This window comes from Melospiza melodia, chromosome 5, assembly GCF_035770615.1.
Source record: "Melospiza melodia melodia isolate bMelMel2 chromosome 5, bMelMel2.pri, whole genome shotgun sequence".
In the NCBI taxonomy this organism is placed as follows: Eukaryota; Metazoa; Chordata; class Aves; order Passeriformes; family Passerellidae; genus Melospiza; species Melospiza melodia.
In genome coordinates this window covers 19,093,591-19,237,769 of record NC_086198.1, presented here as the reverse complement: position 1 = coordinate 19,237,769, position 144,179 = coordinate 19,093,591, and the positions used below count along the sequence as shown (strand labels likewise).

General features: G+C 42.3%; 1 protein-coding gene across 1 annotated transcript; it reads left to right on the top strand.

Annotated features, from left to right (window-relative positions):
* The first annotated feature begins 63,725 nt into the window (after nt 1–63,725).
* On the top strand, nt 63,726–142,491 carry ELOVL6 (ELOVL fatty acid elongase 6). Its single transcript, XM_063156489.1, has 4 exons — nt 63,726–63,890; nt 113,079–113,210; nt 134,187–134,338; nt 136,221–142,491. Exons 1-4 carry the CDS (start codon nt 63,802–63,804, stop codon nt 136,643–136,645), a joined length of 798 nt encoding a protein of 265 aa, XP_063012559.1. The 5' UTR covers nt 63,726–63,801; the 3' UTR covers nt 136,646–142,491.
* The last annotated feature ends 1,688 nt before the right edge of the window (nt 142,492–144,179 follow it).

Sequence of the window (144,179 nt, the reverse complement as noted above, 5' to 3'; positions counted from 1 at the left end):
AGCAAGGGAAAGAAAGTGCTTTTATTCTGCAAATCACTAAAGCCCCCTTCTGCCTGGGAACAGCATGAACTAGTCTCTTAAATACAGTTCTAAATCCCTTGATCTGCTAGGATTTAGAGAAAGAAAGAGGTGAAGTCAGGCAATGACCAGGGAGCAGAGGAAATGGCCTCAACTGCTCTGAATAAAAGTGCTGGGAAGAGAGTGGTCAAAGGAGGTGATGGCTAAAAGAACTTGCTTTCTAAGGTGATCTCTGATCACTAAGATTTCTATATGTATGCAGTGGAGGGTGGATATATGCAAAAATATTTCCCTGGTTGGGGAAATATTTAATGAAGAGATCTGGTTGGTTTTGGTTAGTTTATTTTTGGCACCTGCATGACTCAATTACAAGATGTGTAACACTTATGATTCAAATTCCTCTTCCACATGCAGCCTCTTGTGTCCATCTCCCATCAATGTAAGAGCAGCCAGGACCAGACCTGTGTTTACGCCTGTCCCCAGAGCTGTGTGATTATTTCTACGCCTTATATAATGGAATTCCAAAAGTTGTGAGTCAAGTAACTCCAGCAGCGTTGGAAATATGGCTCTGAGGGATTTTTATATCAGATTATGATTTACCTTCCTGTTCCAGAATGTGGAATTCCATGCTGCTTTTGTGAGCTGCCTATCTTGTAAAGGTACTTTTGCTATTCTCATGAGGACAAGCTTCCATTGTCTTACTCTGTGGCAGCTTCATTACTCATTTATAAATAGGAACAGATGTTTCACTTTCATGCCAATGAAGAACAGGTGTGGAGAACAAAATTATTTCCTCTTGATTTAGTATAATTTCTCTTTCTTCACACTAGCTTCACTGTGAAGATAATCTGTTCCACTGTTGGTCAGTCACTCAGACTGGAGTGGAAAAGCCAGGCTGTGCTCCTCCCATCCATACTGTCCTGAGGACCACTGGATTTAACTCTCCTTTTCTCTTCTTCTGCTCAGAAGTATGGAACAAATGAGTTTGCAGCTGTATGAAGGTGGCAGTGAGGGGACCTTAATCAAAGTGTCTGGTTATGCAAATTATGTCAAGGTACTGTCCTGTTTTAGACTTGGACTGATAGATTTGCAGTATTTTGCTGGCTCTAAGTACAGGACATTGCTTAAATGGAAACTGTGTATTCATTTTCAGGGGGGCTTCTATACGATGATATTGCAATTAGTCTTCCAGATAAACAGGTTAATAGTTTACTCAGGATTCAGCAGTACATTTTGAAATGTTAGAAATGGTTTTATCGTATTACATCTAGCTGGACTTTATTCTTTCATCAGGAGTGTCTTTAATGGTTGTTAAATTGCACAGAAAGAACATTAGTGTTCTCACGTACGGAAAAGGGAGCTATTATAAAAAATAGACTGATATAAATGCTTATTACCACAAAAAGATTTTGAAAAGTGGCTTTCAGCTAAATAACCTGGAAGCTGTAGGAATGAAGCCCCAAGTTTCAAATGCTATTTTGTTTGGGACATTTCCCAGCACGTGCCTTATAACTCCTGTGGTTTTAGGTACATCCTTCAGTGGTGTTTTTTTTCTTTAAAAAAAAACCCAACAGGACAGGCTCTTAATGCATCTATGTGACCTTTCCTGTAAATTGTGTTCTCATATGAACAGCACAATCATAATGTTTCCCTGGCATCCCATTCTGAATTTAGGTGTTTAAGGGTGCTAATACTTGAGGTGCACTCAGTCTTTCTGGTTCCCAAATGTACTTTTGTATTAATTGATCTATGGTACTTCTTTTTACCTAGCTGTTTTTAGAGCCAGACTCCAACATTTCATTACTACATAACTTGGTCTGTGCCACTTTTTGTGCCTGATACCTGTGCCTGATTCTCTGTAATGAAAAAGGACCTTAGTCTATTATTGTCAAAAACCTCATTTACAAGACTATAAATAGGCACTCAAATTTAGTTGTTCAGGGCCTCAGAACTTATTCTGGTGCTATCTAAGAGAAGTGCTGCACTATCCAGCACAGGATTGTGAGGTTCCATTTCACACTTTGCTGACTCTGCTCGTTGTTCTCACTGCAGTGAGAAATGCACTTATGCAGTTTCTTTCTTACATCATCTGTTTTCCTCAATTCTGTTATGCCATGACTGCCTTTGTTCAATCTCTGAGTCCTGGTCAACAATACACCTTTACAGTACTTATTATCAAAACCTTAATTTTGTCTTATTTTGTGTGTTTTCCAGCAGGCTGTGTTAATGCTTCTTGCATGAGCTTTCAGAAGCGAGTTGTTAGTGGAGATGCTTAGAAGCATTTGTCCATGTCCAGAGCTAAAGTATTGTCTTTAGTGGTGGTTTCTGACTGGTGGGCAGTACAATGATTAAACTCTCATTCATTAGGGAGCCATTAATAGAAAGAGCCTGCAGACTTTTTTTATCAGACAACACATAAGGTAGTACAGCCCTGTCATGAAATGCTGGGTTCCAAACTGGCACAGCATGCTGTTCCTCTGGGTTAGCAAATCAGAAATATTGTAAGTAGATTAATTTTCTACTGGGAGAAGAAGGATTTCAAATCAAGATTCATGTTCAAACTGACCAGCTAATAGGATTCTGAATGCGAGTGTAGCCTGAGCAATGAGCAGAAGGAAAGAGTGCCATTATTTATGGCACTCTTTCCTTCTTTATGGCACAAATTAAATCCAGTGCTCCCATAAAATATTCTCCTGTTATTGCTATGCATGGGTGGAAGACAGATGTTACAAGTCTTCATTTTCCGTGACCAGAAAGTTACTGGATTAGTATTTAACCTCATCCCAATATCCCTCACTGGATAATTCTCTGTCAAAAAGAAGGGTATGAGAGCTCCCATTAATATTATAAACAGAGGACTCAACATCCTTTGAGCCATTTGCAAAATTGGTGCAGCGATGTGACTTTTGAATTACTGTGTCTTTCCATGGTATGTATGTGGCAGCATCACGAGATACCACATTATTACTGGCATCTTACAGCTCAGAATATGAAAGCTTGTGCTTCTATCCAAGGCACATAAAAACAAGCAAGCCAATGAAAACTCCAAATTATTTAGTGTCAGCTGAAGACAAAGCATTAAAATGTTATATTGTACAATAAAACAGAGCATAGCCTTGGAGTTTGACTACACGATAAGTATTCCTGAAAATATTTCTTCATCCAGGAAGCATCTTAGATTTAAGATTGAAATCTCAGTCCCTACTCCATCTCTAATGGAAAGTTTGCAAAACTTTGCGTAGCCACAGAACAGATATTTAGCACACTTCAGGACTAGCAGTTTTTCCTCAAACCCTAATTATTTTCTTTGCTACAGTTTTGGACTTCTTAGGAGGCTGGTTTTGGTCAAGGAAGAAGCCGTCATTCCTCAAAGGGAAAAGCATAGACTTCCTGGTTACAGGACCAAAAGACTTATCATCCCTTGAGGAAAGTCCCCACCCTTAAGAGGGAGATTTCTGAGGGAGCACCAGAATACCACCTGGGTGCTAACAGTGCTGAGGCAGGGATAAGGTCTAGCTGGGAAGTCCGTCCAGAGTTTGAGAGTCCTTGACAGGCACAGGCTATGACAGAGCTTGAAGGGAATAAGGGAAAAGCCCAACATGACCCCAACATGACCCTAAATAGGGCCCCAATAGGTAGGGATGGGGATGGGGATCTGAGGTGAGGCTGGTCAGGGCCTCAAAGGCCAGGCAGTACACTGAGGCCTGACACAGAGGTGACAAAAGGGCTTTTGTTTCTTGCAGAGTATTGAAATGGCTAGTGTGTGTTATAGCATGGCATGGCAATGCAGGTGAGATTCAACTTTTCTAATATTGCTAAATGGTCTTGAATGAGCACTGTATATCTGAGGAGCAATAAAAAGAGAAGCTTTGCTAAAATGCTGATTACTATGATCAGCAGGAATGATTTCAAAACAAGGACAGTAAAAGTGAAGTTGCAAATAGAAATGTGCTTAGCAAGAGATTCCCTTAAGAAACTCAAAGTACCTTTAGCCTGGAAGCACTTGTGAAGATCTAAATTACAGATGAGACACGGACCAAAGATAAGAAAAAGCAAGGATAGTAAAAGACATGATATGAAACTTACTTAGATAACTGTTTGAAAGATATATGATAGTCATAGCATGGTTATTGCATATATGGAACGGCATAGCAAAAGAATTCAACTCCTTACCGATACTGTGACTTGGGAATCAGCACTCCCACTTCAGTGATAACTTGTGGTGAATTGGACACAGCTGCATAGGGATACTCAAACCAGTTCTGAATAATATGATGGTCAGAGTCTGTAGGAATCTATAAAAATCAGAAAGTTTTAAGAAAGTGGTAAAAAAGACAGGCTTCAGACAGCAGACTAGTGAACAGTGCTAAGGCAGCAGAAAAGTTTTCTAAGCTGTAGCGAAGACATAGGAAATAGAACAAAAGAGCTATGTAGATGAGCCTTCTAAGTTGCAACAAGTTTATTTAGTGTATAATTTAGAAGGTTAAATAAGAATACGTCTCTGTTCTTTGTCTTTTATAAACGAGGCATTGTATTAGAGAAAAAACTGCCATTGTTTTAACCACAGCTACGTGTATTTCAGGTGATTAGATAGAACTACTGTCAATATGCTTTTGCTCTGTATGATTATATGAAACTTAGACTGAGACTGTCTTATGTTATGCTGTAATGTTAAGTTTCCTTAGCATTCTGTTTAATCAGTGAGCTGTTCGCATCTTTCCTCTCCATTGTCATAACAATGTCATAAGACAGATGCCAGAAAAATAAAAGCTCTAGACACTGATTTCAGGTGTCCTGTCCTGTTCGAGTTTGTATATAATTTGCTAGTGCCAAAAAGAGTCACCTACCTAATATGCTGTACTAGTTAACCACTGCTGTATATTATTTATTTATATTATTATTAATATTATTATTACAGAATTCATTAAAACATTAATATCGTTCAAATTAACTACTTGATCATGGCATAAAAATGCAGCCAGGATTGAGAGTGTCAGAGTGAGAATAAGAATTCAGAATTCCTTCTTTGTAGCCTTGTGATCTTTGTAAATCTAGAAATCACCATGAAGTGTGCTTTGGCTTTGATTCTGTAGGAAAGTACAAAGAGTTGCAAAAAGTACAGCAGCTGAGAAACTGACTCCCCAGCTTTGGTACCCAGCTCTGCTTTTCCTATCAGTGAAGCTGAAAGAGTGTGTGAGTTCACAGCACAGTTTCTGCTGGGCTGCCGCAGTGGCTGGATTGGCTTACAGGAATAGCTGCTCATCAGGGAGCCTTGGAAGTTGCAAGGATGTTGAAAGCATGTGGAAGACACAGCTACTGCAGAGCTTCTGTGAGTACACCACATAACTAGAGACATCTGTTCTGGGGAGGAAAACCCATTTTAATCTCTAGGGTGTGCTAAGACCTCAGGGCCACAGGAAGAAAAGCTGCACAGGTGCAGTAGGACCTGTTGAATTCCATGTGTGGGGGACACCTTTGGGGGAACTGCACTGCACACACTGTATTAGCAACATGACTTGGAGAAGATGGAATTTTTCAGCTCTTGGTATGTGCAGAATGAAAGGACTACACAGATCATTTCTTTCAAAGGAGCTCTCTGGGGGCTGTGATTCTGACACCCAAATGCAGTAGCTGGGGGAAGAAGAGGAAAACCAATCCTACATGATCCTATTTGACCTCTGCTGCCCGCCTAAGAGTTGAATTCACTGAAAATCTGAGCAGTAGAAGATGAGTGCTGAGTTTGTTTGTGTGGCTGAGAAGGGGCTGAGGAGACTCTTTGCTGGTGCAGGTCACTATCCAAAGGGCAGGATGATCTCTGAAGAGAGCTGAGTGCCACAGAGGTACAGGGCCTTTTTGCTTCCTGCCAACAAAACTCAGCCGCTGATTACTTAGTGCGGCTGTGGAGTAGCACTGAATGTGCTCCTTTGGAAAAGGTAAAACAGGGCCTCCCTCAAGAGATCAGAATAACCCATTGCCCTTGTCTCTATGTTGTGTTCCTCTTGAACACTACCCTTTCTCTTACATTAGACCAGCTGAGGGAAATGTTAACCCTGAATCCAAATGGGTAGCAAGAAAATCTTCAGGAACCAGAACTTTGAATTTGTACAGTTGTTGCCATACTAAAGCTTATTGTTAGATTCTTTAGACACTTATAGCACAATGAATTCAGAGATATTTGCAGATGCAGAAGGGTATTTTCTGGACGGTAGGAGGTTAGATATGTACTCACGGCATCATGTGAATTTTTCTGTACTGTCTAAACCAAGATGTATTGTAGGTTGAAAGGATGCAGTGATGTTTGATTCAGTCAGCATCTGTCCTGTTTCTTCGATATTCTTGTGTTAAAGATCATTATTATTGGTAATACAGATTAGTCTTACAAAATTTAAATGCAGTTATAACAACTTTAACAGAAGTGCAGGAAGTTCATCTTAGGAATAGTCTGTACTATTGTAACACTATGAAATAAAGAGGGAATGGTGAGACCAGATCAGAAATTAGAGATTTCATCTGTAGTGTAATTTGCTGCTGGCATCAGTTGCCAGGGAGATAATCATTAACAGGATGAATGCAGTAAAGATTATATGATTTATATGATATTTTATTGCTCTTTCCCTAGTATGAGAACCTTTGACCAATTTCCCCTGGTGAAAAACAATTAAGATAAAAGAGGATTGCAGAAAACTTTCTGAGGCAAGGGTCTATTTCTTTGTCAATCCACTTTCTTCTTTTCAATCTCTGATTTTGCAGACTAAGGGCTTGCATAAGTTTCATTCACATCACTCATTTTATAGCCACTTTCTTTGTGGTCATGGCCTGGTGTAGAGGCCAGCCTTTTTACCATCAATTGTGGGTTAATCTAAAAACCTGATATCCTGATCACAGTGGTATGAAAGTGTCTGAAAAGGAATTCCAGGTATATTTTGCTTTTGTTTCCACAGACCTCAATGAAAATTATTCTTTTTATGTTCAGAGGGCTTATTAGCACCTCCTAGGCTTCCACATCTTTAGTAGGTATTCCAGATGGACTCATAGTGGTATCTCCCTGAAATAGGCAGCACTGTGACCTTGTTAGGAGAGATCCAGGTTCTTTAAATGGTGCCTATAAAATTGCATATCATTCATAAAAATTAGAATCATGGGGTCTGGGTTGTAAGGGATGTTAAAGATCATATAGTTCCAAGCCCCCTGCCATGGGCAAATAGCATTTCAACAGAACCAGGTTACTCAGTCTCAAGTTCCAGCCTTTTCCTGATATGGAGGATTCCTGAGTCCAAGTTTTCATTCTGAAGAGGAGCCAACAGCTGATGGTGCAATTTTAAAAATTGTCAAAATGCCAGAAATCTTTCATTCTGCCAAGGATTCCTTGTCACAAAGGACTGAGCAGAGTTCTTGTGTATCCCCAGATACTGTCAGTTGAAGACACTGGGTTTCCCAATAGTGCAGAGGCCATGCCCATGCCAGTCTATACCTGGTGGTCACGTAAGATGTGACCTTCTAAAAGAGTTAGGCTAAAGGCTACTGTTACAATAGCAAAAATGTTACAATTCTAACACCGGACTGAGCAGTTTTCATCAGCTTCCATAGTGAAACTTTTATATGGAATTCCCTTGCTGCTAATCTGCAGACATATAAATGAGGTGAGAATTGCCCTGTGAACTCTGAAATGCCCAGTAAAAGAAAAATGCTTTTGTCACAGATAATGCCTCTTCCTTCAGGTCATGTCCCTATAGCAACCTCTGTGGCATACAGCAGTCTGGACATAGTGGCACATTCTGGCAGTCTACATAGCAGTGCCTACTTAGATGTTGGATCTCTTGTGGGTGGACTACACAGCCATACCCCTGGAGGCAGACTAACAAGAATGATTTGTAAGAATTATTGTGACCACAAGTATGTGGGATGGCACTGACCATTCCTTACTGTTAATGCAGAATAGAGCTGCCATAGCCATTTTTTGGTCAGTACACTTTGAATATTATGTATCTCTTATAATAACAAATATTCCCACATGAATATTTCAATAAACTGTTTTCCTTTTGGTATTGTATGACATTTGCATAATTATTACTGAAATTTGTGGCAGATTCAAACTGTCAAGCCTATTTACATTGCAGTGGAAAAGTATTTACTGATCCATACAAATGTTACATTTGCATCTGTAACAGAAAATGCCTACCTCTTCAGTTTGCTAATGAGAAGAATTATACTTCTGGTTAAAACTTTGTCAAAGGCAGTACCAGAATTTTCCATGTCCCATTAATGTATGGGAACACTTTTTTCCCCCTTGGAATTTCAGTTAACTCTGAGAAAATGTTGTTGAGAAAATTGAGTGGTGCCAGAATTTATATGAAGTATTAAACCTCAGGCTTCCGAGCCATAGACTTATAATAGTCATGGTCTTATTTGGCTGGCCAAGTAACAAGTACAGCATTAATACAGGATTTAAAACTAGAGGAACAAAATAAATGGGACACTGTCCTGTTCTTTAAAGAGCTAAACATCTGGGGCCTCAAAAGAAGTGTTTGAGAGAGCAGGTGCTGAGTACCTGACTGAATTTAGTACCGGGACACTCAGCTCTGCATTGCAGTTGTTAAACCCGTGACTGAAAAATGAGATGCAAACCTGCTCAGAGCAGCTCAGGTCCTGTCAGGCATATTAGCTGAGCCTCAACAGAGATCAAATGAAGCAGCATTGGTGCAAAGCTGGCTTTCAGGGACCATAATCTCAAACCTGGAGGAGCATGGTAGAACTGTACCCAAAGGGCTCTTCAGAAGTCTGAAAAAGTCCAGATAGATTTGGTATGATTAGGTTGGAGCTGGCATACCAGCTGTCAGCAGAGAGATTCAGCCTTTGGCTTGTGCTCTTGTGCTAACTGCACATGAGAAGAAATCAGAGGACTTGGTTCCCTATCAGTCCAAAGAGAGAAGCAGTGGGACACTGGCTGCAAATGAGTCCTCCGGTCCTGCTGGATGCAGAACGAAGACGATCCGTTCTGTAATTACAAAACAAAACTGAATTACAAGAATTATCCTGAAGAGGCAAATGTCCAAATATCAGGGTTCAAGTTGCAGCCAACATGGGTCTGGCTTAGAAAAGACTGGTATTTTGGGATACGTTAGGTTCTCTTTGTCTTTGGAAACTTCCAGGTGTACTTGAATTCCAGACTCACCCCTTAAACTAGGAAGGCTAGAGGTTTCCTTGTCATACAACTGAACTTGACATTCCTGTTATCAGGAACTGGTGTGCTAAGTAATGCATCAGTATCTATGAGACTTGAAATAAAGCCAACACCACATCCTTCTGAACTGATAGCCCTGCATAGTCCCAGACTTCATGCTCTGCTGGTTGCTTTTAAATGTTTATATGATGCCTTTAACTGGATGGATCAAAGATAGTTATCAAAATTCCCTACTCAATTAATAAAAAAGGTGTGATATAATCAGAAATACTTGTTTGGTATTAAACTACTTCAGAAATCATTATTGTTTAGGAGTTATGCTCCATTGAGATGTTTGATTATTTCACCTTGGCTCTCCTAACATTTAAGCTTACAACTTACTTATTTTCCTTAGTGGTCTTCAAAGTAAAAAATTACTCAAAATGTCCAAGAAGTAGATAACTAAACTATTATGTCCTTGTAATAAATACATGGAAGGATGAAGCTACTTCTTGGCCCCAGACACTTAAGAAGTTCCTTCCTTTCATGACTCTTATTTTTTACTAAATGCAGCAACATCATGCTAGCCATTCCAGCCAAGTCCAAGTGAAGCATTAGTTCTATATGATAGAACTAATAATAGTTGTATATAATATACATGATATATACTCGAACAGTTCTTTCTGTTACCTGTGAAAAATCCTAAAATTTCATTCTTTTTCTCTTGGCTAATAGGGCTTTTAAGTGCTCTTGTCACTTGCACACTACATCACTATATTTTTATCTTTAAATGGTGCCTATAAAATTGCTTATCATTCATAAAAATTAGAATCATGGGGTCTGGGTTGTAAGGGATGTTAAAGATCATATAGTTCCAAGCCCCCTGCCAGGGCAGATAACGTTTCAGTAGAACCAGTTTACTCAGTCTCAAGTTCCAGCCTTTCCCTGATACAGAGGATTCCTGGGTCCAAGTTTTCATCTCTTTCATGTCCCAGACAAGCATCTTGAGCAGCTGGGACAGATCAGTATTTCTATAGATGTCCAAAGAAGGCTATGTGATAGCTGTGACTTGAACATGAATGAAGAAATACCAATATTTCTGGGGGTTCAACTTATTTTTACAGCAGTGTGCCTTAGGCCTTCAGGAAAGGCTTCTGCCAAAACCTGTCACATAAATAGATTACTTTGTGCCGAGGACATTTACTTCAGATTCTTTAGTCAGTAGCAGGCTCTCCCCTCATGGCACAAAAATTCTGTGAAACTTAAAACTCACAAAAAGAACCTCTGGCTTCTCTGGCCCTCTGGCGTTTGGGCCACCGAAGCAGAATTATAACATCCATAATGCAGCATGCTAAGCTAAGATGAAGAATGAAAGGCATGAAAGGAGAAGAAAGTGTGAGGATGAGCTGTGCACAGTGGGCCCTGATGTGCCCATGAAGGTCAAAAATGGACTCCTTGTGGAGGTGTGCAACTGAGAGTGTGACCTGAGCATGAAGTGGGATAGGGCACTGTCTCAGACGCCTACAGTACCCTTTTCAAAAAGGTGTGGTAACTGCTGTCCAAAACCACACCTTTCAAAAAGATGTGGTAACTGCTGTCCAAAACCAGAAGGAAGCCTCCTATGATTCAGTTGTGCTTTTATTTGTATTAGCAACCAAAGGGCCTGACAGAAGAATTCCAGGTGTTTAGAGCTTTTTCTAGTTATCCTAAAATTTCCTCAATAGCTTTTTATTGTAGGGGTCAAAATCCTTGATTTTCCTTTTTTTTTTTTTTTAACTTGGAAAGATTTTCTTTTGGTTCATTTCCAGGGTCAGTATTAAAGCCACCAAATGCGTAGACCCTAAGCCAGAAGATATGGGAAGCAGCTAACTTCTAAGACGAAGCAAGTGAAAAGCTATTTCATCAAATGTAGGTTCTAGAGAATTAAATGGTTCAGCCATTCTCTGAGAAAGCAAATTTACGGTCAGGTTACAGAACAGGTTTGGTTTAATTAACTGTTGTGATTTTCCCATACCTTTTTGTCACCAAAATCAGACAAAGTTCTCCAATGCCTGTGACATCAAACCAGACATGGTCTGAGCCATCTGAGAGCCGTTGAAGCTCATTAGTGGGACTTTGTGGGGTGCTTATGTTTCCTGGGTCCCGCTTAACCAGAGTGTTACATTCAGCTCTTCAAGAGAAATGCTGAGGGTGTGGTTTTTCTCTCCTTAACTGCCCAAGTGACAGGTGTCTGTAGCTTTGAGGAGCTGACTCACCTGGAAGTAGAAGTGAGTTCAGCTTGAAAATACAGATTTTTGAATTCAAATATCCTCTTCCTCTACTCTTGCAAGACTTTTAAAGAAATAGTTGAATTTTAAGAATAGTTGAATTTGTTCCAATTAGACATCAAGTTTGTATTTGTTCTGGGAAGTCTAAAGGTAGAAAATTATGAAGTGCCCAAATACAGAATATTAGTATGCTTTTAATTTTCCTAGAATGCTGTGTACTTGTTCTAATAAAGATTTGCCAAAACTTGACATTTAAATTCTGTACTCCAGTCATAACTAGCAAACAAAATAAATCTGGAGATACACAATGTTTTGAGTCCCCAAGTTAATGTCGTATGTGTATACTTGTTGCACATTTTCTTTTTTTAAAATAATTTCAGACCTTTCAGTAGTATTTTAACTCATGTTATAAATTTCTACCAAACTTTTCATGGAGAATCCTATAGAAATATATAGGATATGTATATTTGTAACTGCTATAGAATGCTTAAAACAAAATACTTAATTACAAATATTGCAAAAATGTAAACAACTGAAAATAATAAATAATTACTTTAAGTTCTATGATTATTATCTGTCTGTCAATGAAACATTTTATAATCTGCTAGTAAAACAGAGGAATTAAATTTCCCATCAAGGAGTATGTTCCATTAATTCCACACCATTTTTTTTACTTCCACTTAATTTAGCGAATACCATTATTTAATCTTCCCTTCTCAGAGAAGCTTCCCATCTATTCCTAATGCTTCATGGAAACAGTTCAATAAACTGACCTTGCACCTAAAAACTAAAACCAAGATGGTTCAGTCACCTTTTCAACAAGGTAAAAAAATTCTCTTGCCCACTTGTCTGAGCGGGTCAGAGTCCAGCAGCGTGTGAGCCAGAGCACAAATCCCAGGTGATCTTCTCTTGCTGAAGTGCTCCATCACCCTACTAACTGGAAAGTGATTGCTATTTTCATAATCTCACTTCTTACTACTTTTGCTTTTTATATCAGCCCAGGTTGTGGGTAGGAAGTTATTGTGATGATATCGTGCAGGCACAATAGGGATGTGCCAGAATATGATATTTAGGATATAATTCCAGTGCCCTTGACAAATCATTAATTTTAAATGTCAGCAGGAATGTATCTCTGCTGTGAGATGAGGGCCCCCTCTTACATATGTGTTGGACTCATCTTTCTCCACTCCCTGCCTTCTCCAAGCTCAACAGAAAGTCTGTGAATCCCCTTCCCTTCAAATACAAAATGAGATGTAGACCCAGAGGCCAACATTCCCGTATTTCATTTTCCAAAACTTGCAGAGCACAAGAGCCCTGGAGGTGTGTGCTGCTCAAATGCAGAGAGCAGCTTTAAAGTGCCCCCTGAGGTGGAATTCTGCTGGACCACAGCCTGGGGAGCATGCCAAGTGGAACACACTGAACTGGTGTCACCCTGACTGTGCCTATCTGCCTGCTTCCAAGGCTCCAGGAGCCATGGTGTGCAGGGAATGGCAGATCTGCTGCCCTCCTTCCCCTCCTGGCTGTTGGTTCTCCCTTGATTCCTCTGTACATGGTGTCTGGGGAATTCTGCACCTGAACTGCTTTTTTGTTTTTCTCCAGGTGAGGAGTCAAGCTCTTGGCATTAGTAACCTCACAGAGGTCTTTTTCTTACAGAAAAGTAACTCATGGCCACAGAAACCTAAATGATCAAATCTACACTTCTCCCTCAGCAAAGGGGAAGAACAGGGCACAACTCCTTGCCAGCAGAGCCACTCCACAGGGAATGCTGCTGTCAGTGCAGTGTAGACCTGTCCCAGGGCAGCATGGACTGGCGTCAGGAGCCAGAGAAACCCTGAGGAGTGATTAAGATGGTTTTAAAGTGCACATGTCTTTCCCCATGGCCAGGAATCACCCTGGTACAGTCCCAAGCTGACCACATGCTGTGTCCTTGGTTGTTTCTGTCATCCAAGAGCATTTACTCAACATTCTGATGTTTCTGTACCTTTATGTCTGTGGTGGGAAAACCAGGACATCCTACTGTGCTGCCAGTCAGCTGAACATGCAATCCTGGTTGCTCTCAGAGATATGCCTGCTGCTAAGAACTTTCTCCTTGTTTGCAAAGCTAACTTCGTTCAAACTTTCTCTCTCTCAAAGATGTCAAATAAATTCTTGCAGAGCGCCTCTACCAAATCTCTCACTGAAGCTCTGTATTACACGGCAAGTGATTTGTGAGCTCATATCCTTGCTTTATGCAGCTGTCATGGACTCTATTTGACCTGCAAGGGGCAGTATGTGGCTTAAAATGCTTCCTTTTTCTATGGCTCTTTATCATCCAGCTCAGTGACTTTCAGAGGGAAGGATAATTGGAGAGCTGACTGAATTCCCCCGACTAGGAGCTTACTTATACAGTCTGCTTGTCTGAATGGTGTCACACTGGCTCCTATTATTCCTAATACTGCTCAAGCATAGGAAAAGATTTTGAATTCCTTTCTTTTCTCAAGCTTTTAAAGCTGCTTTTTACAGTAGTCAAAAGATTTCTTTCCCTTTCTGTTTTGAAAGCTTATATTCCTATGTGAATTTTAGAATAGCACTGTGTGGCTCATTTCTACATAATGTTTGGGTGTCATCATAAATATACCTAGAGAAATAAGTACATTCAGTCAACAAACAAACTTAACTTGTGCACATGATTTCCTTTGCAAAGCTAGTGTTAGAATTCTCAGCAGGGATAAATTCTGCTAAAGGTTTCCTGAGTTTTATGCCAATAAAGTGGTTTAAGCTTAACCTTTTAAGACGAGAAAAATAGGCTCCTTTGCTTTCTTTTGAGAGACATCAGCCTGATTTGTTTATTTTTAGTTGTCACCTAAACTTGAAAATAACTTCAGTGGCACCTTGCAAACCTCTGTTGTGCAGATGGAGTAAGAAAGCAGAGTTTATACATACTGGGTTTGATTCTGCAGTCTCAGCCATGAGTCAGCCCTCCTGAGGACTGAATGATAATCATAAATGATGCTCTTCTCTCTGATTCCCATCCTCCCTCTGCTTTATGTGTAAAGGTGCTATGCTTCTGCCTTGTCAGCTGCAAGTCTGGTGCTTTTTCACAGCCTTTAAAAATAAATCTTAAAAGAAACTATTCTGTTCTGTTTGGCTATAAAGGACACTGAAAGTTTTGTATATAGCATATTATGCATAAAAATAATTGCTAGATCTGCAATGTACAAGTACTTATTGTTCCCAAGTAAAATCAAGAAATGTCACAACTGAAAAATATTCCTCTGGAAAAAAAAAGTCCTTGCTTTAAAAAGTAGAAGGAAACAGCTATATCAGGGGAAACGCAGAACACAGAGAGGGTTTTGTTTATAAGTCAGCCTTTTTATGGTACTCATCAGAATCCCTTTAGTACCTCATAAATATTAATTAATTTATGCTCATAACTCTTCTATGAAGCATGGAAATATTCTTTGCTTCAGTTTAGAGAAGGGAAAATGGGCCAAGCAACAATAAATGCATTGCCCAACATCATAAGGCTCACCTGTAGTAGAGCAGAATACAAATACAAATGCAAATGCAGGTTTCCAGAGTCTGAGCCACACTTTTAACCTTTGAACAAGCTTTCTCTCAAGGCTAATTTTTGGAGAGAGAAAATATCAGCCCCACTTTCAGGAAAATAAAAATATGGGCACATGGATGAATTGTTTTATCTTGAAGTCTCTTGAGATTTAGAAGCATTTAAATGTAAAGTTTCCAAAGACTGACTTTAGATTCAGCTACGTTCATAAGGTTTCAAGATTCAAAAAAATTAATTGAAATAGTCCATAAACAGTGGGAATTACGGATCAAGAGGGGAAATCATGAGCTCAGCTGTTTTTTGGCTTTTCAAATGTACATGAATATCCTATTTTTAACACCATGGATTTCCCTCTCCTGTCAGTTTCATAATCCTCAGTTTCAGGGATGATGTAAAACACACTCTCCAGTAAGTATGCTGATGGTTTCATTCCCCTGCTAGGGCTGCCTAAACCCCAGTGCTGTGAACTCAGCGAAACCAGCCCTGAAGTCTGGAGATTTTTAGAATTATAAATATTTTTGGTTCAATCTTCTCCAGTAATACCAGGAGTTCTCAAGTAAGAGAAGGCCTGCACCATGCTAGATAGAAAAGAGCTGATGTGAGACAAAGTCATGGATCCTTTTCCTCAGTGCTGTCTGACTGCAATTAGACAATTGTGACATTAGGAAAGGTACAGTGAAGCATCAGGAGTAGCACTGTGACAACTTCAAAGACAGCAGAACATCCCAGAACCTTACTCATCTCACTTAATAGATCATGACTGCATTGCACTGTAAATATTGCTTATGTGTTTTGTTTGTAACCACCTAGGAACAGGATGCAAAGAGTTTGGAAGGAGTTAGGTGTGCATCCATCTGCATGACACTATATCTAGTAACGTGTATCTCAGTATGCCTAAGATGGGAATGCTTTAAAATGAGAATATGTATTTTCTGCCCTGTGCCCTGAGCTCTTCTTCCACTTTTAACTTTTCCTGCCCTTTCCTGGCACAAGAATGTTTCCAACTCTTGGTCTTTTGAAGTTGCCTACTGACTTGAAAGTTTGGTTTGAGATGCTGCTTAGGACTTTTGCACTGGCTACTTTCATCTCAGTGGTTTAATATTGGACATAACAAAGTTTTAGCTTTAAGACTTCTTCTGGACTTGGAATTTAAGTGCATGTGAATCAGAAGTCTCCAGGTTGATATTAGTGGGGAAATTAAGTAGAATGCAAGCTGGAAGAGAACATGTATATCTATGTAAAAGCAGCCAGTGATGTATGGGATGGAAGCAGAGAGGGAGAAAGTTATACCAGAAGAGTTGCATTGTCGCTAACAAAATGCTTCCTGCTGTGAATTGCATGGGATGTGGTGGCTGTCCCTCACTGAGTGCTGCAGGAATTTGCCTGACTGGCCAGTCACAGGGGTCACAGTAATCTCTGCAGCTACATCCAACTGCTTTGTTCTGCTGACCTCTCTGCTCTGCCACTTCAACTGAAACAAGTTTCAATACCAAAATGTTCCTTGCTCTAAACTCTTCTCCCAGGCATGTGTGTGGTGTCACATTGCATAACACAATGTCCAACAGTCCAAACATAAATTGGCCTTGTGTTACCAGGAGTGATGGCAGCCTACAGGTATTTCTCATGTGTGTCTGTGTGTGGCGAGAGAGACTAATAGATTAGGAAGTCTGTTCAAAAAAACCTGTTTGTTCTTTCACAACAGCTCAGTGTAAAGCCACTCAATGTCTGCTTGTTTTGCTTGCTTCTGCACCTACCTCTGCAAAATGATGTTACCTGACAGTCTAGGAGGTAGAAAAGAGACTTTTAAAGTATTTTATTCCTCTATGACATCTGACAAGTCAGACTCCTGCTTTAAGATGAAGTTGAGAGCTCAGCACTCAAGCGGAAACCCTTTTGGAAGCAAAAGGCTCTTTCAGAGGCAAGAGGTCATGTGGCTGATTTCTTGCAGCACCAACTGCTCAAATCTTAAAATAATTAAGTAAGAAGCAGTAGATTTAATCCTACTGTGGTTTGGTTTTTTTCCCCTCTGACCATCTGTGAACAGAAGTGCTTCTTCCTTCAGTGCTGAAACAAGGGAAGATTTACCAGCAGTAGAGACTACAAAAGAAATGGCAAAGGCTTGGGTCCTGCTGGGATGCTCATCACTTCAGGAGAAGCAGAGGTGTCTGAAGAAACACAAGCAGTACCTGTTAGCTTGTGCTCTCTCTTTCATAAAAGAGGCAACCTGTTTTGCTTCTTCTCCGAAGGGGAATAAGAAAAGACCCACAATGTTCTGCAGCTGTGGGGAAGGTGGGAGGGTAAGGAAAGACATCTTGTCTTAGAGAAGGATGATCACAGGCACGTTGAACTGTCAGGTCTAACATTTCAGGGTGTAAGCAGCCTGGAAGAATAAATGTGTCATAAGGACATTTAAAAATGCAAGCACAAAGTGGAAATAAAAAAATAAAAACTAGGTGAATAATAAGGGGAAATTATGTCGAATAATAGGGGGAAATTATATCAAATAATATGGAACTTAGCAGTAAAATGAATGGTGGAAAGAGGTAATTACTGAAAGACATGCAAATAAGCAAGAAAGAAGAGATTCAAGATAAGCCTTGAAAGAAGATTAGGAACAGAAAGTCAGTGTCTCCCACAAATATTTTTGGAAGCTTTTTTTCCTTAATTCAGTTCCATATGCTAAGACCTGATCCCATCTTTAGAGTTGATGGCTTATGCCTTTTTATCAAGCATGTTTTCTCAGCTGTGCTAACAAGTTTTTGAGCAGGAATGCAGCACTGTGTTTAAGATGGAAAATAGAAAAGCCTACTTTAAGACTTTTAAGCTTCCTGAAACTCCTGCTTTTTGAAAAGCCATTTGTTCCCAGATACAATCTCTTGAAGAATAAACTAAGGCCAACTGCTTGCTGCTCCTCACTGTTTTTATAGTCAGGAGTTGTGTATGGGCCTATTTGCTGAGAAGTGTTAACTGTTGCTCAGACTCTTTTTTGGCAAAAATAGGATTTCTTGCAATTTGTGCATTAGCACTTCTATGCCAAAAGCATAAATAAAAAACAGGTAATACATAAACTCTCTATGTTTGAAAGCAATAATCTTAGACTCTGCTTTAAAGCTGCTCTGAGAACCTATTACAGCAAAGCAGATTTCTCCAAATTGGTACCTCTCTCACCACAGGTAATATTCTTTAAGAGGATCTTCAGCAAGTTATTCCCAGTGCATTTGCAAAAGAGAATTTGCAGTTCGTATCCACTGCTGTTCAGAGAACTTTTGGGGCATGAGGTGTACAGGATAAGCAGCATTAGCTGTCACCAGAAAACCGACTACAAGAAACCCAAGACTTCAGCTTCATCACAGATGTAGATGTGGGTATTTTTGCAAGTGATAGGATGGATATTGCATCACTGCAGCGAGCTCTGTTCCCAGTTAGCAGGTGTTGAAGCTGACAGTGGGTGCCTTGCTCGCTCCCATGCTCGGGGAGCAGGAGCTCGGCCAGCTGCACTCCCCTGCCAGCTCCCCAGATCGCAGCCTGCAGGGACTGGAGGGATGGCACAACACAGGAAACTCATTTACAAATGCCTGAATTGCAGCTGCCTGGCTGAGGAATCAAGAACTTCTCAAGATATTTCAGGGTCTTTTCAGAGCTGGGGACTCAGACAACCTTTACAAGTACAAGGGAAGCACTTTAAATGCAACCTACTAAAATGAGCTGCAACTAGGGCTGACACCAGATTTCCAGGAAGTCAATGGTACCTTCTAATTCAGGATATTTTATGGTTCTAAAATACATGTTTATACAGCAGCATATCTGCTGTTAATTTTGCACATGCTGATGTATTCTTCTCTGATTTTTCCTTTCTTATTATGAGCTCACAGCCATTTCTCCTTCATATTGAGACAGCTTCAATGAACACAGATAATTCTGTCTGTGCTCCTCAGCAAGCAAAGGCCTCTTTCATAGACTCATGAAATATTATAGAATATCCTGAGGTGGAAGAGTCATCAAGTCAGCTCCTAGCTCTGTGCAGACAACCCCAAAAATCCCATCACCGTTTCCAAAAGCTTCTTGAACTCTGTCAGGTTCAGTGCTGTGACCACTTCCCTGGGGAACCTGTTCCAGTGCCCAGTTCCCCTCTGGGTGAAGAGCTTTTGCCTAATCTCCAACTTAAGCCTCTGCTGACATGATTTCAGGCCATTCCCTTGGGTCCTGTCACTGGTCACCAGAGAGAAGAGATCAGTGTCTGTCTCTTCAGTAGCTCCCAGAATATTCTCTGGGATATAATTCTCTGGGGTATGATTTTACCAGTCATTGAAATGAGACTGACAGGCCTGTAGTTTCCAGGCCATCCCTTCTGGACTTCTTGAAAATTGGGAAAATGCTTGCTAGGTTCCAGTCCACTGGGACATGTCCAGATTCCCAAGACTTCAAAAATCGAGAGAGCTCTTGTGATGACATCAGCCTGCTCTTTGCAGACCCTTAGATGAATCTGATCAGGCCCCGCAGACTTACAGAGAGGCAACTGGAGTGGCAAACCCCACACAAGTTTGGGATTGACTAGGAGTTTATAATTTCACATTGTATTTCTTTCTCTATCATTTCTAAGTTCAGTGGGATGTATTTCAGAAGAGGATAGCTCTCACAGCTGCAGCCTGCAATCTGACTCCATGAAAAGCTTTGGTATCAAATCTGATCTCAGTGAACTATGAGCAACCTGAGTACCTGAGTTACTGGGTAACTTTGGCTCTGAAAGTGCAGAGTGGGATTATTGGCTGGTTGGATATAAGCTTATGAGTTTTCAAAGAAGCAGATGGAAATGTGATGTAAAGAAAAAGACAAAAAGTCTGGCAAGTCAGCTATTTTGCTGTGTTTAGGGTTAAATCCTCCCGTCCTTGCTTCTGCTGAATAGCATTTATTAGCTTCCTTAATATGCCACCAGGAGTATTTAGGTAATGGGAGAAAATAAAGATGTCAAAATCCCTTCTCTACATTGTCTTGCACCAGGGGTGCTTGTTCAGCACCAAAGGTGAGAGCAAGTTATAAAACCTTGTGTCCCTTCTGATGCTGGGAACCATGAGACAAATGTGGCTTCAGACTGACCTATGGTCAGGGCATGGCACACTGTGCAGGGCATGGACACCTGCAAGTTTTGATAGGACTTTCTTAGAAGTAAAATAAGCTGCTTCCTTTCAAGATAAAGACAAGGACATGTTGAGGCATCATGACTGGTTCAAGGTGATAGTGATCATAAAGATTTTCCATTATGATTAATCAGTTGAGCTTAGGTTCAGGGGACATGTAGAGCACAGCACAATCCAGAAGGCCAAGAAATAAGTGTGGCACAGCTCAGCATGTGCCTGTGCCTGCTCTGGGCAACCAGTGCATAGATCACAAGCTCCTCGGAATACAGTAGTCTAGTTGGAATAACTGCATGTGCTCTATAGTCTTAAAGTGGATGTGAGATGTCCTAGAAGGAGAACACATAGATTTCTGAGCAAAATTGTAAATGGCTTAGTTTTCATGGCCGATTTTTCCTGAGGGAAATTTATGAGTAGTACCAACTTTTCCAGTGCTTTCTGTGTGGAAGTGCTTCTATCACAGTAATTAAAAGGCCTGTAATTGCATGGGGAGGGGCATTTACACTAGCTGTGTGTTGCTGAGAAGTCACAAACAGGAACAGGACTCAGGCAGCTGTGCTGGTAATTCCCAAAAGAAACTACATGATTTCCATCTTCTCTGCATTGCTTAACCCTAGCAGAGCAGAAACTGCTTTCAGGGATGAGAGGACTGTTTTCCCTGTTCACTTCAGTGATCTAAATCAGTATGGACACTGCCAAGGAACAACGCTCAATTGGTGCCAAATCTCGGCTGTGATAAACAGACCTCAGCCCACTTGGAAAGCTCCACAGCCTGCCACTTCCAGGCTTGCAGATGCCCGGGATGAACTGTCTGGTCTGGCAATGCCTCCTTTCTCCCACTTTTGCTAGTGTGTAGTGCTCTCTTCACACCCTGAAGGGGCCCTTCCCTTCCCCTCCCTCCCTTCCCTGAAGGGAGCAGCTGCTCCCAGGAGGGCAATGCTTTCCCTTTGCTGCTTTCCTGAGCCACAGAGGATGTCCCTTTGTAGCCCAAGCCACACGAGACCAAACTAGACCAAACTTAAATACTGGCAGTGTCTAATAGAGGCTTCAAGTTCTGACCATTTCAGCCAAAAGTATCAAACAAAAAATGTTATAGATGTCTTTTTTGTCTCTTTTCCTCTGCTGTGCAAGCCCATGTCATAAGTTTGGGCTGTGCAGAAGCAGGTGGTAAAATTCCTATTGATTTCAAGAGAGCCTAGGTTTTACTTCAGAAATAAACTGCAGAGCTGTGCAATAAATTAATTCAGCATCCCAGATGCAAACTCATACATTTTACTGTTTAAATTGTGCACTCTGAGTGTATAGTGGGGCTATGGGAGCATAAATTATTCCAGTGTTTGCTAGGTGTTATTGAAAATCAGATGCCAGCCTTAATCTGCCTAAACTCCCAAAATAGTGACACATAATTCAACTACAAATTGTGTGCAAAAATGGAAGAAGCTTCAGTCAAATACGTGCCTGGGGGCTCAGTAATGGATACCACGTTACACTTGCCAGTTCATTGCTGTCTGTGCTTTCCTCATGCATCCATCCTTGACTTACATTTTTACCTAATGGTAGGCCCATTCCTTTCTTCCCAAAATACTGAGAAGGGAACTGAAATGAAAAATTAAAATAATTGTCTAATTTTTACCAGCAGAAGGTTCTTTGGCATAGATTTACAGTGAAGCAGGCATTATTGACAGCTTTATCAAGTTTCCCATATGGACAGTTTATGCTGATTGCCAGGCAGTTACAAATAATTGAAGTTAAAGATCTCTGTAGCTTGTCTGACAAGGCTGAAACAAGAAACATGTATATGTTTGATTTTGGGAAGTTTATCATTTATGGTGCTGCTGGTGTGCTTCTTCAAGGAACTAGCAAGTTGTCTTCTATTACCAAACAGCAGAGACTAATTTGGCACTGCCAGAAATGATCACAAAGTGACTTTCATAAAAGATCAGAGAGTGCAGCTTGAAGAAAGCTGGTAACATCAGGCAAAATGGAGCAAACCCTTCTGTTCAGTATGTGTTGAGCAAGAGTCCATTTCACCTGTCTTTGCTGGTATCATTTTCAATATGCAATAAAAACAGTTGTAATGAAAGAGAAGCTTGCCAGCCTGACAGCTACACATCTTTTTTTACGGTGAAGATGTCTGTGGCAGTAAAAATCTGTTTAATAAAGTCTCAGAATATGTGTAATTACAGGGTACTATGTGATAAAGATGAAGTTAGGCATGAAATAAGTGGTATTTTAGATGCTTGCAGTAGTTGTTAGATACCTTGAAAACAATCTTAGCTCACATTGGTAATGTATGAACAAAATGGACTTTCCTTGATGACAAAAATTGTCAAAATTACCAATGATCAAATCCAACACGCAGAATCACCACAGTCATTATTCCTGAATTTTTGTGTGTATGACAAGATTTGCATTGTATATTCTGTATGTTTGGACTACTAAGGCAGTCAATAGGGGCAGGACCAAGAATCTACTGATAACTGATGTGTGTTGTAATTATGCTGGGTCTGGTTTGTGTCTAGTGATAAGATTCCTGTGTTTATATAATTTAGACACCTGAAAAGAAAAATGGGCATTTGGAACCTCAAGAACCGAGGGAGTTTCTCTTTCTGCTGATTCACGGAAAATAATAGGGCTGCAGGGTGAGAGGTTATCTAGTCCATCCTCCTAAATCAATGTAAGCCCAGTGCCTTTTGTGCAGCCTCTGAGGAACCAGGAGTAGATGAAGAGTATTTACATATTCCGAGGCTACTCTCGTGCCCATTCTTCAGTGCTCTTTTTTTAGGTTGCTGCGGTCTTTTCTACACCAGTGCTCCTGACCTTTTCTTCTTCCTCCACAAGGTTTATTAGGGGAGAAAGAAAACTCCAGATGCACCTACTGTTCTTGAAAAAAAAGAACTGACAGATGATCTTTTCAGTGAAAATGAACACAGAATTTTGGGTTTATTCACCTTCAGTCAATAGGTTTGCCCACACATCAGAGTGGTGCATTTATGGAATGTCACAACTTGTTGCCTTTGTTAGAGGCCTTTAGGATTAGCTGGTTTTCTGCAAGGAATAAGAACTTTTTATCTTCATTGACCTATAAGCAGTCAGTGAAGCTCAGGCTTATGCTTCACTAGGACATTTTAATGAGAGTCCCTACTATAAAAGTCCACCTCCCAGTCATACGACTATGGTGCATTTGCTGACTTCGGGAATATTCTATCTGAAAGAAAATCTCTGAAGTATTTATGGTTGCTGTTTAACTTCAGGAAGATGTAGAACAATGTGCAGGTCAGGTATAGAAAAATATGATGGGATATTCTTCTGCATTTTTATCTGGCTAGGGACACGTTACCTTTTGTTTGTTCTGTTTGTCCTGATAGAAACACTGAAAATCATGAAACTGAGAAAAATATTATCTCATTTGCCAGGTTTCTGTTTCCCTTCTCAACCCCTTACAATTGAGCTGATGTAATTATGAAGTTAAAATTACCTCTGAGTTTTGATACTGCTCAGTTCTTTGCTTCATCTTACAAAAAATGTTTGAGTTTAATGCACGTGTTATGGATGTATGGTACCTCCAGTAGGAATTGCTTCAACTAGGGCTATGTAGGATTTACTTTGAACAGGAAATTCTAGGAGATTCTATGCAATCTAAGACTAGGTGTACTAAATAATAGTTATATTTCCTTTATGCCTATAGTCAGGATCTCCCCTTCTCCTTGCAAACCTTGTCCTGGAGCATTTATTCCACTAAATTTTGACCATGACTTACTGAAACCAGTGAAAAGTTTTTTCAGTGACACAGCAGGGATGTGGTACAATTGTCTTTAAATTACTCTTGTTTTGTGTCTCCTTGTTGTTGTGCTTAGCATTCTCAATGTCACCTCCTAAACTTACACAGAGTTCTCTTTTGGCAATAGAAGTACTGGCTGGCTTCCACTAGGATTCCCAGGGCTGAATTTGGCCCATAACCTCAGAGTGCTCTCTGAGTGAGTGTGATTTCCTTCTGAAAACTTTGATTGTCCTAAAAATATCATTCGAATATCTAAAAACCTACTTGTCAGATTCTTAGAAGATGAGTAGTGGTGTAGATCTCCAGAGTTCATCCACTGGCTGCTGCCAGAGCTCAACACCCAAACACCCTGAATAGCAGAACTAGATTGATGTTTGTATATGGAACTAGTGAACATTTATAGCACCACCACATAAAATATCACACTGCGTCTTTTCCTCTTCCTCACAAGTACAAATAGTTTAGAATATCTTAAAAGTCATTAAAGAGGCAGAGAACTAACAGACCTAGCTTTAATTTAAAAATAATGGTCATTTTAAAAAAGTTCCCCTTGCAAATCTATTAGATCAAATCCTCCAGTCTCACACTTCTGCATCCTAACATTTCATCTTAGTGTCATCACTTTCCACATAAATAGCAACAACCAAGTGTGTAATAGTTATGAGGAATTTCTCCCTTTCTAACTCTGAATTTTACTTGCGAGGAGCTGGAATTAAATTCTCATCCACCAAGTGTTCTGTCTTTCAAAATAACTAAGTTTTCATTTACCCACAGATTAAATCCATGAGTGTATCATCCTCAGGACAGATAAGGCTTTGATGTCAAAGAATTAAATCATTAATCTCTCTTGCAAAGTCAGTGTGAATTTTCAGAACTCTTTGAGGTTTTCCTATTTTTTATCAATTTATGTCCACATTTTACATTTCATGCATCCTCTTTTTTCTCTTCCCTGAAACTTTGTACATCTTTGTCTGCTGATTGTAATTTCTTCCTTGTCTTTTCTTCATTTTTTGCTTCTTTGAGGAAATCAATTCTTAAATTTTTAATTAATTATCCTAGCACTGTCTTTATATTGGGCATGACCTTTGAGATTTTAGAGTTTTGGCAGATTTAATTGGTCAAGTAACACCCTCCTCCTGTTTACTGAATTCCTCTCCTTGCTGTAGAATCCCATTTGTTACATCTGGGTGACACAGTTCTCTCAGCTGCAAACCATGTCAGAAGAGCTTTTTCTTTCTTATCACTCTCTCCTTTCTTTCAAAGAAAAAAAAAATATATTAATTAGTTTTTAAATCACAAGTTTGAGTATCTCTGTGTAGTCTCATTCTTATCTCTCAGTTCTTTACACTGAGGCTGTCCTCAATTAGTTTTTGATGGCTATTTATATCACTCTGGAATGTTCATCTCCAATTATAAATCTGTACAAAAGGCCAAGTCTGAATTTACACCGAGCATACTTCACCAGTTCTCATCATATAAGTGACTGAAATGTGATCATAGAAACTAAGAGACACTTGTGAAGACAATTTAAGGTTCTCTTGAAGTTACTGAGGCTCTATTAAAGTGATGAAATCAGGAGTTGATGCCAGAATGGGAATTTTACATTAGATTTGGTATCCTAGCTGTCAGACTGTGAATTTTTATATTATAGAGAATAGAAATAAAAACAGATCTCCCAACACCATTGCAACTAGTTTACACAAAGATTTTTGTTCCTCTATACAGATATAAATTTTAATATTTGTCTTGGGATTGTTTTTTTTTTTCTTGCTGCCTAAGCTTGAAAAAGCCCTCACCTGTCTCTTTTGTCCCAGCTGAGTATCCATTAACTTCAGGTGAATTTCATATAGTCAGTCTTTCTCACAAAACATTTATTTTTAATTATAAATCTTGTTTTTAAATACAGTACAAGGGAATTGCATACTACATTTAATGTAGTAAGCTTCTGGGTAAAAGGTATATGCAATCAATAGATTGAACACAAATGAAATCTAGGTAAAGATACATGGGGATATTTTTCTACTGTTATCCTTTCTTTCTCTTTCCTTCTTTCTCTCTGTCACCTTCTAACTTCTTCTCCAAATATATTGCAAGCCAGACTAAAAGATCCCAGTCAATGCCTCAGTAAGTGCCTTATGTCTGAATAAGTTAAAGTTGGATAAGTTTGCGTTTTAAAGTTTATGAAGTACCTTACTTTGTCTGTATGCTGTTTTAAAATTTGCCTAGTACACTGTTGTACCTTAATGTTCTAAAGTTTGCAAGTAAAAGTTTGTCACTGAAGCTTCTGAGAATATTGTTGTTTCTCCCACACACCACCCAGAGAGAATCAAACAACCTTGCCCTAAACCCACTGAGCAGACCTGAGCATAACAAGGTGTTCAAACTCTGTCATTCACCATATGATCCACCCACAGATGCTTTTTTCCTGCTCTTTTAATGGATTGGAATATATTTTTCAGTCAGATTCTATTATGGAGGCTGATTTCAGGATTTCTACAGCAATCTAGAAATATCTACTGCACTGATTTTTAGCTAGAAAGCTGCTTATTTCTGAATCATTATTTTGCTTGGACACTCTATAGAGCTGTATCTCTCATCTGTGTCAAGACCAGGGGTGAAATATCTATGCGAAAGCAGTGCCTCCAGCACTAAGTCCATTTTATCCATTCTTTTGCCTCTTTGAGACCTGTGTGCTTCCTTAATTAGTCTCAGGGTGAGGAAATTAGTCTAACTGAAGCTGTAGTAACTGGAAAGCCCCAACCAGTGGGTGATTTTAGTGCCTAATGTCATTGGGATTACACCAGTGATGAATTTAATGCAAGTTTAACAAACACAGTCCAACTATAAAAATGTCTTGTATAAAGCTGAAAATCTCTTCACCCAGTTCATTAAACAACCTCCATATTGGAGAGTGACACTTTCCCCCCATTTGTAAACATTTGCTTCTTGCTTTAAAATTCCCAGTTATAATGCATCCAATCATAGATCTTATCTACAGTCCAGGGTGAACTGTACAATAACACCCTTTAAACATTGCAGTGTCTTCCATCTAAGCACTGCTCTCTGGAGTGGTTCTATTGTGAAAGCTCCTGCAAGGGCTAGGACTGTTTTCTTCAATACTTTTCACTAGACCACAGAATCTCTCTCCTGTTTTCCTGCTAAACAGGACCCTGTCTGGGTCTGCTAATGAAACACCATAAATTTGTGTGGAATTCTTCCAACAGCAGAACTGCCTGGGAGTTCAGGCTTCTTCATAGTAGCACCAAAAATATTTGAATTTCTAGAGGCTTATTGTTCTTGAAATTATAGACTTCATGTGAAAAATATTGTTCTATGAATGGCAGAAAAAACCAACAGCTGCACTAATAACCCTCTTATTTCTTATTTTCCAAGTCAATATCTCTCAGGCAGTATGTTGCGGTCACTGGGGATCAAAGAGGAGGAGTCAGAAATCTTCACAATTCAGTCTAATATCCACCTTGGTGTGACTGATGTCCTGTCAGCAGTTAAAAGTAGCTCTTATCCTGGCTTGTGTAAACTGCAAAAAGAGATGCATCTGCAAAAGGTTTAAGGAATACTGCTTTAGAGTTTGTATAGAAAATGACAGTGTCCTGAAAACTGGTGAACTGTTATCAATCTAAATCTAAAGTCTCAGATAGGATTCATGGAGATGAAGAATCTGATGTTAATTGTGAATTTTTATCTGAAACATCCTGTTGAAAATGTCTATTTTGAAGGAAAAACACGTGTATTTTCCTTTTCTCTGTGAAGACCTATAATGTTTTTACTCAGTATAGTTGACTAGATCAACACACTTGCAAGTCTTGCAAGCTTTTCATGACTTTTCATGACTTTCCTACAAATCAAGTAGGAAACTTTCATCAATAGTTGCCAGCATTTTAATTCTGATTCCCACATCAAAACGAATCAATCCCCTTTGTAAGTCTACCCACACCCTTTGTTTTCCTGTCAGCAGATAGCACAACAGAGCTGAGGGAAATAAATTTAAACAGACCTGAGGGAAAGAAGTTCAGTGTGAGTGATTGTTATGTCTTTCTTTCCATTGTCCTGGTTTCTATCCTTCGCATAGAAGAGCAAATGGATTGTGAGACTGGGAAGAACTGAGAAGAAAACCTGTCCCTTTCTGCTTGGTGAAGGACAGAGTAGCAGGTGTGAAGCAACATGTATCCAGCCTACTATTAGTAATTCCCATTTACCAGCACACTTTAGCTTGGAATGCACTGTGTTCATTTTGTGCTTACATCTGCAATTGATGCACAGATCATGCAGACCACTGCCTTGAGAAAATAAATCCTCTTCTATTCCTCTAATGGTGCATTTGATTTCCTTTATTTGGGCTCAGTTTATTTAAAGCTTTCTGAGCATTGAATCTCTAGTGTGTAAATAACCTCAGGCAGTCCAATCTATTGGGAAGAACATCTCTGGTTATTTATTGTTTTTCTAAAATGGCACATACAGAAAAGCAGACTGTGAAAAATAGCACTGCGTAATAACTGGTTATTATACAATTGTGTATATCATAAAGAGGGTAATGTGCTATGTACTCTTAATTTCCACTTCCACTGTAGTATCTTGAGGCACAGGTCTCTTCTTTCAGTGGTATAGTTTTTTATGGAAGCAGTAACTCCCTGCCAGAAAAACAGTGCTGTCTTCATTACAGCAACTTCATAGTCATTTCCTATGTGCAGTATATAAGGGCAGGATTTCAAACTACTTTGTTTAGCCACATGTGTTTCCCTTGTTGTGGATATCTGTGTTTGTGGGAATAGCTAATACAAAGAGATTGGCAGCATTTTGATAACTTTTGCACTGACCTCTCTTCAGTTTTGTAGGGGTCTGCCTATGGGTGGCTCAGTGCAAAGCAAAAGCTGACTGTAGATGTTAAATATTACTTACTCTGTATTTTTAGTAGTGAGTGCACAGTGTGATCCTCTGTCTGAAACAGGCAAAAGAAAAATTAATTCCAAGGAAGCAAAGAGCAAACTATGCCATGTAGGAGGCCATTCCAAATAGATTTTCTCTAAAGAAAAATACAGCAAAATTCTTCTTCTTGTACTTGTGTGAAACAAAAGGTGAGCCTGCATACTGCTGAGTTTTTTGCTTCTCCACATCCAACTTCCTAGTGGCAAATGTAGTTTAAGTGTTTGGTTCAGTGGGCTAAGCTCTGCCAGTACCTCTCAACAGAATCACAGAATTATTGAGGTTGGAAGAGACCTCTATGCTCATCAAGTCCAACCATTAATCTAGCACCACTATGCTCACCACTAAAGCATATTGAACGCTGCATAGAGCCAAGCTGCCCTGTCCCAAAGGCAACAAACTTCAAACACATCTAGAGTTTCAAGGGGTCGTGTCCCAGGGAGTGCTGATATTGTGTTGCCTTACTTCTGTAGGTGTTACATTGGCAGGGAAGTTTGATTTTCTTTAGCTATTCTTTCTTTAGCTCCTTTGAGGCACCTAGTGAAGTGTATTGGGAGTCTGAAACAAGACCTCGGAAACAAATCATTCTATTAGCTGAGCACCCTAGCTCTGTTGAGGAGGAAAAGTTGCTTTGAATGAAGTTTTCCTACATGAGACAGGTCGGAAGCAGAGAAGATGGAAGATCAGGTAGAATCTGCAGGATGGGCAGCTATAGCCCTGAACACTGAGATCTTAGTTTTGGCTGACCTGTAGTCCATTAAGAGAAGTTTTGAGGCATTTCAGAATTCATAGCTGGTCTTAGCCATGGGGACAACTGAGAGTGAGGAGGTCATTGCTGTTGTGCAGGGATAGCTCCTGCTTGTTTACTGAGAACATCTGTGTCTGCTTCAACTCTCTCAGCTTGTCTTTATAGGAGGGGTGCTTCAACCCTCTCATCAGCTCTCTGGCCTCCTCAGGACTCACTCCGACAGGTCCTTGTCCCTCCTGTGCTGGACACCCCGAGCTGATGCAGCCCTGCAGGTGGGATCCCAGCAGAGCAGAGCAGAGGGGCAGAATCCCCTCCCTGCCCTGCTGCCCACGCTGCTCTGGATGCAGCCCAGGACAGGTTTGGCTCTCTGGGCTGTGAGTGCCCATGGCTGGCTCATGTCCATCCTGTCACCCACCAGCACCCCGAGCCCATCTCAGCAGGGCTGCTCTGATCTGCTCCTCCCCCAGCCTGTGCTGGTACCGGGGGTTGCTCCAACCCAGGTGCAGCACCTTGCTCTTGGCCTTGTTGAATCTCACAAAGTTCATATGGGTCCACGTCCCTCTGGATGACATCTCATCCCTCAGGCATGTCAACCATACCACTAACCTTGGTGTTGGGAATTTTAATTTAATTCAGTTTCTTGAATAGTAATTTATTCAGCTGGGACTAGATCTCATTAAAATACCTAAAAAGATATTGACTGTACTTTTGTTCATAAAGAACTGCTATATTTCTCTTAAAATATGACAGTACAGTGCATATTTGGAAATGGAATTTAAGCTCCTTTTTAAGCTGGATTCTTTTGGACAGACATAGAGAGATTTGGGATTTCTTCAAATGGAATAAAACTGTACCTGAAAATATCGTCTCATGCTTGAACACAAGCTGAGTTAGAAAAATAGCATATTTTACAAATAGTGGGAATTAAACTTTAATTAAATAAAACAAAGGAGGAATTGCCCAGTAATGTACAACATTAAATTAGCAATGCATCTGGCAACGATACAGCATATTCTGGAATATCTTTGCAATTACCAACTATTTACATTGTTTAGTTATCAGCAAGGTAAAGAGAAGTGACATAGGATCAGAAAGTTGGCAGAAAAGATTAAGGGTGAAAAGAAATAGGAGAGAAAAGTGAGTTATGCAGCAGTGAGAGAAAGGAAGTAGGTCTCCACCCATTCAGCTGACTACACAGCAGCTTGAAAAAATAAACTCAAGCTGTGAAAGGCCACCTGTCACTGGCATCATCAGTGGCCTTTGAAGATATGAGGGAGAAAGCAGAAAAGCTGTCGTGCATCATCCTGTGCTGTACCAGTTCGTATCTGCTGCTGGGGACAGCCCAGCTGGCAGTGGCAGCTGCCTTGGTGGTGAAGAGCTGCTGCTGTCCTGGTGCCTCTGCCCCTCGAGGCTGGCAGAAGGAGCTGTGCAGCAGCAACTGTGTGGCCCTGGCTGTGCTGGAGCAAGGAACTTCCTTTTCACTGAGTGCAAAGTTACCTTCTCCTGTGTTTAACCAGGCTCATGCAAGTGGGGGTGTTTTGAAGCTTGCCATGAAAATAGGTCATTGTAGGAAACAGCTACTATGTCAACTCTGAGACACTATTTTTGGATACCAAAACTCTCAGAGTTACTTTTCAAAAAGGAGATGAGAGTAACAGAAGAGCATCCTGCTCCTGCAGGATATATCAATTTTGTCATCACACAATTTTTTTCTTATTAATGTCTTTGATAAACTCATTTATGAAGTAGTAGTAAAAGTCAATGTTCAATGTATGGTTTGAATTGCAGTACAGTCAAACCACTACTTTTTTTAGCAGACTTGCAGCTATTTTTCAAGTGTTAGTGTCAAAGGTTCAAGTCAAGTGCCGGAAAACAGATATTCAAAGCACACATCGGGGTCTTTTGTAGGCTCTGCAAAGGCAGATGTTGCAGTATCAGACAGAGCTGACCAGAGAACTCCTGCTAGCATGTTCTGAAGCCTTCCTTGAGTTTGCCAGCTGCTCCTCTCATCCACTCTGTCCTGCCTCCTTTGGGGCAGTGGCTGTCCTTTGTCCTGTGCTTCTGGTGTCCTGTGGCATCCCAGAATCACAGAACCTCAGAACAGCCTGAATTGGAAGGGACCCACAGGGACCACGGCTTCCAGCTCCTGGCCCTGCACAGGACACACCAAGAGTCACACCCTGTGTCTGAGTGCACTGTTCAAGAGCTTCCTGAACTCTGTCAGCCTGCTGCTGTGACCACTTCCCTGGGGAGCTGTTCCAGTGCCTACCAAACCTCTGGGGGAAGCACCTTTTTCTGATATCCAATAACCTATTTTCTAATTTTCAATTTCAATTTTCTAGTATCTAATAACCTAAATCTCTCCTGACACAACTTCAGGCAATTCCCTCAGGTCCTGCCACTGGTCACCACAGAGATCAGTGTCTGCCCCTCCTCTTCCCCTCATGAGGGAGTTGTAGACTGCAATGAGGTCTCCCCTCAGTCTCCTCTTCTTCGGGCTGAACAAACCAAGTGACCTCAGCTGCTCCTCATATGGCTTCCCCTCAAGGCCCTTCACCATCTTCATTGCCGTCCTTTGGATGGTCTGTAACAGCTTAATGTCTTTTTTATACTGTGGTGCCCAAAACTGCCCCTAGCACTCGACGTGAGCCCTCCCTAGCTCAGAGCAGAGTGGGACAATCCCCTCCCTTGCCCCGCTGGTGATGCTGTGCCTGATGCCCCCCAGGACAGGACGTCTTGGCTGCCAGGGCACTGCTGACTCATATTCGGTTTGGCATCCACCAGGATCCCCAGGTCCCTTTCCACAGTGCTCCTTTCCATCATCTCATTCCCCACTCTGTCCATACACCCAGGGCTGCTCCATCCCAGGTTCACAATCCAGCACTTTCCTTTTCAGAACTTCATACCGTTGGACTGTTAGAGATATAACTGTGCTACAGCTGGAGTTTTGGAGGAAGTCAGGGTAGGTAAGCAAACTTCAACTCCAGCACTTTCATTTAGGGGTATTATCACCTCTTATCTCTAAGCTATATTAAACCTAAGGGCCTCTCTACCTTATCTGCTGCCAAATAAAACGGGAGTCCAGATATTCTGGCAAGGTTTATAGGCAGGCTGTCGGATAAAATCTGAAGAAATACAGGCATAAAAAGACTACAGACATCATATTACTAGCTCTTCTTTTTATGAAGTTGCTTTACTGGAGAAAATTGTTTATTTTAGGTAATAAACCATCTTTTCTCTGTCTCTGTGTGTTGTAGGCAGACAGTGGTAGCTGTAAATGCCATCCTCTTCCTTCCAGTGACTTAGCAGAAAGGCAGCATGTCTGCCAGGCAAGTACAATAGAAGAAATTGCTAAGACAGTTTTAAAACACTGAGTGAGGTCACAGAACCTGGAATGGCAATGCTTCTGCAGGTCCTTTAGCACTACCTTTCTGCTTCACTCAAATAAATTCATACATTCAAGTCTGCTCCGGTATATTGTGCCCAGTGATTGTACCAGAAGGTCTTTGCTACCTGCCTACATCCATTTTTAGCAGCAGTACCTTTCTATTTTGAGTTGGTTTTTCAAGTGGGAAACAGTCTCATGAGAAGCCGCAGCAATCTGAAAGAGCAGTAAGTTAGTTAGCAGTCATGAGATGTTGCTGGGAAGAAATGTAATCCCCACAATTTAAATATGCAAAACACAGCCCTGCTGTTTTGATCAGAAAATAATCTTTCAATTCTGATTATGCTCATTCAGACAGCAGGTCACCAGGCAGGGCTGCATTTTTGTGTTAGCAGAAGGCAGAAAGAAACAAAGCCAAACATTTTACCACGCTATTTCCCATTGCTTTTTTAACAGGTCTCCATAGGTTTGCTAAAGTATGGCTGCTGGAATCACCCATGTATTTAAGACAGTCCTATAAACCTGTTCAAGGAAACAGAGTAGACCAGATGTATTTTTTCATACCTTTCGCACTTAGTTGCCTAATAGTAAATAGGATTTGCCACCTATTTTTATCTGATTATATAAACTGAGCTTGGTAGTACTGCTAGGCACTGATTTAAAGCTGAGATAGTCAAGGTCACAAATCCACCATTTACTTGTGAGGTCTGTCAAGTGTTGAGGGATATTTATGGGAAAGTGCGGGAGGAAGTTTGTGCATTTCCAGTGACTCGCTTGGACTGTCTATCAAGGTGCTTTGAGCACAAAATTAATTTTATGTTACTTTTAATCCCATTCATTTCTGCCATGGCAGTAGGGTTTGTTTCTCAGATAAGGTTTTGAAACAAGTAGTTATACCAAGGGGAAAACATGTAAGGTGTTTACATTTTTCTGAGACCATTGACCTCCCAGGCTCCCTGTCAGTCACACCAATGGAAGTGTGCAATGAATTAACATTGGTTCAAATTTCATACTTTGTAGACTTTTTTTAAAATGAAACCTGGAAGCTGCTTAGCCTCAAATATCTTAATGACCTGGAAAAAGCAAATGCAGCTTCTAACTGATTATGGATAAAATGTTATGATAAGCATCTCTGGGGTTTTTTTTTTTAATGAGTAAGATTGATGGTCAACTTTTAAATGGAAAGAGCTGGCTGAGTCAGACCAGCTTTGATGCCAAGTTCTATAATGGAAGGAGAAGATACTATCAGTTCCCAAGTATTACTACTTTATTTCTAAATTGACAACACCATGCACATGGGTGAAATCTGTGTTTCCCATCACGAAAATATAACAGGAGTCAAGATGGGGTTTTGTTAGGACAGTGGAGTAGGAATTATAGGAGTAAAAGGGCTCTTTGCATACTTGAATAAATAATAAATATCCAAAGCAAAGGTACTCACTCATACCACAGAGCATGTTCATTCTGGGAGAAGAAGTGTAATTGATTTAATTTCAATGAAAATATTTAACTAACCAATAGTTCATTACAGCCCACTTAAAACACTGTAGGAGACATTGGCATGAAGCTGCATGTAGCTATACCTGATAGACAGTGATCTAATACAATATCCTTCAGCTGTATACAGCATCCAGCCACAAATTGGGATTTTTAATTTCAGAGTTTAGTTTGGTAGGAGAAAAGTGGTCAACAATTCTAGCAATTTTATTACATGAAAAGGAGTCAGGATAACCGATACTTGCACTCTCAGGGACAGCTATGGGCACTGTCCTACAGGAGAAGTTAATTCAGTTCCAGCCCCAGTTCTGACGGTTAAGTCCAGATGTCAGAATTAACTGGGAGAAAAACCCATAATTTTTGAGTGGAAGTTGGAGCACAATATATACCCTGTGATATTCACTTTAAATTTTTTTCTGGAAATTAGAATCGAGCTGGGCCAATAACAGCAAAAATCAGTTTTTTGTTTAAGAAATTGCTATAAATGGAGGTGTAAAGTACTGGGCATATACACTTTTAAATAGATAAGGAACTGTGCTTGAAAGAGCATGTAAGAAGGGGCTGGGATCTCCCTTGGCATACTGCTCTTGGCAAAGCACAGATGGAGCTCCATGAGTCAGCTTCCTTGTTCTGCTGAAAAGATAGGACAAGTCCTTGGTAGATCCAAAGTGTTATTCTCCCTGTGCATAGATAGCTCCAAAGACAAATTCAGTTTGGTGGTACATGCAACCTTCTGCCCAGACCACAGTTCTCTCTCTCTACCTGCTTACACAGCAGATGGAATGCTGTCGGCATTATGTTGCATAACTGTCAACGTATTTTTCCCATACAGCTACTGCCAAGGTAAAATTGCTACTTATCCATAGCCTAAAACTCTAACTCATAGATCTTCATGCCACTTAGACTCCTTAAACTTCTTGCTGAAAATGAAATATATGCAGTCTGTATGGACACAGGCATTTATGACTGACTGGTGATACCAAGTCTTCAGAGAGAAACATTATGCAAGCAGATGGTAGCTGCTTTCAGCTGCCTTTAACCAGGAGTCGAAGGCACCAGCTGGAGACTCACTAGTGCTTAAAAAGCAAAGGCAGCCACTCATTGACATTTCCCTGAGCCGTACAGTTTCCAGAAAAATGTTTTTTGATGTCTCTTCTGCAGTATAGAGTTCCAGCCAGGAGCTACAGCCCAGCAAGCAGAAAAGGAAGAGGTTTTATCGGCTGAGACTGATACTGATGTTGTCACTGGCTGTGAGAACAGAAGTTGATTGCTGTTTAGGCATATGAGAGGGAGCCATCTAAGTCAGGAATTAATTCTTAGCCAGGCAACCCACTGACAATGGTAAAGTGCTGATGGGGTTTCTACACTGAAATGTGCAGTAGTTTAAATGTGGACAGCATGTGCACCATGAAATCCAAATTTCCCTAGTGTGGGATGGCTTGCTGGTTTTTCAGACTGAAAACTGGAAATCAGCCTGTTTATTTCATGTTACTCAGGAGTTTCAAAATTTCTCTGATAGCTTAGTGCTGATTGCAAACTATGCTATGCTGCATATAAATGGCTGGTTACAATATGAAAAAAATACATGGAAACTTGGATTGCTTGGAATTAAGCCACACAGGTTATTTCAATTATATATATATATATATATATAGAGAGAGAGAGAGAGAGAGAGAGAGAGAGAGAGAGAAAGAGAGAAAGATTTTCTTCTTTCAATTTGGGCAGTCCTCTCTCTTATCCAAACATGATGCATGCCAGGGCCAGCCTAGAAGCAAATCCCAGGCCCTTTCCTTTCTGCTTGCAATCCTTCTAATGACTGCAGGCAGTATTTTGGCTTCTGTTGAAGTACAAATTTTCAAGTAATAGAATGGATAATTTTGGAAAACAGCTGACTGAAGTTCATATGTATGCATGCAAGGGCAGTGAGGAGATATTGCTGGTTTGGAAATATTGCCAGCACCCTCTTCACTGCTGCCTGGGGAGCAGACTTCTGCTCTACTCCCTCAGAAGCTGAGAAGCAGGGGCTGGAGGAGCTCTGCTGCAGTGCTATGCTTGTCTCTAAAGCCTCTCTGGAGTGTGTGCACTTCATCACTTGCATAACCAGTGCCCAATTGACCACCAGATGGCCTTTGCAGAAGCAAGAAGTTAAGGTCAAGATTTTTATTTCCGATTTGCGGGGTAGACACTGTTTCCAGTCCTGCATAATCAGGTTCTCTGTGCACCAGCCAATTTCCTAAGGCATAATGTATTTAGATGGGTAGAAAATGGCTTACATTTTTCCCAAAGCACTACAAAGGTAAGCGACAATCCTCAGTATCCTTGCAGAGAGGCAGCATAGAGACATGAATTGTTAATCACACAGGTTCTCCATTCACTCCCAACAGGCATTGCAGGGTTGCGGTGCCTCCAGCTGGCTCAGGAGGGCTTAGTTTGCAACAGAGTGGGTAACATCTGTTTGTTGTACCCACAACATCAGGGACTGCAGAAAATGCTGTAAAATGAGTCGGAGAAACTGAATGAGCAGTAGGGTGGGTATTTCAACACTGAGTTTTACAGCTGCAGCAATAGCTAAAGAGTTTTTAAGTTAGGTACATCTGCTTTATTCTGTCATTGTGGCAGCAGAGTCACTGTCAGGAAGCTAAACACTGAGCTGTGCAACTTTCACCATTGGTAACGATAATGAATCTGCATCTCAAACTTTACATCTGGTGTAAATAGAAAATAGGAATGTGTACAGGACTGCACTGAAAGAAATAATGTTTTCAGGGAATTGGATGTTGAAAAGCATTTCCAGGTGATTTCAGTCCCAGTTAGAAATTGCCCTTCCTGTGTCAAACTAACATAAAGCTCCCACTCTTCCTTCCACAGGTCCCCTCAGATCTACAGAATCCCAAACCATTCTCTTTTCCCATCTCACTTTTGCTTCTGCTGCAGCTCCAAGCCATCAGTCTGTCTGTATGGTGTGTGAGTGTGTAGCATTGTCTCTCACAGCAATCTCAGGTAGTCTAGGTGAATATTTCATTGTTCAGTTTTCTCAAGGACTGTATCCTTCTTTCTCATTCCAGGTGAGGCAAAGGATGCTTGTGACTCTGTGTTTGCATTGCACGGGGTGCTGCTGAGGGAGGGACACACCATTTCTTGTTATGAAAAAGTGAGGATGCCTAGAATTCCCAGAACTATCTTCCCTTTTTATTTTTACTCAATGCTGGTGGGTTAGCAGTCACCTTAAAGCCTTCAGAGATCCATAGACATGGATGGGCTTGAAAATACACAGAGGAATTAGATTGAATTGTTGTTTTTAAATTAGATGGCTGGAATAGTCTTCATGCCCTCTTCCAGGTTCAAGGAGAAGTCCAACCAAAATACTGATGAATTTTGTCTTTCACCATCAATATCAATTTATGAAATGCTCTTGTATGTCCTGTGATTGTGAGTTTATTGAAGTGAATCACCAGCTATTTCTTGTCATTGCCAGACATATGCCAGGATGTGTGAATGAGTAGGACTGGTTGTGAACTTCTACATATAGAATCATGGAAACATTAGGGTTGGAAAAGATATCCAAGACCAGGTCTTGGACCAAACACTACCATGTCAATCAGACCATAGAACTAATTGCCATGTCCAGATGTTTCTTGAACACTTCCAGTGGTGATCAGTCCTGCATTTCCCTGGGAAATTTCTGTTCCAACACTTAACCACCCTTTCAGGGAAAAAAATATTTCTGATGTCTAATATGAACCTCCCCTGGTGCAGCTTGAGGCCATTTCCTCTCATCCTGTCACTGGTTGCCTGGGAGAAGAGACCAACACCCACCTGGCCACAACATCCTCTCAGGTGGTTTTAGAGAACAATAAGGTCTCCCCTGAGCCTTCTTTTCTCAGGCTGAACAATCCCAGCTCCCTCAGCTGCTCCTCATGTGAGTTACTCTCTAGACTATTCACCAGCTCCATTGCCCTTCCCTGGACACGCTCCAGCACTCCAATGTTGTTCCTGTTGTGAGGGGCCAGAACTGAACACAGCATTCGAGGTGTGGCCTCACCAGTGCCGAGTACAGGGGGGCAGTCACTGCCCTGGTCCTGCTGGCCACACTCCTGGTGATAAAGGCCAGGATGCCATTGGCCTTCTTGGCCACCTGGGCACAGCTGGCTCATGTACAGCTGCTGTCAGCCAGCTGTGCCCAGGTCCTTTTCCTCTAGACAGATTTCCAGCCACTCTGTTCTCAGCCTGCAGTGCTGCCTGGGGTTGTTGTGACTCAGGTGTAGGACAGGGCACTTCACCTTATTGAACCACAAAATGCTCGCCTCAGCCCACGGATGCAGTCTGTCCAGATCCCTCTGCAGAGCCTTGTTAACCTCCAGCAGATCAACACTCCCACACAACTTGGTGTCATCTGCAAACTGATTGAGGGTGCCCTCAATCCCCTTCTCCAAATCATTGATAAAGATTAAACAGAACTGGCTCCAACACTTAGACCTGGGGAAGCCCCCTAGTCACCAGCCCCAACTGGATGAAATCCATTCTCCCCACTCTTTGGTTCCAGCCATTTGGCCAGTTTTTAACTCAGAAAAGAGTGCACCTGTGTAAGCCATGGCCCATCAGCTTCTACATGAAAATGCCATGGGACACAGTATCAAAGGCTTTTCTAAGTCCAGCTAGACATATCCACAGCTTTTCCCTCATCCACTAGGCAGGTCACCTGGTCACAAAAGAACAGGTTGGCCAAGCAGGACCTGCCTTTCCTAAACCCATGCTGGCTGAGCCCAATCCCCCATCTGTGCAAAACATGTTGCATGATCACACTCAAGATGATCTGTTCCATAACTTTTCCTGGCACTGTGGTCAGGCTGACAGGCCTGTAGTTCTCTCAATCCTCCTCTAACCATTCTTCTTGTAGCTGGGTGTCATCTGGTCAACCTCCAGTCATCTGGAACCCCCACAGGTGGCCAGGACTGATCATAAATGATGGAGAGTGGCCTGGCCAGCTCTTCCACCAGCTCCCTCAGCACCTTCATGTGAACCCCATCTCACCCCAGAGACTTGTGAGCTTCTGAGTGGCACAGCAAATTGAGTAAGGGTGTTATGGGTAGTGTTCTCATTGAATATACCCTCCAAAAAAAAGTGAGGACAGAAGGCTATGGAAGAGCTGCCAGTGGACTCCCACAGAACCAGGAAGAGTGCAAGAAATTCTTCTCTCAGAGAATACCACTGTCACAGCAAAGGAGAGGGTTGTGGTGCATCTTATGAGAAAAAGTGTATTTACAGTATTCCTTACCACAAAGGTTAAGATGTCAAAAGAAAATCCCAGCTATTAAGTGAATAAAAGTGGGAATCCTGAGCAGAAGCTATTACAATGGCTGAATTCACAGATCAAATCTGCTTAATTCTGTGCCATCACTAATTGTTGCTTCATAGGGTGCAATCAAGCTTTGGATGAACAAAGCCATGAACAGGGGTCTTACTTGTATAAGCTAATAATGTGCTTTTACTGGGTGGCAGACCAAAACTGTAGATGTTTACATTTTTTTCCAGCTCAACTTGGAGGCCTGTTTTGGCACAAAATCAGCACATACCTCATTCAGCCAGAATAATTCACCTTTTTGGCCAGCCAGGAAAATTCACCTTTGGTTTCTGACCAGAGTTCTCCTCATTTCATTTCCTTCCCAAAGCCAAGTTTCAATTAGCACATTGAGAGCAAAGACTTGGGCCCCACATGACAGTGTTTACCTCAGTGTGGAAACCACAGGAGATTGCTGAGCAACCTGGACTGCTAAATAGTTCTTGGGAACTAGTGCAGAAAGAATAATTGAGGAGCAGATGAGGAGTTTGTGTGCAGCCCGTTCGTACAGGCATACACAAGCCTGCTCTCAGTTGCAGTAGCTGAAGTTGTGCCTACTAACAAGTCTCAGCTGAAAACATTGGGTTTATACTTGACAAAGGGTGTTTGTGCAGTGTCAAATAGTTGAAACATAACAGGTTTGGGGTTTTTCTCCTCTATTTTTATTGTACTATATGTTTTGTGAAAGCAATCTCTTAGAAATCTCCATTATTTAATGCTGTCTTAAAATGTTCTTAAGCTCCATGAAAATAATCTCTTTTAATTCCATGATCAATTTCTTCCTTTAGCGTGCTTTTTTTGCATTCTACATGCCTCATGCCTTTCTTTCTACCACATTATCTTCATGGGAGGATAAAGAACAGCACTATTTACTGTTCTAGAATTACAGTTTCATGCATAAAACATATAGTGAGAATTACCACATCTAAATAGGATTAGCATTATTTTTCTACTTATTTTTTAGGTGGATTTTTTTAATATAATTTATTCACACCCATCTTTCGTGTAGCAGCAGAACAGCTTTCAGCTTCTAACCCTCTTCTTCCCTTGTCCTGCCTACTGAATGTTTTCTAAACACAGAAGTTGCTGAATAAAGTTAGAGGCCAGGTCATGTATGAAACAGGATCTGAACTTTTTTTTTTACTGGAGATATAAACTTAGAAGTCTATATCTCTCTTTCATCCTTCACTTCCCACCAGAAAACATGCACTAAATGGTGCAGCTCAGGAGGGGAAATGTGCCTTCCCTGAGGCTGAATTACTAAGAGGTATTTTACAGGCTCTGTCTAGAGCATGCTGCTGGTGGGGCTCCACACACCCTTAGCTCGGGGACAGCTGGGCCATAAGCAACTCCTGGAAGAGTGTCCTTGGCCCCAGCTGTGTGGACAAATGCTTTAGGGAGTGCAGCTTGAAGCCTTCACCTCATTTTAAATCCAGGCTGGTGGTAATCCGCTGGGGACATTCCAAGTAGGAATGTCCTCTGAGGATAAGGGCAACAGCTAGCTCCCATCTCCTCAAATCAAACTGAAAAGCCCCCAGGAACAGGTGCCTCTGCCTTTCACCATGCAGGTCACCTCCTGGAAAGGGCAGTGAGGGCTCAGAGTCCCCACTGAGCTTGGTGCAAGAAGCAGGCTCAAGGGGCTCTGCTGGGAGGTGCCCGTAGTGTTTGCCAAGATGACACCAGTGAGAGCTGCTTTTGCAGGTATGACACACAAGCAAAAGTGCCAGTTTGAATGTTCAGAAGAGATTAGTTTCAGAGACAGAAATACAGATGCAATTGGGATACTACTGCTTCCAGGGGTAGGTAGCAACTGAGAGAAACCTTGAGAGCACCTGCCTGAAACATGGAGCCATCACTGATAGTTTTGTTAGACAGTCTGACTGTGTTCCCAGGGAAGTCTGGGACACACTGGACAAAAACTTTGTTAAAATATCCATTAAAATGAGAGAAAGAGAGTATTTTGCTTTCTCAACAACCCAGAGTTTTAAATGAGCTGGTGGAGCTCAGTATTTCTAGGATGAATTTTAAACAACTATTTAGAGACAGAGGCATCTTCAGCTTGATGCCAATGTTTACAATCAGAAGATGGCATGATTCAGATGCTTTCAACTGCTATTTCTCATCCTGACATTCATTCTGTGTAAAGTATTTTAAATGGGATATAATAATAAAATAGAGGAGAGAATTAATGAGTTTATAATTATTACTTCTTGCTATTTATTAAAGAGCTTAAATGGATGCTTTCATATTTGAAATAGATTGCTAGATAAAAGGATAAATTTGGCCAGCATTGGGGAATATAATGTGCTCAAACATCTGGTAAGAGTTTGATTAGATCTTACATAATATTTTGATACTAAATAAGACTGCCACAAAATTACCAAAGCACATATTAAAAAATAAGATGGGTGACAAGTCTTCAGCACATATAAGCAGGTAATCATGAGCAAGCATATCTTCTTCCAGAGTGGTCAGCTGGTGGCAGCTTCTTGATCATTGCCTAACTGCCATAAACCAAAGAGGTTTACAACAACAGCAATGTTGAGCATAAAAGCCAGACGGAACAACGTGGTTCTCTGAATAAACTGAGAATAAGCTAAACAGTGTAGGTCTTAAACTGAAGTTTACTACTCAAATACAATTTATAATAATAAAAATGAGTGGAGGAAATCTTCCTCCATCTCAAATGCTGCTTTAAAGAAAGCAGCATTTCTCTAAAGGATGGGGAGGGTAATTTGAGCTGCTGGGGTAATAAGCTTCTCCTTGACAGGATAGAGTCTAATGCAGTCCTTGGGTGTATAAACAGAGGTAGTCCAAATAAAAATGGAGCAATGATATTTGTGTTTGGCACTGAAGAGAGCACTAATGGAATCTGTGTCCAGTTCTGTCATTAGAGAAGGATATTGGCAAACTGAAATGGGTTAGAGAACAATTCAGAAGCTGGAAAATACTTATTATGGGCAGAAAGCCCACAAGCCAGAAGCTAGTGTGTATTTTATGAAAAGAAAGTTAAAGGGTGCCTAATTTGCAATCCATGAGTTTACCAGAGAGGAAAGCTTTGGTGATGGCCTCCTGCAGCCTTGAAGCCAGAAAAAATGGAAGTAGAAGCATGGCACAGGATCTAACAGTAAGGCTCTCATCAAAAGTTATGGTGGTGATTGTAAAACTTTTTTTTTCTTGTTTTTTTCTTATAGCTACACTTTAATAAGAGTCAACACAGGGGAGTGCTGCTCCAGAGTCATCGCCATTGGCCTCGGGAGCCACAAATCTAAGAAAACTACTGAGAGTATCTCAAACAATGAGTGAGTTAAAATTGCAGGAGCATCCACACAGAGCCATAAATACAAGCATGAGGTCAGGGTCTTACCTGAAACCAAATGCTTTGAATATTGAGAAAACTGTTCAAGACTGTTAACACGTGCATCAGAAACAGTCACCTTATGGCACACTGGCTGCCAAGAGAGAGGTAAGAAACTTCCAGTGAAGAGACTAAAAAAGGAATCCAATATTGCAAGGGAAAAGGGTTGGATGGGCAAATAACATGTGTAAGGTGTGGAGCAATGAGAGTAGCAGAGAAGCCAAGTAACTCCCTGCCATGAAAGGAGGTCTGAGAAGAGTGGGGTTTTATACAAGCACATAAGGGTGAAATTAATCCTGAAAGGAAAATTGATGAGGTAGGGAATTGTGTTAGGATTTGTGAACACCTTTATGCAGGTGTTCTCATTAATGTGAGAGTAAGGGGAACTGCAGATGATGTGAAAGTACAAGTAACTGCCCTGGAGGAAACATAAAAGAAGATATAAAAAAGTGGTAGAGGATAATAAGACAGGCACAGAATAACAGTGTGAGATTCAGAGTGAAAATATGTAAATTAACTCATTGAGGCAGAGGAAAAGATGGAATTAATCCAAAGGAAGGGAAAATTGTACAGAGCAGCTATGCTGCAAGATAAGAAATGTGCAAAGATGGAAATACAGAGCCAGTGAAATGAGTCTACAGTGTGATATTGTAGCTTAAAAGATGGCATTAGTTCTGAATTTCACATGTAAAAACACAAGTTCAGAGTCTAGACCTGTAGGAAGGTCTGCTGCCAGGCCCTAAGCACAGCACGAGGTAAAGATGACTTCCTAATGTTGTTTTCTTGGGAAGAAAAATACCATGCTGTGAGTTGAGATATCAATAATCAATAACAAGGCAATTTTGGAGTAACTGAAATTAGTTCAAGCAGGATCCAGACATGGGTCAAAATACATTTGGATCAGAATGTAGCTGAGGTATTCTGATATTGGACAGGCTCTAGCCAAATTCCCATTTGCACATTGAAAGGTGACACAGATTGGATTGAGGCATGTTGCTCAGGAAACTACACAATGAAACTTGGAGAAAATTAGTTCTGAAACTGATCTGGAAATCTGAGTCTTCCTAGGTTGTCAGACAGGGCATTTCCTTAGAAAACTTCTAACAACATTTTCACCATCTTAGATACAGCACTTGTACAACTGTACCATAAAAATGTTTCAGAGGCAAGGAGATGGATTAGAGTATACCCACTGGGTTTTTTCCACCTTTGTGATGACTTTATGAAAGCACTTTGTCAGCCCTTCACTAACTACTGTGTACTTAGCTCTGATCTTTCCTGTCAGTCTATGGTTTGGGAAGTTAGATTTAGCTATAAATTCCAATCTGTCTCTCTGAAATCTAAAAATAGAATAGTTGAGAATGTATGGGCTGAATTATGGATCAAATGTGTCACTGCAGAAATCAAGGACAAAATGTGTGACATTAAACTGATGTAAAAGAAAAACTCTTTACTTGACTATTTCTGTACTCATAGAGTACATTTTTCATACTCAGAGCTCTGTGAAGACATTAGCTAATTAATCTTCACAGGATGTCAGGGGACCATTACTCACACTTTCATTTTTTAGTCAGAAGAGAAAGTTTAGAGAATCTTTCCATCTTCCAACTGGAATCAGGAATATGAACGTCTTGCCCGTTGCCCCATGCTGAAGTCTCCAGCCCACACTGCCACCTAATGCCTGTCTCGTACATGTGAGAAAATGCAGCCTTGACAGAACAAATTCAGGAGACATTTTCAAACTATTCACAATTTTTAGTATTTAAAAAAATTATATGCTACATAAATTGGCTCGAAGGAGGGTTTGAACTGGTTTAAACTGGTCTGGACTGGTTTGAACCAGTTTGAACTGATTTGAATGGATTTGAACTGGTTTGGACTGGTTTGAACCAGTTTGGACTGGTCTGGATTGGTTTGAACCAGTTTGGACCAGTTTGGACTGGTTTGAGCTGGTTTGGAATGGTTTCAACTGGTTTGAACCAGTTTGGACCAGTTTGGATCCATTTGGACCGGTTTGAACCAGTTTGGACTGGTCTGGATGGATTTGAACAGCTCTGAACTCGTTTGAACTCATTTAAACTGGTCTGGACGAGTTTAAACTGGTTTGAAATGGTTTGAACTCGTTTGAACCAGCTCAAACCAGTCTGGATGGGTTTAAACTGGTCTGGACTGTTTTGAATGAGTTTGGACCAGTTTGGACTGGTTTGAACTGGTTTCAACTGGTTTAAACTGGTCTGGACTGCTTTGAACTGGTTTGAAGTACCAAAGGCCGATCCAGCACACACTGAGCAGCGTTGTTCGCTCTTGTGAGCGGTTGCAGGCTGCCTCCTGTGCTGGTTTGGTGCAACGTGATCCACAGCAGCACAGGCACAGCCTCTGCACATCACTGATGCAGCACTCGGATAACTCCTGGCTGTGGTCAGCAGTGACTGGAAGGAGTTTCCTCCTCACTTAGGGGGCTTCAGCATTGATATTCCCCTCTACCCCTGAGGCAAGCATTGGTGTATGAGCTCCACCTTTCTGGGAGAGGGGGAAACTAGGCCAGCCTGTGATTGCAAGTCTTCTCAGAGAGCTCAGGAGCGTAGGAATCCCCAGCCATCATTTGTGATTACAGCAGCTGCTTTGCCCTACATACTGATGAGGCCAAAACTTGTCCTGGGACCACAATGCTGAATTGCTGCTCCCTCCATAGCAGTAACTTCTACCGCATCATCAGTTTTCAGCTCTGCCACAAGCAGTTAGAGTAGCTATTATTCACAGGTCCTTCCCCAGCACAGTGATATTCATAGGCACACAGGCCTGTGTGTGCTGCCCCTGGATTGCTGGCAGCTGCTGAGGCACACACAGCCACGTCCACCCTGGCCCTGGACCAGGGGCACACCACTGACACAGCCATCAACTGCGAGATGCCACTGTCCTCGAAACAAAAGGAGGTGGCACACTTGTGCTGAGTTAACATTCCTGATGCACCTACACTCTGGACTTGATAAAAAGACATGCTTGTCACTACAGCATGCAAGTAGTCATTGCCCAGAGGCAGTATAAAGCAATTGTAAATCTTTTTTCTCAAATTCTCCAACAGTTAGAACATTCCATTAACAGTAATATTTGCATGGTCTTGCTACTCATTGAGCAATTTTCCTGTAACTATTAGGTTTAGTACTGGTTTAATGAACCCTGATATTTTATTGTCCCAGCAGTGCTGACAGCGTGGCCACTGGAAGACAATAACAAGGGAGAATGAACTCCTATTGTCATCTTGTTGCCATTGTTATAGAGGTGAAATTCTGTTCTGCTGTGGTTGAATAACCTTTAAATTGGGGGGAAAATCAGGCCTATACAAGTACTCTTGTGTTTTCATACACAATATGCAGAATGTAGGGGATTGCTGACAAGCAAGGGAAGCATTCATAGTGAAAGCCAAGATTTTTGCATTGGAGAACATTTCTTTCTGACCATCATTCAGAAATCCCTTATTAACCTAATGCATGATGTGTCCAAAGCTACAAACATATGCACAGAAATGTAATACTATGCCTTTGAAGATTTGGAGATTACACAGTTTGCTTTTGTCCTAATTCAAGTGGAAAAACAAAATGTTTGGAGTCCTTTATGTCAGCACTTGAAGACATCCTTACTCTTGACTTATGTTGACTGCATAGCAGATATCACTAGAGCCTTCAGTCCTAAAAGTGCCCAAAATCTGTGCCTTCCAGAGATCTGTGCACCAGGCAGACTAGCTTACCTGGCATCTTTTCCTTTTGAAGAGAGCTGCCAACTGACTGGGAAATGGGACAGGCAAGAAACCTGCTGAAGAGACCTTGTTTGTTTTCTTTCTCTCTAAATTTCACTGGCACACACACACATTTGCAAAGCATTTCAGGTACAGTTAATTCAGCAGCTGGTAGTGAAGAGAGTTGTCTCTGTTCTGCCCTCCCCACAGTGGTTCTAATCTTACCAGAAGATAGCTAAAATTACTGAGTATTAACTTTCATTGGAAACTGTCAAAGAGAAAAATTCATAGCCTGATTTTTAAAAGGTAATGACTGCAAACTTTCCCATTGGAGAGCACATGCTTGAAGAAATTAGGTTATTTTCCTGTTTCAGTATCTTTCAAAATAGGCCAGATTCAGCCTGGGAGGAAGTAATTGTATTTATTACAAAATAACTCAGTTTTCTGGGAAGTCAGTGGCTTTTTTCCAGGAAAACTTCTGTTGTTGTTACTATTATTGTTAGTGGTGTTGTTTCTGTTAATTCTGTATGGCAGTCCCACTATGTTATGTAATATAAGATAAAAAACACTCCCTACATCAAGGGAGGTAGATCTCAGGAAGAAAAGAGCAAAGCAAGGAAAAGAAAGGAAAGGAGACAGGAAAATTGCAGTTTCCCCATAGGATCACATGTATAGGCCTTGCTGTTTCTTATCAGTCATCTTCTAACTTTCCCCCACCGCCACTCGAGTTTAAAAAGGAAATGGTTTTGATTGCACCCACCCCCATCTCAGAGCACCACAGTGTCAGTGCTCTGTGCTGGGTTTCCAAGTGCATTCCCAAGCAGCCAATTAAAGCAGACAAGATAGGTACCAAAGGAAAAAATAAATATTCGTCAGCTGCCACCTCGTTATGGAATGCAAGTGCCTGTCTCCTGTCAGAATCACTGGAAAGTTTCTGCAAATGCATAAGTGCATAAATTGTGCCTGGGAAATTGCAGCTACCATTGCTCCCAGAGAAGTGCATTCTGATAGCTTGCTTTTTAGATAATATAATTAAAGACATAAGTGAGGCTTGTGCAAAATTCAGACATACTGAATCTAGACGGTGGATATTTTGCAATATTAATAGGACTTCCATTCTCCACATATCTTGGCAGATATCCTCCTTTGCCAAACTTTTCCATTTGCTGTTTCCTAGACATGGGATAGGCTGAATTCAGTCCTGGTTTTGCCTGAGTGCAGACACAATTTCTTGCCTGCAGTCAGGTACATGTAGTAGCCACTCAAATGGTGAGACAGTACGTTAAGACACACAGAACTGTCCTTCAGAAGAAATAATATCTTATGCCTATGAGGCAGCAGACATCAATTTACATAATTTACCACAGATCAGCCATAATTAGCCTGAGGAGCACATGCTAGGCTTGAGCATTTTATTGCCAAAGTTATGTGGAAACAGTATTTGTATAACAGGAATGCAATGCTTTTTGTTTTGTTGCTGTTGTTGCTGTTGCCAAAACCAGCACATTACAATGTTATTTGCAATGAGTGGTTGTGGGAAGTAGACCTCCCCTCTTCCCTTTGAGCAGAGGGTGGGACAGAGGACATTTTTAACTGTGATTTCTACCTACCATTAATTGCTACTGTTTTGTCCTTAGAGGTAGGTTAGATAGAATATGTATTTCTGAGCCTGATAAAAGAAGCTGAGATCAAAGTGTTGATCTTTTTCTTCTCAGTGGCATTGCTGTAACGAACTAAATTACTTGGGAATGGAAAGATAATGAATACAGAAAATGGATTGGAAATGTTACCAGAATACCTTAATGAAATTAAAATTTTTAAAAAGCAATTCAGTAACACTGATTGTCCCTTACAAAGTCACACATAACAGTTAGTGTACAGCGCAAAGTAGAGGAGGAAGAAGGGTCTACCAGCTTCCATTAAGTAATAACACCTAAGGATGAAGGTTTTGTCCTTGACCTCACCTTTGATGAGCCTTGGTATTCTCCCGGAACTTACTTATGAAACTTCAGGTTTTCCAGGTCATTTTAGGGAACAATAGGAGTGAAAATCTTGCTATTGTAAATTCATGACCTTGTGACAGCTGCCTGCTGGCACACATGGCCAATGCTGGCATCCAGGCTCTGGTGAGATAAATGTCCAGGTCCCAGAGGTCACCATGACTGGCTTTACTTGCATTTGCAAGGAAGGGATGGAAAGAGATCTGCATTTCCACTTTGGGAGGCCAGCATGATCATGCATACTGCTTTTGATATTTCTTTCCTGGAGGCAGATGGTTTGCCTTCAGTCCTATTTGAGGCTCTCAAAGACACCTCCCTGCCTTGCTGGAATGGAATGGCTCGTGCAGTAGAAAAGCATGTTTTCCCACACACACTTTCAACTCTCTGACTCCACATAAACACAACCCTTACAGACTGAGTACCTCGTAATAATGCAGTAGGAGCAGAGCAGTACTTCAACTCTGGCAGTTCCCAGGTGTGTTCATGTAGCTCTTAAAAGCCTGGCACCTTCAGCAGTAAAACCCTGCTTTGTAAAATCTGAGTTGCTGTTTTTCTGGCAGAACTGAGGAAGTTGTTGGCTTCCAAGCTGCACAGAACACCTTATTGTTCTGCTTGTCAGCTCCGATGCCGGGATCATTGCCTGCATGCTCCAGTGCACCTCTCACAAATTACAGCTGTACCTGTATGCAGGCTCAATTAGGTTTGTGTACAGGGGAGCTGAGACATTTCAGTGCTGCCTCTGCCAGTGCCTATTCCCAACACTCTGACATGGAAAGAAAGAAGAAAAAGATTCCTTTTCACAAGAGAGAGCAGAAAAACTAGAAAGGAGACCTGCAGCAACACCGATCACTGCTTCCCTGTATTATCTACAGAACAGAAAGATCCAGGGTAGTAGCAAGGGCCTGGGATGTGCACAGGCACCTGGGAAAGCAGGGAAGGGGCACCAGTGATATTGTGGGGAACCCAGGCCAAACCTTTAGGGCCAGAGAGAGGCTGGGAATAGAAGCAATAAGCTTGAAGTTGATTTATAATCATCTGTCTGGGTTTTTTTTCCTTACCTCTCCTCCCAGTTAAAGAATGGGACAACAAATTAATATTTCTCTAGTTTTCTGGTAACCAAGGTCTTTAATTTTACTCATAAGCTGAAAAAGCAATGAAAAAAAAATATTTTCAGAATGAAAATTTGAACCTTTAGGTTTCAAAGGCATTGAGATGAAATTTTGCCATATCCTAAAATATGTTATTGGGGCAGAGGAAAACATGGGATCCAATCTAATTCAGCTGAATTCATGTGTGATCACTTGAGACTGAATTTTTTATTACATTTAGCTGCATTTCCTACCAAAGTTTAATCCATCTTGTTTTTTCTTTTTTGTTTAATAATAAGAGTTTATGGTACAACTATGCTCATGTTGTAACCTAGATAGTTCCCACATGTGGATGTCGGGCTGTAATGCTATTTCTAATAAATTTGGACTCCTTTTTATTTTTCATTTCTTACTATTTAAATGAAAATTATTTCTGATATGAAATAGTTCTAGATGTTGAAGAAAAGGCGCTGAAAATGACATATTGAATGTTTGAAGATTTGATTTCAGTAAATACTCATAGGTTTGGACAAATTAAACAAATCTTGACAGAAGATCCATGAAATATTTTTTATCTAGGTGGTGAGACATGCTTTTAATTTATATAGTAGGACTTGCCCTTAAAATGTCTTTTACAATAAAGGTTCTTATGTCACCTGTATTTATGAATTATTTGAATGAAGGGGAAATCAACCAGCTCCTTAACATGTGACTGTGGGGAACATTTTTCCACCAGACTATGAAAATGTGAAGATAGTGAAGAAACAGATGTTGGAGCAAGGAGGTGATTACTATGGCCAGCAGGAGGACAGGGGCTACAGATGTGCTACTGAGCCTGAAACCTGCATTTTCATCATCATACTTGTACTTTGACTCAGTCTTCCCTGCTGCTTGAGCTACAATGCAGCTTTTTGCAGACAGAGTTTGTTCTGTTAGAAAAAGGGGGTGGTGACCTTCCAAGCTGGAATTACAGATGAACGCCTTTGAAAAGAGAGCAGGAAAATTGTCCTTAGTTTCAGCTGTCAAAAATGAAAGGCATGTCTATGTCAGTCATGATACATACAGGCACACACAGTTCTGAATTGATATCTGGTCCTACTTAAGAGTAGCAAACAGGTTACAATACACAAAATGCTAGGAGATATTTTACATTGAGGTTTAATGCTGTTTTCCTTCAATAATGTGTATGGTAAAGAAAGGTGCATAGTAACTTAAAACACAGGCATAAAAAAGATATTTATTTTCTCATTATTTCTATACAAAAAATCAGTGGTGAAAAAGTTGAATACATATAACTGTCTAGCACTTTCCCAAAAATAATTCCCCTTCTATTTCAGTTTCCTTTCTCTCTGCTTTTCATAGACCCTCAGTAGTTTTTGTCCCTGCTATTTTTCTTTTAGCTCAAAGCATGGCTTCCCTGCAGAGAAAACAAATGAAAGGAGTTTTGCCATTGATTTCAAAAAGGACTTGATTTGACTCCAAATCGTCTTCCTGGCCATCACAAAAAAGAGTAAGGGCTGAAACACACAGTCTAGGAGCTTTTATGGAAATTCAGGGCTTTATTCTGAATGCACTCAGGTGCAGCGTTTCACAGGAAATTTCCAAAGGTTCAGCCAGATGATAGAAATCAAAAGTAGAGTCTCACAGCCAGTCTGACCACTTTGCCTGAGACTGAAAATCATGAAGATCTGCTTTGAGCAAGGCTGATCCCAACAAGTGCACCAGGCCTTTGAGGTTAAATGTATTGAAAGGCAGTCATTAATGTCACTGGACTTATAGCAGGGATGTATTTATGCTGAGAGAAATCTGTGGTGTAGAAGTACAAAATGCCAAGCTCACTTGAAAGGTTTTGGGGCATGTGTGTGCAGATGGGTAGAAAGATGTGATTTCTTTCTGCTCTGTTTGGTATTTGGTTTTTTATTTTATTAAATTTTTGGAGTAGTAATTTATTCTATGCAGCATGTAGTGATATTTGTCATCCTTATTCCTTCAACTATTCCAAAATCAAGGCTTACCCGCTTTGGGTGGCACATTTCAGGTCACTAAATTGGGAAATGAAATGAAACTGGAAAGCCTGTAGAAGCAAACCACCAAGAAAAACTCCTAAAGGAGTGTATTATCAGAGAATTCAAGAACAAATATGGAAAAAATATGCTTGTGTTTCCTATTTATCTGAGCAAAACAGTGACTGTGACCTACATAAGTTGTGCACAGGACAAAGTCTATTTGTCTAGACCCCAACCACAACATAGACACATACAGCACTTTCTTCATGGCTCCTGAGAGAACACCTTAGCCTGTCCACAGCAAGTCAGGCTAGAAGCTTTCATTTATAGATGCCAGAATGCCAGCAATATTGGAAAGTTTTCCAGTTTCGCTCTGCAACTGGAGCAAAATCTCTCCCATCACTGCAGAGACCATAGTAATTGTGCGTGCATGAGTATTAGCTTTGTTGGAGTACAATCTTCCTACCAAAGAGTGTCCCTTCAAAAATGCCTTATTATTCTAAGGCAAATTCAAGGTGAACCCACAACCCTTCTTGAATGTGATGGCAGAAACTAGCCCCAAAATGCAGATCAATGAAAGTGTCAATGAAGCATCTCAGAAAGAATAAGTCAGTTACACATTTTATTATTCATTGTGATCTCTCAGGGGTCTTTGCAAAATCATTGAATGAAAATGTGATCTGAGATGCTTGCCCTGGATATGGAGGCAATATAGATTCCTTCTCTACATTGCTGCTGGCAGAGGAAAAAGCTGTGATGGAATTCATCGTAGACTTGAACCAGCTGATGTCAACAGCCCTACCTCTACTGACTTCCCCACAGCCAAAGTGGTTGACCTTCATTAAAAATCTACCCCAGTAATTCTGGTCCTTCTCCAAATCTATCTCTTAATAGCAAGTGAGTTTCCTGAAGAACCTTCATCCATCTTGTGCCCCTCTTTCTATCTAATATTTTCCAGAGTAAGACATCCTATATTAGAATACATTTCACTAGGTTCATTCCCCTGAGGTTTATAAATAATAAGTCACATAAGCACAGCATCTTATTTGCTGTATCTGCTTCATTTATTTCAATACAATTCGGTTGTATTTCACTGCATGGAAGCAGCAGGAAATAGCCTGCAAGTACCTAACAATACTCAAGACAGTACAAAAGATTGTACTGAGTAACAAGTTCAGCACAGCTCAAACATCCAGTGAAGCTGTGCAAAAGCCTCTCACAGACCACAGCTTACAGAGCCAACCTCCAAATTACCTCTTGGAGCAAGAGTCCCTGCAAAATAGAGGAGGAAGCAACGCTAAAAGATAGTTCAGCAGCTGGGCCCACTTATCAGGGTTTCTCAGTCCTAAGGCTGGTGCTTGCCATCCATCTATTCAGTGGAGAGAAATGGAGTTGGCACTGGGGAAGAAAGCCTGCTAACAGGCTGGAAATTGATGTATAGACTGCAGGAATTAATTAAACTTCCACTAGAGCAGAGAGGAACCAATAGTGAGAGCTCTTGTGCTCTGCAACTAAAATTTAGCTGGGAGCAGAACACCAGAGCTCAGGTGCCTCACTCAAGGGTTTATTCAGTGTCTATCCCAAACCCAACAGTGACACCTTAAAACCAGCAGGGGAGAACTGTTACTGGCCCCATCCCTTGAATCAGCAGCCTGGGAAAGCCCTCAGGGACACATGCTGCTGGGAGGGGGGCTGTGGAGGGCTCACTTGGATTGTAGCACTGACTGGCTCTTCTGCCCAAGCCTGGATTTGGGTCTGGTCATTATCCAGTAGCGTCCAAAACGCAGGCTCCAGCAGAGGGCACAGCCACCCAGCAGAAGCAGGGAGCAGGGCCAGCAGCAGAGGCAGTGCCAGCAGCAGGATGCTCCTGGGAGCAGAGATCACAGAATCACACAATCTGCTGAGTTGGGAGATACCCACAAGGATCATCGAGGCCAACTCCCAGCTCTGCACAGGGCCATCCCCAAGAATCACACCGTGTGCCTGAGAGCATTGTCCAAAGGCTTCTTGAGCTCTGTCAGCCTTGGTGCTGTGACCCCTTCCCCGGGGCACTGTTCCAGTGCCCAAACACCCTCTGGGTGAAGAATGTTTTCCTAGCATCCAACATAAACCTCTCCTGACACAACTTCAGGCCATTCCCTCAGGCCCTGTCATTGGTCACCACAGAGAAGAGATCAGTGCCTGCCCCTGCTCTTCCCCTCATGAGGAAGCCATAGACTGCAATGGGCATCTCCTCAGTCTCCTCTTCTCCAGGCTGAACAGACCAAGTCTCTTCCTTCTAAGGCTTCCCCCTAAGGGATCCTCACCATTTCCATTGCCATCCTCTGGACACTCTCTAACAGCTCAGTGTCTTTCTTGTGTTGTGGTGACCAAAACTGCCCCCTGCACTCAAGGTGAAGCCACCCCAGTGCAGCGCAGAGCAGGACAATCCTCTCCCTTGCCCAGCTCTGTCTGATGCCTCCCAGGATGGTGCTGGCCCTCCTGGCTCCCAGGGCTCAGTGACTCATATTTAACTTGCCATAGACCAGGATCCCCAGCTCCCTTTCTGCAATGCTGCTCCAGCCTTTCGTTCCCCAGTCTGTATGTACATCCCAGGTGCCAAATCCAGAACTTTCCCTTGTTGAACTGCAAATGGCTGGTGAAGTCTCAATGCTCAGAACTGGCTCCTGCCGACCCCAGAGGCACCCTAAGAGGAGCTGGGGTCCTTTCCTAAAGGATCTGATCCCTGCAACTTCCAAGAGAGGTGGAGCATGTGTTATTAGCACCACAGCATATGAGCGCCTGGTCTGGGCAGGTTAAAGGAAGGAAGCACAGCCAGAAAGTTGGGGTGGGGTTTTTTGGTGGTTTTTTTTTTGTTGTTAGTTTGGTTTGGTGGTTTGTTGTTTGTTTGTTTGTTTGTTTGTTTGTTTGTTTGGAGTTTTTTGTGGTTTGGTTTTTTTGGTGCGGGGGGTCGGGTTTTGGGGTTTTGGGTTTTTTTTGGTGGGGTTTTTTTTCCAGTGTTATGTTTGATCTTATTTTGAATATGTGCATCAGGCAGGCTTCCTAAGCTGGCAGCTGAGGTTTACCATTTCTTCCCACTAAACTCAGGTTCTAGATTCAGGGGTATTTGACAGTTACCTGGTTAGAAATTTGCTTCCCTTGCAAGAAACAGAAAACCCACCAGCTCTAACCTGTAACTAACTTTTCTGCCTAGTTCAACAGGGAGCCGTGGGCCTGAGGTGAAGTGGGGCATGGAGGCCCCTCCTGTCTGAGCTGGGACAGCTCTGCTTCCTTTCCCCTCTATTAGCCTGTTCAGCATTTCAAAGGGACCAAAGCAAAGGGAGGGCATTCCTCCTTTTCAGCCAACACGTGAGGAGAAAGTGATAAACATCCTTCAGGGAGTTACAAATCAGGAGATGTGCCTTCCTTGTGCAAGGGAGAGCTCAGGGACCACTTCTTCCTGTGATGCCTCCCAGGGCTCATTTTAGCTTTGTGTTCTCCCCAGTCAGGGCCCTCCCTCTGTGGCATGATTGAAAGCACACTGGAGCTTTCTGTTTGTCTCAGTAGAGCATCATGGCAAGTGCAATTGTCATCTTATACAACATGACAGCAATTAACACCTAGCTACAGCACTATGGCATCTAGGTCTTTCTTCACTGATGACCACAAATCACAGACAAGCATTCACACTATGAACACTATGAATAGAGCACATTTTAATTATGCAGACAACGTATGTAACAGATATGCAGCATAACAATTATGCTTTGGACATAAACACTTTCCTTTTAAGGCTTTCCCTACATTTAAGCCTCAGTAATGAATTTAGCCTTCTGAATCAGCTGTGATGGGAGAGTTTTGCTCTTTAGAGAGAAAATGAAGCAGAGAGTTTTGCTCTTTAGAGAGAAAATGAAGCATAGAAGTGACTTTTCAGAAGCATCTTGGAAACTCTGCCATTGACCCATTTTGGCTTAATGAATAAAACCCATAAAGTTCACAGGTTTGGCATGTAACCATAAATTGTTTTCACATGCCTGCTTCTGGGGCCTGACAGAAGTTCAACAAATATTCTGTTGATTTCTGTAATAAAGAATCAGCACTTTGACCTTCAGAGATCATGTCATGACACACGTTATAAGAAGCAAGTGATGAAATTTCCTGTCTTCTGAGTGTTGATTCGAGCACATGAGGGGTTCAGATAGGAAATACAGCGATTTGCTGTCCTTCCTAAGGGAGCTAGTGAAGAGCTCCATATGAAAATGCAAAGAATATTCCTCTGGTCAGTTCCTCGTGCTGATTAGTGCTCATATCTGACCTATCCATATTCAAACCTTCGTCCAATAGTCATATAAGAATGCTGGAAAATTCATCTCTCTTCTTTGGACTGTCCTGGGCAAGGGAGAGAGAAATGACAGGGAAAAGTATCTTGGAATCAAAGACAGTGGCATGTTTCTGTATCTTCCTATAGGAAGGTAATTCTTTCCCAATATCTGTACTTTTTATGGAAGGATCTTTCCCAATATCTGTACTTTTTTAAATGCTGGAGAAAAACCCCATAGTTCCAGATTTTATCACCCTTTTTTCACAGTCAATATTACTTAAACTGATATAATAATGTTCTACCTTATGTCCATATGACAACTTATATGTCCCTCACACCAAAACCCTGAAACCCCTCCTTTCCAATTGAGAGCCAAACTTTAAACAGAGCCCTCTCCCACACTGAGCACAAGTTAACTAAGCTGAGCAAACCTGAACCTATCCCTTTCTGATCAGAATAGTTGGCCCAGGGCCAATCTATTTCGAGCACTCTGCTTCTCTGAGTGAGAAGTTGTGTCTGCTGTAAGCTTGCAATGCTGTGGGCTTATCCTTGGACAGCACCTGGCTGTAGCAATATGCATTTCCCAGTTTACAGATTGGTAGATAGATGACCACTGAAGCAGGAAAACAAGATTAAAACAAGCAGATAGCTGGAACTGAGAAACAACCTGTATGCCCAGTAATGTATAAAACCCAGAGAGAGCTGACACCTCACACTTTAGCACCCTTGCCATACTTAGCAGTTGGTCTTTCTTCCCTGCCCATCCCACAGCCCCTGGAGATGTTTCAAGAGTTGGCCACTACAACTTGCTGGCTCACTTGGCCCCTTTAGAAGAATGCAAGGGAGCATCCCAGTTCCAGCTGTACCACCAAGCACACTACTCACCCTTTCTATGGGCCACACCTGACCTTTCAGGGAGCCAGTACAATTCATTGCACAAGCTATTTACCTTTCTTTTTTTAGATGAATTACCCACCCACTGTAATGAGCAGCATCAGCGGATGGAGGGGCCAAGGGAATGACAGGATTGCAGAAGCAGGGGGGATGCATGACCAACAGGAGAGCAAGGAGCAGAAACTCCCCTTCTGTGGCAACCAGGCTGGTTCAGCCCTTCCACCCAGGCAGTCTCTTCCTGCCAGTGTGGCAATCGGTTGGAGTGCAGAGAGCAAGATGACATGTTATTTTGGAACACTCCCCAAATAGCATTCATCCTCCAAACAACTGTAATTCCTCTGGCTCTTCTGTTGGAATGCAAACAGCTCGAGGCACACAGGCATGGTTGTGTGCCCAACTGCAGGTGATTGCATCCATGGGTAGGTAGGCTAGGGTATCCAGCACATTTCTGGGGCTGGTACAGAGGACATGAGATTTAGGGGAACAGCTGCTGGAGACTAAGAAGAATACTGGAGGGTATCTCAAATAGCAGTACCAGACACCTACCTCTCTGAAAATGAGTTGAGACTGAAGCAACTTATGTTAAGGGTCCTCAGTCATGAGGGAAGATAGCTCCAGCTACACTGATGAAACTGCTGGGATATAGGATACTCCAAGGCTTGAGTAGCAGGGGCAGAGACTGCTCACAGACTTCCCCAAACCTCTGAAACAGTGACAGCAGATTTAACATACAGTTGGGTACAAAAACTTACCCTTGACCCCACTGACTTCCTACAAAAATTCTTGTAGTTGTATTAGCATCATAATTTCTTCTTCTTTCTTCATGTATTCCATCTAATGCTATCATAGACCACTTTTTTATGCCAACAAAAAGTACTTATGAAGCCAAAAAATACATGTGCAGAAGATGTTCAAAGATGTGTTTAAAAATTAAAAGAAGCCCTTTAAAAACAGCTTTTGTCTGTGCAAGTGTTTCTATAAAGCATTTCTTTCTTGTACTTTAAAGTGCATGCATCTCTAAAATGCAAAGTAAAGTTCTTTACTATAATATTTTTGCACAAATTCCAGATGGCACAGAGCAAGTGACTTTGCTATTGAGAACTAAAGGTTTTAGAGGAGGTGACTATAAAGATTTCTTCATCTTTTGCACCCCCTTCCTCATTGTCTGCAGGGTTTAGTTTGACTGATGAAGTGAAAAAACAAGAGAAAATCTCAGCAATCATTTCCCATTTTCAGCCTTGAAGAATCAGCCAAAGCATTATTTGAGGCACCATTACTTTTTTGATAATTCCCTAAAAGTGAATATGATCAAATATTTGTATGGTTAAATGTCTCATTATAACATGGAAGAGCGAGACCTTCTTTTTCCTCTTTTTAATCAGTGAGCCTTTGTGCATACCTGTATGATCTCAGCAGCAGCAGGAAGATTATGCAGCACACCTATGACTTAGTCCTGTCCTTCATTTTGGTAATCTCTACGTGGCACTCGTGTAGCACATTCACATTTGATCTAATAACAGCAGTAAGTAATCATAACCTTAACAGATAAGCAATAATTAACAGGAATTAATCCTGGTCCTGCTGTGAAGGAGCCCAAGTGATAATTTTCATCTTCAAACATGTAGCAAGTGGGCACCATTTCCAAATCCCATCTCTGACTCCATTACCTCAGACAGCAAGTGTGCCACCACATCCAGTCCCTGCTGAGAGCAGCAGGTCTTTCCAGAGCCACTGCAAGATACAGCCCAAAACTCTGCAGCAAAATTGCAATCTGTTTGTACTGCAAGCTGAAACAGTTGGGATTGAGCCTGTAAGCCATTTGGCAATGCCACTGTTGCATTATCAGGGGTTTTTTAGGGAAGGGAGTGAACTGATTTGTTCAGGAGTGATAGCAGTATCAGTTGCATTGCCTCTGGAAGCAGTTAAACCTGCACAGAGCAGAAGCAGGTGAAAAGTCCAGGCCTGTTTGATGACACTTTCCTAATCACAGCTGGCAGGTAATCTCACTGCTAGAGGGTGAAATCATGAAGAAAAAAATCCAACCACAAGATTTTCAGGGTGCCCAGTATTTTGCTCTGTGGCCACTTTATCAAAGCACCTGTCAGCTTTTTGCTTACTTTCCAAGATCGTGAAATATGCAGAAACAGGTTTTCAAGAAATCCAAACTATAAAAAAGCATGGAAGGTAAATATTGAAGTACACACATTTGTTGCTACGTTTAAATCTTTTCACTCTTTACCCAAAATACAGGCATACCTACCCAGACACTGGCAATAACAGCACTAGGCATCTGAAACCATGTTTTCTGCTTCTGTCTCTTTTGTACTGTAATGTAAAATTAAAATAGTTTGTAGAATGTGATTGCACAGACCCCATTACTTCAACCATATTTTTCATTTTAAACTTGATTCAATTAAAAAGCAATACATAGGAATGCCAAGAAAATATATGGAATATATAGAATATATGGAACATCAAATACCATAAGTCAGTTGCTATTCCAATCTGTGCCATAGACCTTTATCATATCCTCAGCACGAAAACAGGTAGTTCAGCACAGGCATCCAGCTCCAAAATTATGTGCCCATATTTGAACTTTTTTGTCTTTTGCTTCTGCATCTTGCCTCTTTGCCTTACAAAACAGATTCTTTTTGTTGAGTTCTGAACAATTGAAGTCAATGTGTTTTCTCTCCCATTTACTGATATCATCCTACTGTTGAAAGTGGGGTAATTATTAGGGAAGGTATTAGGGAAGGGAGGATGCTGTTGGGCTTTCCCCGGCTTGTATGGTTGCAGCACCCCACAGGTCTGCAGATGTACTGGCAGATAATGCAGAAAAGACTGGTGTCTTTTGCCTGTGAATGAATACCATCTGGGATATGCTGAGAACTGCTACTAGTGTGTGCAAAGATAGCGAGTACAAATTTGGTGATTTATATGGAAATGGCTGTAAGGAGGGAGATCTTGCTGTTGGATTGTGCTTTATATACAAGATGTCAGGTGATCTAAACCCACAGATATTTTCCACTTCTTGCCACAAACCACAGGCTAGAGCTTCAGCTCAAACTGAAGAACGCTTCTGGTTCTTATGGCTGTGGAGGAAGTATTGAGAGGGGCTGAGGAGATGAACCACGTGAAGACAAGATAAAATTACCCCACTTTCAACAGTAAGTTTTTTATCGAGCCAGTCTAAACCATAGCCCTGACAAGGAGGAGGGCAGATTTCCATCTGAGCTACCCACAAGGGCTGCACCCCGGAGCTGCTGCCCAGGCCTAGCATGCATTCTGCAGCTAGCTCCTGCCCATCATCTAGGTAGCTGGCATGAGCTGCACTAAAAATATTTCAGGACAGCTCAGATCTAGGTGGCTTCAGAGCACACAGGTGACTTGTAAGCATATGATCAAGATGAAGTCCCTGGGTTCTGTAGCATGATAGAAGGGAGTACATTGAGACATAGGCTATTTTACAGGCCTAAAGATGACACAATGATCCTGCTTTACATTTCTTTGTAACATTGTAATTCAGGTTAATGTTTACTATTAATTTATTATGTGCTAACACTTCCTGTGTACATAGGGTTGCTTAGACCTAGCATGGAATTCACTCAAGCAGCTTCCTAGCTGCCCATGGTTGAGATCAGGAGAAATGCAGTGGCACAATTTGCAGGCCTGAGTTATAAGGTAGACTTGGGCCGGACATCAATGCCCTTTGTCCATTTTTGGTTCATTGCCTGACACTTAATGAAATCTTTCTCTATGTTAGGACCATTCATTCCTGATGCTATCTCCCATTACCTTATCTAAGAGCATCACTGACTTCTTTCTAAATGATGGGGTTTAGAGAAGAACCCAGTTTCCCATCACTTCTATTATTGCATGTTGCTTTCGTTTCAAGCATGCCAAATCACAGATTGAGAGATTAAATCCTTTGATGCATTAATTGATACAGCTGGAAATAAGCTCTTGAGCACATAGGCCTCCTTCAAGTCTTTGTGTGTTTTAGTAATCGATGTCACATTTAAATCACAATGTCAACTCTCATTGCCACTTACTATACCTTATGTTGACTTAAGCAGTATAGCATCTCATTTCCCAGCAGCTGCTAAGAGTTTAGTTAAGACCTAGCTATACATCAGCAAGACAAACTATTCAAAATTACTTCTTGCAGCAATAGAAGCCTAATGGTTTTTGCAATAAATTAACTCTATGACACAGAGGGAAAAGTATTTGCTTAGTAGCAGCAATGATAATGGTTACGTGCCCAACCTGATTAGAGAGTTATCTGTAAATCCTGAATGAAGCTGCTTGCATTATTCAACCAAAAGGTCTTGGGTAACAGAAACAACATAAACATATATCTGGTAGAAAATGTATAATTTACCTGCTATGCCTTCTACTCAGCCTTAGGAGACATGCCAAATAAAAGGAATTAAAAGCAATGCTCAATAACTATCCACTTACTAAACGAGATGGGCACCCCATAGAAAACCACAGCAATATAGAGGTATGCACATGAACAAGCACAGAGGGACTAACATTGTACTCCCTGCCTCCTGAGACCACATAATTCTCCCCACCTCCTTTCTCCCAAGAGACATTTCCTACTTTCACTTCAAGTTTGTGCTATGTGAGAACTAATTAAATTACTTCAAAAATGGTTATTACATAAAAGTTATTTTCCTTTAAAACGCACTGTATGTTTTTGTTTACTGATCTTGACTGTGATCAGTTTAATCAACTAGAAGCAGGTCTTACAAACTCCTCAAGGCTAAGAAGGTTTTTATGCTCTTCCATAGTTCACACAGATTTTGCAAGTGACCCCAAGCTTGAGGATTAACATGTAGATAGTAACATGCTAGGGAAAATTTTCAGGTAGAGTAGGACAGGAAAGGAAGTAAGATTCACTGCAGATTGTTTAACCTATGCAGAAGTTGTGAGAACTATGGAAAACGTGGAAAAGTCCCCAGTGAGTTTTTGAGACTCACATGAATCTCAGTAGGGTTTTGTATTTCCAGGCTGTTTATGTATTTCCTGAAACTGTTTCCTCTTACAGTAAATTTTCAAGTCTTGCTGTGACTTGAACTTGCACTCTGATGAAGTCTACCTGATGTCTTGCACTCTGCAATGAAGGCTGAATGCCACTTGGATGCTTTGTGAGTCTGGTTGGTAGCTGATCTCCCAGGTAGACAGAAACCCTGCAGGGGCAATAGTCAACCTCATCTGAAGCCCCATGGCCATACTAACCCTAAAGGAGCCCTAGTCATAATATTTCATAACTTTCAGGTTCATCCTGTGCAGTCCACCAGCTCTGACACCAACTTCAGGAAGCTGCCAGTGTAAGGGAGCAAGTCGTTGGGGCTAATGTGCCAATGAAAACACAACTCTGAAGAGCATGGTAGTCCAACTGCAAGCAGGATCAGACTGGTTAGCTGTTGATGTCTCAATACTTGAGGGCTCTCTTTTTTCATTTTCTCAGTGCTTGGATTTAATGATGCTAAAAACTTCCATGTCAATGAGAACTGAAGTCCGGGAAAGTCAAGAGAGTGCTGACCTTGCTGGACCTGCTTGCTTACACTGGCGTCTTTGACCCTGTTTTCTTCCTGCCTTAAGAATGCAAGTTTAGTGGGGGCTGGGACCACTCTTTTAGCTCGGCTTGTACTGCAATGCACGTCCAGGATGCTGTTGGAGTCGGAAGAGCACAGCTGGAAACATCAGCAAGTGTCAGATGAGACGGAAAGGAAAATTAAGGCTACATAATCACCGTGTGACCCAACTGCGAGAGCGGCTCAGCAGGTGATGGTTAGACTTAGGGTCTCTGTCCCATGCTCCACCAGCCCGATGCATACTGTAACATCCAAAAGCGTGTCTGTGCACTGCAGGGAGCTCAGGGCAGCCTGGCTGCAGGACGGTGCCCCTCGCATGGGGACACCCAGCTACAGCCCCTGTCCCCGCAGCAAGCGGGACCGGGCTGGGCAGGGGGGCCGAGAGCCCACTGCCGCGGGATGGAGGCAACCGCAGCAGGTGCGCTGGGGTCTAAATGCAAAAAAGGACATGTCGGGGGTGTGTAGGCTTCTTCGGGGGGAGGGTATGCGTCTGCCCTTCTGGCTAAATTCGAGCCTGTGCTTTTTAGTTCCCGGCTGGCCAGCAAGGGCACGCAGGGCGCTGCGGCATGGATTCAGCACAGGGGTGGGGGCTTCCTGTTTTTGTAGCTATTTTTGACAGCCTGCGGTGTGTGTGTGTGGGGGGGTTCCTCCCTGCCATGAGCGCAGCCCCGGCGCGGTGCACGGAGGAGCGCCAGGGCTCTGCGAGGGGCGGCGGGGGGCGGCGGGGGGCGGGTGTCCCGGGCGGCGGCGGCGGCGGCGGCGGCGGGCGGGCACTAAGACCGCGCCGCCCCCGGGCGCTGCGCGGCGGCCGCAGAAGAGGAGGAGACCGGCGGGCCCGGGAGGAGAGGCGCGGAGGGGAGCGGAGCTATGTTAAACCCGGGGTACCGCTGAGGCGGGGCGGGCCAGGCCAGAGGCTCTCCGGCGGCGGGCGCGCAGGGGCCCGGCTCCCGAGGCGGCGGCAGGCAGCATCTCGGCGCGGGGAGCGGCTCCGCAGCCACCGGGCCAATGAACATGTCAGTGTTGACTTTGCAGGAATACGAATTCGAGAAGCAGTTCAACGAGCATGCGGCCATTCAGTGGATGCAGGAAAACTGGTGAGTGCCGCCCCCGGGCCCCGCCGCCCGCCCGGATCGAGGAGGCGCTGAGCCCATCCGGGTGCGCGGGTTGCGCCCGGCCGGCGCGGTGCGGCTCGGCTCGGCTCTGCGCCGCCGTGCTCGGGCACACGGGCGCTGCCGCCGGAGCTACCTGCGCGCCCGGGCGGGGTCCACCCCGCCGGGTTACACAAGGCCGGAGCATCCCGCCGCGGGCGCGGTGCGGTGCGGGGCCCGAGCCCCACCGCCGCCCCCTCCCGCCGCGCCCCGGCTGGCCCGGCGGCGCAGAGCCGCACACGTGCCCCGGCTCTGCCCTCGGCCTCCCTCGCCTCCAGCCCTGCCCGACCCTGCCGCTCCCCGCGCTGCAGTCTCGTTCAAACAAGTTGCGCGTTTGCCCGCGCTCCCCGCGGAGCCCCTTTGCCTTCCCCCTCCCCTCCCCCAGCTCGTATTAAACTTCATTTGCAGCCATGCGGTTATATTAACTTTCCCGGCGTGTGCGAGCCGAGCCGCGGCGGGACCGGGCTGCGCGTGGACCGTCGGGGCTCCCCGGGTGGCGGCGAGCCGGAGCCTGGCGGCCCCGCAGAGGGACCCGCGCTCCCAGGCTGGCCCGCGAAGGGGAGTGGCTGTGCCGGCAGGCTGCTCTCTGCAGGCACTGCCCCGGGGGCATCCCCGGGCCTCGGCCGGTGGCAGGGAGACGAGGATGGGGAGAGCGCCCCAGCTGCCCTTCCCCCCTCCGCGGGGCCCTCTGAGCTGTGCTCTTGGCCGGGATCCCTCTCTCGATGACACTTGCCCACCTTGCCCCGGTTCTTGTCCTGGCTTTGTCCACCTGCACAGGCCTTGTGTTCACAGTCTGCCCCCACATACCTGTGCCTTGCTGGTGCACTGTCCCTGACCACCCTCTCCTAGTGCCCAGTCTTGCCCTTTCTGCTGCTTCTGTGGTCTCTCTCTCCAGCTGGCCCCCAGCTTTTGCATTGCCTGCGTGCCCTGCCCTGGCAGGGCTGTGTGCCCTTTTGAGCTCCTGAGCGAGGCCCTTCCCCATGGCACCCTCATGGGACAGTGGTAGTATAGGACTGCCTCTGGGCCCAGGCTTTCATGTCTACATTTGTAGGGCAGAGTGGTCCAGGATCCTAGGTGGATCTCAGCCAGGGATGTGCTAGAATCCTTTAGTGACTTGTCTGGGGAATTTTAAGGACAGTATCATTAAAATGACAATTTAAGTGCATGTATGTCTCCCTCTGTTCTGCAGGTGAGCTCATCACCTCTTGAAGAGTGCCTGGTGTCACTCATGTTTCAGGAGAGAGGAGACCATATAGATATTCTCGGGCTGGGATTGTTGGGTACTTCCCATTCTCTCTGTGTTCCAGAAGAAAATTGGCATCAGAGTAGGACATGCTGATGAAGGAGGATGGAGGGGGATACATGAGTATATATAATAATCAACCCAGGAGAGATACAGTTTATTTTAAAGAACATGCCTAGCAACTAGCACTCCTGCATCTTCTCCTTGACTCTCCTGTGCTTCATGATTTGACCTTGGGAACATTACATAACCTCTCCTAGGCCTCAGTTTCCCCAGCAAAGAAAGACCAGGGGAGTGGGGGATAATAATGCTGAAATGTGCTTATGAGGTGCTTGAATTACTTAAGTAATATTTACCGAGTGCCTTGAAGATGTCAGGTACCACATAAGTACTAAGCAGTGTTATTGAAATCTCTCTGTCAGTTTGATGTGCTGCAGAGGTCGTCAGCTGGGATTCTGCAACGCTGGGCTGCCTCTGTCCGGGTTCAGAGGAGCAGACTGTCAGTGTTACCCTGCTGCTGTACAGCTAGAGAGGCACAATCATACATGTACACATGCTTTTCAGTCTGGTTTCACCTTCTCTGAGGAAACTGATCAATTAATGTCTTTGATTCTTGTGAAAGTGAAGGAGAATGATCTTCCTGTGTCCTGGGAATGTTTTTGGAAATTAAATAGAGCTGCAGCCTCTGAGGTCTCTGTTGTGGCAGGCTTTTCCTGAAGATGCTGCTGAAGACTTACAAGTTTCAGGTTAAATTGTGCATTTTTATCTTGAAGAAACACTCTTGCTTAATGAAACAGGTCCTGTTCAAGTGTATGGGTTTTGCAGTGAGCTGAACTGGTAAAATATAGCAGATTTTTTTTACTTCCTTGAGGATGACTCAATAGGTCTGTGTATGCAGACATCAATGTCAGAGTACATAGCTCCTGCACTTTGTAGGTGTAGCCTTAATGTACACATCCTTAATGTAAGAGCCATCAGAGATGAAGTTGTCAGGCAGTAGTATGTAGGGATAAACATGTTCCTTCTCTCTTGGAGCAGGAAGACAGACTGGGGGACATACTTAAGGAAAGACTGTGGCTGGATTTTATACTATAATTGTTATTTAAATCAGGGTGCCATACTATTACAATGTCTAACATGAAGGTAAACAAATTCTATAGGTGTGGCATTTGCTATTTTACTCATCTCAGAACTATGTCTTGTTACCTTACAACATGCACACACACAAAAAAGGCTGTAGGGTGTTAGGGGGCATGAATTGGCTCTAAGGAGTTGACTCTGACTTTTGGATTTTGAAATGTCTGGCTAGGTTGGATATGAAGATGTCAAGTTTGAGGATGGATGTGAATCCTTTTACATATCCTCTTGAGTTCTGAGCTGGTTAAAGCACCATCATGCCCTTTTAATTAAAACTCTGTAAGCCTAAAGCTAGAAAAGCTTGAACTCAAAGCCTGGGGGTGGTGGCATACACCCCTCGGTACTGGTATGGTTGGTCAGGAAGGATCAGGTGCAAGGTCTGGTTCTGTTCAGCCAAGGCTTGCCCCTCTTTTCCTTGGTCCTTTGAGCCTGGTGCAAGTTTCATCACTCCCTGGGGCAAGTGTATGTCCTCTGCCCTCAGCAGTAGCTGGCATCCAGTCTTTTCTTTCCCATCCCAGGGCTTGTTTCCTTACTGCCATTTGCCCCTGAAAATCCCATCAGAGGGCATATTGATCTAATGGCAGTGAATGAGCTCTTCCTTGCTTCGTTCCAGATTGGTCCTGCTTCGCTAGATGGAGAACCCCATCCTGAAACATGCATGGCACTGAGACCTCTTTAAAGCTTGGGCCTGGAGTAGCAGTGCTGTAAAGAGGCTGCTGGTTTTGAGGAGAAATGAATAGTCTGTTGCCTGATACTTATGAGCAGATAGGTTTCATGCCTCCTTGAATGTCTGGCTTTATATTTACGCACACCTTTATGGTATAGCCCCCAAACTTCCTGATTCTCATGCAGGGAGGCAGCTTGGAGACGGCAAAGATAGACCTGCAGTCTGCTGGTCTCTGATAATAAGAGCTGCCAATTAGTTGCCTTCCCTAAGTTAACAATGGCAGGATTTCTGGAGGTTAATGAACAGCAGGTCCGTTTACTGTCATGAAACTCCTTATACTTTGTTTTGTGGGAAAGCTGTTATTGATACATGTTTAAATATAGTGCCATCTAGTAGCTTTGCTTTTAAAATAAAGTATCACTTTAAGATATTTTCATGTTGTACTCAAATCATGGGAGGTGTGATTTCAGCATGTTCAGGATTAAGTCAAATGTTTATTAAAATAATTGCTTAAAATGATTTCTCAAACTTGCTCAGCACCTCCTCCCAAACTACTTCAAAGAGGGAAGTGAATGAAGTAGTCTGCAAATGATTTTTTTCTTTAAACTGCTGCATGAGAATTAATGCAACTCTAATCCTTGATTTCTTATGGGTAAGTATATTTAATATTTGTGGAGAAAATTCACAAATGTTCTGTCAGACATGCAGCAAAAAGTGTTGTAGCACTGAGATCCTGATTCCCAGCTGCAGCCAGTGAGGCAGCAAAAAGCTGGCGGGCGCTCAGGAAAGGCAAAGTGACAGAAATGCCTGGATGGAGTAGTGACCGCCAGAGTCCTTCTCCATCGTGCTGCAGAGCACCAGGTTCAGGCAGCAGCACGAAGTGACAGTCGTTCCTGTTATAATTGTCTGGCCAATAATAATTATCTTCAGATGTCTGCTGACGAGGGGCTCGCCAATGAGGAGGCAGGAGGCCTGTGCTGACTGCACTGAGATTATCTGGGAGAGCTGACGTCACACCGGGGCTTGCCTAAAATCACAGAAACTTTTCCTCTGCTGCTCCGCCGGCTGCTGCAGCACTCCGGACATCCCTGCCCCAGCCTGGTGTCCGCCTGCCAGCTGCTGCCCTGGGCAGGCTCTCCTCGCTCCTCTCTCTCTCTTTCCTCTCCTGTTTTGCTTCCTAAAAAGCCAAGGTTTAACCCTTGGCAGCTGGCAGCATGCTTGCAGGTAGTACTGGGAGGAGGACGAGCAGGATGAAAGTGAAACTGGTTATTCCCTAAATATGCTGTTGGGCTCTGCTGCACAAACTGGCTGGTTTTGTTATCATTACCTGAAGTAATGCTTCAGTAACGAGAGAAGGACTGCTGGGAATTTTTTGGTATCTGACAACTCAATTCTGAAATCAACTCAGTGGACCTTGGATGAGGATAATTGTTTATGTATTTGAAAGAAAACATCTGTGCAGGAAGTTATTTTTAACCTTTTGTTACCAAAACTTTTATGTGAAAGAGGCAGAAAATGGAGCCAGTGCTGGGAAAAATTTGTCCTTTGGTGTGATTTTCTTTCAAGTCAAAACTAGAGATAAATGTGGAAGGGCAGAGAGTCAGCTAATTTGGATTTGTAAATGCACTTGCCTTTTAATAATTCACACAAGCACCATCATCCTAGACAGGTTTGTTTCCTAAATGCAGAACAAGCTCTTCTCATCCACTTAAGCTGCTCTTACCTCATGCAGAAATCAAGAGTGAGAGGCTGTGAGCGTATCTCTCCAGGCATATGTGCGGAGCAGCCAAAAACTGATGTAAATCACTTCGCCCCCCCGCCCTGAGTTCTTGCTGGATGCCAAGTGAAGGATGTAGAGAGGGATGCTGCAGTCACCCTGTACTTTCTTCTGTGCTGCAGCAAGGACTCAAAGGAAGGATGTGAATTGGTTCTTTTCAACTGAGAGACTGTTTTACTTGAGCAGAATTCAATTGGCCCAAAAATTTAGCCTACCTCCTCCACATGTCATTCTCCAGATGGGATTTTTCCTGCTCTCTGCTGCAAATCGGCTATAAAGCTGACAGAGCCACCAGTGCATGGCAGAGATTAGAGGATCCCACTTCTTTGCCTTTCTTTCATCCTTCAGGCCTTTCTGAGGCAAAAACTGATGTTTTGGACTATTACAGGGTTTTGGCTCTTGGAAAAATAAAAGGATGGAGTCTATGAGGAATAACAGTAGATGTCCTTTCAGAGTTCAGGTTTTTCCGTCTCTGTGGGTTTAGGGAAGAAAAATTTTAAAAATATGGTGGACACCAAAATGTCATTCTGGAGATAAAACATCAGTGTCTTCTTGATTCAGCCTACCAGTGAAACATAGTCATTGGCCTTTTGTTTACTCTGTTCCTAGAGTATGAATGTATCAATCATCATGTTGCCTCCATGATTTTAAACCTCTTGAGAGTGAAAACTTCTCTTCTACTTTGTGAAACACCACATACTTCTGGGAATAATAAACTTATAGGAGTGGAGCCAGGAGTAGTTTAGGAGCTTGCCATCATCTTCAGAAGTGAATATGACAGTCGGGAACGTGGACATTCCAAAACACTTTTTGGAAAGCTTTGTTAAGAATTTAAGTGCTTTTTCTTTTAATGGAAAAGAGCAGAGATTAAAACATTATTTTTAACTGTAAATTGGTCTGAAATATGAAATAAATTTTTCACTTGCTTAGTCTATATCAACATGTGAGATGTTTGTGTAACAACATTACCTGTGTGGTGCTACCCAGTAAATTTTTTCTTACCAACAGTTTTGTCAGCCCACTTGAGCCTTGCCCTGGGTTGGAGTGGTAGGGTTTTTTCTTCTGCTGTGCTGCCAGAGTGTCCCAGACTGCTGCTACTACAAGCTGTGCTGTTCCTGTGTGTATCCCAGCATCACATCTCCTGGGGCTTCCTGGATTCACTGGGGAAGGTTGGTGCAGCCCCGTGGGGAGCTCTGCAGGGACAGCCAGGTTAACGTTTCGCAAGCCATCAACAGAGCAGGAAACAGTGAGGCTGTGGCTGCACCCAGGCTGATAGAAGGAGAAAATTGTATCAGTTTGTGTGCAAGGTTTGCAAATATTATGATTGCTATCAGTGCCAAAGTAGCAATGGTACTGATACTGCCCTTCATGGTGTGCCTTGTACTATGTGCTCTGTTGCAAACCATCAGTTGCGAGACTCGTTTGTTGACTTTTGTGAGGACACAAACTTTTTTTGGTATGAATTTTATTTACATACTAGGAGCAAGGTGGAAGGACTCCAAAAGCAACATGACCTCAGTTTGCCTGGAGAGGGGACCCAGAGGTCCCACAGAGCAGACATGTGAAATGATGGGCAGAGCTTGCATCTGCTGAGCTGTCTTTGACCTCCTGTGGGAAGAGCTGGTATTCAGAGTGGGGAAGAAGAGGGGGAGATGCAAGTCAGTGGTTTACCTCATGCCAGGGCAGTAGGGACCTTGCAGAGCACAGGCAGTGGTTTATGTGCTGCATGGCATGCAGGGGAATGATATCTCTCAGGATGTGGAGAGCCTGACTTCAAACTGAAGGCAGCCATAGCTGCTTTTTAGAAGTTGGGCGTCAGTCAGGTGCCTGAGTCCCATCATTTCAATGGAAATTAAGGACCTGTGTCATCTCTGAAAATTTCTCTTTGTTCCTTAGTTCTTCTGCTGTGAAATAGGGAATAATAACTTTCTGGGAATATTCAAAGTTGGCTTTCTGCTGTGTCACAGAGATGATCCTGAGGTGCTAAGACCTGTATATACCTACAATACAGCAGTACAGAAAACAATGGTCTTACACTATTGCTGTGCACCCTTACACTTTTATAGCAGCAAAGAATACTTTATTCTTGCCAAGGATGTGGGGCAAAGTTTGTCTCCTTGATTGTGGTAACTGAGGACTGAGAAGAGCTGCTGTAATATTAGAGGCAAGGCAGTTTATCATGGGATTAAACTGCAAAAATGCAGACCGTTTCTAATTGCAAATTTATGAAAGGAACTGTCCTTCAAATAGTCCAGTTAAACTTCAGGCATCAACATCTGATGATAGCTTTTAAATAGAATTTTAAAATTTGTTAGTAATTAGTTTCAGTATGTGAAGTCTGCAAACTGAATAAAAAATGAATTGGACGTCATCCAGGTTGTGAGCTCGTCAGATTGAATGTGTTGATTTTGGTATCTGATGGCCTCAGTTACCCCTGGACATAAAATTTAAGGTCAATCAAGAGTGTTATTAAGGCCAAATGTCTGCTCTATATGTCTTGAGCCATAAGTCGTATAAATACACCTGGAAAGAGCAATCCCAGGGAGTGCCAAATAATGTTTTAAGGGGAAGAAACAATGGGCCAAGTTAATTTTTGAAAAAAGAGGACTCTTATCTTTTGACTAATAAAATTTCCTGGTTTCAGTTCTCTTTTTTTTTTCTTTTTAAAAAAAAATTATTTAGAGCCATTAAGAACTACTTAAGATAGTAGTAAAACCCCCTAAGTATAAACAAAAGTGGGATGCCAAAGTTGTTGCACTGTGCCATTCAGATAGTGGGTTTATTAACAAATGTTTAGAAAGTCTGTCTTTTTCCTTATGTGGTTTTTCCTTTTAGCTTTAATTGGGAATTTGCCCTCTAGGTCCCCTGATGTGGTTCTTCTGAATGCAGGTCCTCTGTAAACATAATTAGGAATTTTGTTGTTGCCAACATACATCATTCCAGGCAGCTGAAAGCTGTGGCTTTTCTTCCTTTTTGTTCCCCCTGGTGGAGCTGGCTGTCCAACTCCTTTTCCATGTCTTTGCAGGTCACAAGCAAAAGAAACATTAGTTATTAGCAGGACATTATGTAGACACCTTGCATTTCAATTCCTTCTTGTTTCCTCACTCACCTTGGCTTGACGGCCAAGCAGAAAACTCCAAGCTGCTTTGTCCACCACATTAATGTCTATATGCTGTTGTCTACCTTGACTTTCACAAAGGCTTTTGCTTGGCTGGCACAGTAGCTCTGGGGCTGCCTGCTGCCCTGGACCCTGCTGCACCTCAGCCTGGTCCCAGCCCTGGACAAGGATGCATCCTGTTCCATGTGTGCATGGCGTCTTCTGTGTTCATGAGCATCCAGCCCAAACCCAGCCAAACCCATGGGGGATTTCACTGCCTTTCCCAGGTAAAAGCAGAGGCTGTGGGGATGTGCCATGGGGAACTGCTGATGAGAGTGTGCAGCATTCATTTCAGACTCATGATGAAACAGGTTGTTTAGCGGGTAGAAGTATTTCAGGATGCATAATGTTGTCTTTACATTATTTTGTGAGGGCATTTCCCCATTATAGGCTTTCATAAAATACTGCTATTGGCACTGTCTGAAACAAAATACTGCCTAATTTAACCTTTGATCTGACCTGACTGCTCCTGTGTGCTTAAATATCCTTTTTTGATCACATGTCTGATAAAGAAAATGCTATTTTTGGTCACACAACAACTGTCTGGAAGTGACATTGCCTCTTGAAATGGCAGTGTACATGGATGATCAGATAATTTTGTTATTTGGTGTTTTAGCACTGTGTAAATACTGTGGAATTAAATAGTTTTTTAAAATCTTACTTGGGAGTCTTATGCTAAGCAAAATTCCTTCTGGGCAAGGCACTGCCCATGGATGCAATGAAAACTCTTGTCTTGCCCCTAACTTTGGGTTAGTTTAAGACTAGTACTCCAAGCAGACAAAACTCACTATTTTTTACAAGTTTAGGCAAATTATTGCATGGACTGTCACAGCCAGATCTGTGCTGCTACATTGCCACCATCTCTGTGACCCAGTGGGGAGTTTTGCTTCTGTTCCACTGGGGAGAGAACGGCTCCAAACAGCCAAAGACCATGAAGAAAAGTAATGCTATAGCACTGAAAGGAATCTTCAGTGTCCTTGTTCACTAACTTCTAATATCAGGACTGAAGTGCATATTTTTTCAGTTTTAAGAAATTCACAAAAGCTTTCCTGCATTTTCCAAGAGCTCCTCTCCTATATCAGTGCTTAGATCATGGATAAATTTTAAAATTTTGTTTGAAAGATAGGATCAACACCAGCTATTCCTATTGTAACTCTTGGAGCCTGACTGTCTCGAGGCTGTGCCCAGGATGCTCACTATTTATTTCCTATTTTTAGGAAATAAAGGAAAACATTTTGCTGAAAGAAAGATTCTGAAAACCAGTCCCCTGATGTTTGTGAGAGGTGGTCCTTGTGTAATGGTGCCCCTGAAAAAAGATGGTAGTTACAGTGGATGTGCTTCCCAGATCCTTCCACGTGTGATGTCTTTTGATCCTGCTTGGGATGTTTTGTTTAACGTCTGAGATTCTGGTATTTGATGATTACAGACAGTTTGTATTCCTGTTCACTCAGTCAGGTCCTAGGAGCACCGTGCAGGCACTGGTGATGGCATTTGTCTGACCACAGATGCCTGCTGTGTGAGGTGTCTTGAGTCATCAGGAAGTGGGCAGTTGAGAGAACTAAGTTTTATTGTAAAACCACTCCCTCTCTTACCAAATGTAGAGACTCAGGGAGCAAACTAGACCAAAGTTATTTCTCCTGATCCTTCTTCCTTCTTCTCCCCCAAAATGCTTTTTTCTCTTTTTTCAGGTACCTATTTGGTTTTTACTTTCTCCCACACTTTTCCCATTCCTCTTTCATTTTCTGTATATCTTTTTCCCCTTTAGGAGCAGTTAAGCCAGCAGCACAAGTGGCTAGGGAAGGCCCTGGATGTTTGTGCAGAACACCCTGCACAGTGGGAAAGAGCTGGTGCATATTTTGGTGTTGGGCTGGTGGAGCTGGGCGGCACGGGCCTGGCCTTGAGCTGTCTCTGGCCGAACGTAAAAAACACTGCATCAGGGTCGTCCCACTGCTATCTTCTGATAAAATCACTTTGTTTCTGGAATAAGGCAATAATAACCAAGGAAGAGTGCTTGCTTGTACCTTTGCACAGCCCCATGGTATAGTGGTATAAAAGGGCCCTCCCTTTTAAAAGCCACTTCCCAGTCACTAAGTGGAAACATACTAAAGTTAGTCTGTAGTAAAACATAAAAGATTTAGTTCCTAAACTTACGTGTGTTGGCTAAATGTAATGTAGCATCTGGTATGTAAAACAATTATGACAATTCACATATTTTGAAATGGTCATTAATGTAAATGGAATAATTGGAAAAGATGTTAGGAGAAAATGAAGAGAAAAGTTGTGCCTACATTTAGAAAAAAATACACCAGGCTGATAATATGGACAATCTGGAGATGAGAGAGCTGTAACTGGAAGAGCTACTGCAGCTTTTTATTGTGGGTGAGCAAGCAGAGCCCACTCCACTGCTTTCTGTGGTGGCATGCCATTGATGGAGAGGAGAATTGGATGAGGGTAACAAAACAGGATCTGTTAGCATCGATCGTGTATCAGCATTGAAGCTGGGAATGCGGATTTTGACCTCAAGCTTTCCAAATGTTCTTGGCTTAGCAGTTCTTGTGACTTCAGCTCTTGGGGTGCCATGGGGCATCTTCCCATATAAATTCTGGTGGCTCTGGGGTAGGCATGCTAAGTGTGTAAGATACTGAAGGTAGTCCTTTGCTGTGCCTCAGTGCAAGTACTGTGACCAGTTTTCATTGCTTCCAATAAAATGGCATATAGGATTGAGGGACATTTTTGACAGACCACAGGTGTCTTGCCTATGCTTTTATGATTGTGGTGCAGCATTTTGTCTTTACAGGCTGTATCCTGATGACCTTAGTTATAATCCATATTTATTGATGGCAGAGTTACACTCCTTTCCATAAACTAGATAGTGTTGTATCTGTTCACAGGGTATACGAATTTGGCTTCAGACATCTTTAACCCATTTATCTTGTTCAAATTTTCAAGACTGAGTCTAGATGGAGTTTTGGGTAGTTCTTGTGTTCTAAAACAGCTGTACATCTTGAGAGAGGGACACTTATGTTCACTGTATTACCATGAAGAGTTAGGTATTTTAAGATTCCTTTTTCCCTTTGCTAAGATCAAGACAGAATTCCACAGTCACATTCCTGGTGAGTTAGAAGCTTTAATGATACAAAGTTCTGTAATGTAGCATTTTGAAGAACAGGAAGGATGCCTTGAAAGTGGTGGATCTGCACAGCCATGAGGGCTGCTCTGAGAGATGCCTGAAGCCATTGCAGCTGGAAGTCTTCCCAAATGAAAATGATCATTTCCACTGTCTTTCAGCAGAGGTCTCTCATCTTAGCTCCCAAGTCCTGTGTGACAGTAAAAGAAAGCAAGACTTTCATTCCCAAAACTTTGGAGAGTCTCCCATTGCATGTACAGACATAAACTTGGTACCATCATGCATTTTTCCTGGCTGCTGGATCAAATGCTCCCTCTTGAATGTCAGCCAGTCTGTGAGGCAACAGGGACAGTCTCCTGGTCAGCCAGGTTGCACAAGGGGGTGATATCAGGGTGGGATGCTTTGGGTTTGCTGGCAGTGGAGTAGTTTCCCAGGGCTGAACTTTGGCCTCATGCTGCACACGTGGAAGCGCTGCCACAGCTGGGTAAACTGAGCTGCCTTTCATGGCTCCTCCTGGGACTCTGGTCTCCTATGGCAGAGTGGAAGGGACCAGCAGAGGCAGTAAACTACCACAGTGCTCCATCTGCCTTGCCTGGAGGCTGCCTGTGTAGGTGTCCTGAAAGCAGTCCTGGAGGAAGCATGGCATGGAGGTGATGTGTCCTAGGATAGTGGCATAGTGGCATCTACACTCAGGTGCTTGTGTACCCAAACGTTGCACCCATGCAGTCTGAGCTGTTTTGTTATGGCTGCATGAGGGGGAGATAAGCACTCTTAAGTCGTGAACGGAGCAAACATCCCTCCCTAACTGTATCCCACGATCTGCTGTGATAATGCCCTGTGGTGTGGTTCCTAGACTATCCTGCTTGACCTGCTTCATTCAAAGAGTGGGTAAGACACCCATATGGAGACCTGGAGACTGTCAAGGACCTTCATTATTAAAATTGGGGCCTGGGATTCATCCAAGTCAGTGGGAGACATACCCATGATGGGAATGGGAAGAGGATGTAAATTTTCCAGGATGAGTAATGAGATGGCTCTGCCATTACCTGTAGCTTTGGTGCAGACAGAGATCTGAGTGCTGCTGAAGTTGGACTAAGCCACCTTCCCATAGGCTTCCTGCAGAAATACCAGTGAAGAGTTTTAAATGCACGATCTGGGTGGGGAGTAAATGATTAAATACAGGAGAACACTAGAATGCATGAAGACTAAACTGAAAAGGGCTTGTTTCCCAGAGACAGGCTTAGATGCAATCATCTCTGTGGAAATGTTCTTCCTTCAGCATAAAACTACCCAGTGTTGAACGAGTTAATATGAGCAATGGCTTAGGCTGCCTTCTGCTGTGCTCTGGGGTAGTGGCTGTGCACTGCAGAAAGCCTTACAGAACAGAAAGAGGAAAGATGTCATTTTAACTCAGGCTGTGTTGACTCATAGGAGACGTTCTGAAGGTTATGGATATATGTTAAGCAGGTATTAAATAGCTCTTGCTTTATAAATATCATTTACAAAAGGAAGTATCCTTCAGGCACCAGAGTATAGAAGCATGTGAGTTAATTAGAGCCTGCATTTTCAAAGTGGCGGAACAACAGGATTTAGATCAGAAAAACTGCAATAAGTTTGCTGATGACGTGAAATCCAGTGACTTCTGTAAAACTTCCTGGCTTTGTGCCTTGCTTTTTCTTCCCCCTCACTGCTTTCTGCAGCTGTGTCCCTTGGACTCTGTGCAGTGGGTTGTGATGTGTGTCACCCCAGAGAGGAGCGGTGCAGTCCCATTCCCCATGGCTGTTGCACAGGTTCAGCACTGATGGAGACACAGCAGTGCTCTGAGGCACTCAGTCACTTCTTTTGCAGAAAAAGCAGGCTGGCAGGAGGAAAAGCCAAACCACAGGCTGAACAGGCTCGGTGGAGCATTTCATGGCCTGCAAAGTGACCAGGCTAGTCCTGGAAACCTGCAGCCTTTATTGTGACACCTGACACAGCTAGCCTCCTTTGCTTTACCAGATTTCCATGCTCACATCTCTTTCTTTCTAAACCTGGCATAAATTTTTTCCTTTCTCAGGCTTAAGGATGGGGGGAGGGTGGGGGCAGGTGAAAAAATGTACATTAAAACCTTCCCAAAACCAGTCTGAAAATTTAGAGGTCCTCCTGCAAAAGGATGGGGACCTTCACATGAGGATGGTCTTCCAGGTTGTCAGGGCTGTGACTTTGCAGCGTGAGCAGCCTGGTGGTGCATTCAGAAATGCTTGCCTGACTAACATATTGCTTACATTTGCTGACTCACTCTTGCACTGCCTTTTCTTTCTTGTTCCCTGGATGTGTTGATTTTTATCTCTGTTACTAGGGCTGTGTCCCAGACACTGTATAATCATCCTGTTTGTGTTCGGCTCCTGTGTCGGTGGGAGGTATTTACATTTGGATACAAACTTTAATATCGTTCACCCACAAGGGAATAACAGCAATGAAATACAGGGGTCTGAAGACCCCTGGGATGTGAAGGAGTGCAGGGGCACTCTGCTATTGGACAGGGCCATCCCCAGCATCACTGTCTGGCATTTCACACCGCCACCTGCATTTGGTCTTGCTGTCTCTGAAAGCCCTGCTTGCCCAAACTGTTTTGGACAATGAATTTAAATTCAGAATCACAAAATATTTTGAGCTGGAGTGGACCCACAAGAGCCATCAAGTCCAACACTTCAGTGAATGGCCTGTAGTCAGCTTTGTATTTCACCTGCAGAAGACTCTAACACAGGCAGCCTGTGTCTGAAAGCACTTTCTAAGTGGGAGCCATACATGGGCATGGCTAAGAACGTCAGCAGAGCTTCTGGGTCCCATTGTCCTGCTTTTCTAGGACAAGTGTGGGTGATCAGAGGCCCTGCCCTGGTTGTAGCTTGCTCCTGGAATGACTTCATCTGGCTGCCCTTCACTAGCTGTGCTGCAGCAGCCCTGCCTCATCACCTCCCAGCGTGCCTTCCCACTTCCATCCATCCCACTTCACCCAGAGCCATTTAGTGTCCATGTCTCTTGCCACTTCAGAGTGCCTGTTTTTGATGTACAATGTCCATATACTTCTGGAGGTGCAGCTCATTTCTGACATGTCTTTTCAAATACCAGTGATCTTAAGTGATGGTCCTAAAATGTTTGAGGGTCCAGGTTAGTATGCAAGGACATAATGTCTTCAAGTTCTTTCCCTTTAAATCCCAGGCTCCTAAACTTTTTGTATGAGTAGCACAGGTGATTGCAGCTATCTTGTCTTCTCAATGGCTTTTAAACAAGTCACCATCTATTTTTCTTGTCCAGCTTGTTTAGGTCTAGTTTGAAGCCCATGTCATTAAGTTGTCATCACATGATGCTCCTTTCTCTTGTTTTAATCAGACGATGTTCAGTATATTCACATAGTCCTCATGCAAGGACACTGCATGGCAAATTACCAGGGAACTAATTAGCAGCTTCTTCCTCATGGTTCAAAGAGCACTATGTATGAGTTCCCATAAGATCATGCCACACAGCATCACCTTGCAGCAGCATTGCTGTAAACAGAACATGCTGTTTGCCTCTCTGCCTTCTCCTTCCTGCTCACCACTTTTGTGTCAGCCTGGGTGCAGACAGACAGCACTCTTCAGCATCACCAAGAGGAATCCAGCTTCCATGGTGCCTTCAAAACCCTCCCTGAGTTGGAACTGCAGCTTCTCTGTGCTGGTTCTGCGCATCAGCAGCTGAGCAGAGCCAGGCTTCTGAGTGCCTGGACACTTTGAGGGGCTTTAGCCTTTCTGGTTCTTCTTAGGCATGATTGTTTTTCTCAAGTTAAACAGTATTTATAGGATTTCTTTTTGCAGGTTTCAGTATTCCAGATTCAGTGAGATCAGTGATATTTAGCATTTGCAAACAGAAACTTCAGAAAAATCTTGGCATTTTTGACTGTGACTTTTGTAAGTGCTGGAGGGAGTTAAACATGCAGCTTCTCTGGTGTCTTCTGTTATCTGTTTATTCATAGTGGAAATGACTGTCAGCTTCTTGAATCAAGCTCTGAAAGCCCTCCAGGCATTTCAGTGGCAATGCTAAGGACTTGTGCCCAGCTTTACTCACTTTAGCATTTACATTTTTGTCATTGATTCTGAATACAGAATGGACCAAGTATATATTCAGACAATATCAGGACAATGTGTGCTTGTACACATAATTTTGTACACTTGTTAATGCATTTTTCTCAATCCCTTTGACAGCAGAAAGCAGGCTACAGTCTGCTTTCACTTGAGGGGCATGCAGTACACCAGAAATCACTGCCTCAGTAGTAGAAATACAGCCCTACCATCTGCCATGGACTTACCCAGACTGCACTGGAGTGGGATAAAGTTTTATAACACCTGCAGTACATTGACAATATCATTGTGTGGAGCAATATAGCAGAAGTTATTGAAAAGGGGAAGAAAATCGTCCGAATCCTTCTGAAAGCCACTTGTTTTTACTGACTTTCAAAAGCACCTTGAACCCATATGGTGAGAACTAAATGATGAGCAGAGCTTTTGTTTTACATTAAATTAGCCCATCTTCTCTATCCCAGCTTCCTCTGAATTTGTGTTATACTTACTGGCAAAGAGCATCTAGCATGACCCTTTTGTAAGTCATATATTTAGATATATTTTGCCCAAGTGAACAGAAGCCAGTTGCAGAACAGACAATAATACAAGAGCTTTAATAATGATGCTTTATCTTAATCAGTTAGTGGTAGTTGTATCCTGGTGAGGTCTGCTCTACTGAAATATTTCTTCATTTCTGTTGCTTAAGGTGAGCAGTAAGCTTTTTCTTCAGTGTGGCACACTCTCACAGGACTGGGTGAGCAGTGGTGCTGGAACAGATGAACCCCCTCCAAACTGTAGCACCGGCTCCCAGTAATGTTTTATGTTCCTTTGTGCAGCTGGATGATGAATTTCTGTGCTGAAAAGCTGCTTCAGTGCAGAGTTTAAAATGGAAACTAGGACTTTGCCACCCAGCTTTCAAATCCCCTCTTTTAGAGAGTTGAGAAGGCTTTGTTGCCTTACCAGAGTACCCAGTAGCCTGGAAACCCAAAGCCTGCTCCCACCCTGGTTGGCCTCCAAACTGCTGATCCTTCAATTTTTTGCCATATGCCTTCCCCTGGTGACTTCTGTAAGATAAAGAAAGAGGTTTGTACCTCTGGAACATGCTTTAGGCTGCAGGCAGCATCAAGGAAATATCAATATATTAGTTATATGGATAGTTAGATCAGATTTTCCAGCTGTTTATTTTACAAGCCTCTTGCGACATCGTAATGCGGTTAGAGGTTATAAGTCCAAGTTGTTAATTTTAATGATTTTAATAGACCTGTAGCATTCCTGTTTGATCCACTACTACTTACTGGCTTACACTGTATGTTGATACTTTTTTGAAGGGTCAGATTTGGCAGCTCTCTGAAAGAGTACCTGTATTTCCCAGATACTTGGATGAATTTCTTTCTGCTGCTGTTAACCAACATTGACTTCTGTGTATGCATTTATATCTGCATTTGGACTAAAATTGAAACCCATCTGCAGAAAGAAGCCTGATGCTGTTGTTGTAAGCAGCATCACTGGCTGATTTTGAAAATGGTGCCTGTATGTGTCTGCCAGGCAGAGGCATTGGGTGGAAGGCTCATTGAGAGAGAAAGAAAAAGGTTTGGTTTGGTTCAAATGAGGCATAAAATATTGTACCAGCCAAGGAGGCCTAAGAAGCTGCCCAACAGACCGTGCGACCTTGTTCACTGAAGTGAAGCCTAGCACAAGATGCTTTCAGCCCTCTTCAGAATCCCTGGGAGAAACATCCTGCTGGCTAAAGCACAACAGAACAAGTATCAACCACTTTTTTCTGTGTTAGTTAAATATCTTTTCTTTAGGCTTAAAAGTGCTTCTCCACTAATTCAGTTTTAAGTTTCAAAGTTTCTAGAGTACATTAGCATTTAATCTGCCTTCTACTAGCTGGCAATTTCTATCCTGATTTGCAGTGATTAAAAAGTAATCAAGGTAGGATTTAGTGGTACTCCAGGATTCAGGCATTTTGATCTTTTAAGTCAGATTTTAAACTAAATGTACATGTACACCTTATTCTAAAAAAATAGAATCAAAGTTTCATTTTTAATGTAAAGACTATTGATGGTTTTGTGATTTACTTGCAATTGTATAACTGTAGCCACACAATGAGAGAGAACTTTGCATTTGACTGGTGGCATCTTCTGTGGCTGGTATCAGAAAAGTACAAAAGCAGTTTGAAAGCCTTTACCTGTGGCTGCTGTTTTTGCAGTTGTGTTTTAGGAAACAAACTCAGGCAAAGCTTTCACTAATGCCATAAGGACAAGTGTTTTCTATACCATGAGCAACCGTAAAGGAATGCTAACTCAAGAAGAGAGGACTCGAGGCCATATGAATACTTGTTTCTCTTATAGAGTTTATCCCAATGTGGCTTTCCTAAATATTTTGTCAAGCTTTTCTGTCTCTTGTTTTCTTTAGTGTATGTTGGCACTACATGTCTGCTGACTTATTAAAAAATGAAGGATCAGCCTTTGTTGTTTAATGACTTCAGGTAATGTGTGCAAATCCTGGACTTTATTTATTTGACTGGTTTATGAGTAAATCCATCTCAGTGTTTGTTTTAAATCTGCTTGAGTCTTAAGCGGTGAGGATGTTGATACCCTACGGATGTATTGCAGGTACTTGCACATGACAAATTTTGTTTAATTACAACAAACCACCATGTGGGAGTGCTGATTGGGGTACATGACGTGGACCTGTTGGAGTGAGTCCAGATGAGGCCATGAAGATGATCAGATGATTGGAACATCTCTCCTGTGAAAACAGATTGAGAGAGTTTGATTTGTTTCTTCCTGGAGAAGAGGATTTTCTGGGGAGACAGAGCAGCTTTCCAGTGCCCAAAGGGGGGCTATAAGAGAGCTGGAGAGGGACAGTTTGCAAAGTCATGTAGTGGTGGGAGAAGGGCAATGGCTTTAAACTGACAGTAGATTTAGATGGGATATAAGGAAGAAATTCTTTACTGTGGGGGTGATGAGGCACTGGGAACAGGTTGACTGGAGAAGCTGTGGATGCTCCATCCCTGGAAATGTTCAAGGCCAGGTTGGGGGAGGGCTTTGAGTAATGTGGTCTAGTGGAACATTTCCCTGCCCACAGCCAAGGAGGTTGGAAATAGATGGCCTTTAAGGTCTCTTCCAACATCAGCCATGTCATGATTCTATGGTTTTCCATAAATACACCATAATTAGTATTCGTCTAAATTCTTCCTGACTGCTTATTAGTTCATAAAGGGCTACACAGCACTTTCACTGGTTAAATTCGGTGATAAGGCATGTATGAAGAAACGCATCTAACCAAAGCTCTAGTCTTTGGTTCCTGGTGTCAGTGCTTTGTCCATATGACTTTCATGGCTTGCCTCTCACTTTCTCGTGTTGTGATCTGTTTGGCTTAATATATCTTTTGATCTTTGGCTTGTAAACAGAAATAATAAACACTTTTTTAATGTGTCAAGGGCTTTGTAGAGAGAGGAGTCTGTTGTGCCATTAGGTAACTGTTTAGTGAAATAGCTTATCCCACTGGACACTGAAATGCATTGAAATGGTAATTCTATTTCTAACCTAGGTTAGGCAAATAACTGTATTTGGAGTCCTCACCAAATGTTAGTGTGTTATCCAGTAGGCTGCAGTCACACTAATGTGAGACATTGTTTTACCACCCTTGACTAGAAAATAGTGGTGTCCTTGAGTAGCATCATGCAGTATCTCAGTTTTACGGCACCACTCAAAAGCAGATGTAATGAGCATTGTTTTGTTTTTATTGTGCCTTCAGTCACTGACATATGGGGATAACCCCTGTTTCCATTTCACTGTGCATGGTGTGTACTCTTGTGTTTTACATCATTGCATTTTACTTGGTACCAGCCTGGACTATAGTCCTGCATGAGGTAGTACCCTTTCTCTCACTCTGGGAGGTGCCTCCAGTTTACCTCAGGGTGAAGATACAGCAAATCTGCATGCAAAAAGTGAAACATTCAGGCCCAGGTTTCAACCATATTAGAGTTTTTGAATATTGAAAATCTTTGATTTACATTCTTCAATCCTATTGTGAATGTGAACTAGGTCTAAAATTGCAACATGCTGTACATTTTAAAGTTCATATAGGTTCATTGAATTCAGAGAAGATTTAAAACCTTTTAGGGTTACTTTTCCCAGTGAAATATGGAACAATGCTGTTACTGTTCTTTTGTGTATAATTCTGTTCTGTGACTTCTTCAGTTATGTACAGTACATTTTTGGTATTACTCGGGTAATGTTCCTAAGTCTGATTAGAGGTTAATTTAGAAGATCTAATTTTTATACTTCTGTCATTTTAGCAATGTGGTCTGGAATATATTAGCAGAGTTTTCAACATTATAAATTTGTCATCTTCTGCAAGTAGATTCATAAGTCAGAACCAAGTTCTAAGTCAAGTAAGTAAGAAATAAAGTATCGGGTACAGACATCCAGAATCAAAAAACACAAAGGTTTAAGAAAAAAACAAAAAACCACAGGCTTTAATGAGATGTAATGTTCTTACCTTGTAGAAACAGCTTTCTAGAGAAAGATCACTGTTGTCTTTAGCTTATTATCTAGAGTAATATGTTTTTCTACTAACGACATCTCTAATACAATTGCTGTTCAGTTATAAAATAATTTTCCTTGAGACACAAAGGCTCTCATCTCTTATTTAGTGTTTCTTGTTTTTGCTCTCCATAGGTGGGACCATTATAACTGTCCTACTACACAACAGACATAGCAGACCAAATACAGGCACAGCAGTGTTTTGCCAATTTTCCAATAGATCAAATAAGGCAAAATCAGGTAGCCAAATTCCTGAGAGCATTGCAGCTTCAACATGTGATGTGTGTGAATCTGGGTGCTCTGCACAGGACTTCACACTGGAGTTAACTATGGAGACAGACTCTGTATTTAAATCTGGTCTTTCAGACAGTGATAAAATAATATCTTAACATTTACATAAGCTATTCCTCAGTAACAAAAGGTGGTGCAGGAACCTGCACAGGTTGGTATGACTAGACTAGAGTGACATACAGAATGACAATAATGCTGTCCCTTTACTATCTATTATCAGTAGAAGAATGATGGACAGCCCAAACTGCAAACTCATGTAGACACTGCATGCTCTTTCCCCATTCCCATGCTTGAAGAACTGTGCAGAGATCCATCTGTTCTCTGCACTTCAGTGTGGGGAGAGAAAATTCACAGGTTTGCAATGTTTTTAGGCTCAGTCACAGTCTTCACAGAAGGCAAATTTTGAAGTCATTTTAGAAGATCATAATGAATGAATCAGCTAGCCCTGTACTTTTCAGTTGGTAGAATGATTACATAATTCTATATTAGATTTAGTTCAGTTCAGTGTAGTTTAGGCAGTTAAAATATCAGGGAAATAAGCAGTACGACTGGAGAATGAGTCCAGGAGGAAAAAAATCACCAAAACCTGGTCAGTATCGCAAAGGCTTAAAAAATTAGCTTATTTGCAAAGAACTTCAAGCTGCCATTTCCTGTAAGACCAAAAGGGATTTGCTGAATTCTGTGTGATCTTTTTGGATCACTCCTTATGGCTCCAAAGTGTAAAGGTGGCTAAAACTAAATTTGTAGAAAAGGGCTATATATTTTTTAACCTCTTCTTTCAGTCCAGGATGGAGAGAATTAGGAAGAGAAAAAGAGAACAATTATGGGGAGCAATTATGGGGTTTGTCTTTATAGGGTCTCTTCAGTGCTGAGCTATGTAAACAGGAAACAATTGGAGAAGAAATACAGTGCCCTATTTCCATTGCATTTCCCATGCAACACTGTGGGCTGAGCCATTTGCGAATTTCCCCTTAATTGCACCCTTGGTTGTGAGAGGTGTGTTGATTGAGGATCAACAAGACCCAAGTTCTGAGTCCCAGACTTCATCCGAAACAACCCTGAGCAGTGCAACAGGCTGGGGGGAAAGAGAGGTTGGAAAGTGGCCCCATGGAAAATGACCTGGAGATCCTGGTCAACAGGCAGCTGAAGATGAGGTCACATGTGCCCAGTGGACAAGAAGGCTGATGGCATCCTGGCTTGTACCAGCAATAGTGGGGCCGGTGGGACCAGGGCAGTGGTGAGGTCCTCAGGTGCTGTGTCCAGTTCTGGACCCCTCACTACAAGAAAGGTGTTTAGGTGCTAGAGTGAGTCCAGAAAGACAGTGGAGCTGGTGAAGGGTCTGGAGAGTTAAATCCTATGAGGAGCAACTGAGGGAGCTAAGATTATTTAGCCTGGAGAAAAAGAGGCTCAGGGGGACCTAATTGCTCTCTTGTACAATTACCTGAACAGAGGGTACAGTCTCGTGGGGGTTGGCCTCTCCTCCTAGGCAACAAGTGACAGGACAAGAGGTCCTTTATGCCTTTATGGTCTAGTTGACATGGTGGTGTTCGAAGGTTGGACTTCATGATCCTGGAGGTTTTTCCCAACCTAACTGACTCTGTGATTCTGTGCATTTTACCTCACACACCTGCCAACACGCACACCTGCTTGGAAGTGACTAGGGCAAATTGCCATGTGTAATGAATGGTGTTTCAGCTCAGTTTGCTGTCTGAAAAAACTGACGGGTGAATTCAGTCCTCAGTTATGCAAGATGAGTTGCAGAGAGATCGTGACCCTCTTGCCAGATGTGGGAGGACGAGAGCATGGTATGAGCTTGGCACCATCCTTCCTTCAGGCATTCCCAGAGAAGTGTCCTCATGATTATGGCCTCTGCTAGTTGCAGGTAGCCACACTGTGTGGTTGGGAAATGTGCCCCTGCCCTTTGGTCACAGATGAAGTTGTGTGTGTTGCACAAATAAATCTTGCCATATACAATCCTCTGAGCTCTCTGGGATGAGCGCTGCTTGCCTTGGGGCTTCCTGTTTGTTGCCATGTTGTCATAGTAATAGTAATGACATAACTGCAAATCAGAAGAGAAGGAGACCGTCTGAGGCAGGCAAGTCCTTTGAAAGTTAAGAGAGTGCCAGCAAAATGAAACTAGGACATCAGGGTATGCATAACCCCTTTAAAGTTCAAGGAATTTGTGCATAATTAATAGCAGTAACCAAAGCAGAGCAGCAGTTGAACATTGGTCTTGGCTTTGTTTTGGCAACTGCTTGGTATGTCCGTTTTTCTGACTGAGAAGGAGCAAGTTTAGAGGCAGGTTTCATTGCTATCAAACTCAACTTGATGCCACTGGCAAGCTTTATCACTGCTGAAGATCTCAGAATTGTGTTGTTCTTTCATTTCCTTCAGATATGCATTAGTTCTGAGGTATCTAAAGGATGAATTTGGCTGCATATACAGTAAAAGCTTCTGGATTTGCCCAAGATGAGTAAGATCTTTCCAGATTTCTGTAGTGCTGATTCAGAGGAAGATGCAGGCAGTTGTTCTCAAACTCCTCCTGTAAGTCTGCAATTAAAATCTATAGGGTTTTGTGATACTTGCTGGATTATTCATCTGGATTATCCAGAAGATGTAGCTGTGCTGTAGGGATGGATGCACACATACATGTAAACTTTTGAAAGGCAATTTTAATGGAAAAATGATGAAATGACACTGCATGGGGATTACTGTCAAAAAATGCTTTAAGCCACAGAAAGGTAAGTAAAAAATAAATGCATGGTCAAGCTTAAAATAAATTCTTTTACGTTGGTTTGTTTGTTTGGCTGGCTGATGATACATGCATTCTTTGGTAAGATGGTTTTTCTTGGTGTGATTGAGATATGTATGTAAAGATCACTGGTTGGATTAGAGGTTTCTGTGTGAAATGCCATTTGGCTTCTGCTCCCTAAATTTTCCTTAAAAAGCATTTTATTATCATCCAACACAAATATGAGATTGGATTGATAATATATCCATAGCTATAGAAAAGAATACCTTTTGAACCTATGCACAGGATGCAGAATTAACTCTTTATGTAGTTGTATTTGGAGGGATGGTATTTAAATTACAGCCTAGAATAATTACAGGAAAACAAACAATTACATTCATGCATCTGATGTTTTAGAAGTTCAGTTTCTTAAATCTATTTGCTAAATAAATGCCACCTTGCTGGAACTTGCACAACCTGGTGATGTGTTCACTTGCACAATCCAGAGCAATTCAAACAAGGCAAGAGGACAAAGATAAACTTGGTTTTGTAATGATAATGCCAAAGGCCTTTATTTTTGTGCAATTAAAATTTCGCCTCAAAATTGCATAGTGAGTTGTTTGCAAAGCATTTCCTTTGATTCTTCAGCCGCCTTATTCCAAGAAAGTTATGGAAAACATGAGTCAAACAGGTGCTGAGCTGCACTTTGTTTGGAGCTCTTTTGGGCTGTGTTGCTTGCTTCTCATGAGCTAGTGGTTCAGGTGTCAGGTGATGCTTTTGGTTGTAGTCATCCTAAGATTGTCTGCTTTCATATTTTTTCCCCAGGGCTGAGAACAACCTCCAGTGAAACATTTGTGGGTAGCTTAACCATTTTGCAGTTAGTCTTGTGCCTCTCGGCCTCTGGATGCTTTGGTATTCATTTTTTATAGCAAGAAGGAGGAAGTCCCAGCTTTTCCTGATTGTTTTTAATCTTTGGTGAAGTGCCTTGTAGAGAAATCAAGCGCACACAGCCCATGTTTAATGGCACATCCAGTATGCTTGGGGGCCCTCTCCCTTGCTCTTTGGAAGCGCTTTTGGAGGATGTGCCAGTGCATCCGCAGTTGTAGTTATAGTCAGGTCAGGTTTTTCCTTCCACAGAATGTGCTCAAGCCAAAGAAACCATGATGGAATAAAGTCAAAAAATAGTTTTGGATATTGAAAAAAAAAATTGTATGTATCCAGCATTGACAATGTTATTGCAGAGATGGAAAAGTTGTGAAAAAGCTGTCGGATGACTCAAGGTCTGCAGAAGGTGCCCTCTGAGGAAATATGTAAGCATTTATCTGATGATTTTAGCCCAAATTGTCATGTTAGCACCAGAAAAGAAAGAAAACACTGAGCACTGAAGAATTCTCCCATCTTGTAAAGGGAGGATGAGCAAGGGTCTGTGCCTGAGAGGTAAAGTCCTATCACAGCATTTGTGGCTGGTAATAAGCCTGATTATGCATTGGAGCAAATTAGTAACCTACGTAAGGAGACTACTGTAAAATGTTTTGGCACCTAGGAAAATTTTGTCCTTTCCTTAAGTGTTTTCTGTCAGTTCTTGTGATAATCACCTCTTTAGAAAAAACATGTTTTTATCAGTCCCTAGGAAGAAGCCTTTGATGTAGAATTTCTAGAATTTCAGTAGTGAAAGAGGTTCAGAAATTGTATTACTTTAACTGCCATGCACAGTTCTTCATGTGTAGCATTTCATGTGTTCCCAGTGTTGATGATGGCATTCTGGGACATAAGGTTCATTGTCACATAAACAGCTGCTGGAGATGAGATGCATCCCTTTCTTTACTCTTGCTCATTGTTGTTCACAGGGTCAGCTTAAATGTATGTTCAGTCTGTTACCTGTATAGTTTTATTAGATTAGTTTTCTTTATTTGTTGCTGTGGATGTAACAATATTTAGAGATATCACTGCCTTTAATTTTCCACTGGATTATCACGTTTGTTTCTTTATACCTTTGACTAAATTCTTCAGCCAGAAGGTGAAGCTAGAATGAGGAAAATGAGGAAACTAAAAGTACTGAGACGATTGAGCATTGGTATGGGTAGCAAACCTTTTTTTTTTCTGAAAGCAGAAAGTGTTTGCAGTGGGTAAAGCCAGGGGATGACAGAATTTTTGATCAAATACTGCTGCTCAGAACTGCCACTTGGGTTTCAGAAACCAGATTTTCAGACAAAATAAAACTAAATACTTGGAAAAAATTCTTAAACCTTGTGAATTAAGTTTACATCAACATGTAATTTTCTGCCCCATTGCTGGAACTGAATTGAATGCTGCCTATTTTTTTTTTTTTTCTTTAAGGCACTAGTACTGAGAATTTAATGATAACAATTTAAAAGCATTCTTTGCTGATTCCTTTGTAGGCAAACACAAAAGAAGTGGACTGGGGACATCATATCTGAATGCTGTCTACCATCACAGGTGTGATGGGCTGGGTCTGAGAAAGCAGTTTTAGGGTTTGTTCCGATTAAATTCCCTCTCCTCCCCATACATCCCAATATCAGTATGCACAGAGTGTGTAAATAGGGTGTGTGTAGGTATTGCTTTTGCTCAGTGCAAGATACATAGATGTTCCAAATAGTAAATTTTGCAAGCTTGTCTTTTCCTAAATGCTTGTGTTAATAAAATGCTCATTATTGGCTGCTTCTGGAGCAGAGGCAGGGAAGTTGATGGTGGGCAGAGAGGAGCCTGTCTCTTATGTAAAAGATGTTTCTCCAGTCCAGCTGAGCTCTGGGCATTCCCTGTGGGTGCTCTGCTCCAGCAGCAAGTGACCTCCTGCTCTCTGCAGGGACACAGTGACTCAGTAGCAGACACATCCTATACAAACACTGCAGCACTGATGGGGGAGTGCTCAAACACAGGAGCCAACAGGGATCTGAACAGTGTCTGTGAGTGAGAAAATGAATCAGAGGCAATGAAAAAAAACACCCTAAATGGCTGGAAATTAAAAATAAAAAAAAAAAAAAACAGCAACCAAAACCAGACCCCACATAACAACCATAGCACACTGATCTGCTTATTGAGATGTGTGTGTGTGTGTCTGTCCTTCTCTCTCTCTCTTTCTAGTAATCTTCTCCACTGTTACTTGGTATGCCTGATTTTTGAAAGACTAGGATTGTTTTTTATTGAGAAACTAACAAAAGCTCTATGTCAATTAGTCAATTGTTGTGGAAGCAGGCTGCTTATTTTAGTTTATTGTAGGAGTAAAATATGCAGTTAGGTCAGCAGAGACTAGCTAAGCCTTGTAAAGCTGCTTATGTTGTATTAGAGAACCTGTAAAGTAAGGGGAGGCTCATTATTTCTTATTCAAAGTTATTTCAGGAATGTCACTGTGAAGTGCAGAAGATCCCACTTCAGAAGAATCCCAAATATTTGGAAAAAAAAGAAATTATCACTGCAAACAATAAAAATATCTGTCTGTAGTACAACAGTGCCATACCTTGCTGTTTGAGGAAAAATATAAATACAGAATAAAGTGCCCCATTTCTAGAGAATCAAAGCTTTGTATTCAAGCAGTGCTGGTAAAAGTGCACATTCTGCCTGTCAAGTCTCTGAATTCAGGCAGATTTGGTTTTGATACATTGAGGTAATTCTTCTGTTGCCTTTGCCTTGTAATATCAATATGTTTTGGAAGCTGCCATCCAATCTGTTTAGAATAACTATTTAAAGTCAATAAACAAATAATTCGAGTGTGGCTGTGGTTAAGATGACTGATGGTGTGGCTTCCTAGAGTAAAGCTCTAGCCACTCACCAGGACACTCCAGTGTGTCCAAGGTTCTTTTGGTTGGAGCCTTTTTTAGCGTGGAGGGTTTTGTCTAGGAAGGTTGTCTGTGCACGAGTAGGTGTTTATGCAAGGACTGCAGGGGTGACTCCATAACCCAGCTGGAGACGAGCAAGTGAAAGCACGGACCAGCTGGGTTATTACTGAAGGGTGCATGTGTAATTTAGGGAAAGCCATGTTTGTTTATGTGGTGTCAGATTTGGAGGGTTCTTAACTAATTGAAGAATTATTTGTTTGAATCTTAACGCATGGCATTCATTACTCTGCTGCAGTATTTGTGTGAAATCTGGAAATGGTGGGAAAAGAGTGCCTGTGTGTGGGTTAGTATCTATGGAGTTATGGCTACACCGTGTAATGTGAAAGTTTCCCTTTGAAATGTGCATGAAGTCAGGTGCTCTGTCTTGGATATCTACTGTGTCTCAAGGTTTTCAAAGTGACTGATGGTTATAATTCTCCCCAAGAGTTTCCTAGTCAGAAATACCTTATGAGAGTCTGCAAAAGGTACTGAGCAGCTCTGCTCTGGAAGGCAGACTGGCTACCAAGATCTTGCAGTCACAAGCATTTACAGTCACTATTCCCTGTGACATCTAAGACAACTTGCTCAAAAAGTTGCTCTTGGCTTTTTCATGTACTGCCAATTGCTGAGGCTCAGTCATATATATGTAAATGTAAATATATGACAATTTCTCAGTTAGATCAGTGACTGGTTTTTACCCAAGCTGCAGTCCTTTTTCTTTTAAAAAACAGGTGAGCTGGAATTACTATCCTATATGACATGACTAAATGCTAAGTATTGATCCGTTATTTTTTAAAAATTCATGAAATAACAACACCCTGCAAGCATTTAATTTATCCTGCATCTGCACCCATGAACCTTGGAAGGCAATAGCCTGTAACTACATTTGAAAGAGTGCTCTGATCATATTGTCAAATCCACAGAGGACTGGGTCCCACTCAGCAGTTTTAATTTCATTTTTCATGGTCAAAACAATGGTGAGGGTTTATGAGATCTCCCACCAGTAATCTCATGCAGAAAATAATCCAGTGCAAATAAAACTGTTCTTAGGAGACTACAGAAGGGGAAAGCTGAGGTAAGCTAGGGAATTGCATTAAGTGTGTACATTGCTTATTTTGTCAAAATCAGTGCTGGAGGAAGGTGCTTGTTTAGGACTCGTTGCATGTCTGTTGTGACTCCATGTAAAAGCAGGAGTTAGATGGGGTGAAGGAGCATGGTGCTGGAGGTATCATCCTGTTAGTGAGACATGTAACCCTGGTCGAACCCGTGTGCAGTCACAAGAGAAGGGTTGCCAGCTTGAGTGCTCAGAATTTCTGTTTGAGTAATTATGGTGTGCCTCCCCGTCCTAAAGTTCCCCAGGAAAATGTAATAAGTCCTAGTTCATTTAAGTCCTTGAGCAAATAATTTTGTTGCTTGTCCATGTCACATTTTACTGTCTGTGAAGAGGTAGCAATATCTTTTAAGGCTTGCACTGGAATGCTGTCAGGGTGAATTTATAATTTTGGTATGTACTTATGGGCTGAATTGTATCAGTACCAAACAGAAGAGTATAAATTTTAAAGGGGTGGGCGCAATATGTGTTGGCTACTGCTAAAGCTGTATGTGTATTTTGGTTTGCTGGGCTTTCAAGAGGGCACAATATACCAGGATTAACATGGGTCACATCCCTAAATGCACTTCTGAACCTAATGAGTGACTAGCTAAACCTTAGATGCAGTATGGTCTTTTATGGGTTTAGTATTTATTTATTTTTCCTGTTCTCTTTACAAGTGTGCTAAAAGCAAATAATCTGTGGCAGTGAGTCAGAGAGGCTAATGGTGTCTTGCACAGAAAATCCACAAGCTTTTTCAACTCCAGTTATTTCTCTTTCACCTTCATTGAATTCATTGCTGGTGAAGGATGCTGGGTGAACAGTCCTAATGTCTGAAATGTTCTGACCACAGCTGTGTAAAAGTAGCAGTGACCTTCCTCAGCTTTGTGTTTCTGTGGAGAGGAAATGATAAGGCTGTTTCTTGCTAAGCACGGGCTTAATGCTACCAGCTCGACTCGTGCAGATTATCAAATAGTCTTCAGGTAGTAATGACCTTTGGCCATGGTGGACATGGGCCAAATCTAAACTAGCAAACTGTAAAAGTATCTATATCCCATTACCAAGCCACTATCTGGTCTTACTCATTAACATTTTAGTGGCAAAAGTTCAAATTAGTTATTTCATTAATAGTCATGAAACTAATTACATTGAAGTGCATTTGTCAGTGGTAAAGACAGCTGACTTCTATGCATCTGAATAAATTCAATCTGTGGTAGGAAATGTTGTTCTGCTTCTAAATGAGATAAATACATTGCAAATCATGAAGATGTATTAAAAAGGAGAATGTAGATGTGCCCTACATGTAGATGTGCTTGGTGCAGCAGTTCCCTAATGCAGTCAGTTAATGAAGTGAATAATCAGAACTGTCCTTGAGTAGAGGCAGGGTCTTGGGCAATATTTTGTGCCTCATTTCCTCCCACAGACACCAGAAAGTCTGCAAGATAAGAAGGTTATGGGGCAGGAGTGTTGTCACTGACAACCGTCACATTTGGTAAAACCAAATGCACCCCAGTATCAAGACTAGTTTCGATGTAGAGAGACCTGAGTATAATGAGAGTGAGTCAGGGAGGAGAGAGAAAAGGGAAGAAGTCCTACATCTGTTCCTCCTCAGTTTTGCCACTGGACAGCATTTCTCCACAAAAGAGACTCAAAAGCACAGGTAAGACTGTGGCCAGGCCTATTTTTGTAACACAGTCTTCTGTCTGTAAAATGGCACTGGCCTGTTCTGGGGTGAAGTAAAAAAGTGTGTGAGAAGAGTATGAGCAGCGATGAGGTTACACAGGCATTTAAAGCAGATGAACCACCTTATGCAGTAATTATGGCCAGAAGTCAGCCGCATCTACCAACAGTCCACTGTTAGGGAAAATACTGTATGTGGGGAGTTGTTACTGTGAATCTGTCCATACTAACATGTCTTTATGTGTCTCATAATGCTGTGGCAGTTTGCACAGGTATGAGAAATTAGCAGAAAGATATAGTTTTCCCTCTTGGCTCTATTGTGTCTGATTTTTGTGTTGTAAGCAGGCTCCAGCAAACTGTAGCGTACCAGGACATTACAGGAGATGGAGGTCTCCGAAGTTTTAAGAAGATGATACAGACATAGAAAATATAATTGCATATTTATTTTACTTCTGGATAACTAAATTGAGGTACTTCAAGTGACCTACAGTAAAGTTCATGAGGTGGCACTTTGATATGTAACATACATGCTGCATCCAGTAAGATGTTGTAAACCAAAGATGAAACTCAGTTACTTCTGCTCCTGGTAAGTTCTGGTTTTATTTCTGTTCTTCAGACCTACTCTAGAGAAACCTCCACTAGGGTAGATGTACAGTGGAGTTGTACAGTGCAGATTCACAATGCAGACAACCTGGCACCAATGCAAATTACAGTCTTGTAATGCCACAAATGTCAGTGAAATTAACTTTAGTGGACACAGCTGGGTTATACAGGCCAAAGATTAATAGAAAAAGAGAAACTAGGTTTTTTCTTTAGTGGAATGCAATTTGCTCCTGCTTTATATGGAACGTTCTTCAGCAGCCTGGGGACTTCCAGTTTTTCTTGGGAAGAAGCTAAGCTGTAGTGGGACCAGGGATGATGCCACCTGTATGCAGTGAGTGGGAGTCTTGTGAGGAAGCAGGAAGGCAAGCCTGCATTGATGTCTATCCCCTTCTGACTCCCAGCTAATGCCTGTTGTAAGGATGCAGAGGCTGTAAATGGCTTGGACTGACTCGTGTGGTTGACCACAGCAGGAACATGGTCAGATGTGTAGTTCCACCCTTGAGATACCTTTGTTTAATTCACTCTTGAAAGCCAGGCTGCGTGAATTTTTTAGATGAGGAATAGTTTTTGAATTGTTTCTTTTTCACTTACTAAGCAATATAGATATAGTCAACACACACATGCAGGGAGTGGTAATCTTGCCAATCCAGTCAGGAAAAGGCAGAATAAAACACTTCAGAGGTATGGCAAGAAACCTCAGGGAAGGGGAATAGGGTTCAACACACTTTTTCCTGTGAATAAGTCACACAGAAAGAGAGATCACTGGAAGCTGCTAAGTCCCATAAGAAAGTTTGCTTAACCAAGAAAAAGCATTGGATAGGAACCTGGGGGACTAAGAAATAAAATAAGATTGTAAAGCTGTTGAGTTTTGCTGTCTGACTTAGGGATGTCAAAAAACAGGGTCCACCAATTGATATGCAGCTTTTTCGAAGTGCTCTGAAATTTCAAGGAATTTCTCATTGATGCCCCTAAGCTTGCACCAGACCTAAGTGTTTCTTTGGCAGTCAGACAGAGGTGAAATCTTTTCTGGCTTCTGTGCAGTTGCACCACATTTTTTGGCAGTGTTTGGCATCCTCTGTCTGCTATTTCCCATTGGGCCTGTGCAGATCAAAAGGACAGGAAAAAAATATGTTTGTTCTTTGACAGGCAGTAGAGCAGCTTTGCCTGCAGCATTTATGTTTGGCTTGGAGTTGCTGAGTTGTGTTTCTCAGATATAGAAATAGGTGCTTTCTGCCAGCTTATGCCTTAAGCAAGGGTTGTTCCCTACCCTCTCTTCCCAGTAAGTTGCACTAACTTAAGACTGTGTCCAAAGAAAGGCAGTGAAGCTGGTGATGGGTCTAGAGGGTAAAGTCCCATGAGGAGTGGCTGAGGGAGGTGGGGTTGTGTAGCCTGGAGAAAAGGAAATGCAGGAGTGACCTTATCACACTCTACAACTATGTGAAAGGAGTTTGAAGTGAGTTGTGGGGTGGTGTTTTTTCACAGAGTGATTTATGTTGGAAGGGACCCCTGGACATCATCTAGTGTAACCTCCCTGCTCAAGCAGGGCCCCTTAGCACATGTTATTCAGTTGTGTCCAGATGGCTTTTAATATCTCCAGAGAAGAGACTCCAGAACCTCTCTGGGGGTTCAACCTGTGCTAAGCCACCTTCATAGTAAGGAAATTCTTTCTCAGATGGAACTTCCTTTCTTCCAATTCCTGCCCATTGCCTCTCATCCTGCTGCTTGGCACCACCGGGAGGAGTCTGACTCTATCCTCTTTGCATCCTTCCCAAGTAACATGTGATGGGACAAGAGGAAATGGCCTCAAGGAAATAAGAAGAGGTTTTGGTTGGATATTAGGGAAAATGTCTTCACAGGAAGTTTGACAGGCACTGGAGCAGGCTGCCTGCGGAGTAGTTGAGTAACCATCCTTGGTGGTTCTGAAAGTCATGTAGATGTCACACTTAGGGACATGGTTTGGAGGAGAACTTGGCAGTGCTGGGTTAATGGTTGGACTCGATTATTTTAAAGGTCTTTTTTGGCCTCAAAGGTTCTATGATTCTATTTTTTCTTCACACATGCATGGTTACAGCTAGAGAATTAGGTGGAAAAGATCATTTAGCCCTGGGAGCAAACACCAGCTTGGAAGCCCTTTGTTCACCCTTACAGGTTGATCAGTGCAGGTCTCTCTACATCACCTCAGCTGTGACCTGGGCTGACTGGAACTGAAGTGAGAGAGTGACTCAGTTAATTAATTCCCTGTCAGCCCTTGTGGCACTGGCTGCCACGATGGCTGAGCTGCCATGACTGGCAGTGCCATGCTGTCCTTAAGGAGAAACTACAAAAGACTTGTCAACATCTGTTGGTAAAAACTTCCAAGACTTACCAAGTCTTGAGCTCAGATAAATGTTGTTATCACTAGGAGACAGGCTCCCTTTCTCTCTCTCCTTTCTGCACAAACAGTGTAGGGCCAAACCCTGAAATGTTCATCCTCTTTTGTTCTATGGTAATGCATAACAAATACCACTAATCCAAACCAAGCCAGACAAAAACGTGCTCTTACTACAAGTGACATACTTGCTAGGAATGGGCTAGCAAATAGTTTTCTGTTTAGTTCTCAGGAACACTTGCCAGCCCAGTCGATGCATTGATGCAGCAAAGCATTTTGGTAAAACAAATAGAAGGAGGAATCTGTGCTCGGTGAGCTTTTTTGAGTAAGGGGTTTAAACATTTGGCTCTGAGTTGCCTTCTAAACTGGAGCCCTTTAAACTGTTTGTGTAGCTGCAGGGACCTGGAGTGTTGAGCAAAGCTGGGCTGGGCTTGGCTTGGGGAGGTGTGGGAGCCTGTTCACTGGCAAATTGTAGTTCTTCACTGTTCTGCTGTGCAGGAGGCGAGCACATGGGGGAAGGGAAGCACAGGCCAGTAAAATACTACATTTCTGCTATGAGTCAGCCCCAAAGGAATCCTAATTTTAATTTATTCATTTTAGGTTGAGCTACCAGCTTTTATCAGTGCAGCCAAAACCCCTGGGTCTGCAGAGCACTCTGCTGGAGGCAGACTTGATACCTTGACAGGGACCACTTTGGGATCCTTGCTGATCCACTGCCACTGCAGCCATTCCAGCCCATCTCAAGGTGCAGAGTAATGAGATTTTCTTCAAGCCTCATCCCGAGTCTGGTCTCTGTGTCTGAGTAGTTTAGACAGCACTTGTCTTCAGGGGCCCTGGAAATAGAAACCATCCTTTGTCACTGGTCTACAAGGATGCAGAAGATGATGCAGCAGATAGGCTGGCAGTCACTATGTGGCTGTGCAAGACCAGATCTTTGTGTCTCCTAATGCTTGCAAACTTACTTTTCCTTTTCTTCTTTCCTTCTCTAGATTTGCCTTCCTTGCTGATAGCTCTGCAGCTCTCCTGGGTATGCGGTTTGTAGGAAGTTTCCTGCCCAGAGGAGGGCTGTATATCATTTTCATGCTGCTGTGCTGTGCAGGAGTCTCAATCAGAGTTTCACTGTGTACATCTTGCTCAACAAGTCCCAGCCTTGCAGCCTGAGGGATTTGCATTGGCAAAGTGCAAGTGCTGGGAGGCAAAGGAGAAGCTTTTGCAAATTAAAGGTGCTAGGCTTGCATGCTTCTGTTTGCAGAATGACTCTGTTGTAGGGTAGAGGTGAGACTTGTCTGCCACCTTAGTGTGTCACACCCAGCTGTACCCAGCAGCACCGAGCTTTTCCTCTCCTGGGTCTGTGTTCCCAGTGAACACTTTCAGCACAGTCATGCAGGAGGTGATTGGGTGTAGGCAGGAGTGCCCAAGCCCAGTTTAATTTTGTAAGGAACCTGAAGGGTCATGCAGCCCATCATCTGGCCTTTAATTATTTTTTTCCCCAAACTTGCCAAGCCCCATCTTTGAAGCAGGCAAATATTTTTGCACTTGGAAAGCAGAGTCTCCCAGAGTTTGGATGTCCTGATGCCTAGAAGTCACCTTCCTGCCTACACTTAGTGGTGGCTGGCGTCTGTGGGTTTGTTCTGCTGCCAGGAAAACGGTAGCAATTATGTACCTTCCTCACCTTCCCTCTTGCATGAGAGCAAACTCAACCTGCCAGGGTTTTTTAATAGACATGAGTCAGGGAAGAGTTGTGTGAGCCTACGTAAGGCATCAAAAGGTACTTAAAAAAATAATTAAAGCATGTGTGGTTATTGCAGGCTGAGGAGCAAGATAATCCTTTCGACTTTGTGAGATCAGCAGCCATCCACTGTGTCTGTTTTGATAGATTTGCCCAGCCCTTGTGCTAGAAACTGCTTCTCACTGTTATTTTGTTAGTGTTTATCATTGAATATGTATGCAGAAATCCTCAATCATTTAAGATGCTTGCTTGTTCCACCTCTCCCCCCCAAAGTAAAGAAGGCTGAAAAGTAAGACTGTACTTAAGCAGAGGCAGCAAAACCTTTTCCTAGTATTAAAAATGGAAAAGGATTACAAAAAACAGCTACATTGTTTGTTTGTTTTTTCTTTTAATGCAGAGAAGCATGTTTCCTTTTCATTTGTTAATTACAGAAGAAAACTCACCAGGAAGAGTCTTGTTAAACAAGTCTGGCATTGAACAGGGAAAGAAAGCAAAGAAAAGGACCTGCTTTCACTCTGTAGCTGCTTGATCCAACTCACAGCCATGACCTCAATTTAGTTTCCTTCCAGCTTTTTGTTTCCACATTTTTCCTCCAGATTCTTTGGTCCAGTATTGACAGCTCCAGGAAGGATGACAGAGCCCTATATTTTGCCCCCAGGCACCACATGGAAACGCTGATTTAGAAATTTAATCGTCAGGTGTGGACTTATTTCATGCGACACACACTTGCAGCCCAGGGAGCCACGGGAGCAGTGATGCGTGCCCATTGCTGGCAGGCAGCTGCAGGGACTTTAATTTCCCAACCTTCTCACTGCCTGTCTGACTTCCTCAGACCCATCAGAGACAAATACTTCCCCAGCCCATTTTACCACTCCATAAAATGTTTCATTTGGGGGAAGCTGAGATTTTTTTTTTCCAGGCAGACTAAGAGGCAGTGGGTGTGGGAGCATTTGGGATGAGCTCCCTTGCAGGTTGCTGACCTGAAGTTGTGGAAACATCTCATGAAAAGCTTTTGACTAGTGACTAGACTGCAGCTCTAGGTCTAAAATTCTGTGCCCCAGAGACACCATTCAGGAAGCTCACAAAGTTTGCTGGAAAACCAACTAAATAGTGGAGGAGCCTTCCTTTTGTGAAGGAGTCCTAGTTCTGGTGGGTTCATGGAGCTTCGGGGGCAGAGAGTTTTCCAGGACTGCTCACTCTCTCCAAAGTGCATTAGCATGTAAGAATAAGCCATGCAAGGACATCAAGACATTATTCTGGTACTTTCCAGTTATATTAGCTGCAGGATAATTAGGTTTTGTACCAGGATTTTCACATTTTCATTTTGGCTGCAGGATGTATGCCAGAAGGATGCTTTATGTGCCACTCCTATAGTTTAAACAACTGTATGGTTTAAAGTGCTTCAGTGTACAATGGTGAGGAAGAGAAGCAGCTGCTTGAGAATGTTTTTGCACTGTTGCTCTTTTGGATCAGTGCAGCCATTAAATCCATATAGACATTGCCAGCTTTTTCTTGGTCTCAAGGAGCTCCCAAACCATTGCTTATTAACACATCCTGTCATCAGTACATTTTAGAAGGTCTAATGGAATTAATTCATGAGCCTTCTCAGAAAGGTGTCAGCCTGTGAGCACCACATTTAGCCAAGTTGTTTGAATACAGTTTTACTCAAAGTTTATGGTCTTTCTGTGAATGCAAATTTAGCACTGGGGTTAAGTTTCAATTACAGAATGCCACATTCTCAACTAGTTACCTCTTTTGTGAGTAAATCAATGTTCTTTATTATTTAAGAGGCTCATTTTGCATGTTACCAGTAGTAGTATTATCAGTAGTATTTAATTTTTATCTGTAGTGTTGGTGTTATTTAACCGGAGTGAGTAGGTAGAAATGGAATTTGTTCTTCACACCAACCAAGCAAACAAGCACCTGTGAGACATGAATAAAGTGTGTTATAGTGCTGTAGGGAATTTGGTGTATATCAGCACATTGTTTAAATACCAAGATAGAAGAACAAGGAAGCACAGTCTGATTTAGGTGGTAAGGACTGGTACAGTTGTGACTGAAGTCTAGTTATGCCCATCATCTGCCTTTTAGCCATGCCTTTGTCCTTGTTTTATTTAGAGCAAAATCTATCAGGGGTGGGGCAAGATGGGTGTAGTGGCAACTGTAACACAGATCCAGCATTTTCCAGAAACATGGATGAGAAATTCAAAGCAGTATTTATGAGAATTCAGTTCCCAAAAGAACAAACTTCTGCAACTACAGGCTTGATATATCTTTGAACAAGTCACCAGGGTCCTATGAGATTGCTAAATGTCTAAGGCGGGGAGTTGCTGATTGTTTTTGTTGATAGAGTAGACAGGTAGAACGACTAAAACATAAACTGTAGGCTGAAATAAAAAAAAAAAAAATTGCGATGAATCACAAACTAACTGTGTTTTTACTTGGCCCAACCTGTTCTACCCATGGGACTGAAACTGCTAAACCAAAACTTTGAGCATGGATGTTGTTCCTTCTTGGCAAAAGACAGAGGACTCAAATATTTTTCTTCAGAGGTTTCTCTCTGTCACTTGTCCCTCTGTACTTGGTGTCACCTTGTTCATTCAGACTAGTGGAAAGGGCCAGAATGAAGGGCTGCACTGGACATGTCCATGTGAGCTGGTGCACCCTGCACTGCACTGACCATGGGGACACAGCAGCCTGGAGCCCCAAAGAAGCAAAGCAGAGCTTGAGCCTGAGAGCATTGCTGCTGGCTGTCAGTGCAGGTACAGACTGACTGCAACACAGCAGAACCACGACCAGGATGCAGGCAAACACAGGGGCATGTGTCTGTGTTGGTGGTCACTTGGTGGTGGTGCAGGTCCAGGTCTCTCAAATGTTTTTTAGTGAGCTGGAGTCCCAATGATCTGGAGAAATTGGATAAAGTAGAAAACCCCTTGCAATGGGGCAGAAGGGGAATCACTGGCATTCCTCCCTAAAATGTGAGTAAACTCTTTCCCCTTGGTGCTTTCAAATCCAAGACTATCTCCCTTTTGGAAAACAGGCTGGACTGAAGTGTCAGTCCAGATGCAGAGTAATTGTGGAAGTCTCTAATATGCATTTATAGCATGCTTACATTCATAAATCTCAAAGCAAGCTACAGCAACAGAAGAAGCAAAACCAAAAGCAGCAAACATTAGCAAACTGCCATTTGCTCTAGGGTATCATGGAAGTGGAAAAGCTTGTTGAATGCACAGTTGTGCAACTTTTTCTCCAGGCAGTTAGGTTAGCTGGGTGGCAAATGTGCAGTTGCGTTGATCATTACCAACCTCAAAGAGATAGCATTTACCTTCCCAATGAGAGGCTCATAAAAGCAGGCTACTATTAATGGAACTTAATGCTCAGAAACTGGAATGCATCACCCTTGGAGAGTGTGGCAGGTGCTTGGATCATGCAGGTTTAGCAAGAAAGCATCAGATATTTCCCAGTTGCATGTGTGGGTTTTGTGATGGGGGCACTAGGTACAGGGGCAGTGATGGTGACCAGTGCCTGGGTTTTGATTTTGTTCAGATGGTGGGCTCTGGTGGAAGAGTTACAAAGCACTAGAGCACTTCAGGGCATGCCCTGAGAAAACAATGTCTTTGGAAAGATCACCTTCTTCCCTCTCTCTTGCCCACCAAATCCGGCACGCAGGGGCCAAGGGACTCTTGTATTCTGTTTGCAAAGGGAATAGGGCATCCTTGAATGAGATACTGATGCAAATGGGTTCATGTGTCATCTAATCATAGCATGAGAGAAACAGTGGGCAGATGCAGGAGGCAGATTTACTGCTGACTTTACAACAGCCCCACGAAAGAAAAGAGGTAAGCATAGGTGATGAGAGTGGAGAGTGTTCTACTATGTTAGCTGTGTGGTACAGAAATTAATGTAGGACTAGCCTGGCTTTTGGCTGGAACAGATTTTTTTTAACCTCTTTTTAGGCCACCCATAAGTTAGTAAACCTGCCAAAAATTTATTCATATTTATGCCCTTGCTTGCTCCATTTATCTGCCTGTCCAGAGGAGCCAGATGTCAATCACTGCTCTCTCCTCATAATGCTCCTTTTCCTTCTCTAGGGTCAGCCACTTCCACCCTAGTCCAGATTCATCACTTTGTTTAACTGTGATTTCTTTCCTTTTGGCTTCTCCTGTCTTTTAACAGGTCCCCTCTGAGCAAGATTTAGCAGAGACTATGACAGGCAACTCTCTTTGTATATGTAACACTTTCATGTTACACTTCCTAATCCTTCAGTAACCTGGTCTTCTTATGCTGCCATTGAAAGTGAAATACGGCTAAGCAGTTTAGTATCCCATCTCATTAGGTGAGGGGGTGGCTGAGGGCAGAATGCAGTCGGTCAAACCATCGTGGCTGGAAGCAAAAAGAGACTCAGGCTCTTTAGTTTGGGACAGCCAGTGGGTCCTGCCACCTGTTGAGAGAGACAGAGGGGAGTGTGCCAATCCTGACGCTGCAGGCAGAGGTGGAAAGGCAGAACAAGCTGTCGCAGCTATATTGCTGACAGGATGGAGATAAGCTACATTAATGCCTTGTACTTTGTACTGCTTTGTGCCACTCCTGCTGCTTTATGCCAATTGTTTTGGACTTGTTCAGGAGTGCAAGTGGGATGTCTGCAGGAAATGGCCAAAAAACAGCCAGGCTGTGATATTTAGTTGAGGAACAGTTGCTGGTGATTGTACAGCGTACAGCTCTTGCTACATTCCTTTGTCCCACCTTTTCCACTACAGGTATAGGAATGTCATCCTGCTTCTTAAATTTTGTCCACTTCAGATCCTGAAAATTCTGACAGTAATTAGAAAATTACTTCCGCTAGTTTATTGCTTGCAGTATTTCTCATTATGTTTAATATACTCCTCAAAGACTTATTAGTTGGATTCAGGCCAGTTTGCCTCTACCTTTGCATTTGAAAAGATCTGCTTTAAAGATACTGCCTTGACTCATTTCAAGTAAAACAATTCTGGATTTAATGGAGAAGCTATAGGTCACAGTCAATCACATGGGAATTGTGACAGGTTGAAAGTACCTGGAAATTTATTAGCAGATTATTCTGGGTATTGAAGCCTCCACTGGGAACGAAAAGCAAGAAACTCTTAAGTAAGTAGTAGTGAGGTTTAGTTCACGAAAATGCCATTTAGTAATGACAACATAATCAGATAATGATACCTTCCCTGCCAGTGGACACATTGGGCAAGTGGCAAAGCATTGTGCTGGGAGGAGGTAGCAGCATGTAAACCTGCCTCCTAGCTACTCCAAACTGCTTTCTATTGCAAGTTTTGAGCTCTGCTCAAACACCTTTCTGTTTGTTCTGACCCAATTCCCAGTTGATTGAGAAGCAGAATGGCTGTTGGGCAGAGCTCTTTGTTTTTGAGAGGCAATTGAAAATATTATGAAAAGATTGCCCCATTTTTTTCTGGATTTTGTTGGTTTCCAATTGGTCAAGAGTTAGATCTGGCTTCACTGCAGCATGTCCATTAGCATCCTTTATCACTTGCTCTCTCACCCATAGACAAAGGTCACATGTCCTTGAAGATTCTATTAGATTTACATCAAGCAGTCCTTGACATCATGCACCAAAAAGTACTGTGTAACTAGTCAGAGCAAGCAGTTGTTCTCAAGATGACCTGATTTTTCTTCAGTAGGGAATGCTGGAAGATATTCTTTCATTTGCTTCTCCACCAAAATGTCCTTTTTTATGAGTTCCATTTGCTGCCTTCTCTTCCACAGGTTGCCTGGACATTCAGAAAGTTTGAAAGCAAGGCATTTTATTCCACAGTTCCATTACTGCAATGTCACTGGTACCACTATTCCCTTCTAATCAAAGCTAGGCCAACAAATTATATTGCTGGCTTGCTCTCATCCATGTGTATGGCTTTAGGTCTTTAGGTGGTGAAGAAGAGTGGAGTAAGCGTATATCTGACGTGGTTTAGGAATGGTATGTGCCAGTTTAGAACTCCCACTAAAACTCAGGCTCCTCTAACTCACTCCCCTCCTGGCCATTCCCCTGCTGCAGAGGAGAATTGGAGGCACCACAGGTTGAGATAAGAACAATTTACTGGAAAGAGCAATGAGAAGAGAAGACAAACAGTAGCAGCAGCAATACTAATGACAGAGGGTACAGGACAGGAAGGATTCACACACAAAACCCCCAGCAGCCAACAGGACTGGACAGCTCCCCCTGCCATGCTCACTTGACCAAAAGGAACCCCTTCTTCCCAGAAGAGACTCCCCTACCTCCAACCTCAGCAGTGACATGTGGTGGTACAGAACAACCTCTGGGTGCCAGCCATGTCCTCTTCTGGCTACTGCAAAATTAACCCTGTCCTGGCCAGACCCAGGACAGCATTCTAAATTATTATGCTTTTCAGGCATCCCCTTAGTTTGGTTTCCTCTAGGATAATTTAATGTTTTCTAGCACTGAAAAAGTTATATGGTGGTGCTTTTTATAAGGTGATCAACAAGCTCTGGCTGTAAGGTCTTAATTGTGTATTATTTTTTGCTGTCCTGTTTCTGCCATTGCACTCTGCTCTATGGGAAAATCATGCATGACTCCTTTGGCCGAGAACGCTCTCAGGGAAATCAGAACAGTTTTATTTGTTTGTGTTTTGCAATCCACTGACAGTTGTAGCAACATCATTCTCTGAGGCTGTATTGCAGAAGGCTGGAAGGGAGCAATGTCTACTGGAATGTCTTTTAGGGCAGATAGAAAAGTAACACACTTGCTGCTTGCAACCCCTCCATTTTCCATGCTTCATCTTAAATGACTGCTTTTATTTTTACTTAAATATTTTTTGGGATCCAACAGACACTTTCCCAGAGTAGTTACAAGTTGCCTTTGCAATGATAGAGAGACGTGAACTTGCCGTTGTGGTGCTGAGGCTTTCTGCAGGTGCACAGGCAAAGACATCTTCAGTAAAGTGTTCGTATTGATCTGTTAGTTGAGTTGTGTTTTGTTCTGTTTAATAAACAAATATCTATTTGCTCAACAGTTTAGAAAAACAACACCTGTCTATATAAATAATATTTTGAGTTTCTTCAGGGATCTTCTTGGATTTGAAGGATTTACATTGATGTACTCCTTTAAGTGTAAAATTATGAAATGTCATAACCATTGATTAATTTGATCAGATAAACAGATCAAAGGAGTAAGGCAGTTTGGAAATCTAGTTATTTTCAGCTATGTCTCTATGACATACCTCTATTAGCATCTTCATTAACTGCTTTCAGGTGAGAGGTAGGAACAAACGGAATGATTTCAGCTGGGAGGGATGTAGGTTAGTAGTCCCCAAGTTCACTTGCAGTTGTGTTTACTAGCTCCAGGTTTTTATGGTGGAGGCCAGAGGTTTACATTTACTTTGATGAAATTAAAAGTGAAAGCACTCTAGCTTTTCATTAGAGCTGCAGTGCCTATGACCTACATTAGCTTCTCTGCTTTCTGCCATCTCTCCACCAACTGCCTGAAAGTCTCAACAATGCCTGGAAATATCAAGTGGCATTGGGACACCCTGACTTGTCACCTGTTATAACCCCAAATATTTGTCTTAAAAACTATGTATGTTGTCAGAGTGATATCAATGGATTTAGCAGAGGCTCCCATTCAAGGAGTTTCTCTGACTACACTGAGCTCCTGTAAAGGCTCTTAACAGGGAAAGGGATGGCCATCATTTTTCCAGTAGGGTCCTGTGGGGCTAGATTCAAGTCTAAGCACTGGCCCTGTAAATCTTGGAGGGAGTTGTGCAAAAATGGTTGTTACCTATGATCAGTGTCAGTTACAGTGGGGTCAGATGCCTTCCCTGGGATGTGGCCCATTCTTGGGATGTGTGGTGGCACTGACAGTGAGGTGGTGCAGGCTATGACTTGGGCTGAACCGTGTCACTTGGGATGCCAACTGGCTCGGAGGGTATGGTGTGGCTCACCCCAGTCACCCAACCCACTGAGCTGCAACTTCCACTCTTGTCTGTGCCAGGTGAAAACTTCAGGAGTGGCTTTTGTCATGGCAAGCACACTCACCTGCCATCTCCACTGGGTGGGTCCCCATTCACAGCTTAAGTGGAGGAAGTCCGGGGCAGAGCCAGAGATGAAGCTGATTTTCCTTCAGTGATAATTTTGGCAACTTGACTTCAAAACCCAAAATTTTGGAACTTGTTTTGGGGTGTTTTTCTGAAGTGTTGAGAAGTTCTTTTCTCTTGTGACATGGCTTATATTTGGGATTGTAACTTTTTTACAGATTTATGGTTTGTTCCATCAAGCCTGTATGAGGCTTATAAAGAACAGGGGACCATGCTTCAGAGATGAGTTTGCCCATTCTATCTGAAAAAAACCCCAAATTGTTCCTGAATTTTAACTTCGTTTTCCCACCCTTATGCTTTTCTTATATTTTCCCACTCACAGAGAAGACAGCAAAAGTTTGCTGCTTTCTTTGTCCCTAGCTGCCCACATTTGAAGTGTGTGTCTAATACTTTCCAACACCTATGTTTTACAAACATGAGTATTACAAATTACTGGCAAACATTTCAACAAAACAGATGCAACCATCAGGGAGGTGCAGGACATGAGCCACCTCCCCCCATGCCCCCACACTTCCGTGCCCTTGTTTCTCCTCTCTGTAATTTTAGGGCTGTTGTCTGCCCTGCCAAGGCAGGAGTGGCTTCCTGCCCCTGGGTCAGACTGAATGCAGTGTGGGCAGAGGCTCAGGTGGGCACAGCCTCTTGCTCCCCTGGGACAGTGTTGTATTGCACTAAATAGTTTAGCTCTTGCAAATTGGCTGGTGGTGAACTGGGGCTATCTCCACTGGACCAGAGCAGGCTATGAGCTGGTGATACGCCACAAAAAAACAGTTGTTCTGCTTCTCGGAGGTTGCTGCCCCTGCAGTTCTCACCTTTGGCACTCTGACCTGGGCAGTGGGACCTGGGCTTCACTGCCCCTCGGCTCAGCCGCTGGCACTCATAGAGCAAGAGTGCATACACAAGTCTTCCTCATCCTTCTTCCATCCTTTTCAGCAATGTTGTGCTTGGGACAGGTCTCACATCAGTCCTCCTGGCAGCCTCCCAGGCCCATGTTTCTTTCCTTTGTGTGGGTTAAGGATCAGGGCAGTGACACAACTACATCTGGCAGTAATGACAGAATTGGGTGATGGGAACAGCAGCCTAGAGAGAAGGCACATGTGGGGGAATAACAGTCCCTGGCCCATGTTTGGTCCCAGGGCCCTGACTCCTCTTCCCTTGCTCTCAGACAGGAGAGAGGTGCCTGGAGAGTTGCTCCAGCCTTGGGGGAAGCACAGACTGGCACATCCAGCAGTACCTGTCACGAGGAGGCTGAATGGCCTTTGAGACACAGGCTTTAGAAATGAAGGGATCAGATGATTGGTATGAGATACATCTGTGGTTACTCTCTGATAGCTTTTTACGTCAGAGACCATCATCAGTGAATCACCTACATGTCTGTGTGACTGTCATCACTGCTGTGCTAAATATAAATGTCAAAGGGTATTGAGCTGCTGAGTAAATCAGACTCTGTTGGCATGTGGGTATCAGACAGGTCTTCCTCTTCTGTGTGTCCTTCTCTCTCTGTTATGAAGGCTGCTATGGTCAATGGGAAGCAGCTGCAGGAACTCAAATCTAAGCCAGGAGTACAGGTTATATTTTCATACACAGATCTGGCATATCCACACATTGGATCTCTTCTTGCTGGTTCTGTCAAAATTGCATCAGTGGAGAGAGAGAGAATACTTGCTTTGACAGTATTTCTGAGGTAGAAACACTGAGAGACTGAGAAGCGTTTTCACACCCTTTTTTATACAGAATGTGTGATATTTAAATAAGCACCAGAGAAAAAGTAACTTTGCCAAGACTACCAGCCCTGCTGCCTGATCTGTGGACATGGGTATGTTGTGTGATTCGCATGGGTTCAGGTTAAAGCACTTGAGCTGGACTCTCAAGTTAGCAGTTTCAATTATAAACCTAAGTTATTGTTGTTACTTTCTGTTGAAAGCTGGGAGAAAGCAGTAGGAAAATTCCCTTATATTTCATATAGCCAGACATTATTTTCTTTCTTTTTTTTTTTTTTTTTCAGTAAATCTGGTTGGGGTTTTTTTTGCAGCAATAAAATGGTGATGAAGGCCAAGAGAATAACGTCAGGAACCTGAAACTGCTTGTTTACTTTCAAGCAACACTCTGCTCTGGCAACTGCAGTGGGATTTTTTTAACCTGTTGTTCTCCTTTTACAACAGATGAAGTGATAGTGAATTTAAAAATGAGCCTTGAATGTGCAAAGTAAATACATCTTGATTTTAAAAAGCTTTAAAAATCCTACGGAATGTAGAAAGAGGGGGCTAACACCACTTTACTACTCCTTTACTGAAGGCTGTTATGCAGATAATCCTATATTGCATGATAAATGAGAGTTCATCTGTGATGAGGTTGTCTTTTGGGCATTTCTGTAAGGACTTTCCTTAATAATTAAGGAAAATCCTGTGAAAATAGTCAATTTTATTGCGCACACACACACAGACACATATATATATATCTGTTTACTCATTAACATCAGAGAACTCTACAATAATGACTCAGGCTGCTATTTTTAGGGGGGGAAAATGGCAGCAGTGCATCTGGGCTTGAAACCACCTCCTTCAGCAGTAGTGCAATATTCAGGGCTATTTCACTTTGCATCAGAGACAGGGGGATGTCTCATGCTGCTGCACATGAGGCTCACCCTCAGGCTTTGGCCCCTAATTTTAGAATACTGTGGTAACATTACATATTGCATTTTCATCATTTTATAAATAAGTGCTTCTGTGGAAATCAAGATTTCTTAATCCTTAGCCATTTGTTTACAACTGCTTTCCTCTTTGGATTATTTGCTGCCCCTTCCCAGTGCTGTGTTTTCCTGCCTGAGGCTTGGGTGGCTTATCTCTTCTTGTCACTTTGTGGTCCTTGAGTGGGCTTTCCTGCGTGGGACTCCCTGCTGGAAATGAGTAGAAGCTTTGTTTCTGTCTTTCTTTATCATTCTCAGTTTCTGCCTCCCTCTTCTCAGCTATACTTTTCCTCTTTCCTGTCTCTGTTCCTCTGCCCATGGATGCAGGAAGGATCCTTCCAGGAGTTCCAGCACAGAAAGAGCTTCAAGCTTCCTGGCCTTCCATGCTATCCCAGCTTTATGTCCATCTCATGGCTGCCAGCTCCCATCATTTGCTGCCATGTTTACTGTTCATCCTTTCTCTTCTCTTTCTCACATCACATGTCCCAGCTTCTTCCTCTCCCTTTGCCTCATGACACAGCCATCTCTCTGCTACTGTCCTGGAAGATCTGTCCCACATCTTTAGCCCATAGTCCCTCTTGCCTCCCTCTCTTGTAGTAAGCCCAAATATAGCTTTTAATAGGTTCTCCAGAAGCCTATAAAGGGGGAAAGAGCTGGCAACTTTTGTCAGAGGAACATGGAGTTGTATTCAGTACAGATAGTACTTAGTCCCTGAAGTCTGAAAATGTAGGAAGGTGGGAGACAACTGTGAGAAACAGAAATGCCAGAAAAATGTGGAGGATTTGGCAGCCCTGTCTTTATGTCTACTGTGTTACCCTGCAGAACAGAATTGAAGACAAACATATGAATGTGCTAACATTTAAGTTATTGATGCAAGTCTGTTACCGAATTACTTTGAGGAATTTTATTTTGTTTTAGTTTCAAGGTTAATTTTTTTGGTCATTGTTCTGCTCTATTTAGTTTCTTTTCAGGTAATAGTATAGAAAAGGTGCATTACAGAACAACTCCAAACCTCTGTCTTCCAAAATGCTTGTTCAATATTTCTCTCCTTTGGCTAAAATCATACCAGACCCAATTGAATTCTGTCAGATTGCCATTGCTTTATGTCACTACCCCAGCACCAGATTGTAGTATGAACCTTCGGGAAAATCCATCATAAAAACACTAGTAGGAAACGGTTAATACCAGTCTAATGGAGTTTTATCAGATTATCTTAAGAGTACATACCTCTGCAACCCCTTTGTAACTCTGTCACCTGGCCTGCCCGGTTCTTTTAACCATTATTAGGATGAAAAAATGGGGAAAATTCAAAGTCCTTTGAGTGCAAAAAGTAGCAGGGATCAAAACAGTGGATGATTTCAAGATCAGCCTAATCATTATTCAGTACTGTGCTTACCTGTGATGGAAGATAATACTACTGTGTCCCTCCTTGTCTGAAACTGCTGACAATTGCTCTCTGCAGTTCACATCATGTTTGCAGTGAAATCTTGCCATGTCTGCCTCTGCTGATACAAAGCTGCCACTGCTGATACAAAGCTGCATACTCTGGGAGTACCATTTACCATCATTGTAAATAATGCTGTACTCGTTACAAAGCTGTAAAGTGACCTAAAATTTATCTATTCTAACTACTGTAACATAACTATTGACCTCAATAAATTGATTGAACTCACAAAAGATAGTTTCAGTAATAAGAAGCAAAATGAAATGTTACTTGATGTAAATATATAGATTATCTGGCTCAGGGTGAAGTGGAGACGGACAGAACATAGACCTGAACTGCTAACTCATACAGACTGCTTTTCTTCTCTTGAACTGGAGCTGAAGTTGAATTGTTACTTTGAAGTCTCGGCTGTGTTTGATCTAGAACTGAACTGTTTCAAACTTGCCTTTTGCAAAGTGTCTCTAGTTCCTGCTCTTGAATCCTGACATCCTCCCATGGCAGCCTGCATGGCCTATGCTGTGTTGGCAGCTGCATGGCAGCGCTGCATGGCACTCTTTTCCCTGCATTACTTGGGGTGTCATCCTGCTCTGCTCTCAGTTGCTTTGGAGATCAGTGCAGGACAGACCTCACCCATGCCCAGGGTGGCATTGAGCTGGGCTTCACACTGCTGCTGAAAAGGCTGCAGGGGGAGGAGATAGGAATGCAGTCCAGACTCACACTAAGAGCCTGCTTCTATCTTTCAACCCATAAATCTTGTGTAAACAGTTCAGTACAAGCAAGCTTGAGGTGGTTCATCATTACCCAGACTGGTTAACAAATATTTACTGATCTCCAGCCAAGTTAAAGTGCAGTCATGCTTTCAATTGGTGATTCTGTCCCTTCCCTGGCCAGTGAAGTAGAAATGAATGGGGTTTTTTCTGTATTATATGAATAAGGGCTGATGCTTTGTCATTTTCAAACCCTGGTCATGATAACCATTGCCCTGGCAATTAGACCATCTCAGTGCACAAGGTGAGAGGGTGCTGGCTCCTGGGTCTTCCTGGTGCTTTTGCCAGCATGGATGCTAAAGCTCACCCAGTGGATTATAGGCACTGGGTCCTCCCCTTCTCAGAGCATCAGGTGTATTTTCCTGCAGTTACCTGCCTTTTACAACATAGAGCTATAAAGATATCAGTAGAAACACAGTTTCTCAGTGAGCAGAAAATGGCATGCTGCAGAATGCTTACTGATATGCATCTGACTCTCTTGGGTTAGTTTTTACTTAGCTTTCAAACTTATATAAAATTCAATTCATTTATCTTGATTGAAGGTTGCATTGAAGGTTCCAGTCAGATGTGCTACAGCTTTCTTAGTTTTTCTGAACCTTCCAGGAAGACCCTTGGCCATCGAGGGTCTCATGATCCATTACCAGCTGCCTTGAGGAGGCACAGGCACATACTGTGCTGTACCACACTGCTTGGCCCTAAGGACCATGCTGTGCTATGCTGGACAGATTCCTTGCCATGAGATAACCTCAGCTAGCCAGTCACAATGGAAGAGCCCAAAGGTGGCATCTACTTGGTACCGGTAGTGACACCATGGCACATACTTGTTTTTATCTTGAGGTGAAGCAACATACTGTCATTTAAACACCAGTTGAAAATCCTGTGAAAAGTCTGAACACCTCAGTATGGCTGAGCCTCTCTCCCAGTGGGAAGCCTGGGCAGTATGCCATGCCCTGATCATAGGCCTGTCTGCCACAGCTACCCTTCAGTGTCAGAAAGAACTAAAGGTCCTGTAGCCTGCTGCTGTTCTTTTCAGTCGCGTTAATGAAGTAGTTACCTTTCTTTAGAGTATTTGTTATTCTTTCTTGGTGTACAATAGGAGCCAGAGACTCCTGGTTCAAAACCATAGTCCATAGTTCCTATATTTGTGAATGCAATGATAAATTATGTAGAGAAAATTCTATTTTTGAATAGATGCCCTTCCAGTTAGGCCACCATTAATGATGTACATTATGAAGCCTTAGTCAGTATAATGTTGTGCTGTGTGGGAAGGAGTCCCAGGCTTAGTCTATTTTGGACCTCTAATGGTTGATTTAAAATGAGTTGCAGTAGCAGAGTTCAAATATTTGGTGATTATTGCTGAGCTGGACTACTATCAGGCAGTTTTAAAAATAAAATTCGCAATTTGAGGAGTATAATTGAAGTTCCTTTAGAGAGCTCTGCTTGACCTTTCAGCAAATGCACTGGATTTCCTGAACCAGCAGTCACAGGCAGGGCGATGCCACAGGGCAGTGCCAACCAGCATGGTTCTGCTGCTTGATGGGGCTATTGACCTCTCCTTGCTGATCCTCTGCTTCTTGTGAGACTCATCATGGTGTGTTGCAGGGATATTGATCTTTAAGTGTCTTTTTAGGGGAAACAGTGGGAAACTAAAATGCCACATAGGGAGGATCCTCCAGGAAACAAAAATTTGTATGCAAAAGATAAATGAGGCACAGAATGTGATCAGCTGGTTCAAGTTCCAGCCACGTTTTGCTTGCAGAAGTGTGTCTGGGCTCTGCCACATCTATTCTGTTCCTCACAGAAGTTCAGTCTTCTGAAACTAGTGAAGAATGGAAGCCAAATTTGTCTGTCCTTTTTCAGAACTTCCCCAGGGTCAGTTTTGCCTGAACCCAGCCATGAGTGTGTGCAGGCATGTAGTTTCATACTGAAATGATAAGCTCAGCTGGAATGCAGGAATGTCTCTGAAAGAGTTTCCTTTCAAGGAAGCACACAAGCCCTTAGCCATGGTGTCCATATGTGACTCTGCTGTGTATCTAATATTAATTAAACATTTGACAAGTGTTTTTTGGTTTTGTTTTGCAGGAAGAAATCATTCCTGTTTTCAGCTCTGTACGCTGCCTTTATATTTGGTGGTCGGCACCTAATGAACAAACGAGCAAAGTTTGAGCTGAGGAAGCCGCTAGTGCTCTGGTCTTTGAGCCTCGCCGTCTTCAGGTAGGCACCTCCTCACACCACCTGCCTTGACACCAGGCCCTGGAGAGGTTTGGGCTTCTTCACCTGCAGCAGCACTGCTAATGCAACAACAGGCTCACACAGAAATGGCATTTCTTTGCTTCTGCTATTCAGGGTTGTGTCCTGATCCATTCCTTAACATTGAAATTATTCCTTTTGACTTAGCAGATCATAAAGCATTTGAAGAGGGGAGAAATCAGTAACAAAGGGGAAAATACAGGAGGACATGGGAAAAAGCACTTATCATTGCAATACATTTACCATGCAAGCTACAAATGGAAATAAACACATTGAGACGTTAGTCTTGTCTCAGGTGCTAGTAGTATTATGTTTATGTGGTGTGTATGTATGGAATATTCAGTCAGGACTCTGATCCCCATTACAGTGAGGTAAAACAAAAGTCACTGCTTTGATGACAGGTAAATTAGACCACTGTAACTGATATCAGGAGCTGACTTCTGGTTATTCCATCGCAATTGCTTGTGACTGTAGCAAAAAGGTGGCTCCACAGGAAAAGGCTGTTTCTTAGTGATGCACATCTCTTGGCTGTGTGTTGACTCTGTGTTTAGTATGGGGAATGTCATGTTTGGATTGTGTTGGTAGTTGTTGAAGTCAAATTGGCCAATCTGAACTCCACTTTACATGCTAATATGCTAATTTTAATGAGGCTGAAGATAAATGAATGAGTAAACAAATGCTGATAAAAACAGCCCTTACAAACACACGAATTTTGGTACAAATTACTAGTAGCAGTACACAGATAACCTGAGGACTATCCTTCATTTCAGGGACTATTGGGACTGTAATTTAGAGCTCACTGAACAACACAGAGACCATCCACAAACCATTATCAGACACTGCTACTCATATTTTTCTAATTTCAATATAATACTTACTGATTATATTACTTCACAACTGCATAAAACGTGTTTGCTTACTGAGCAGGTGTGAATGGTGCATTGTTTCTCACAAAATGGGAATAGTTTTTGCTGAGAGACTCTACAGAGTGAAATAAAGCAGGAATGGGGAAGTTTGGAATTTTTTCATGGTTTTTCCTTTTGTTCTCCAAAATTGTATCACCTTGAAACTTTCCAAAACTCTGGCAGGGGAAAACAAATTGTATTTCTAATAGCTAGGGCATGCTAACAAAAGAACTTTATTTGGCTTGGTTTTAATAGCTCATCAGCACATCAAAGAATATCTCAGAGCAGACAAAACTTTTAGTGGTCTGGATAACTGTGAGAGCAAGTTGTAACACCTTGGAAATTTGTAATTTTCATTTGATTGCGCTTGGTGCTGTATTTCTGGCTGTGTGTCTAACATCATTTTGCTTTAAGATCCTGTAAGCAGTTGTCATTGTTTGTTCCAGAAATGGCTGAATCTCAGCAGCTGTTGAATTGGATCCTAGATGGCATTTTGGTTTTGGATCAGTTTGTGAAGTTGTTTGTAGCCAGCAGGATCCCAATTCTGATAGCACTTTCTTAATGAATGTGGACAGTAGGAACTAGATGGCTTACACAAAGCATTTGTAGTTTAATTCTCAATCTGAGTTGGGGAAGCATGATTTTGGAATTCTCCTTTGCATAAGATGTCTAGGGAGAATTTAAAAATCATATTATTTTGAGATGTGGGTTGGCATTCACAGTGTAGAATTTTAAAGCAATTTCACTGGCTAATTTCCTCCAAAAATCTCAAGTAATCAATGCAGTGATCAATGAATAGCATGAATTTACACTGCACTGCCTAGATGGACTTTGACATAAACAGATTCATTACTTGCTGATTGGAGTTTCCCATTATAATCATATGAAGTAGCTAAAAACTCATGGCCAGCATGAGCTGCTGAGCGATGCTGGCTGATATAAAACTGTGGACTTCACGTTTTGAAGCTTCAAGCTGCCAGGATGAATCTGCCACAGAGAGCACCTCAGGGCAGGCACTCAAGGAGAGCTCTGCTTGTGCGGATGAGAAGCATTGGCCAGAAGGGCAGAGTTAGGAGAGGGATTCACAACTGCACAGTCTGCTTCCTCTGTCAGCTCAAATAGCACCACTCAGGGACAAGGGTTCCTGAAGCCCTGCAGAACTCAGCCTTTGCTCTGTGTGTTAGGAAAAGAGACAGCAGAATGGAGGGGGTGTGTCCGATGTTTGGCCTGCACAGAAGCACTGTGCATTTAACCTGCTGGATTTGCCATGGGCATCAACTGATTATGAAAATTATATGACTATGTTTTGCTCTTCTGAGGTGCTGAGTAGTGTGCAGAAGAGAGAAATAGGGAAAGGGAAAAACCAACCCCAAATGTTTGCAGTAAGACAGCATGAAACCTTTGTAGCTTCCCTAGCAACATGAAATCCCATACAAAACCCCTTGACTTCTTCCCTGGAAAACAGGAGAGGTGACAAAGAATTCATGAAGACATGAGACAAAGACTTATAGAAGTGTTCACTGGAACATCCATTACCTGGTGCTTCAGCACCAGTGTCCTTTCTGGGGCCATCTGTCACAACCTTACTGACTGTCTCAGCAAGCAGCACTTGACATGCTGTGAACTTGCCAAGTAACTTGGATTTGGTTTTGTTCTGGTTCCTGTTGTAACTAGGTGTTGTATTTATATATGCTTGGTCTGAAAGGCATTCCAGCTTCCTCCAAAGGTCTATTCAGGTACATTTAGGAGACTGGATACTTACTACAGATCCAGAAAAATGCTCCTTAAGTTTCAAAAGATTTCCTCTTTGGCTTTCTGGGATGCTAAAATGCTCTGACTTTTACAATACCTTGTAGAAATTCTAAGTAATGTATTTGTCGGCCATGAGTGGTTGTACTGAGGAAGAAAAACCTGCCTGGAGAGCCCTCAGTATTCTGCCTCAAGGTCAGTGTGAGGCTTTTTTCTGGGCTCCTTGTTTATCTCGCTTTTAGCAGTCCTACTCTTTTACCTGCTTCAAATACCCTCAGAAATAGTAACACTTAGCAGAGGCTGAAAAGACGTGTTTTGGGCTTTAAAAGAAAAGGAAATTGCCTGCCAGGCAATCACATGGTCCTTCTTCAGAAGGTATCCTGTATGCCCTCATGCTTGCCAAGATCATTTAAATGTGGTAGCTGCTACAGTAGGAAACTCGCCACGCTTATAAATAAACAAAACAATTACACCACCCTGCTGAGCTTGCTGAGCATTCAGGAGCCTGGTCAAGAGCGAGTTTTGTGTCAACACTGGCAGCCAGCAGGATTTCTGAGAGAAAAAGCAGCTTTATTTTCCTTTGAAAGCATTGACTGGTTTTGAACATTTTGTCACTGAAAACTTCAGTAGGAGCAATGACAGTAAATCTTGCGTTTCATTTGGAAGCCACTGTGAAAACATCATCTCCTGAAATCTTTGGCTGAGAAATCATTTTGAGATACTGGGGTTGCTGGGCTGCTTTGGTCTTTTGGTGCCTAGCAGGTTTGTTGACTTGTTTCAGTCATTGAAGATTGTTCTGTTTTGTTTTGGTTTGTTTTCTACATTTTAATTAAGTGTGTTTACCCAGCCTGGTTATGTACTGAGGTCCTTGGGGAGCAGAACCATGTTGCTCTGTGATAACAGGAACCTGCTGTTAGGCAGCTACACAAAAGGTCTTTTCTTCAGTCCCATAAGACCCCAAGGAAACCATTGCTGTTTCACCTGCACAATTAGAGTGACAGTCAGTCCTGTATTTTTGAATATTTCTTGGGGGCAAAACACATCAAACCTGAATTGCCAGTTTTATATTTGTGACACTTTGAACATAAAGTCAGGGCCATTCATTGAATGTTTTTCTTGGAGTCTATCAAAGCTGAGGCCAGGATTCACAGAAGGATACAAGTCATTAATTCATGTTTTCATTACATCTCAGATGGATTTTTGTAATTCCTTTTATAGGCCATAGAGCCTGTGTATGGGTAGCTTTTCTTTCAAAGAGCTTAAACATGTTTGATCACCTCATCTTCACAGAGGACAGCAGCATGGCACCATTTTCCTATGTATCCTTAAGGGGCTGACAACAGAAGTTTCAGGGTCAAGGCTCTAACTAATAATAGTAAAAGGTTGTCTTCCCTAGGGAGTGCTGTCACATCAGTGCAGGAGGCAAGGAAGCTAAAACATCTAACGTGATGCAGTCATTTGTAGGCAGAGGCTTAGCTTGACTTTGGCTGGTGGGTGCAGTGAAAGGAGGAATATCTCTTCATCTAGCCAAGCCACATCACTATAATGCTCTTATCATCTCCTGAGATCACTTAGATTCTAATCCAAACCCAGCTATGCATTGTAGCTGTGGTGGAAATGAGTAGATGTCAGTACAGGGTTTCCAAATGTCTTTCTCCCACTTTCTCTAAGCATTAGAAATAGTATCAAATGTAGCTAAAAGGTTGCTACCTGCTTACTACAGAGCTAACCAGAGCCTCAAAAGCAAATTCCCGCGACAACAGGTGTTATAATTGAAAGACAAACCCCAAAAGACACACTAAAGGAAGGTGACTCACGTTGCCTTTACAGAACTGGTGTTGACTGATTTCCTACTGAAAGCACAGCAGCGCTTGTAGAGGGGTTTGCACCCACAGAGGGCTCCTCACAAGGGAATCCAAGACATGCCATTATGTGAAGAGCTCAATTCTGAGCAGAATGAAACAGAAAAGACAAAACATATATTTAAAGAAAAGACTTCAGTTGCTTGGATTTGTGACTCTGAAATACTTTCTAGTTATCATGCGTGTAAGTAGGAAAATCGATAAAAGATGGTTGAGATTTATGTCCCATTGTAAGAACTGCTGTTCACAGATACTTGCTGTGGAGATTTAAACACAACTTAATTTCATATGTTGCTGAGCAACCCATCAAAATCTTAAAATACTCTGAAATTTTATAAGGTCCTGACAGTACATTCAAAGAGAAAATTAATCACTGAAAAGAGGAATGTTTGCCAAATAACGTTGAAATTAATAAGCACATTTAAGGTGAATTAATACTCTTCTCAATTATAAATTTAAAAGGATGCTAATTCAAAGTGAAACATTCCCTATATTTGTAAAGCATTTTTAATGCATATTCTCAGGACATTTCTCAGAACCCAAATCAGTAAAAGGCTTAATATGCACCTACTTAACAATTTATTTCTATAGGACCATGTTCATCTTTACATACTTACCTGATTTTCTTGCATGACAGATAAAGAAACGTTTTTTTAATTACCATTTTGGAGATGAAGTTGAATGTTGGGTGAACAGTAGAAATTCAGAATGATTGGAGAGAAGACAAAAATCCATTGGGTAAAATTTAACAGTTTAAGAAGAAAAGTTTATTTTCCACAAGTTACTCCAATTCCAGTAGGAAAATAGAAACAGCGTTGTGTAGACTGAATTCATACAGTGCAAGACAAATGGTAGCTGGCATTAAAAAAACTGTATAGAGGTGATAAAAATATACAGACTAAGAAAAATAAATTGTCATAAAACAAAGAACTGTCGAGAAGATGTATCTCCAATATCTACCTTGTTTATTCTAACTAACCTTATTCCCAGATTTGTAACTGATGCCATGTGGCAAAATACTGTGCCCATCTTCTGAAATCTCACCCCTTTGTTCACTCTGCTGTTACTGCTGTGGACTCCTGTGTTCATCAAAGTAATTTTGAATGTAATCTGATTTTACTGTTTTTACCTACTCAGGCCTAATTAAAAGTAAACCATGGAGTAACTGTGAGACCTGGCTGATGGTACTTTACAGGAGATACAGATAGGATTGTCTAAAAATTATTATGAAAAATCTCTACGCAGTGCTAAGCTGCACCTAGGTTCTTTAAGACCTTTTCTTTTTCTCTGACTTAGCTTGCTTGCTTGCCTTTATTGCTGGAAAATGAACATCTTAGTGAAGTGAATTCACTACATCATTTGAAAAACTGTTGTGCTCGTTTTGCCCCTGTTCCTTCCCCTCTCTCACAATCAATGTGTGTTCACACTCAGTATATCACCTTGAATTACACCTTTCTCATGGGCTCACCCTCTCCCAGCCCACAGGAGCTCTCATAGGTCACCCACCACCCAGCATGAATAATACCCAAAGCAAAGCCCCCGAGAGTGAAACTTTGCCTCTCAATTTTATACAGGGATCAGACTGAAGCGCACATTTGAAGAATAAAGAACATCTGTCTGGTGGCTTAAGTAGGGAACTGTACTAGAGAGAGGGTATATAATTAATTTAAAAGGAATCAATCAGATCCATCTCTGCCTGTGTGGTGTCACTTCTGCCTTTTACTCAGCCTCAACACTTGGTTCATGAGCATGGTGAAAGGGCCTCCTCCATGCAGAAATCCCTGGGGAACTGTATCTCCATGTGTTTCCTTCTGAGTAAGTCTCTGACAGCTTGTGCTTGTTGGAGGCAGTGGGAATACAGCGCTGAGAGGTGTTAACTTGCATGACCTGTCAAATCCAGCGCTTCCTCTGCAGCCAGGCTGCAAATAAACCCTGCCAGGGCCAGCAGGGCTCGCACGCAGGGCTGGGCTGCGCACGGGCCTCGGCCCAGGGTTTAGCAGAGTCACAGTTTGGTTTTGTCACAAGTTCAGCTTCTTCTAAACAAATGTGTCTCCTTGTGCCTGTACCATTCAGCATCCTCCCCCCAGGTTGTTGAATTTAAAAGAAAAATAAATTATTTGCTAACTGTAGGCGAATCCCTGAGATGTGAACTTCTTTAGGTGCTTGCAGGAGCATCACCCCACTGAGGACAGAATGGAAAAGAAGATCAGTGGCTCCAGACCAGCAATTGGTATTAAATTATGGATCTGAGCAGCTCATTATAATTGTATTATAACTTCTAGCTTCTTTAAGCCTCCTTTATTCTGTCAAATGCTAGTGTTTCCCTGTAACTTAGATTTTTCTTACTTTGTTATCTGCCAGTTTTACAGCTTTACTGATGGCTGGCTTCATTGGTTGGCTTGATTCTTTGCTAAATCTTTTACTTTATTACTGTTTGGCTTTATTTGCATAGGATAATTTCAAACTCCTGAATACATAAATTTCAGTGCTATACATGCCAACTTGATACTTTTGATCCTGTAAGTATCTTTAATTTATCCTGCAGAACTAGATAATGCCACTTTTTTGGATTATCATGTAAATCACTGCAATTCTGTACTTACTCTAAGATTGCCTTGAGATGATGTTGGATGCTGAGAATAATTTTCAGTAACAACAGAGGAACAAGTGCAAATGCCCCTGATGCATTCATTAAGGACTGCTTAAGAGGCACAGTGTGCTTATGAATCCTCATGGGCTACTTTAGAAATCCTCAGATGGATTCCTTAATTCCTCTGAGATTTTGCACCAAACACGAGGCTTAAGTAGAAAATTGATTTTTTTTTTCCTTTTTGATAGTTGAGCCACAGTCCAAACTTGTCGAAATAAATGTCCAAGAACTAGGAAATACTTCTTGAAAGAAAAATATCTCACTGATTATGCAGCCTTCACAGGGTGCCAGTGAATTTCAGCTACAACAAAGTCCTATTATTATTTAGTGATGGTATTGCTCAAGAAGTAACAACGTTCATCAGGAAATATTGTTCCTGGAAGTTCCCACCCTCCATGCTAGGTCACCAGGAAGCAATGTCATGAATGGGCTAAAACCAGGTGATAGGTAATTACTATTGATTAGCTTATAACTGACTCTTTGGAAATCAGAGGAGGTGCAAGGATGCATGGTTAGAGCTGGAAGATTATTTTTCATTCTCTGTATGAAAAGAGTTATGTGATTTGTGGCAGTGTATGGGTACAAGAGTGTCCCTCTGGTGTTCCTCGGGCAATGACTGAGTGCAGCTGCCCTTCAGCCTGGCCACTGCTCCCTGCTTATCTCTGCCAAAACCCAGCGGGCCTTGCACAGCTGCTGAGGGCTCTGGGTAAGGCTCTCCATGCAAGAATAACTCTCTTCACTTTTACCAGTTATCCTCCCCTCTGTTGCACAGACTACTGGTAGGGATCTACACCCGAGCTTCTTTTTTTTCTGCTGTGCTTTTTAAGCAGTACAAGTTCTTCCACCAGCTCACAAAGCTTCACTTACTGATTTTTTGGTTTTGTGCTCTGCTCTTGGGATTGCCTGAATATAGCTATTCCCAATCATAAGGAAGGCAGATCTGGAGAATCAAACTACATTTATTCAGGCTCCATGAGGAGAGACCGGAAGGCAGTACCTGTGGTAGATTGATTTTTATCCACACATACAAATAAGCCTTACAAGTAGTAGTTGCAGCAATTGGCAGAATTGTTGAGTTTGCCACTTTAGCAGGGGAGAGTCAGATGGATTTTCCTCTGCTGTGGTGTTAATGTGATTAAAATCTCCAGATGACAGTGTCCATTGATCGGGAGCCCTGCAGAGATGTTACTGCTTGGTATGCTTAATGAAGTCCCTGGGGAGGGAAAGAAATAAGTTAGGTCTGGCTTTCCTTCCAGTTTTGTCAATAAAAAGGACAAAGAAATAGTTTGGGGAGCCAGGTGAGTTGTGACTAAGAAATCTGCTGACAAGAGGGAGGGCCTGAAGGGAGTGGTCCCACACTGAGGAATTTATTGCCAAGAAGAAAAAAAAGGCTGATGCAGGATGCACAGTATCTGCCCTCACTTGGAAACTACAGAGCAAGCCATCACTTTGATAGACCTCATTACCTTCCCCAAAATTTATCACATGGGATCCTAACACCACCCAAGCATGCATGCATATGCTTATGGGTCTGTATAGCTGTACAAATGATATATTATTTCTTGGAGCCCTGTAAAATATTTGCACAATTTCTAAATCAGTCTGAGCTGGCCTGACTTCAGATTTTGGTCCCACCTGAAAACTCAACTGATTTGCATTGCAAAGCTTTCTAGAAATGCATCTGGATCACTACAGTAGACAGGTCTGAAAAGCAAGGCTTGTATGCTTGGTTCAGTGGTAGGGGGTCTGTTTTAGAAATGGAAGGGGAATTCTCTCAAATTTGCTTTGGGATTTTGATAGGACTGAGCCCAAACCTCAAAGTATGTGTGAGTTTATGCAACAAGAAATTTTCTGCCAAGAAGACTGATGATAACTGCAGAGATCAGCACAAGTTGTGCTCACACACATGGTTCTGAGAGCCAGAGAACCTCATTATAAAGTACTTCCAGTACTGCTAACCAGCAGGTTTTAGGATAAGAAAGCATCATACTGAAAAAAGTGCTATTCCTCATCTCCCCTATTCCTGCCTTTTTTTTAAACATTACTGTGGCTTGGACTTCGCCCTGAATGAGTCTCCTTCACCTGCAGGTCTGATAAAGGAGGACTGTGTGGGTGAACTGCAAGATTGATTTGTTCTCCTTCCCAGTTAGGAAATGGTCAGGGGGAGAGGCTGAGGAGCAGTTGGGCAGCAAAACATCAGAAGGAAGGTTTCACTCTTGGGGCTTGTCAAATTATTGGTGTTCTCATGCTTTGCATTTGTGTATGTTTTGGAGGAACCCATTTCTGTTATTCAGAGCAGTGGATTATAGAGATAAGAGTCTGTAATAAACATAATGGTTACTAATACAGCATGTTCCTGCTGCATTCTCAACTGTAGCCTGTGTATTTCTGTCACCCTGTAAAGGAGCATATTTAAAACAAGATCCAGCAGACATGCCAACCACTGTCTTGAGCTCCTTTTCAGTGGCTTCCTAGAGCAGAGAGCTGCTCAGAGCACAGCTCCACATTTTGAACAGCTCCTCTAGTGCCAAGGCTGCTGGAAAGTCTTTGCCTTTCCCAGTCTTTGTTTTCCTCACAATGAATGAGAGCAATGAAATCATGTCATTAAGAAGTGGAGGACAGACTGTTTTAGCTGCATCATTCACCAGTCCAGGATTAAATGGCACGGCCATGGAGCCAGCCAGAGCAGCACAGCAGGATGGGCAGCAAGGCACTGCAGGCAGCACCTGCTGGAGGGGTGGGAGAGCTCCAGCAGGAGAGGGCACATGGATGTGGGGTACATGGATACAGGAACTTAGAGAGAGGGCAGCCACAGAGAGTGCCCATTGCTAGTAATCACATTCACCTCCCCAGGGAAAGCCAACATTTTCTAATAGTGCATTTCCTCTCCTCTCTCAGCTGGAGAGGTAAAATTGCAGGTGGGAACAAAGGCATTAGTCATTGCAAGCTTTCAGGCAGTTTAGGAAGTTAAAGACATTTTCTAGTCAGAAACATTTGTGAAAATAGTGCTCTTAATTATAATGATTTAGTTGTTTTTTAGATACCTTGTAGCCTTTGGGACACATGGGATGAAGAGGATGGGTACTGTCTTCTTTTTAAAGAATGAGATTAACATAAATGCTGTTAAATGACTGTTATGGTAATTTTTGGAAAAGTGTTTTTAAAGGTGTTCAGTTACCATAAGAAAAAAGTGTATCATGGAACCAGGGTGTTTATTCTATTATTTTTTCTTTTTCCTGCCTGTTGTAAGAGAATAAATAATAGTCACAAATTATTTTATATATAGGCTAGGACCTGGGGGATACAGGCATGAGGGAGTTGTTCCTGTGCTTTCAGTTATTTGCTGCAACTGAATTGTAGTAACTGAGCACATGGTCAACTAAACACAGTTAATAAGGTGTTGTCTAAACACAGTTAACAAGGGCTAAAATATGGCGGCAAAAACTTCCTTCTTTGTTTTGACGGTTTTATACTAAAATTGCTAGATATAGAATGAGCATGTAAATAGTTACCATAGTTCATCAGCACCAGAGAAAACGTGGTAACATTTTTTCACATCTGTGCCCAAAATTACTTTTCTTAAAGGAAAATGTGAGAAAATTATAGCCAGTGTGATTTTTTTTCCCAGTGAAATGCAAACAATGTAGAGCAGAAGGGAGTTCAGCTTAGGTGCTCTGAAATGTTACAATGGTCCTAAATCCCAGACATACAAAAAGAAGTTTTGCAGTCCTCTGAAAGACTGAGATTGAAATAATCAGATTTTTTAATTTTACAGTGAAAGTTTAGAGTTCTGGTTTTGTCCATAGTTGACTCAATGGTTGTGTCTTCAAGCATTTCCTTCATAGATTTGGCTGGATAGAAGCCTTTTAAAAATGGATTTTCCACATACTCTGTTGCTGATGAATAGGATTAAAACTCCATTTTTGTAGCTTTATCCTTAAGTAAAGGAGAACAGGAGTTTTAAAGAATATTGGCATTGAATTTTCCACCTCACTTTTGTATCTGCTCATGTCACAAGCAATTAAGCACTTCATCATGGGTTCTGATCCATACCTGATTTTATTCTGGATCTGACTGGCGCAAAACAACAACAGTAGTTAAAATAGCTGCAAAACTTCCATGAGGGAGAAAATCCAAGTATTTTCTGCCACAGTTAAGGTCAGTTGCTGCAGTCTGGTCCTGTGCAAACTCAGGACGTGTGACAGTGGGGAGGAGGTAGAAGCACGGATGCTCTTGAAACTCACTTTGTAGGGTCACATACTCTGTCACTTCTGTCCTGCTGTGTCAGGCCAAATCTACCCTGGTGTCCTTTCCTAAGGGAAAAGAGAGGGAAGGCAAGGGTCTGACTGCCTCTGCTGAAGGCACATCTGGTGTTCAGACTGGGTCAGAATGTTTTCAGCTGTTGGGTGTTTCTAGGACAGCACAGCTTCGTAAATTTGCACTGTGTGTCTCTGCACATCACTCTGTATTTTTAGATCTTGAAAGTGTGCTGCCAAAATATCAAATGTACAAGCAATGAAGTGTTGTTAAGAGGTGTGCCAATAGCTTTTATTTCTATAAACTATTTATCTTGAAAGGTATAGGTGTACCTTGGGTAATTAAGATGAAGGACTTTGGACTTGAAGGTTTAGAGAGCAACTTCAAAAAGTTAAAAGAAAATCTGCAGTAGGTCAAAGGACTCTGAAGAAATTTCCTCCTAGTGGAGTGTGTTTACTGTTATATCAACTATACTGTTTTCAGTGATACATAGTGAGGCCAGACCTCTTTCTGCTTACATCAAACAGACCTGATGGGTAGGGCAATGATCCACAACTCACAGATTTGCAGAAAAACCTGAGCTGGGAGGGATCCACAAGGATCATAAAGTCTAACTCTTAAGTAAATGGCCCCTATGGGGATTGAACCCACAACCTTGGACTCATGAAGTTGCACATCATTTCTTATCCCAACTCAGATACAGATTTTTGACAGAACAATTAAAATTCAGCTTGCCCCACCTCTCTTTGAAATGGGTTTTATGCTTAATCACCTTGCAAGGCTATCACATAAGTCCATAAAGTTCTGTGAGGAATTCCTACATAAAATGTTAAAGGCCTTGGAGATGCCAACAGAGACAGAAGTCTGAAGGAAGTTACCTGAATAGACCCCAGCTCATGAACAGCTTTGCACCTAGCAGTTCTTCACGCGTGGCCGTCTGACCTAAAGCAGTTGCTGGCCTGAATATTACTTAGGTTGGTAACTCTGGGACAGCCCAGGCTGGAGGTGGTAGGCCTTGGCTGTTGGAAAGCAGAGAAGATAAAGATTTTGGAATGGCAGAGAAAGGTCTGTGCTGTGGAGAGAATGGAGATGCTCTTTTCATCTGAAGTGGATTCAGTAAGGAGGCAGAGCCTTCTGGGGAGGTATTGGATCAGTTCTAGGAGGTAAAACAGAGAAGTGCTTTACAAATGTCTTAAAACAACAGTCTTTCTGCAGGATCAGGTCTCCCTCTTCATCACTAACCTTGGCATTGCTTGAAAGCACTTTGGAAATGTTGAAAGACAATGAAACAATAGCCTAATTACATTAATTTTGTTTGCCGTTTCTTACAAAATAACAGTTGGGCTGAGTTCAGCAGCTGTGATTTGAACAAGTGTCTGTCTAGGATATCTACATAACTCACTGTTAAGAAGTCCTATCTTTTCAATGCTTATAAATAAAGCATTATAGTTATAAAACACCTCAAAAATATTACATTTAGAATTAAGAGTGACCAAATCCATACTCAGTACCATTATTTTCAAACTTTTTTTTTGTTAAGTACCATATCTCTGTGTATCCTTTATAGACCAAGAGACTGATTAATTTAATTTGGAAAGTTAAACACTATCCCACAAACCTAGCAAAATATTTTTAATAACTAGGCACAGACTTACAAAGCTGGTTCTTCTAGTCAGTTATTAGTACAAATTAATATTTCATATAGGCTGCCCTTGTGTCACATTGACCTTTTAGCATGTTGGGTGCCAGATCCTTTTCTAGGCTGTTCTTCGTGTGTTTTGAGGACTCATTATTTTGCAGTGACTTAACAACAGATCTCATTAACTCTGTGAAATCAAAATAAGAGCCATTAATGCCACGTAGGTCACTAAGTGGAACAACAGTCAAATGATAGTTTTTGCTCATTGGTCACATTTAATTTGTGCTTAATGATCGACTTTTCACCATACAAATATCATGATTTTGCAATCAAAGGTAAGTCTAAAGAAACCATATATTTTCTACAACAGTTTAAATACAGGAAGATCCAGGACTTATAGCAGTTCATGGAACTTATGTGACTTTACAAAATTTACACTTATGTGTAAATTTTTTTGAATACCATCAAGACAAACTTAAGACAGGAGTCACATCTGAGATTTAGGTGGTCTGACAACCTTTTTGTGACACTATATATTAAGATTTTTGTGGGCATAAATAAATCATTCTCTCTTTTAGAAGATTTGTTCCGTAGATTTTTTTTTTTTTTTTTAGTACTGCACCATCACATATTGCACATTGTCCAGTGAAGTTGATGCTGCTGCTCCTCCCTTCCCCCTGCAGAGCTGGCCAGATGTGGACAAATATGTCCATCAGTGGAAAAAAGTCACAATGAGACTTAAGAGGTGGTCATTTTAGAAAAAAGGAAGTGGAGGAACAGCTACAATGAAACCTAACCAATCCACAAACACCCAAGAGCAGCTTGGGTATCAGAAATAAGATCAAAACAATTGCAAATTCTGATGAGTTGTGTTGCCCCTTTGCCATGTTCCTGCACACGACAATCCCCCAGAAAGTGGGGGCCACAGAACCCACATTCTCTCAGTGATACCTGTAAACATGTGCCCATGGACACAAAAGTTTAAGGAAACTTAATTGGCCAGGAAACATACTTCTCACTTGTCCTTTGCTTCAGTACACTGGAAGGTTGGTGTGTGACCCAGTTTTTCACCATCCCTTATCAATGCAGGAAGGAATGCTCTCTCTGTCGGACAGACTCTTAAGGAGCCTACTCTTGTGGTCTTAATTCATTTCCCAGCCTTAAAAGAGGCTGGCACATCTGCCCACAAAAGTTTTTGGAACAATAATCTTTGAATAAGCACCCAGGCACCAGTAAAAGTCAGTAGGGTGTTGGTCCATAAGTCTGGTCAGCTCAAACCAGACCGCAGTGTGTCCTTTCCTCATTTGTCATTACCCAGATAAACACTTTAACCTGGACATTCCCTTTTGGTGTTGCTCAGCTTTAAAAAGAAGCTAGTCTCTCTATAGCCACATCCTGGGAGAACTGAAAAAAATGCAGTTCCTTTTTTTTTATTTTGCAGATGATGAGGACAGACTCCCATGAGCATTCTGATTTAACTGCTAAAATTTTGTTTGACTGCCTTCTCTTTTTGCTATTAAGGTTAGCACTTTTACAGAGTACTCTGCTCCTAGGGGACCTGAAACTACCACAAAATACAAAGACAGATTTTAGATTAGGAGCAGGCCAGTGGTTCATTAAATCTTCCATCTTTCCCACTGGGCTGATAGTATAATCACCACAGCAATAGCAATACAGCAAGCACACTGTGATCTGACTACCTCACCTGTCTACACAGGTAATAGTTTAGGTTTATCTTTCTACAATACAGCTGTAAATATATATTAGTATGTGGCTGCCATACAAATGCACATTCCCAGAACTGCCCTGTTTGCTAGGTAGGAACTGTCATCATCTCCTTCCTCCCTGGAATAGGCCATTTCTCAACACTGGTCTGCCAACTTTATCTCTAGTCACCTAGGAAAAATAATACAAAACTTGGAAAAAACCCTTTCCTCTCCTGGTTGGCAAGTGCCCCCTTCAATGCCAGCATCCTCTGGAGGTGCCCCAGTGTCTACTGAGTCAGCCAAAACTACTGTTATTTCTCACATGGCCAGAGCAGGGTCTTATGTAGGAGAAATCTCCTACAAAAAGCTTAATTTCCAGCAACAAAATCTGTCAGTTTCTTAAGAAGTCTGTCACCTAGCCCTGTCTGCTGTGTTATTTTTGTGGTGAACATCTTTGATGGGCTGGTACTGTGAGACTGCGGAATAAGTGAGTGATTGGAAAGAAGCTCATCCTTACCAGGTGGAGAAGAAAAACTATGAATACTTCCAGAGAACTGCAAAACAAACCTACCACTCATGTTGAAAATGCAAACTTATTTTTACGAATAAGTTAAAAGCACAGCAAGTGAACGACTGACTGACGTGAGGTGTTCTTTGACATGGAGATGCACCCACCTTGTATATGGTGCTTGGTAATACCAGCAGTTCCTGACTTTCTTTACTCTTTTGGCTACTGTCCTGTTGGGGACTTGAGCAGTGTTTGATGAAGCTGCATTCTTTTCAGAGAGTTGTTTCTGATACATGCTTCCTCCCTGCATTTTTCCAGCATTGGTTCATAGCTTGTGTGTGTTCTGTTGCTTGGCTAAGCGTAGAAGGACTCTGCTCCCCCTTTGTACAGATACTGCTGTCTCCAGGTGTGCTCTCAGGACTGTCTTGCTGCTTGGAACTGACAGACTGAGGGGTTGCTGAGCTTCCAACACTCCTGTGCCAAAGCAGTGCAACTGCTTCCTCTTTCCTGAGGACTGTGGGATTTAAATCAGAAGGGCACAGAAAGGCCATTTTATTACGTTATAACTCCTCAGCAACAGAAGGGAAAGTTGGAATGACTGCCAAGGCACTGCTGCTGACCAGAACAGTAAGGTGAACGTGGTTTGATTTGTCATGAAGGAAGGTGTGGGAAGCTCCACACTCTTCACTTGCTGCCCTTTAGATGTTGCAGAGTTCTTCCTCTGTAAATATTTCACATGCTAAAATAAAAGAAAAAAAAAAAAAGCGTCAACAGAAAACTAAAGAACCTGCTTCCCTGCTCTTCTTGCTGTTATGGTACAAGCAGGCTGCAGTCAGTGTGGTTGTCTCAGCTGCTTTCCCAGGACATTGTGTGCCCGATGGGGCTTCCACAAAGGAGGACGGTGTGCTTTTTGCCATAGCCTTGTGCTTCCAGGGCACAGAGTTACCTGCCAGAACTCCTGTGAGTCACCATGTAAGCGGGTTGGGGCAGAATTAATATTTTTTCTCTTTTCAAACTGGTCCTCAGGCTGGGAGCTGGAGCTGGACCTGTGGGAGCTCTGGCTGGCTGGCTGGCTCACTGCTGGACTAGCCCAGCACACCCACAGCACACTGCAGGCCAACACCTCAGAGACTGGTTGAACCAGCTAGGCACTGTATATACAGTTTGCATGTTTTGTTTGGTTAAGCTTTTTTAAAGCCAGAGCAGAGACTTTCCACTCTGTGATTGTCCTTTAGGACATGTTGCTATATTCTGTGCTGCACTTCCAAAGTTTTTATTTGGAACTCACATTCCCTGCTCAGTTCTGCAGTGTTGAGCCTAGAGTGGAGTGTCCAGAAGTGTCAGGAGCCAAGTGCAGCAATGGATCTCCATAGAAAGCAGTCCTAGCAAAAATGTGCAGTGACCTCCACTGTGAGGAGGAGCTGAGCCTGCTGCAGTGCCATCTGGGGTTGGACTGAAGGCTTGAGGTACCTGCTACTCACGTGGGCTTTTGACAAAAACATACTTCACTCCCTACTGGCAGGTAGGATGGAGACAGCAGAAAGTAGCAATAGGCTTCATACAATAACACCTGCATTGTCTACCCACCTCTCCAGCCAGCTCTCGAGCCCTTCTTAATTCTGCACATAACCCATGCATGGGATGTGTTTTGAGGCCCTCTGAGTACTGGATTTCCGTGGCCAGGTTTTGGTAGCAGGAGGACCATTCCTCATCCCTCTCCTCCCCTCGCCACTGGGGAAGAAGAGGTAGAGAATTCGAGAGTAAAGCTAAGCCCAGGAGGAAGAGAAGGCGGGGGATGTTTTTAAGATTTAGCTTTTATTTCTCATTATGCTATCCTGTTTTGATTGGTGATAAAGGAATTTCCCCAAGATGACTCTGTTTTGCCCCTGATGGTAACCGTCTAAATGATCTCTCTGTGCCTTTATCTCAGCCCAGGAACCTTTTGATATATCTTCTCTCCCCTGTCCAGTCGTGGAGGGGATTGATAGAGCAGCTTTAGTGGGCACCTGGCATGCAGCCAGGGTCAACCCACCAACCCCTGTGTGAAAACAAGTTTGAGATGGTAAAATATTTGTTTGTATTTTACTCATGGACATATGTTGATAATACTATGGAGAGTAAAATATCTATTGGGCATTTTTTAACTTACTAGAGAAGTCACTGCCTGAAGGGAGGAGAATGTAGGGCACTCTGAGCCTGAGTACATAAGAAAGCTGCATTAGATGATGCAGTTTCTGATCAGCCTCTCTAGCTGTAATTGTACAGACTGTAATTGTACAGTAATTCACTGCTACCTTATTTTGAAAATCCCTGCAGATGATTCCCACCAGACAGACTGCTTTGGTAAGCAGTTCATTTCAGTACCTCACAAAAGCTACAGCAGAGAGCAGGGCGAGGACAGGATGTAGCAGAAGTGATTTACTGAGTAAGCAGTGTCATCACTCTGCTGCACATCATGTCTTTGCAAGATAGAAATTTGTTGGTTGATTTTACCTTACAGAACAAACAAGATTAAGTGGCAGGGGCACAGAAAGCAGGCTTATTTCTCTGGCTCCAAGACACATTTGCAGGCATGCATTAGATCTTTTTCCATCTCAAGTGGCAGATACTTGTTGGCAAGGCAGTGTTTTGGCATGCAGCGCTTCTCAAAAGCTTCTACCTGCTCATAGTGTCTATTTTGGTAATTGAATCAGTTACTTGGAGTTTGCTGTCCTTCCTTTGCATAAAGCCTTCCTTGGTGAATTAATGTGAAAATGTAACTTGGTTTCTGTTGAGAAAAAAAATACAGATTAGTTTGACTCACACTGTGTAGAGCTGTAATTGGGGTCACTTCTAGAGTCATGGAACTAAAGGATGCCACCATCCTGAGGAATTGTAGAAAAGTGTGTGAGTGAGTGTGTGTGTGTGTGTGTGTGTGTGTGTGTGTGTGTGTGTGTGTGTGTGTGTGTGTGTGTGTGTGTGTGCTCCAAGGAGAGCTCCGCAGTAGCTGCTAAATGGAAAGACAAGCAGAATTACATCAATATAATCTCAAAGACAGAAAAGGGACACTGTAATGCCTCCCAGGCAGAGACTCTGTGTCTCTGTTACCAGTCTGAGTTAGATCCCTGGGTGTCCCTACCAAATCACAGTTAGATCATTGTTTGCCTGCTGCTCCAACAAGTGTTCTTCTCATTTGCATTTGTGTTCACAGCACAGAATTTTCTTTAGTAGCAAACAATTTTTTAGAAAAGCAATAAAGCTTCTTTACAGAGAAAGACATATTGCTTGCAGCTATTTGATTTCATTATTTAAAATTTCCTTTTCTCCCCCCATTTTAATGTCAGCACTGAGATACTTGCTAATGGGAGAAACCAGTGTATCATTAGGTATTCTGCCTGATCTTCCTCCACCCAGTTTTGCAACCACCCAAAACACAGGAGCAGGCAGCAGCATGCCCTGGCTAGCCTGAGGAGTTCACTGCCTCAGGAAGTGATCAGATCACATCTCTGTCAGGATCTCCTGTCTTCTTCTGGGAATGAGAAATGCGGTTCCTGAGAAAAAAAGAAAAAAAAAAAAAAAAAGGCATATTTTAAACACCACCAAAGAGAAGACACAGAATGAGTTGCACCTCATTTCATAACTCCTCCTGCAGGTTTTGGCACTCTGCTGAGTTTAAATAACCGATGCCTGAAAGACGTGAGAAAAGTGTGCTGAGAGAACATTTCTGGGTGGAAACCAGAGAGAGGATGCATGGAGAGAGGATGCACTGTGAGCTGTGTGGATGCTCAGAGCTCTGCACTATCCCCTCTGCATGCAGGGGTGGGTGATCATGGGAGGCTGCAGTGGCTCTCTTGCCTAAGCCTGGGAATGTGTGCATTGCTTTGGGCAATGCTAGTGGGAAACCCAGACTCAGCTAAACTTCTTCAGTGCACCTGGAAACCACAGCAGGGTGGTTTTGTACTTGCACATAGCACAAGAGGACTCATCTGGCAGCAGACCCAATGAGCAAATACCACAGTGCAAATAGCAGATAATAATAGTAGCTTTGTAAGTGCTCACAGTTGTCTGAATTTCCTGATGGTGCAGTGAAACCTCAGGCATCAGAAGGTAATGGTGCAGGAGCCAGGATGCAGCATACCTCTGTGGGTACGACCTGGCTGTAGAGCCCCATCTGTGATGCCACTGACAGCCCAAAGAGCAGCAGGCACTGTGGCCCTCCAATGGGCTGCAGATTCCATGCAGTGGACAGGGGAGAGCAAGCTGCATTGTTCCTTAGCAGCAGGGAGATTTGACTGGGTGTAGCAATGCTGCAGATTTGGAAATCTGAATACTCTGTGCAGATTATATATAAGTTAGGTAGCCGTTTTAATGTGCAGTAGGCTTGCTAGAACCATCTAGTCTGACCAAGAAGCATAAAAACTGCCATCAAACTCAGCTTTTGAGGCTGCCTTGATGATTGTAAAACAGTAGTTTTTTACAGAATACTGACTTCACAAGACAAGGGCAAGTAACAGAATTTACAGCTTCAGAGGAACTGTTCCTTCTTTCACGCAATTTGCATAAATGGTAGCTTGCATTACCCACATGTGTTTACACAGCAGTTTTAGGTGGCTTGTTTTGCCTGCTGCCATGTAATGACAGTGAGGCACAGTGGGAACCAGGTTAGGTCAAGGTCAGAAAGAAGTTAGAGGGGAAATAAGATGGAGCTGGGTAGAGGGATGAGAACGTATGATGTAGGCATAAAGTAAGATATACTCAACCCCTAAATAGATTGAGTCTGTCTTTGCTCTATTTCTTTTTGAAAGCTGCTTCCTTCACCCAGTATTCATCACGACTTACATGGGGCCACCAAGCTACAGTAGTAGACAATGGGCAGGCATGTTCTTGCCATAAAACAATGAGACAAAACTCCTTCTGCAGAGCTCCTTGCTGGTGAGACAGAAGCCTTTGTTCCTGATATGAGCTGGATGTCAACCTATCCCCTCTGTAATTGCAGTAATTAATACTGTTACAAATCTGTTGAAGTTTCTCATTTACAGAACACTGTTATCTTGCATCTCACTTTGATAAGGCGAAGGTGCATCTGCTGTTTACAGCTTGATTTAACTACCTGTTTCCGCTGTTAGCAATGACCTGTTCAGGGATGAAGTCAAGCATGTGCACCAAAACACTGGCTCTGACTGAGATTCCTCATCAAAATCTGTGTGCCTAGGTGTTGCTGTGCTCAGAGCTCCTGTGGATGTAACAAATACAGGGAAGGATGAGAGGAAACTCGGAGGAAACCAGAAGAGTGAATTGGTCCTGATTATATTGCTAATAAACATTTTATCAACCCATTTCTTGTAGTTTCCCAGCCATCAGCATCAAAACTCTACATGTTGTTTTGAGCTGAAATAGAATGTTTCCCTGCTCCTGAAAGCTGAAGGATCATTCCTGTGGTAATGAAATAAAAAACACTGATGTTAGCATTCCAGACTTGCACCAGGAGATGTGGCTGCGGTCCAGTTTACAGGTCTGAGTTCAGAGTAACTTCCTAGAAGCCAGCAGAGCTTCTTCAACTTTCAAGCTGTCTCAAACTTATTATTTCAGCCCAGTTATGCCTTTTCCTCATAATGGTTTAAAGTGATGGCATTGTGATTTCAAATGTCCACTGACCGTTCCTGATTTTCTGGTTTTTTTTTAAAGTATATTCGGTGCTGTTCGAACTGGTGCTTACATGCTGTACATTTTGATGACCAAAGGCCTGAAACAGTCAGTGTGTGACCAGAGTTTTTACATTGGACCTGTCAGCAAATTCTGGGCATATGCATTCGTGCTAAGCAAAGCACCTGAACTAGGTGAGTACCCTTTTTCTTTCTCTCATATGCATTTGTGTATTTTTAGAGAAGAAACATCCATGCAGACAGCTCAAGAAGGGTCTCATCACTGTCAAAATCCCATTTAAGTCTCAGAAAAACTGAGTAAACATAACCAAGCCCAAGCTACCTGCTTTAGCCCAGGAATAAACTGCAGTGATTGTACACAGCAGGGCAGTCGAGAAGTAAAAGCAATCTGGTCCATACCTTTTCCTGAGCTACTTGCAGGCAAATGGGAGTGGCATAATTGGCAGTCACACGCCCCGTGGCTACACAAGTGGAGGGTGGGCTAGAGCAACTGTGTCAGCAAGAAGCTTTGAGTCAGGCTCTGCCGCCGTTCTGCAGCTTTCATTCTTTAATACACACCTAGGTGTACAATTATGAGCAGTAAGGTGCTTCCTCCCTAAACTATGAAAGCTGTGGCTGCCTGCTTCCTCCAAGTAGAAATCAATTTCCCATAATATCCCTAGCTTTTCCAGATTTTTGTAAACTTATATCTCTCCAGCAGTTTCTTGACAAGGGTACTTACGATATCCATGTGAAAGCCATCTTGAAAGTCAGGCTTCATGTGTTCTCATCCATGGCTTATTAGTGTAAGAAAGGATTGTTTTAATGGAAAGGAGCAGCCCACCAACTTTCATTTCAGGGGATGTCCTTATTAAGCCCCAAAGGACAGCAGCTCTCACTGTGTTCAGGTGTAGAGCAAAAATGAGACTTTACCTTTCAGCAGGTAATTTAATTCAGCAAATTAAAGAGGACAGCAATTCATCAGCATTAAAACTAGAATGAGACAGACACCAGTTGCCTTGCTGTGTCAGAATCCCTGGGTTTCATGCTGCTTAAATTGCTGCAAACCCACAGAAATTTAGTTGTTAAAAATGGGGAACATCAGCTAGAACTGCACAGCAACAATAAATTGAACATATGATTACTTATTAAAATATGAGTCAACATCATGCAGTTAATGAAGTGAACAGCAGTGTTACGGTTTATTGCAGACCTTGAGAAGACAGTGCAGTTTTGCTTCCATCCATGACTAATATTCAGGACTTAGATTTCCCGGGATATTTACACACCAAACTAAGTCCTGGGTTCAAATCTCAGGGATCCTTTTGGAAACACTGTGTGTGTAATAGTGGAAAACAAGTAGCATACATATATATCCATAAATCTAATTGAGATTGCAATATGAGAAGCAGATGGAAGAAAAAAAAGCAAGCAAGATGAATGATACTAACTTTTATACAATAGTAAGATTGATTTGCAGAAAAGGAATGTTTCAACATAACCCACATTTCTTCCTGGAAGCATCTCTTTCAGTATGGTAAGTTGCATATGCAACAGCTTTTTTGTGTATTACCTCAAAAGGCTCTACCAATTTTAACTAGGTTCAGTTTGCACTTAGACATTTGAGCCAGAGGACAGTGTGCTGCTTCCTCTAGGTTTTCTGCTCTCTGTCAAGCTGCATTTCTCTTCCAGTCACAGTACATAATAGGCAGTCTCACAGTAAGAGACGATACACCTACACCCACCTACCTCACCCCAGACTTTTGTGGATAATGTTTGCAGCAAAAGGCTACCAAGAACACTCACGGAGTTTTCAGATGGGGTTATCCATACAGGAAAATGTCAATGCATTGGTTTGCTAAAGATTGCATAGGGATTAGGAGCCAAACTGGCTCTCAGACAGGCTTTCAGATCTAGAGCTGAGGTGGTTTTCATGCTCTAAAGTAGTGTATACTCCAGCAGCAGCAAAGGCAAGAGAGCACTGCGTTAATTATGGAATTGTTTGATATGTTTCTCATTTCCTCCCCCCCCCCCTTTTTTTTTTTTGTTTTGTGTGTGTGTTTTGCTTTCATTACAGGTGATACAATATTCATTATTCTTAGGAAGCAGAAGCTCATCTTCTTGCACTGGTACCATCACATTACAGTGTTACTTTACTCTTGGTACTCGTACAAGGACATGGTGGCTGGCGGGGGCTGGTTCATGACCATGAACTACGGGGTGCACGCCGTCATGTACTCCTACTATGCCTTGCGGGCCGCCGGCTTCAGGGTCTCGCGCAAGTTCGCCATGTTCATCACCCTGTCGCAGATCACTCAGATGTTGATCGGTTGCGTGATCAATTACCTGGTCTTCTCCTGGATGCAGCATGGCCAGTGCCATTCCCACGTGCAGAACATCATCTGGTCCTCTCTCATGTACCTCAGCTACTTTGTGCTCTTCTGCCATTTTTTCTTTGAAGCCTATATCGGCAAAACCAGAAAAGAAAGGAAGGTTGACTAGAGGTAGAAACGAGAAGCCATAGCTCAGGGTCATCAAGAAAAAAACAAAATTATAAGAAAAAAAAAAAAGGCACAAGGAAACACATATATGTATGGTGCAGCTAAAACTTGGCAGCTTAGGGAAAGTTAGCTTGGTTTAACCCAGTAAGTTTATGATCCTATCATGGTGAGGACTCACTGAATTCTACTCTATCTCAAAGGACTGCTGATGAAAGACAACTTCCTTCTTGTACCTCTCTGCTCTAGAAAAGAAGGAGAAAAGAAGAGAAAATTCAAGAAAAAGAAAGAAAAGAAGAGTGAAGAAAAGAGAAATGGAATAATGTTAAGGGGGGAGTAAAAAGTACATTAAATAAGCAGTGTGTTTCCCCAAGGTGGAGGAGAGACTTCTATTTAGAAAAAGAAAAAAGGTTTCTAAATACTTTCTAATAATTTCTCTGCATTAAACAACAACAACAAAAAAAAAAGCAGAGGTGACAAAAAAATCTGTCTATAATAACAACAAGATTGCAGAATTAAAATTTTTTCCATAGAAGGTTAATACCTTCAGCCAAAATGAAGCCCAAAAAGATGTTTCCTGCATGGAAACTGGCTGAACTCCACACTGTGGTTATGTATGGAAAAGAGAAGAGATTGATTTCTCTGCTATGTACTCTGCCAGGAGAGCAGATCTGGGATACAGAGTGACCTCCCTCAGAAGGTGGAAAGGAGCAGTATTTTTACAAGAGTTTAATGTGAAAAGATGCACTGTTGCAATACATATCTCAGAGAGTGCATTTCCAAGTGCATTTTTCAGTTAAAGGCAAGGAATTTCTGCAGCAGGATAAGTCATAGAGGGTTAAATCAATCAATATTTGCTAAATTACCAGGGGCTAATAGCGGAGGGATGTTCAGAAAGGAGAGGGAGACAACTCCCCTCACATGATTTTTAGGAATTATTCATTGCTCTTAATTTAGCCCGCAGCAACACCGAATTAAACGGGGGAAATTGGGAGAAATCGCAGTTAGCGAGAAGAGAGTGATTTATCTGCCCACTGTTTTCAGAACAGAGCCCTGTGGTACAATCTGGATTCTGTGTTTTTGCAGACACAAGGATGCCTGCCTGAGTCGGGAGAGGTGGCAGGACTGTGTGACATTGGGTATCACTGTGCTTCTGCATCTGCCTCCTGGGCAGTGCAAAGATGTTCAAAGTGCCCTCCTCTGGTCATGTGGAGATACTACTACAAAACATACCTGGAACAGGTTTTTCTTGAGATTTGTGTAGGAAAAAAATTAGTCTAAATGAAGTAATTTTGCTGCAACAGCTTGACTCTAAAGTCCAGAGAGAGTGATCTTTCATTAAATAAATATATCTCTGCAGAATCTGTACTGTAACATCAGACTGACCGCTTAAGAAGACACTCTTCTCTGAAGTCAGCTACAGATGTAAACAGAAATGTATTTCACTCTGAACCTTAGAGAGTTAGTTGAGAACAGCCATATTCTTTCAAAGACAAGTAGATTGCATTATCTGTGATATTCCAGTCCTTACAAAGCCAAATAAAATGTGTAAAAGTTCCTAGTATTTCAAAGACGCAAGTATGTAAATTTGATGTTAAATGTGTTAATGTAGTATTCTAAATTGTAACAGCTAGGTAGTTTAACTAAACAATTAGAAGAACTAGATCAACAAAATAGGGACTGCTGTTCTGCATAGAATATACACACACCTATAACTACACCCATATACACATTCTGTGAATTGTCAACAAGAAAAAACAGCCCAGTGGCAGAGAATCACATTTCCTGGCTAATGCAAAAGATTGTCATTATCTTTCTTGCTTTAATTTGAGATTGTACAGTACAAAGGGGTTTCTTTAATTATTATTTTTAGCTTTAATTGTGCTGTCATTCATGAAACAGAGCTGCTTTAGTATCCTGTTAAGAGATGACAAGGGCTTTCGGTGTCTCATTATATACAAAAGAAAAACAAATAAAATTACATTCCATATTATGTGAATGGTCTTACAAATCAAAGGCCTTTTCAGGCTCAAATCGTAATTATAAAAAGCAGAAAATGAGTTTACATTTGTGTTATTTAAGTTATTGATGTGCTGACATTATTTTATGGTACAAACCATCGCAAAATGTGATATGCAGTAATGAAGCTATGATACTCATTAATAGGACTACTGTATACATGGAAATATTAGACAAAACCAATTAAATGTGTAAAGCATTTTGTTATACAGCTTGGGAGTAGATAATTATAACGCTAAATAAGCCTTTTTCCTCATGTTTAATTTTGCCCTGGCTAAAAAGCAGGTTAAGAAGACCAGTAAAGAGTGGAAAAGGCAAAATTAAAGTTAACTGCAATTAGCTGATAAAGTGTTAGTAGGAGCCCACCATTGTGCCATTTAGAGCCTCAGTCCCATGTGTCTTAAGTCTCTCAGACAGAGCAAGAGGGGCTGGAAGTGGTCCAGTGTCTGGAGCTGAAGCTGGAGCAGACCTCTTGGACTCTCTGAAGTCAGTGGAGGCTTTGCTGTGCTTTGAACAGAGCCAGTGTGCCTGACTGCCTTTATCTGAGCAGAGGGGAAGGAGCCCTGCATATCTCCTGCAAATTTGAGGCTTATGGCTCATGACTGAAAACCATTATTGATGGCAAGTGACATCACAGCCTGGCAAGGACTTGCTGCCCAACTTTAACACAGGCATGAAACAGGGTGGGTTGCAAACAGCAATCACCCCTCTTTCATACTCTGTTTTCCTTAATTGCATAGGATTAAACCCCCATATTTCTAGGTCCTGGATGGCAATGCTGGCAATGCCAACACTGATTTCAGCAGAGCAAGAAATTCACCTGCTCTTTCCCCATCTCCCAAAGCCCTCATGGGTGCCTCTGCACCGTTCCCATGCCCAGTGCCCTCCCAGACAAGGCTGGCTGTGGGGGAGGCAGCTGCCCTGCTGCAGCTTCTCTGCTGCCTGGGAAGCAGCTCCAGTGCAGTCACCAGCCCGAGTGACCTCCTCAGCAGGCAGTGCAGATGCACCCCTGGTGTGCAGGGGAAGCTGAGCACCAAATGCAGGGGGCATGCTGGCAGGTGACTGGGCTGCAGACAAGGACACTTGTAGGGATGTGGCAGCAGGATCAGACATGTAAGGTACTGTGACAAATTAGGGAGCATTTGTTGTCACACTGGGAGCTGGCTGTGACACTGCCATTTGCTTCAGGAAATTAGAACATCACACACACATTTACAAGGTCCTATGGCCCTACTGTACCAGCAGGCTTTTCCTCTGAGGTTTTCCACTGGAGCCAAATGGTCTAACTGCCATTAAAGAATTTGACAAAAATACAAAATACAGCTGACACTGTTTTTCTTACTTTTCTTCCCCTGAAACATACATGCTACAGCTGACACTGTTTTTCTTACTTTTCTTCCCCTGAAACATACATGCATCATATTTAGACATCACATTTAATCCACTTGCAAATTCTTAAACACTGAGCTTGTCATGTAATGACACCACAACAGTACTCCTGCTGTTCCAACCTTTGAGCCACAAGATACAAACAGAGCTAATTGGGTCCTACTTATTTCCCCTGGCTTGGGTCTTGGAGTCATATTTTCAGATTTTTCTGTCCAGTACCAGAACTCTTTTTTTCCCTAGTTATTTTAAAGAAATCTGTCATTCTGTTGTGTTCACACATGCCATGGGGAACTCAGATTTTATATAAATTTACCAAGGATTATAGGACCTGTGACAGCTGTGAGACATGCTAGAAATACTGTTATGGGATCCACTGTTAAAGTCAGGAAAGTTCCACTGTTGATGAGGTCACTCTACCAGGGTCAAAGTCTGTGTTTTATGTTTTGATGCATTAATGCAATGTACTGAAATAAAACCAGAAAGGTCAGTATGGATTTATGCTTAGGCAGCTGCCAGCAGAATTTGGCTCTTCCTTAAAACTACTTCTGTGTAGTGAACACTTTAAGGAAAATATTTTAAACTAGTTAGTGAAAGAACAAAAACTTGGATAATTCTGCAGCCTCCTTAAACCATGCCTGTGATGAGAAGGAAACCCCTGATTCTTACAGACCTTTTGTGTAACTCAGTCACAGATGATTTATGTCTGGGCTCACTGATGACACCCAACTAGGAGCAGCTGGCTCCAAAAGAGACCTCTCACCAGCATCTCACAGTAAAATGATTTGGGGTTTTTGCAAGATAAGGGCCAAAGTGTGCAAAAGGAGTCAGGCAGGGTAGCAGGAATGAAATATTGCACACAAGTTGCAGGAGAGACACGGAGGGAGATCTATTCCATATCCCAGGACAAAGTATTTCCAGGGTGAGCACTCACTCCCTTCCAAGATGAGGAAAGGCAGTGTGGAAGGAGGGTGGGCTGCACAGTGCCAAGTGCTCAGGATGGGGTGGCTGGTGGAATGAAGTTTCCATGTAGGGGTCCCTCCTGCAGAAGTTAATTAGGCAGTTGCTCCCTGAGTGCCAAGGTGGGTCTGTGGATTTGTTTGGAGGAACATCCATGGTTTGATAACTTGTTCAAGTCCTGGGTGTACTTTATTTTTTCATCTGAAAGTAAAAACTTGGGACATTTTAGTTGAAAACAATGGTACCTTAGGATTCAGGCAACATTCAGGTGATTTCAGGCAACAGAGCATAAGAAACCAATTACTGTGACCATGAAATAGCAGCCTTTGTAAGCAGTGCCAGATGCAATGCAGTGGTGTTGTAATATCTCTAGGAGTTGTAGCCTGTTGTCTACTTCCGAACCGGAAGCAGAAGTACAGCATCTTTGTATAGGAACCATAAACACAGACATAAAGTAATGAAGATGGCTTTGATCAAGGAAGAAATCCATATTTCAGACCATACTGCATAAGTTCAGGACTTGTTCCAATGCCTGCTTAAAGTGAGATTGTTGGTGAGATGTCCAATGACTTTGGGTAGCTTTGCTTCAGCCCACTGGAGCCCAGTTGCAGAGGGTGATGTAAGACCTAAATTCCCTTTTTGCTTAGTGGTGATATGAACCCTCTGGGGCATTACTCAGCTCTGACGTGGGTCTTCAGTCATATTTTCCAGCCCAGCATCAATGAGCCTTCTACAAGGGAAGATTTGTAACTCAGAATTATCAGTGGGTTTCCACGGTTTTATTTCAATACGTTTTCCATTCCATTTATTTTATTAAAAGCAAGCGAAAGGACAAGTCCCTGATCCTGCTATCATGAACGCTCCCTTGCAGGCAGTGCACATACACAGGCTTTTGCTTACAGGGGTAAAGGCAGGACCAGGGTCTTGTTACTGACTTAATTTCTAGCAGAGCAAACACCACAGGGTAGGATTTGATTTCTTAAATTGAATCAACTGTACCAACACAAATAAGATTGGATCTGCACATTAACTTGACAGCTAAGGGTAACCAGGGCCCTCCCCAGGACATCATAATGTAAAATGCTGCATGAAGAGAGGTTAGAGTGTATTTCCCAATGGGCATAAAATAATACTTCCCTGAAACAGTGACCTTCCTGAGAAATCTCCCTTCTGTCCAGTCCTGGACAGCTTCAAACAGGCCTGTCTGCTGAAAAAATGCAGCTCTGATTGACTTATCTGCTTTCTCAAAAGGGCCACTACATGCTTTAGGCTTTTTGGAGCCTTAAAGCTCAAGCTAGATTTATATTCAGAAAAAGAAAAACAACCTTAATATGTGTACAATAACTAGAAGAGAATAGTATGATAAATATCTTTATTTTACCATTTTCAAATGGCTATTTCATTACATAAAAGGAAGTTTTTATTTTTATTTTTGGGGGTATATTGATATTCCAAATAAATTTTAACTTTTGGTTCAAAATAAAATCTGTCTCCGTGTCTTATTAATGTGTAACATCCATTTTTTCTCTCAATTTGCACCAAGTCCATTTGTTGAATAAGAGAAGTCATTTTCCTGATATGAGACTACAGCATGACTACTGTGTCAATTCCCAGCAGATCCCTCCCAAGTTCATATTTTTGTGCACCCCACAGAAGCATCACTTGTTTTTTTTTCTTTTTGTGTGCATCACATGCACCTGTGTGATGAGAGTGCATATCATACAGGTGCTTAAATGTCCTGACTGTACACACCTACATTTTGGGAATCCTAATCTTTGCATCTGTGGTAAAGAACAGAATCCCTGTCCACCATGGTACCATCTGTGCAGGGAGATCATGAGAGCAGAGCAGCTCTTGCCACTGAGCCCTGGCAGCCCTGTGCTGTTGTACCCATGGCACTGGCTGCTCTGCAGCAGCTCTCACCAGCCATTCTCTGGACAATCCTGTGTCTGTTGTTCCCTGAACATCCCAGTTACCCATCCCTGCCAGCAGCATGGCTTGTGCAGACAGGCACCCCTGCTGAGTGATGGACACAGCCAGCCCTGCTCTGCACAGCAAGAGCAGTTCATGGCTGGTTTTGCTCCTGCTCTTTTGGAGTTAAGCTAAAGCAGGCTGTAGAGGAAAAGCTTTGTTGCCCTATATACACAATCCAATGGAGTGACTTGGCATCTGGCATCTACTGCAGGACTAACCAAAATCTGAGGCAAGATCCAAAGTGAAAAATGTTTGGGCTGCATCATCACCCTGCTGAACCCTCACCACTCCCCGCTGCCTTCCAGCCCCACAGCAGCTTTCTGAGCAAAGACAGCAGAGGCTGGAGGCACTGGGAGGAGGGTAAAGGAGTGGGAAGCCCACAGTAGGGACACATGGGGATGTGAGAGACCCTGGTGACCTTCCTGAGGACTGGCTTGGGAATCAGCCCAAGGAGCAGTCTGAAAATGAAACAGCAAGAAGAGGGAATTGCACAGATGGACTGGGAAGTGCTGCCTACTATCTTCAGTATTATCATAGGGAGAGTGAAAGAGCAAATAATGTAGCAAAGCAGAAGGGGGTTTACAAGGTAGGCGCAGCTCAATAACTGTTCAATAACCAAGCAGAAAAAAAAAACCCCATTATGTGGGCAGTATAGGATTGCTTCAGGCTTATGGCAGAAACTGCATTTTCTTTCCTCCAGTTCTCTATGCTTCTGACAAGTACCTGTGACACTGTCTATGCCCCCAAGCACAAAAGTCAGCTCTTCTTTCTAGATTCTTCTGTCAAGCTGCAGTAAGCTTGTGCTTGGAAGTCCCCAGCAGAATTAGTCATCCTGGCATCCCACTAAACATGGGCTGCTATTTACCCAGAAAGATGAAATCAGGATGAAAGGAATTGTGTTGTGCTTGTCCTTCAGCACTGAGTGGACATGCAGGCATCCATCACCACGAGGCTCTAGCAGTGCTCTGTTTATTGCCATCACAGCAAGAAGAAACATTTTCCTAAGCTGAGCACATGCCGGAGCCCAGCCACAGTGGAGGGGAGCTGTGGAGCTGTAGCTGATGCTCTCCTGGCAGCTTGTGCAGGGAGTAGGGCACAGCCCCACCTTGATCCGTGCTCTGTCCCTCCTGCACAGCGAGTGCCTCGGAGACAAAGCTGAAGCACCTCACAAAGTTCACATTAAGTCCATGCAAGCAAAC

Coding starts and splice junctions, on each gene's coding strand:
- ELOVL6 (XM_063156489.1), top strand. CDS start 63,802: ATGAACATGTCAGTGTTGACTTTGCAGGAATACGAATTCGAGAAGCAG. Junction 113,211..134,186: donor TTGAGCCTCGCCGTCTTCAG/GTAGGCACCTCC, acceptor TTTTTTTTAAAG/TATATTCGGTGCTGTTCGAA. Junction 134,339..136,220: donor AAGCAAAGCACCTGAACTAG/GTGAGTACCCTT, acceptor CTTTCATTACAG/GTGATACAATATTCATTATT.